The sequence below is a fragment of the Semicossyphus pulcher genome, unplaced genomic scaffold (genome assembly GCF_022749685.1).
Source record: "Semicossyphus pulcher isolate SPU_LCO1_2020_fin unplaced genomic scaffold, fSemPul1.0.p SCAF_7, whole genome shotgun sequence".
Taxonomy (NCBI): Eukaryota; Metazoa; Chordata; class Actinopteri; order Labriformes; family Labridae; genus Semicossyphus; species Semicossyphus pulcher.
Genome location: NW_027211748.1, coordinates 2,949,122 through 3,093,300, shown reverse-complemented (window position 1 = coordinate 3,093,300; position 144,179 = coordinate 2,949,122). Strand labels below are relative to the sequence as shown.

The 144,179-nt window shown below is 43.4% G+C and overlaps 3 protein-coding genes across 3 annotated transcripts in view; all 3 read right to left on the bottom strand.

Moving 5' to 3' along the window:
- The window catches only part of LOC138611919 (uncharacterized), an 8,926-nt gene extending 2,309 nt beyond the window's left edge, over positions 1-6,617 (bottom strand). The window contains exons 1-6 of the mRNA XM_069685179.1: positions 6,487-6,617; positions 4,061-4,205; positions 3,883-3,978; positions 2,292-2,436; positions 1,270-1,415; positions 672-811 (exon numbers count right to left, since the gene is read on the bottom strand). Of these exons, the coding sequence (XP_069541280.1) occupies positions 672-811; positions 1,270-1,415; positions 2,292-2,436; positions 3,883-3,978; positions 4,061-4,205; positions 6,487-6,586 (772 nt within the window). The 5' untranslated portion in view covers positions 6,587-6,617. The remainder of the gene's footprint in view (positions 1-671; positions 812-1,269; positions 1,416-2,291; positions 2,437-3,882; positions 3,979-4,060; positions 4,206-6,486) is intronic.
- A 2,246-nt stretch (positions 6,618-8,863) lies between these two features.
- cunh5orf22 (chromosome unknown C5orf22 homolog) lies at positions 8,864-20,167 on the bottom strand. Its single transcript, XM_069685150.1, has 10 exons — positions 19,941-20,167; positions 19,676-19,821; positions 18,103-18,252; positions 16,594-16,727; positions 16,100-16,380; positions 13,731-13,793; positions 13,081-13,202; positions 10,573-10,639; positions 10,204-10,343; positions 8,864-9,923 (listed from the first exon to the last, which is right to left on the bottom strand). The coding sequence occupies exons 1-10, from the start codon at positions 20,010-20,012 to the stop codon at positions 9,767-9,769; spliced, it is 1,332 nt and encodes a 443-aa protein (XP_069541251.1). The 5' UTR covers positions 20,013-20,167; the 3' UTR covers positions 8,864-9,766.
- A 28,233-nt stretch (positions 20,168-48,400) lies between these two features.
- LOC138611861 (cadherin-6-like) lies at positions 48,401-111,976 on the bottom strand. The gene is made up of 12 exons (XM_069685113.1): positions 111,963-111,976; positions 85,262-85,573; positions 76,997-77,291; positions 76,803-76,922; positions 75,273-75,446; positions 66,048-66,235; positions 64,006-64,256; positions 61,758-61,894; positions 58,258-58,379; positions 53,839-53,956; positions 53,322-53,573; positions 48,401-50,361 (listed from the first exon to the last, which is right to left on the bottom strand). The coding sequence occupies exons 2-12, from the start codon at positions 85,478-85,480 to the stop codon at positions 49,814-49,816; spliced, it is 2,424 nt and encodes an 807-aa protein (XP_069541214.1). The 5' UTR covers positions 85,481-85,573; positions 111,963-111,976; the 3' UTR covers positions 48,401-49,813.
- Positions 111,977-144,179: the final 32,203 nt, after the last annotated feature.

Genomic DNA, 144,179 nt, shown 5'->3' with positions numbered 1-144,179 from the left:
AATTTTACGGTACATCATTTTTTTGTCTTTCCTGTCATGTTGTGCATCGACTCATGATGCCATTACATCCTGTTATGTGGCGTGTAAAATGGGGGTAGAAAGTGTGGGCAGCAGCAAACTGGCTGCAGGGGAATCCTGTTTGCACGATCCTAATCGATATAAAATAAAAAACTCAAAAACTAGAACTTTTTTTTTGCAATAGAAGATAAAACTTCCAACCTTCCTGTCATCCTGTCTGGGGCTCAGGGAGCAGCAGTGATCAAAACCGTGACAGATAGAACAAATCTCACATAACTTACATTGCCTTTAGGTTGTAGAGACTTTAAGGGATAGGAGCAAATGTAAATACCCCCCAAAAACATGACTATAAACAGAAACACCAGTGTAGAGTTCAAAAACCGGAGTCTCTGAGTGTTGTTAAATGTTTTGTCATGTTTTTACATTCAGAACAGTTGTGGATCAAAAGTTTGTATTTACTACAGTTTCAATACTTTTTTTTGCCCTGTCGGTTTAAATCATTGTTGATCATCATGGTTGAATTGCCTCACGACTGAAAAGCAGTAAATGTAAGACAGTCAGTTTCTTAAACTAAGCACTGCAACAAAGACAGAAGCAGGGCTTGTGTTGTCGCAGTAGGGACCTAGTTGTGGCGGCTGTCATGTTGAACTTACCCGTAAACACAGAGTTTGGAGTTGGATCAGCCGGATTAAAATGTTTCAGTACGTTTCCAACCAGAGCCACAATCACCACAGGGTACACTGTCAGGATGTTACGCACCCAGCGGTCCAGCACCCAGTTCTCCAGGATGAACCTGCACACAAAGACAATCAGCTGATCAGCAACCAGCTGCAAAACTAACTGACTAACCCATTATCCCCGGTTAGGCTGATTCAGCTGTCTGCCGTCTTTAGTGACTTTCATCATGAACGACAGACTAGGATCACACCCTCACAGCGTCTTTACACAACACTTATATTTTAATCCACAGACTGTAAATAAAAAGTGGACGTAGCTTCTGAGACTGAAAGGTAAAGCCACTAATGTCTGTGGGGCAACTTCACTGGTTTTAACAGAAGTCTGATAGCATAGAAGTCTATGAGAACATGAGCCTGCTGTTGACGCGATTCATTACCTCAGTAAACTTTTTCCTAACGGGTGTAGCTAGCTACAATTAGCAATCCAAATTATTAACAGAGCTCAAAGCTAGTCTAAGTACTAACACATGGTGGAGCGTCCCCCATCATTTACACCCGTCCAATCAGAGCTCACCATCCCACCACCTCTCCGAACAGGATGCACAGGGAGGCTGTGGCTGCTGTGCTCTTGTCCACACCCCACAGGTGGAGAACCAATGAGAAGTTGATCAAAGAGGCGATGGAGGTCCATGTGGTGTAGAGAGCCAGACCATTCTGGACCTGAATACATGTAGAAGCACATGGATGGTATCAGTCACCGTTTCATCAGCATCATTGAATAAAGAGCAACAACTGTCACTGTGAGTCAGTGTGGACACTTTGCTAGCACATTTCCATGTAGCATACTGTGTTCACTATGTGCTCACATGTGTACTGCATTACTTTGACAGGGTAGTATGGTCTCTGGTGGAACAAAAACTATGATCGCAACATTCAAGAACTTCTTCTTTTAGATATCAGACTGCAGCCATGTGAAGCATAATCACAAACCTTGGTCTGCCAAATCTTTTTAGGAAATATTGGGAGAGGAGAGTGGGGACTGACATGCAGCAAAGGGCGAGGGCTGGAGCTGAACCTGCAGCTGCTGTCGAAGACTGCAGCCTCTATATGGGGCGCCGGCTCTACTCACTGAGCTAAACCAGCGCCACTTATCGGCAAACTTTAACTGAAAAAGCATCATTGGCAAAGTTAGACTGCTTCTTCATCTGCCTTTTAAAGCTAACTGATACGAGGAGGAGAAGCAGACAACTTTTAAGCACGCTTGTCAACCAAAACATTTCAGCCTGTTAACTCTCTTGACTTCAATCGGTTTCATTAGAAATGAATAAAAACAAACAGGCTTTCACTGGTTTGTGTGTGACCCCTGATCCTGCACCAACATCTGCTGGGCAGCAAAGATGGCGACCACTGAGGTTAAGAAAGGGTCAGCTCTCAACTTAGTCTTTATAAATACCCAGGTACTGAGAGTGCATTTGTCAATACTTGTCAGTGTGATGAAGGTCTCACACGCAAATACACACACACACACACACACACACACACACACACACACACACACACACACACACACACACACACACACACTATGCAGCGTACCAGTACTCTGAGACAGAACAGGTCTTTGCGATGGTACGTCTGTAACCAGAGTCCGTAGTAATCGGTGGCATAGCAACAGAAGAACAAAGCACTGTAGTTGGAAATGGCTATCATGATCAATACAACCAAAGCCGCCAGCATCGCCCTGCAAGACAGAGAGAGAGAGAGAGAGTGAGAGAGAGAGAGAGAGAGAGAGAGAGATGGAGAGAGAGAGGGGGGCATGAAGCATCACATCAGCAGAGTCTATATCAACTGTTCCAACATTTTATTCTACCTGGAATAATTGAGTGAATCTGAGGCCTTCATACATTCATCATAATATATTATAGATACAATTAATGTTTTTTATAGAAATACTTCAAAATAATAAACCAGCTGGTTAGTTTTGGCTCCACCTCAGCTGAATGTTTGTCAGATCTATGAGGAGAACTTGTAAAAGCCTGATCTCAGCTGACTTCATGAACAAAGCTATGTCTGAAAGTGATGTCTTTGTTGAGTAGCTTTTGCCTCTTTATGTAAAGAGATATGGCATTATTATTGGATCTTCTACTAAAGATGACAGCAGAATGCAAGAGACTCTGTCACTGAGCTGAAATCAAACAACTGCACATCAACTGGTTAAATTACAGGGTGGGGGAGAAAAATGTACCAAGCTGCAGTATTTAGTATATAATAGGCAATATTGATGCACAGACACCTAGTATTGAACTTTTATCAAAGAAATGATCAGGGTGATATCAGAAAGAATCTTTTTGATACTAGAATGACTAAAACAACGACTGTTTCAGTCCACTAGATGGTGCTGAGTGTTTGTCTGGAGAGGTCAGCAGGGATCAGCGGGAAGCTGGTTGAAACAAAGGTGAACACATGATTATTTATTGCACTTGACCTAAATATACTTTGAGTTGCTGAAAAAACTTTGTGTACAAGTGGCATTGTTGCAAACACCTGAAGTCTGTCTGTTGGACGGTCTTGTTGCAATAACGTTAACTGAAGTGCGATAAACAGACAGATGATGAGAGAGTTTTCCTTTTGGGACACAATAATATTGTCTGGTAATAAAAGTATGCCGTTAATATGTGGTCAGGGGTCCTTTGATTTCTAAAGTAAATGAAACACAGAAACAGTCTCATGCTGCATTTTGCTGTCGTTTTATGTTATGCGGTGTTTCACTGTGGGCGGAGCTAAGTCCCTGCTCTGATGGAGCGCAGCAGAGTGGAGGAGAGTTGATGAGGTTGAACTTGTTGCATTGCTGCAGGAAAGCTTTGCCAGCAAAAGAGTGTGGGTAAGCTGAGGTAAAAGCAGGAGTGGAAGGGGCTCAATATAATGATACTGATCAGTTATAAAAAGGACTTGATAGGCCCAGATTTAGGTTCCCCACTATTTAGTGAGTATAAGTACTAGTACCTCACTGCTAAATGTAAACACAGGTTTCTTATGGTTCATTTGAGGGTGTGTATAGTCCTCCTTCATACCAAAGCGTCCCTAACGTCAATCCACTTCACAGTCAGACTCTTTGTTTTCACTGCTCTTGTTGTTTGTACGTTTCTCACTAAATCACTAAAGCAGGAAGTAGAAGTTGAAGACGTACTCTCTGTCCCACAGCACCAGCCAGGTCATGTTCATCAGCATGTTGGACAGCCAGCAAAAATAGAAGGCGTAGGGCAGCAGACTCTGAGCCCAGGATCTATTCACAGAGAGACACATATCAGTTTCATGTTGCTCTTCTATCAGACAGGGTACGTGTGAGTATTTGGATCTTAGCTTACCCTCTGAATGCATATGAAGTGAGGTATATGACCATCAGGGTGAGCCAGGTGTAGATGACCCCCCAGATAGAGAAGGTCCAGCCAGCTGGAGTGATGTTGGTCTCATGGCGAGCCGACACATTTCCTGTTGTGGAGTGGAAGGGACCTGAAAGACACCAGACACAGTGATGTTGGGTGAACACAGTCGGTGTTCCGGATCATCCCAGAGGCTTTGGGTGGGTTTAATTCAGGTATCTGTGCAGACCAGTTCTTTCACACTAAACTGGAACTGTTTCTCTGGAGCTGGCTTTGTGAATGGGGCATTGTTGAAACAGGAAAAAGCAGAAACCATCGCTTCCAGGTTGTCTTCTAACGTTTGTCTGCTGTTGGATTTCTTTAAGTGGAAAAGAGTGCCAAGCCATGATAAAAAGTGCAGCATGTGGAAAAGGTTGTCATATTTCTCTGTGACAAATGAGCAGGACTTTAATGTTACAGAGGCAGCAGGCTGTCTTTATTTTGGTGTACATATTAAGTTTACAGAAACCCTTCTGTTTTACAGAGATTGTTCTCTACTTTCTCAGTTCTTTTTTAAGCTGTGTTATCAGATTAAAGGCAAAGTGAATTTCTGGATGCTTCACTTACATACAAAGTCAATGCGAAGACACAAACTGAATGATTGACTCGTCTTGCATACTGAAGTGACAAAGCAACAATGCAGACTTTTACAACTCCATGTCATGATGTAGTTATTTCAGCATCATTTCAACCTGTTTATTGTCGTTGAATCTCAATAACATCTGTTTACTTTGGATATTTGTGGATCGAACAGAAAAAACTAAGATACGGTGATGCTGTAGCCCGGACTTCATTCCTCACTCGGTCCTCTCCGTCTGTACAGAGTTCGGTAAAAGCAAACAAACGTCCCCGCTACACTGCTCCACCTAACACACCGCAGCACACGCTAACACACTGCAACACACACTAACACACTGCAGCAGGACCTGAAGCTGCCCAGCTCTGTTCCTTCTGTTGGAGTTTGCTCCTGTACGTAGCATTCATATTCTGACGACCACTTTAGCACTTATCGTTTTTATGATGAATGTTCTATTTTGTCCCTGTAATGAATGTCCTGTCTGTAACTTTGTTCTGCTTCTGTTGTCTTCAGCAGGTTTCTGTTTAGGAGGTGCCCCTGTGTATCTTTGAGATTACCTGTCTAAATAAAGGTTCAATAAAAGTTCTGCTCAGTTCTGTTCATTTCATTTGACTTTTCTCAAATCTGCTCTTTAGTGAAATGTGGGATACATGTACTTGTGTGAGCCTCAAAGTGAATTCGTTTTCAAAAATCTAAGAAATTGTACCTTATTATCATTATCATGGTTATTATTATTATCATTGCTATTATTATAGAAAAACTCAAAAGAGAAGCGCCTCTGTGTTAGTTTCAAACTCGTCTTAAAGGTTGTGTGAGGTAGGCCTACACACTCTCTGTTACTCTGAATAATGCAGAAACCTCACAGTCAACAGCTTATAGGGATCTCACTAAAAAGATGCTTTCAATGTGGTATAAAGTATACCAACTGCAGACTCTGAGACGGATGGTTAAAAATAGAAAGGCTTTAATAATTATGGACCAAAGAAGAAGTAATGTGACTCAGTGTGACTCATCGCTGGAGACTCCCTGAGAGGAAAGTTTCTCATCACTCTGGGAGCCTTAAAGTTGGATGTTTATGCCACACCCAGAGATGGAGGCTTTTCTTTGTCTTTCTCCGCCTCTGAGGGCAGCAGTAACATTACAAATACTTACACTTATATTCTGTGGGTTCTTTCTATACATATATATATATACTATATATAAATAACGAAAATAACCAAAGATTAAACACTATTCAAAGATAATCTGCTGACAGAGATGTTGCTGCCGTTTTAATGCTGAGAATAAAAACACAAGGTATAAATAAAAAAGGCAATAACTGAACTACAGATCACCAACAGTTAGGGGGAGAAAAGGGTTGAACCCAACCTTTTAAGTGCATTACTCGTACTTATCGTGTCTTCTTCATACAACACGCCAGCTCTTCAAATTAAAAGCACGTCTTCTGCATTGCTATTCTGTCAACTTGCGTAACTGACAAAAGATGCCTCTATACAATAACACGTGAACTGTCATGGAAATAATTGCCCATTGTTTAGGGCAACAGCAGTAGCGACATGAAGCGTTGCCAGCAGCACTTTATTAACTGGGAGTCTCCCAGCGGCTGTTTCGTAACCAGTGAAATCACAGTTGTGTAAGTTTAGAGGGAAGCCATGTGGCATTAAATCTATCACAAACAGTTTAACTTATCGTGACACTGTTGTAGCCTAGACAAGTAAATACAATGCAACAGCGCGAGTGTCAGAGCTCCAACATTAACACATTAAACTGACTGAAAAACGGGATTTGAACTCACCTTTGCCCGCTCCCGCCAAAGCGTTGATTATTAACACAACAACAAAAACCAGAGTACAGAAGATAATTACAAGAATCCGGGGCAGACTGTTCTCCCTCATGTTGGCAACGTTAACGTCAGTTTCTGCTCGGTCTGTGTGCTGAGGCTCTGCTGCTGTAGCTGACTGTCTGGGCGGAGACACAAACACACACACGTTGACCAAGTGATGCCTTCACGTGCTCTGTGTAAACGCCCAGAGCTCCAGAACAAACATCTGTAAAAGTCAAACGAAGAGCAAAGTAAATGTTTTCATCTTCAGGCTCTAAATGTCCATTTTTTTCTGACGTGCTAACATTATTAAAGGCAGTAAAAGTGCATTTGGTCAGTATTATAGCGGGTCTGCCGATTTTAGAAAGACCTGGGATGACTTTAAGGTGTAATGGCGTCCTCTACAGGAATATTGTGGAAATACAGACCACCTTTGCCATTTTTACCAAAACTGTAATTTAACGTTAAAAGAACTTTAACAACTCTCATGCTGGTACCAGCATGAGAGTTGTGTGGGCTCTGTCTTTCTGTTGTTTTATTGTCTAAGTACTGTATTTTCATGTGTTTTATGAGTTTTTATGTATTTTACTGTGTTTTATTTCAGCTTTTTAATTTCACTGTGCAGCACTTTCGTCTAAATCATTGGAGAGCTGCGATCAATAATGTGTTCAGTTTTAATGGACCTCAGGTATTCAGGAAGTCTGTTTCACAGATGGGGAGCAGAGAAAGTAAAGGGAGCTTACACTTACTGTGTGTGATGAAACACATCAGTCTCAGTGTTGGTGTAAAATGTGTGTTGACAAAAAGTTTTGATGTTTGTTCATGATCAGAAGCTGTGAACTACTGAGTGTTGATGCACCATATATTTCTGGACAGTCATTTACGTGAGTGTGGTGTAGATGAAGTGCTTACATTACGTCTCTTTGGATCTGTTTTCAACAGAAACTCAAAAAGTTAAAAAGACTCATTTCAAAACAAACAAAAGTACATCTTTTATAATAAACACCTGGCTGTGCGCCACACCTCTATCATTAGTCTTAGTACACCTGGTAAATGACCCTTCACAGAAACTGAACTACATCATCGAGTGTTTGCTCTCAGCTTCACGACTGAAGACAAAGTTTCTTTGTTTCTCACTGTTGTCTTTGTCTTCCAACAAGTGTCCCTGTTCACTGCTTTATGATCTTTATGATTTATTTTTGACCATGCTGTTAGTTTAATAAATGTGTTTTATTCACTGACTTTATTAAGAGAAAAATAAAAGTCACATTAATTAAATATTGATTATCCTTACAGACTGTCTTTATGCTGACATCTCCTGACTGATCTTACAGACTGTCTTTATGCTGACATCTCCTGACTGATCCGTCCACAGTAAACACAGACATCAGGTGTTCTCTGTATACAATAAACAGCATAAACATATAAAGACCCTCAGCTTGTGTAAATGTAGATTTACAGTGTGCACGAAAACAGACAGATGTGTGTTTATTCAGTAAGGAGACTGCATTCAAGTTTTTATTACAGGACGATCCTGAACTGACGAGGGGGAGAGACGGTGCGGGTCAGAGATATGATCCACGAACATTTTATCACAGTCTAAAAATCAAGTGATCCACTTGCAGTCAGAGTTTAATCATGCAGCGCAGTGAGGACACAGATCTGTGTTTCTCATGCTCTGCCCCTGACTCAATAACGTCGCGATCTGTCCGTATATCCGTTCACAGTTAAGTATAAACTCCGTCTCCAGGCTGTCATATGTCCATAAGCTGTGTAGTTCATGTATTTCACTGATAGACACAGAGCTGGAGTCTTCATGACCCCCCCCTCCCTCCCTCTCTCTGAGCGCCTGCACAGCAGCTCTCCCCCTCTCTGTGCTGCCAGTCTGCATCAGTCTTTTGTATTAGATGATGTTTTTAAAGTGTTATAAAAGTGAATGAGGCTCCGTGCTCATTTGCATACAGAGCGGGAAAGCATTGAAATGCAAAGTGTGAACGCTAGTGCTTAAAGCTGACCACTTGTGACTGGATCACGATAACCACACAGTAATACCAGGTGTGTTCAGGGCCAGTGACTTTAACCACTGGTTTGGGGACTATTCTTTTAAGTCTCAAGTGCTGCATTTTGGCTGTTGCCATCTATTTTTTTTTTTTGAGCCAGAAGTGACCATCTTAGGAATGGTGCCCGGCTAACATAGCTATGGTAGTGACTTATCAATCACAGATAGCCCCGCCCTAAACCCGCCCCTGCTTTCTGGTCTGTGTGACTCTAAATGGGAGCATCAGTGACTAAATGAACATCATGCTGTGTTGAAGAAGACTTGAAACGAGAGATTGAGACCATAATTAGGAAAATGTTTACTGAGGAATAAATCATTTTCTCATAGACTTCTATAGAATCACTTCTAAACTTCTAAACAACCAGTGGAGTTGCCCCCTGCTGGACATTAGAAACATTAGAAAAATTGCAGGTTTAAGACACTTCTGTATTAGCTTCACCTTCAGACACAGAGGTCACGTCTGCCTCTCATATGCAGTGTTCAGGTTACACTCAGCAGTCCTGGGTAACTGCGGTGGAAATGCGGCTTTAGAGACAGCTTTCAAATTGTAAAACAAGTTCCTTAGACAAATTAGAGACAGGAGCAGCAGTATCATTTCTTCAGTCTCCTGTATTCAGGCTGAGATATTCTGTGTTGCAACAGCAAGCTGTGGTTTCAGATATTTAAGACAGCTGAGGAATGAGGAACTCTTCAACATGAGACACAAACATCTGCTGTCAGTTAAAGGAAGGTTACATAAGGGCGCGCAAACACACAGAGAAAACACAAACTGTGTTTAAATAAGCCATCGCGTCTCCCACTCATACATCATGTTAAGTAATCAAGATAAATCTGCTAGATTTGTGCCGGGGGTGAGCCGTAACTGGGTTTCACATACTTAGTAGTAGGATAGAATCTCTGCTGGCTCGAGTCTGCAGTCGAGCCTGAAGTGTGTTGGCTATGAGAGAAAGAAAATCAAAAGACAAGTACGTGTGCATCCAGCAGACCACGCTGTTCTGCAAACCTGTGTTCTCTGCTGTAGACAGTCCAGAGTCTGTGTGGATGAATGTGAACACATCACGTCCAACCTCCCAAACAAAGCTCCAGCTGCTGGACAGGAGGTATTATAACACGCCAAGATTCACTGTAACAGCTTCTACGTGTAACAGTTAGTGTGAGTGTGAGTGTGTGTGTGTGTGTGTGTGTGTGTGTGTGTTAGGAGGCCTGAGGTTGGCCTTCCTGAGTCTCAGTGCTGCTGTGTTCATAGTCTTTGTGCAGGTCCAGTGGTCCGTACAAACTCTCCAGTACAGCCAGGACTCTGCTCTGCACTGAGTCCACCTGCTCCACTGGGCAGTACTCATCCAGACTGGACCTGAAAACAGTACACACACAGCACAGTAACACATTACTTTACTACAACACCCTTTAAAAGACACAGCGGCATGTCAATTTGTCACTTGAAGTTGATTCGAGTCTATTTGTGCAGATTTCCACATGATTACACATTTATATCTACTTGCATTCATGTATTCATGTATGTCAAGTATTTGCATGGACTCTGTGTAATCTCGCTGCACAGAATCATTAGCTCAGCTTTTGGTGTGAACATTTCCTTGTGTAGATGTGTAACTGTGTGGGTGTGTAGTTCGTACCTGGACATGGTGACCAGTGTGGGTTTGGGCAGAGCCTTCAGAAACAGCTGCACAGCCGAGATGAGCCTGTCTATCTCCTCATCAGTGCTGATGTGGTGAGGCAGCTCCATGGAGTCACAGGTTAAACCCGCCTGATGCACCTGAGACAGAAACAAGCCTTCAGTATAAAACTTCACATCTGCCATTTCATCTGAGATATTTCATGCTTTTAATTTGAAAAGCACTGAATCTCTTTTATAAATAATTTCTTAATGTTTCATTTACGTTGAGTTCAGCTACATAAATGTAACTCTATAGCTATTATTATTATTAGAGGTTACTGTGACACATGCTGTGCACACGCAGTCACAGCACAGAAGTACATCTCACCATTTCATAGTCAGGGGTTATATCCCTCGACTTCAGACTGGAAACCAGTTGGGCCAACGACGCCATGCTGCACACACATGTAGGAAAACAAAGTAATACAAACTCTAATTAACTCCCATCGACAGACAAAATAGTGATGGATTGATTAGTTAGAGCTGGATTAATAAGTGTCAAAAGCACTGAATGTTCATCCCACTTTAGACATGTTCCACTGACACAGGTGTCAGTTTGGTGGGTTCAGCCTCCTCTGTGAAACGCCAACGACATATATTTTTTCACACACGTGCTGATATGACAATATTACTCACAGAACATTTAAAGCAGAAAACAATGCTTTGGATGGTTTAGAAATGGTGTCATTATACAGTTTGTCCAGCAGAGGGCGCTCTGACTGCATAGTTCACAATCCTCTCAGCACTGTCTGCAGCTCATGTAGCGGAGCATCGGTGAGCAGACGCTGGTTGAGAATGAATAATACATTAATTCATACCTCTCTGTGTCTAATCTCAGTCACTGTTAGTTTTGTTTCAGCAGCAGCACCTTTCATCAGATCATCATCACTGTACCTTTTCTCACAGAGGACATTATAATACGAGCAATCTCTGAACCCATCGTTTGACGATGATAATAGCCTCCGAACGTTGGCCCACCTCTCTGTATTTTCCAGTGTAGCCGGCATTTAGCAATAAAATGCTTCCAGCCCAGACATCCTTCTCCGTGCGTTGCATTGTTTACAGTCCAGTGAGCGGCCTGAGAAGCGACCGCGTGTTCAGATTAAAGTGAAGTGAAATTCTCCTCCAGATGTGACTGCGCTGTCATTTCTTGGTTCATGCCATCCCCAGAGGAGCGCCCGTTCATCTGTCTGTGCTGAGTCTCAGTTTCACTGTAAACAGTAAGTTACACAGAGGCTGCACTCTGGCTTACTTCAGCGGGATGAAGCCCAAACAGAAACAGATTTTCTTGTGATTGACTTTAATTAACGGCTCTTCAGTTTGCTGAAATAACAACATCGTGATGCAGATTAGGAACAAGTCAACATGAAGCTTTGTCAGGTCTGTCCTCAGGAGGAGAAGAAAACGACTTTAACATGAGACGGAGGGCGGAGCCATCATTGATGATGCATTCAAGGAAGTCAGGAAACGTAAACACTGCATGACTTTCGTGACGCAGCATCAAGCAGATTTGTCTCAAGTTGAATTTTAGATCTAGAGCAGATTGTTAGCTGTTAGCTGTAAGCATGCAGACCGCTGATGAGATGTCATTAAGAAGGATTACGTTCCGCCTGCTTTTGCTCTCCACACAGACTGGTTTTCCTGCATACACCGCAGCCTGCTGATACGTGGTTGGTCAATACTACTCGGACAACAAATGTACTACAAATGGAAAACAGAACACTTCCAGTCCAATCATGCGTACATTCTTAAGTACAACCTGTAAATAGAGATTACAGTACAAGAAGCAGTGTTGTAACTAACTGTGTCCTTTTCACATCTCAAACAAAGGCCTTTTTAACTCACTGGTATCAGCTGCTTGAGCTGTTTATACTGAGGACTGGATCCTGTCAGTCAGCTGTCACACAGGTGTTCATACTCAAAGCTTAAACTCTGTGTAAGAGCAGGGCCCACCATGATTAACGACGTATGAGTATTAGTTTAATTTTAGCTCAGTTTGAGAGGCTCTGCTAAGCATTATTTATTAATCTAATATGTGTAAAAGACAGCAGCGAACAGAACCAGTTCATTCAGCAAACACTGGAGACTTTTAAAGGGAGAAAAAATCCCTTCAGACGACAACAAACGATCACAGAGTGGGTTTAAAGCATCCACACTGGATTGATTTGAATAACTTAAATGTACTTGGAAGTTTGTAACATATCTGAATTGGACTGGAGAGATCTCTAACAAGTTTTAGTTAGGTAGTTTTTCCAGCTGCAGAGCTCTGGACTGTGTCTGAAATCTCCCTAATTGCCTATAAAATATAATTTCAGACTTTAATTACCGTCATTTTCTCATCTCTCTTACGCACTACCTCTGATTTTGGGAGTGTTCGCAGTGCAGGCCATGAACAGTACTTTTTGTTCCAGTCTTTTCATTTTTAGGGCAATCTAAATGATACCTTTGACTCTAATAAAATGCTGCAGGGTAAAGATAGAGTGAACTGTAGAGTGAAGTGGGAGTGCTTTCGGCCCTGGTTTTTTAGATGCTCGTTCGCTGTTGTTGCTCCCTGAAACACGTCACTGTCACAGAGACAGAGCTGTGATCTGTTTCACCTCTTCTTCAATAACTAGTCATAATGTCTGCGTGGGAGAAAATCCCCAGCTGTGCTCACTGTCAGGGATGTAAAGGTGGAAGTGGAAGCTTTTACACAGCTCTGACTCAAAGTTTACATACAGCCACAGCAGACAATGTCTGTGTTCTCTGAGTAAGCTAAAGACCTTCATCAGTAAAGCAGGAGATGTTTTGTAGTTCCCTCTGTTGTTGGAGTGAAATGAACACAGAGAAAGTCTACCCCGGGTTTGTGGACCAGCGTGCCACCGTCTCCTCTCCGTCATCCTCCAGCAGATCAGCAAACGCTGCCTCCAAGTCTTCTAACTGATGAACACGACGATCCACACACTCATCCAGCTCCTCCTGGACACACGATGATCAAAGAAAGGCCTGTTAGTGAGTACAGCCTGGATGATCTGTGGTTTGTTATTTAACAGACCTCTAATGTCAGTGAGTAACTTCCTGTATCACAGATCCACCCATGTCCTGTATGTGGGGGCTCCAGGTGTAGCTCACAGACAGGCATCTGTTCAATACTGAGCTTGGACTATAAGTTACTTCTGTTTTCTGTTCAGCGTTACATCAACCTCCACTGAAGTCAAAGTTCCCCATGTGCTGGGAGAGGATCTAAAGTTACCCCCAATCCAAACGGGGTTCTAAGAGTAGTTCCAGGTTATTACAGAGCAAACACATGGAAAAGGGGTGGGGTCTTTTGTCTTTTCAACTTTTCTTAGAACTATGAAGTTTATCTGTAAAAACACCTCATGACTGTCTAAATGTTGACACTGAGTTTACTGTGTATTTATGCAAATAAGCACATAGTCCTCACAGCTGCATGGTCCTGTGTGTGTATGTAAAGCAGGGCTGTGAGCTTTAGTTACACAGTCTGACCTTGCTGGCATCAGGTCCGGGTCCTCTGAAGTTGTAGAGCTCCTTCAGGATGTCGTACTCTTCCTGGATACAGGGAAACAACATGAAGCAGAGGTCTCTTTAAGGAAACATGTTACACTACAGAGGGATCACTGTGTGTATTAGGACAGAGGTTTATGTTATGTGCGCTTTCACTTCACTTCAGGCTGTAAATGGTTTGTTTCTTCGCTCCATGAGATTCACAGGTGAGGACTGGATCCAAATGAAACAGTCCTCGGCTGTATATGAATGAAATAGATGATAAATAGGAGTATACTTCAGGGCGTGGCTACCCTGTGATTAACAAGCTATCATTCAACCAGTTGGACATTAAGAGGCTTAGTCCTTTCTTGAGTTTGGGCTTAATATGTTCAGAAACGTAAGTTTCGCTTATGACCAGTCGCAGTGTGTGCTGGTGTCTGTATCTGCCTGGATTTTATTATTTCGCTGTGTTCAGGATGTTTCTGGGCGTCAACCTCTGAGCAGTGTGTGCGTGTGTGTGTGTGTGTGTGTGTGAGTAGCCCGAAGACCATAATAGCATGCACAGTGTAATGACAGGACTCAGTAAAAACATAGCAACCAGGTTCAAGAGCATCAACAAATATCCAAGAGAAGCTGAGGGTGTCACTGAGCTGTGGAGGAACAAATGGTAGACAGACTTTTCTAGTCCTGCGACCGCTCAAAGCTGCTTTTACACTACCTGTCACATTCACCCTTTCATACACTGCAGATGGCAGAGGCTGCTACGTAAAGTGTTCAACTGTCAGTCAGTTATCACATTCACACCGGATGGCTATGCCACGGGGAGCAATTTGGGGTTCAGTGTCTTGCCCAAGGACACTTCGACATTTAGACTGAGTTGAGCTGAGCTGGGAATCGAACTTCTTACCTTCCGATTGAAGGACAACCCACTCTACCACTGAGCCACAGCCGCCCCGAGCCTGCAGTTCGCCTCCAAACCTGTTGCTCACTAAAACTAGAGCACTTTATATCCTATTTCATCAGATCCATGACATCATATCAGGATGTGATGTGTGATTTTATAAGAGGTAAAATAATTAGCATCATCCAGGACAGGGCGGGGGGGTTCACGTTTTATTTTAGACATTTTTACATATTCGGGGTCTTAATGACGGATAGGTGGAAAAAGATTTGGAAATGTTCAAGCAGATTTCTGCTTCTGGCTGTAACCCTTGAAAGTTCTTTTTGTTTCCACTGACAGCTCAGATTGTTATTCTAAGTGTGTGACAACATGACAGAAAGGATCCCGACAGAGAGAGACATTTTTGTTTCAGAGGAAGATGATACAGAAACTTAAGTCTCACAGCAACAGGCGAGTTGCTGGAGGAAGATTGGTGCGGAAATGAGAGTCAGAGCTGGAGAGAGGGGTTTATTGTGTTGGAGTACAGAAAGTGTATCTTTAGCTTGTTTAACTTCACTCCTATCAGTCTCTATGTGTTTACCTAACAGATGGAAAATGAAATGGATCTGCCTTTGTCTGATAAATACCTTATTTCTGGTCGTAACGTGTTTATCTTGTTAAATATGCGGATACTGCAGATTGAAGCTGATGTGGCTTACGTTGCATACCTTCAGTCTCATTAATAAATCTTCCTCTTTTTACTTTATATGATGAAACTCTATACTATTATAAGGGTAAATGTTAAAGCCTCATAAAGAAAAGCCTGTTAGTCAATATGCTAATAATTGTATTTAATTTAAAAAATATTGATCATTAAAGGCCTAAACTGTATTTTTTTGACAATGTAACCTCCATGAATATAATTGATGACCTTCTTGTGTTTCTCAGTATAATCATCATCATCATAATTAAGATATATGTCTATTTTACTCATTTCTATATAAGATTTACATCAAAATATGTTCACTTATTCACTCACGGAAGTTTTTGGTGAGAATAACCGAATATACATGTTAAAGACCGATCTCATTGAGGCCCAGTGTTTCTGCTTTCTGTGTTAAATAAATGATGTTTCCGTCGAAGCCCCACAGAGTCTCTACTTTGTGGATATGATGCATTTCCTATGAAACTTGCCGGGATCGTTCCAAAGTCTACTGAATCATATCCTGTTTAGAAGGAAGTCAGAACCTCTCACTGCTATGAAGAAATAATCATAAATCTGCTGTACAATGCTGTAGTTTCTGCAGTTGTCATTTTTAATCAATATAAGATCAATGTGATGGGGCAGAGGTGAGAGTGGAAAATAACTACAACATACCTGTGTGTATAACAGGTGTGTATAATGAGGTAGACGTACCTGTCTGTATAAGTGTGCATAATGAGGTAGACGTACCTGTGTGTATAAGTGTGCATAATGAGATAGACGTACCTGTGTGTATAGCTCCTTGAAGGGGTTCTTACAGGAGAAGAAATCTAAATCGATGTCCAGGATGTACGGCTCTGTCTCACTCACAAGTGTAGATATTCTCTTCACAACATAAGTAGTGGATCCTTCATCATCAGCAGCGCCCAGGCCTGTGTCAGTGCTGCCCCCTGCTGGCTGCAGTGTGTCAGGACATGTGAAGAAAGTCTCAGAGCAGCCGGCCTCAGCTGGATCAGCTCGAGCTCTCTTAGTGGACAGTCTCTCTAAGCCCTCGTCGGGTTTCTGTCCTGAAATATCAGACAAAACAGCATTAAACACTGTTATATATAAAAATAATACAATACATTACAAATGTACTATATGTTAAATGCAGCCATGGACACCCACACACACCACACACACACACACACACACACACACACACACACACACACACACACACACACACACACACACACACACACACACACACACACACACACACACACACACACACACACCTGTAACCAACCCCTGCCCCTGACTGACAGGGTTCACTCTGACCACGTTCAGTCTGAGGGGTTTGGGGTTCTCCAGCTGCTCTTCACACACATACAGCCCATCACTGAGGAAGTAGTTGTCGGTGCTCGTCACCCTGCAGACAGAGCACAAGGCACAAACACAGAAGAGGAGGTCAGGATGAAAAAGGGGGTGAGGTGCTGATCATCTTAATAAATGACTTCAGAGTAGGGCTGCACAATTCATTGAATATGAATCGTGATCACGATTCTAGCTCGCTGAGATTAAGTAATTGATTGACGGTGATATTGCCAGTTAAAATGCTCCGACCATAGAAAACTCTGCTGCATATCAAATCAAGCACTCCCTAAACTAACAGCCCCTCCCTTAGGGGATGGTCGACAGGTTTGGGCTTCACTTTTGGGGGAGCTGGCATGTCATGGCCATAGACTGTATAAATAATGGATGTAGCCACCGTGACGTCAACCGCTTATGAACTAGAGATTTCAGATCATTTCTCATCACTGATCAGCCCCCACAGAGAAGAATTACTGAACCTCGCTTTTAAACTGTATATTGCCGTAGATGGCATAATGGCTCTTAGTTAATCTATTTTACCATCTGCGATAACATACACTTCAGAGAGCCGTTACAGACACATGGCGATCAATAGAAAGACAACTGAGGGTGTTTTTTGACTCAGAACAGTTAAAACAGCGAGGAAAACAGCCCTGCGGCATACTGTAAATAGGAGATGTTGTAGCAGCTCAGACCTGGAAACAGTTTAATACGGAGTTGCCACGTCACCACTTAAGTCCCGCCCACTCACTGCCAAAATACGAAAAACTACTCGCCCGTGAGCAGGTGAAAGTTTTTGCAGTCCAAACAATCACGTGCGCGGTCCGATTCGTGCATGCGCCCGAAACACTTTTATCCTCACAGGCTGAAATACTGCACTCGTGAGCAGAGAAATGTTTATATCGGCACTCAAGCATTTTGGCAGGGGATTAACGCCACATGTGAGGGGCTTACAAACATAATATTACACTGCATTCGTGTGCTGTCAGAATAATCCTAAAAATGTAATTTTGGCTGAAAAATCAACCTTAAAGTCACCTCAAGTCGACACAACAACTCAGGAAGTCAGGACATTGAGTTAACAACTTCCCAAGTTGACAAAGTTTACATTATATTACACAAAAACACGGCCGATAAAAAAGGAAGCATTTGGTAGATTTAAGAAACTTTTACTAATAGTAATGCATATCAACTGTTCATTGCATATAATATGGTATGGGGTTATGACTGTTAGTGGCTGAACAGAGAGACTCAGATTAGCTCTGAGCGATAAAATACAACACTTCTTACAGTGTCCGTGTTGTTTGTTTCTGAAGGTTTGATTTTCAAAGTTCCAGAGATCCAACACGGAGAAGTGAAAACACACACGTGGCTGAACTATAGCTGTGTTGGGACTTTAAAGATGCACACAGAGGATGACATGTGTGTCCTACCTGATGGTGGTGGTCGAGGAGTCTCTTCCCACAGACATCCTGTGCTCCCCCTCTGTGATCTGCTGGGCCCAGTATGGATGCAGCCAGGCCACACAGGACACATGACCAGCGTACACCATGGGCATGATCCAGTTCTCTATACTCAACTCACTGAAATACAAGTTACATGAAGTGAATAGTAAGTCCAACACAGCACCTGTCACAGCAAACACTGGGTGTGAGGCAGTGTGCATCCAGCACTTGTCTAACATCCTGCTTCTGTTTTGTTTTTTACACACGTTGGAGTCCAAATGACAAATAGGTACAAAAGCTTTTGAATTGCTTCAGAAAGTGTTTTAGCAGGTAGGGTTTGGGTAGATCCGCCCCCTGAGATAGTGGCTGCAGTCCTTTTAAGCAATTTCAGGTGATCAGTCTGTCCACTAAAAGTTCTTGTTGTTTCCACTGACAGGCTCAGATTGTTATTCTAAGTGTGTGACAACATTACAGAAAGGATCCCTGCAGAGAGAGACCTTTTTGTTACAGAGGAAGATGATTGTTTTAACCACAAACAGACGTTACATCGCTCTCTGCAAACACACCAGACTCCATTGAGAAAAACAGTGATTTTACCTTCCAGAACACAGTAGCTGCTGCTCTGCAGCTGCATTGATTTTTTAGTTTTCTAGTGTAATTGTGTGTTTAAAAGTAATTTCACCTCAAATTATACAGGTTCTGTTACACTACCACTACCTCAACGAGCCCAGCCTGCTGTAACATTTGTCAAAAGGTTGTGGAGACTATAACAGCATCATGGCTCATTTATTCCCCCATCTCAAACTGATAACGACACTGTAAGACACGTGACAGTGGCAGCCCAAAAACACCTGCTGAAAGGAATAACATTAAAGTTGAGTTGAAACGGCATTTCGAGAGTATCTAGCTTCCGTATGGTGACGTATTTCCGAGTGAAACAGGACGTGCAGGCGGGACATATCATTAGAGGGATTTGATTTGATCGTTACGAAGTGGGCGTAGACAGACGTTCTCCACAGCGCAGTAGCTAGCTAACTGACCGAGCGTTCTTGGTGCTCTGCGGCTAAATGTTGCAGATTGATTGGTTGAAATTGTTTGGTGCTAACTTACGTAAGCACGCGTGAAATTTAGTTTTACTGGAAGAAAAAATTATCGGATTTTGATACAAGAATACGAAGAAATTGATTTTCTGTATTTTTTTGGCCTATATTGTCAAATAGATCACAATATTACCGGGGATGTGATCTAAAAGGATTAAAATTACATTTTTCATTTCACCTCGACTTTAAAGGTATCATGTCGTAAACATTTCCTGAAACCAATTTGGTCGGAAAAGATACGAGAAACGCTACCAGCCGCAGCTCCTCCTCCCTTGATAAACTTCCTGCAGTGGAAACAAAGCTTTTGTCTCTTGCTAAAGTTCTGTCAATAAAAATGAATTCTAACTTTGAAGATTTTATTTGCCCTATTTTCTGTTATCAGCTCCCTCCTGTTTGTATACTTTTGAGTTTAATCAGATGAATGAGTCAGTCTGTGGTGTAACGATCAGTATGTTTGATACCTGAAGAGTTTCTCCTTATCAAACACGGTGTCTGCAGACATGTTGACGGGGATCAGCAGGTCAGGGTGGGAGTCCAAATGAACCATCTTTATGTTCTTCAGTGGGAGATGTCTGGATGCAATGGCTCGATAAATATGACTCACCACCTGGTAAACAAAAGTAACACAGGCCATTTAAACATTTACCATGAAAAACAGTAGAGGGTTCATGGTGCACTTCATAATAATAACAAGTCAATATCTGCTGTATTTAAAAAGAAGCATACATCGTGGTGGTCCTCCACGATCCACACCGGAAGCTCCGTATAGACCCTCTTCAGCGGGACACAGCTCGACATTGTAACAGAGAACAACGGAACGATATTAAAGTCATTTGATCTCAAACTTGACGTTTTTTGCTCATTGAACTTACGTCATCGCGGCATCATGCTGACCACGTGCAGTCAAAAATAGTTTGAAATGTAACGTTACACCCTGCCCCAAAAGCTGACAGCCCGACCCACCGCTGCCAAAGAGCACACCGGAAATGACGCAAAGCTTTGTTTTTATGTCCGGATAGAAACAAGAGTTTCGTGTTAGATCCTAGTATTTTACTATATAGCCATAGAAGAGCCGTTAAAAAGGAATAAACCAGTGTAAGCTTAAAATAAAAAGAGGAATGCATTTCAGAAAAAAAGTAATTAATAATGAATGCCGAAGCTTTAAAGGGAAATGAATAAAGTAAATAACCGTGGAAACATGAAATGAAATGTATAACAATGAATACATTTTTTATTTAGAAATATTTTTGTTCATTTATTAATGTTGCTCAGTGCTGCTCATGGTGGATTCATGTTGGGTCTCTCTTAATAACTTAATAACAAAGAGTACGTTCTAGACCTGCTCTGTCTGTAAAGTGTCTTGAGATAACTTTGGTTATGATTTGACGCGATACAAATTAAATTTGATTGATTGATTTCTGTTTTATTTAGCTACTTTTTATTCTATCTTATTTATTTAGTGTATATACATTTGTCTATTTTTATTATTTATTTTATGTATTTTTTGCATCCCTTTATCTTTCATTAGATTGTATTCGCTAATAATATCTAATTAATAGGTTGGACATAAAATTGTAAAAGTTGGGTTAATGAATCTTCACAGTTTGTGAAGCATTATATAAGCAAACTGTTCAGTTTTGACTTGCAGTCTATAGCGACAAAACTACAGATACAAACTGAAATCCAGCAGATCAGAAGTCATATTTAAAATGACGTGTTTTAACTTTGACTCTAATGTCATTTCTACCGTTTTTTATATGATATATCTGAACTTATCTTTATGATTGTATGAAAAGAGAACATTAAAATGACTCACTGGTGAAATGTGTAAGCATTAAAAAAGACTCTAGTATCTCTCAGACTTGTAATGTAAACATATTATTATCCGATTTTGTAGCATAAGGTCTACTGGACCATAGAACCTGAACCCCTTACTAGCATGGAGCCATGTAACCATTTATTGAGCGAGGGAGAGGGCAGACCAGTGGATGAGTGATTGGATGAGTTATCTTACATTATAACAGATCTACTATGGTTAAAAGTAATATTTCAATCATTCCTCAGGATTCTATATAAGAAAACATAAATGAATACCTGATAACAAAATATACAAGCTCATTATCCTCTGAACTGAAACAGTTTGGCTTAGTTTTTGTGGACTTCAGCTCGGCGTTCAACACCATCATCCCTGAAATCCTCTACCACAAACTCACCCAGCTCACTGTGCCAGCCCCCACCTGTCAGCGGATCACCAACTTCCTGCCTGACAGGAGGCAGCAGGTGAGGCTGGGAAACATCACATCCAGCACCCAGACAATCAGCACTGGAGCCCCCCAGGGGTGTGTGCTCTCCCCACTGCTCTTCTCCCTCTACACTAATGACTGCACCTCAGGGTCAAATACAGCAGATTAGATAAAGGTGCATTGCATGTAGGTCTATAACATACAGGATATTTACAATAAGTCATTTAAATATATATTTATATGTTTTTTAAACCAATGGAAATGTGTGGCAGCATGGTCACAGCCAGCATGGGGCAGTGCTATGAGGATATATTGAGCTGAGAGTATGTGCATGACATAATTGGTTAAACAGTTAGCACACTTAACTGAATACATTTCTATAATATAGGTAGAATATAAATACAAATCTGTGTATTATTAGGAGGTCACTGAATCCCTCAATATGACTCCATTATAAGTGATTCATATTAAACTTGTTCAGTCAGGAGCAAACAGCAGGCAGAGAGTCGGAGAGCTGGTGAACAAAGATGAGCATTTAGCAGCAAAGAGGCATCCATTTCATCAGTTGGACACAAACACAATAAATAAATGCTAAAAGATATGTTTCTAACATGTTAGCTAGAACATCTTCAAAAGATGTCTGAGTTTTGTTCTGCTGCCCCCAAGTGGCAGGAAATAGCTGCTGCTGCAAACAGGAGAAACATGTTCCTGCAGTTCAGACAGAACGTTGTATAATACATTTGCTTTTATATTAAAAGACTACAAAAGAAAATAAGAGCACATCATGGCACAGTTTTATTTGTTGTTACAGCCTCACATTTCTGCACTTCCTTTAATAGGAATTAGGACTCATTTTAACTTGTAATTTATATTCTAATGGAGCAAAATGCTTAATTAATGAAACACACTCTCTCTTCCCCTCCCCCTCCTGTCTGTGTGTGTTTGGGTAATTGCGGGAGTGGAAGCAGGTGTGCGGGGGCCAGGCTGTCAGCTGCAAACCATCGCAATCAGCCTGCTATAAAGATCCAGTCCTGACTCCTCCAACCTGCCAGATCGTAGACTCTTGGTGTGTCTGAAACCGCATGCTATCATACTAATCATACTAACCGTGACGTAAAATTCAGTGTGTCATGCGTTCCCATCTCATAGTATGCAATTTTGTGTATGCGAGAAATGCCCGGATGTATACTATGGTTGTACTCAACCGCCCCAAAATGCATTGCGGCTATTCAGCTTCTACTATGGCGGAGATGGACCGGAGATCAGACTGGACATACGTAAATGATTAGGTCACGCGATACGGAGAAGACGGCTCTGAGTATGATGCCAACGGCATCCTAATAGTCAGGTTAGTAGGCAGTATGCAGTACATACTGTTTGAGTATGTAGTAGGCAGTACGTTAGTATGCGGTTTCGGACACAGCATCTGTTTATGCAGTTAGTCACCTTCAAGCCACTTGATAGTATACTCTTTTGCCAGTATATTATACCCTAACTCCTGTGTCCTGTCTCTGCAGTTTCTCCAGCCGACCCCTGCATCTGTCTCCAAACCTCCTACTGCCCTCATCCTCTGCTCCTTCCCCTGGCTCCCTTCTGCAGTGGACCCCTGCAGCTCATACTCAGGCTCTGGCTCCCTCTGCACTGGACCCCTGCAGCTCATACTCAGGCTACTGAATAAAGTAACTTCCTTGCCCTACTCTCTGCCTCCAGCCTCTGCTTTTGCACCTGGGTTCACTAGTCAGCCGTAACACCTGTTTGATTGTCCATGTTTATAAAAGGTTTATAATGAAGGATTTATGTGTTCTGAACAGGATCTCTGGCTTTCTTTAGCTTTAAATGAGCTAATGAGAGGACTGTACTTCTAGTGTAACAACAAATGCTTTCTTTAACTGTCTTAAAATATATCATTGACTTATTTTGAAAATTGCAACATTTGAAAAGTATTGCTCTTCTGGTTTGGCAAGGCTGCACGGTGGCTGTCGCCTCACAGCTGGCAGGTTCCTGGTTCGAATCCCGGTTCATACATAGTGGGCCTTTCTGTGTGGAGTCTGCATGTTCTCCCCATGCATGCTCTCCCATGGTCCTCCGGCTTCCTCCCAAAGACATGCTCGTTAGGTTCAGTGGTGACTCTAAAACTTGAGTGTGAAAGGTTGCGATTGACTGATCAGTTCAGGGTGTACCCCACCTTTCACCCAATGACTGGGTGACTGGCTGGGATTGGCTCCAGCCACCCTGACCCTAAAAAGGATAATAAATAATGGATGGATGGACTCTTTTGGCTGCATGGTGTGTCACATGTGATGAATGCTGTCCCATTAGTGTTTTAACCCCAAACTGGCCGCAGCGTTGCCCCAGCATCATCAAAAACACACCCCAGTTCAGTCTTGTGCTTCTATAATCTGGTTTCTGCAATGTGCCCCTGTAGGTCCGCACTGACAGCAGCACAGAGATCCTCCAGTGGCTCTGCAGGTTATTGTACAGCAATGACAGCTGAAGTCAGTGTATTTGGCAACAAGAATGACAGAATGAAAGTTATTGCTCAGCTACATTCCAGAGCTAACAAACAAAAATCTCCATATGTAATACATTCGGGGCTTCAGCAGCATCATCGAGACAGAATCAGTGATCAGTGTTTCATCAGCTCAAACAGAATCAGAGGTCTCATCGTGTCCAGATAAGATTCATTTCCAGCAGGGTGGACTACAAAGATCTCTCTTGTCTTCGTGTCCCTAAAGACCAACGAACCACTTCAGCTCATTCAGTGATGCTTCCAAAGTTCTAACGAAATAGAATCAACTTCCTGATGATCTGAGATACAACCAAACACGATCCACTTTCAAATCTAAATGACAGCCTCTGCTGTGTCTTTGATTGTTTTCTCTTCTGCACTTTATTTTCTCTGTTTGACTCAGGGCGACTGACAACTAATCTGCACTGTAACTTTCATTTACACATCATCAGCGTCATTAGAGAGGTGTGTGTGCACACGACGGATCTGACTCATGTTATGATATGTTATTATTATTTGAATCTACCTAACAATATTATTGTGTTTTTATTGCTCATGCTTACTGCTAACAGTTCAATTATCAGCACCTGGAGGACGGATCACCAGAGGAGATCAGTACAGTGCAACATTAAAGAGAGATCATTTAAAGTCCACAGCAGCTAAGTGACGATCACACACATCCACCTGCTGAATGGTTTTCTTCTTATAACTACATCAAACCTCCTCTATCAGCTGCAGCAGTGTTTCTGTGCGGCTGTGTGGTGGGATGTTTCCAGTGTGTGGAGACGGTCTGCTCATATATCCAGCTTTGATCTCGTGGCCTTTGAGAGCGATGGGAGGCTTTGATCTCGCTTCCTTTTGGTTTGGACCGTGGCCCATCGCAGATGACAGCAGGAAGATGAGTGCAGGTAGCAGCACAGACACGAGAGGCTGAACGTTAGCCGGGAAGAAAGAAAGAGAAAAGAACAAGATTAAAAAGTACAGCAGCGTGTTTGGTGCAGGTGGGGGGCAGGAGATGAACAAAAACACAGCAGGACGTTTGCTGCAGATGAAAGGAGGAGAGTAATGGGAGCAAATGGAAAAGACAGGAGGAAGGATTCATGCATAGGTATTCTGCATCAGTTCAATTCAATCTGATTTGAAGGACAAAGAAAAGTCTGTATTTTCTCACTTCTAGTCTGTTTCTTCATCCTGTGGTTTTTGTTCTCTCAGAACATTATTCAGTTTTATCGCACAGGTTTTCAGTCTTCAACCTTTACCTCAGGACGGGATGTGATGCTCAAAGTTTGAAAACAATGTTGAAAATTTAAGTGGCAACCACTTTTTTCTGGACACATTGTCCCTCTTCATCTGACAAGGAAATACAAAACACTGTTAACACTCTGAATAATATAACAGAGAGGAAAGTGTAAAGTGTCTTCAGATAACTTTGGTTATGATTTATAAACAAAAATTGATTAAGTGATAGAAGAAACTTCTTGTGGATGAGGGTTAAAGTATGGAGGAAGTCATGTTACATCAACAAATCTGATATTAGGGCATTTTTATCTTTTGTTATTGTTAACTGGTTATTTGGAACAAAAACATCAACGGATGGAATAGTTGAATTGATTTAATAATGTTACAGTGCTACAATTTCATTTAGCAGAAGGCCTGCCAGTAGGGAGTTGCAGTAATCAATGCATGATATCACGAGAGCCTGTACCAGCAGGTGTGTTGTATGCTCTTACAGGTAGGGTCTGATCTTCCTGATGTTGTACAGGGCAAATCGACATGACTGAGCAATCGAGGCCACATGAACCTTAAAGGTCGTCATCATGACACCCATGTTCCAGGCAGACTTAGTGGGTATGAGTTCAGTTTGTCCAAGCTAGATATTGATAGAGGAACTGGCTGGGATGCCAAGAAGCTCAGTAATGTATAGGTTGAGCTGAAGGCTCCACATAGCAATGGGATGAGAAACCATGGAGTGAATGATTGCACCAAGTGAGGTGATAAATATTGAAAAAAGAAGGGGACCGAGCACTGAGCCCTGAGGCACCCCTGTGGATTATCTGTGGGGTTTGGACACTTCTCCTTTCCAAGATACTCCAAAAGATCTCCCTGAGAGGTAGGACATGAACCAGAGGAGTGCAGATCCTGAGATACAAAGCTCAGAGAGAGTGGAGAGGAGGATTTGGTGGTTCACTGTGTCAAAGGCGGCTGACAGATCTAGCAGCAACAGAGCTGAGGACTGTCCAGCAGCTTTAGCCAGACGCAGTGATTCTGTTACCGACAGTAGTGCCGTTTCGGGAGAGTGGCCCCGCTTAAAGCCAGACTGATTCGGGTCCAACAGATTGTTCTTGGACTGGAAGTCAGTGACTTGATTAAAAACTGTACGCTCAAGTATTTTTGACAGGTAGAAGTGAGACTGGTCTGTAGTTTTCAACCTGGTTTGCGGTGGGGTGCAGTAGGGTGACCTGAGTTTGCTTGAATGCAGTAAGGAACACACCTGCTGACAGTGAAGAGTTGATCATGTGCGTGACTGCAGGGTTAAGTGTAGGGGAAACGGTCTGTAGGAGGTTTGATGGTATTGGGTCCATTGGACAGGTAACTGCACATGACAGTGATACTCAAATTACTCCTCTATCCTGGTGGGCAGGTCCCGTGGTAGGGACATCACAGTGTTCGATTTTTGGTTGTATCCAAAACAATACATTTTGTAGTAACATGTTTTCATACAACCATCCGTTCCATAAACTAGACATGTTAAAGTTATGAAAGAACCTCGGGCTGGGGCATCTCAAAAACTGAAGCCTTTTCTGGGGGTTTGTTCCTCTTCTATACGCTATCAGTATGTAGGAGCTGTTCTTTGAGGCATGTGACTCTGTGTGTGTGTGTGTGTGTGTGTGTGTGTGCGTGCGTGCATGCGTGCAGGGCACGTTAATGATGGATCACTGTAATGAAACATGCTCAGAGTGTTTCATCGTGCACTAACCCCACTCTTCTCTCTCTCTCTCTGGCCGTTGTGCTGCTCGTCCTTTCTCCTGCTCTCATTTCACAGCGCCTCTGAAATGAAAAAGTGTAAATTGTTTTTCCTTCTGATCAAAAGGATGAAAGCAGGGATCCGCTCGGCTCTGCTGATTGCTTCAGATTGGAAGTGAATAGAGCGACAGAGATTTGAAAATTCCTGAATCATTTTCCCTCGCTACATAACATCAGGCATCAGAGTTCAAAGGGAGCGTTCTCTGCTGCTTCACTGTGTGCTGTCACCTCTGGTTACAGAGACCCAACAGGAAGTGCTGTCTTTCAAAATAAAACAGGATCTGGTCCAGTGAGTTCACAGTGTTGATCTGATTAACAATGTGTTCTCTTCATTCACAGCAGCAGAGGTTAAGAGTTTGTAGCACTGATGATTTTACTTGACACAAACAGTGTTCATGTCCTGACACATGTTCAGCAGGTGTAATGGCATGGACGAAGCCAGTGTTGAGTTACTTCAGTTGTCACATAAACAGTACTGTGCAAACGTTTAGGCAGGTGTGAAAAAATGCTGTAAACTAAGAATGCTTTCAAAAATATCAATAATAATTGTTTATTTTTATCAATTTACAAAACGATAAGTGAGCGAACAAAAGAAAAATCTAAATCAAATCAATATTTGGTTTTACTAGACTTTGCTTTCAAACCAGCATCAATTCTTCCAGGTACACTTGCACAAAGTCAGGGATTTAGTAGGATTATATTCAGGTGTATGATCAGCCAGTTATACCAAACAGGTGCTGATGATCATCAATTTCACAGGTTGAAACACAGTCATTAAGTGAAACAGAAACAGCTGTGTAGGAGGCTTAAAACTGGGTGAGGAACAGCCAAACTCTGCTACCAAGGTGAGGCTGTGGAAGACAGTTTCATGTCACAGGTCAGACACCAGGGCAAGACTGAGCACAGCAACAAGACACAAGGTAGTTATACTGCATCAGCAAGGTCTCTCCCAGACAAAGATGTCAAAGCACACTGGGGTTTCAAGATGTGCTGTTCAAGCTCTTCTGAAGAAGCACAAAGAAACGGGCGACGTTGAGGATCGTAGACGCAGTGGTCGGCCAAGGAAACTTAGTGCAGCAGATGAAAAACACATCGAGCTTATTTCCCTTTGAAATCGGAAGATGTCCGGCAGTGCCATCAGCTCAGAACTGGCAGAAACCAGTGGGACCCTGGTACACCCATCTACTGTCCGGAGAAGTCTGGCCACAAGTGGTCTTCATGGAAGAGTTGCAGCCAAAAAGCCTCCGACATGGAAACAAGGCCAAGCGACTCAACTCTGCACAAAAACATAGGTGCAGAAAAAATTCAGCAGGTGCTCTGGACTGATGAGTCAGAATGTGAAATATTTGGCTGTAGCAGAAGGCAGTTTGTTCCTGAAGTGCTGGAGAGCGCTACAATAATGAGTGTCTGCAGGCAACAGTGAAGCACGGTGGAGGTTCCTTGCAAGTTTGGGGCTGCATTTCTGCAAATGGAGTCGGAGATTTGGTCAGGATTAATGGTGTCCTCAATGCTGAGAGATACAGGCAGATACTTTTCCATCATGCAATACCATCAGGGAGGCGTATGATTGGCCCCAAATGTATTCTGCAGCAGGACAACGACCCCAAACATACAGCCAATGTCATTAAGAAGTATCTTCAGCGTAAAGAAGAACAAGAAGTCCTGGAAGTGATGGTCTGGCCCCCACAGAGCCCTGATCTCAACATCATGTCTGTCTGGGATTACATGAAGAGACAGAAGGATCTGAGGAAGCCTACATCCACAGAAGATCTGTGGTTAGTTCTCCAACATGTTTGGAACAACCTACCAGCTGAGTTCCTTCAAAAACTGTGTGCAAGTGTACCGAGAAGAATTGATGCTGTTTGAAGGCAAAGGGTGGTCACACCAAATACTGATTTGATTTAGATTTCTCTTCTGTTCATTCACTGCATTTTGTTCATTGATGAATATAAACTATTCACACTTCCATTTTTGAAAACATTCTTAGTTTACAGCATTCTTTCACACCTGCCTCAAACTTTTGCACAGTGCTGTATATTACTATTACCTTTAATGATGAGGTTAGAACACTGGACTCATCCTGGGATGTGAAACAGCTTCATAAGAAAGTACCTTTGATTGATGTCCAACTGAAAGACTTGTATTGAAAGTATTATTTGTGTTTTCAAACACAGCCTATACCCTCACAAAGAACAGTAGATGGATATAAAAGACCATGAAGACAAGGACGCAACACGTGTGGAACAAAATGAACAAATATACTGTACACATGTAAATATAATATATATAGTGCTTTTAACGAAATAGGATGAAGATGACATATATTGAAAATAATCGACAGTCCTCAGCTGCTCTGGCCTTGCTGATGGAGGCTAATCTTCTCCATGTTTACACAGCAACAGAGCACGTTCACAATCAGATGATTTTACAACCTCTTACTTTGAGTTAGGCTCACTCTTTTTCATTATCTAAAATGGGGTTCTCACCTTTTGTGTCTTTGCAAATGCTAGCTAGACTACACTCAGTTATTAGCCACAGAACACAAGCGGTCGCTGTCTTTACCTGCTCAGGTTATTTTAACATCTTTCAAGAATCATGAAGCTAAACCTTCCGTCCATATGGACATCCCGTTCCCGTGCGGTCCTTTCTAGTGAAACTAATGTAAAGTGAGATTTCAGGGAATAAAGTGAGAGAAGAGTTTAACACACTCAGCTTACAGGTTCAAACTTCACTCCACCAGTTTGTTTTCCAGTACACCTTTTTAACCCTGTAATGTTGCACACACTGATACACACATTAACCATTACTGTGTTGTATAAATGGTTGTGTGTTCAGCAGCTCCTTCGGCGTACAGAGCTTGTATGCACATTATTTGCAGCTACACTTTTATTCCTTGTCTGTCTTCATCTCTTCACTCTGTCCCCATTTAAAAAAATAAAACATATAATCATAGTTACATCAGCTATGAGTCAAATATGTTCCTCCTCACCTTCTTCTCACTCAGTTTTGCCTTCGTCTAGGTGCCGACGTTGGCAGTGATCTCTGAGTGAGAGTCAGAGGTGGAGCAGCTTCCAGTTATCACTAAACATCACATACCTGACAGGTGAAAGATCCAAAATGATCTGGCCTTCAGATGTCTACCAAATGTATTTAAGTGAAGCAACATTATCCACACGTGAATTAATTGTATCTAGCTGCCTAGCTTCCTGCTTCAGGTGCTACCTAATGTTAGCGACTCAGAGTGAGAGATGCTCCAGGAGCAGCAGCGAGACCTGACGTTAGAGATCTTTATGTATCATTGAACTTGAATGTAACATCATTTAACATCACAGAGTGTTAAGATACTTATTCATTATGAGACAGTGTGTTTGAATAAAGTGAACCACAGACAGTGTGCTGTGTCTCTGTGTGTCCTGTCAGCGAAGCTGCCGGCTGCACGCAGCTGCTCTCTCAGTGTATTATAAGGTGATGAGCTGAACATGGGGTCAGGTGGATCAGGCCTGAATAGTAATTACTCTCACGTCCACTCTGACTGGTGTTTTATTAGTGTGATTGAACACCTGACGTATGTAGGTGTTGTGTTTAATTATGTTTTAATTTGCCAAAAGACAGGAGTTGTTTTGTGTCGAAGTAAATGTGCAGTTAGTGAAAGCTAAACAGTATTTACACTCAGGCTGTGGGACACTCTTCTTTTTGAAGACGGAGTTATGTTACAGGTGTTTTCGAACAGGTGTTTGTGGGCCAGTTTCTGCTGAATCAGCTTCATGACTAAATTCTAATCTCGTCCTGCAGAGCAGCACATTTATATGTGAAGACAGCAGTTTATTAGGTCCATCTAAAGGTTAAATGTTGAGTGTGACGGCCCTGTCGATGGCTGACACCACACAGTGTTAGTGATTCTGATTTTATTATTGTGTCATACATAGACAATAAGCCCCGCTCTAAACAGGCTCATCTGATTAACTGAATGATCCTTTTGTCTAAAAAAACCTTAAACACCATTTTGCCCCCTTTCTGACAGTTAGTTTTAGATTTGTATTGTACACAGAGGTGTTTCTGTTACACCTGAACCGAAGGTCAGAATTCTGAGCTGCAGTCTGTCACACTTTAGAAGATATCAGAGATCAATAGTAAAAGTAAAATGATATTTAATCAAGTTGTATAAGTAATAATTAATTCTTAATTCAACAACAGCACATTGAAACTGTCCAGTTAATCATCCAGAGACTAACACGCTCTCTGTAGTGTTCTTAAGTTCTTTTTGTAATTTATTCAAAGTTTGATGAATAAATAAAGATTGTGTTGTTGTCATGGAAGCAAACAGGAATATACTCTCTGCCACCCTCACCTGGTTTTACTGTCCTGCTTTCAGGTTGGTCATCTTCATCCTCCTGGATCTCACCTGTCCTGACAGACAAACGGCAGCAAACAGAGTAAACACAGAGGAGTCATTGTGTGAAGACGAAACAAGCATCACACTTTTCCTTTCTAAAACACGCCACCTCTCCCTCTTTAAAAGACCTCTACAAAAACAGCTGTCTTTGAAACAGGTGAAGGTGTGTTCAGATCAATAGTAAAGGGGGATTTTCTGGAGCCATGAATAGCACAAATAGAGAGACAAAAATAGAAACAAATTCTTGCTCGGAAACAGGAATCCCCTTCATTCACAAATCACACAAGATTAATTTTTTAACTTGAGTAAGAGATCGTTACGCTGTGTCACAAAGGTTAGCAGCATTGAAGTTCACCTGATGTTCCATCCAAACTCCATTCAAATAACATTTTAAAAGTTGTTAGCTTGTAACATCCTGCAGACAGACCTGACAAAACATGAATTCAGACAAACCTGCATCCTGATGTAGTTATTTCAGCATCCTTTCAGCCTGCCTATTGTCATTAAATCTCAGTAACATCTGTTTATTTTGGCTTCATAGCGCTGTAGTAAGACAGATCTCAGCCCACGGCCCAAACAGTTTCCATTAGAAGAAACAGACTGCACATTTAGAAATGATGTAAATTCAAAAACACTTCATAATTGACGGGAGGGAGAGGGACGAGACAGTGAATTGGTTACTTTGTCATGTTTGACGCAGCTGGAGCGGAGTGTCACTGTTGTTCAGGTACCACTGACTGTGCAAATACACAACTTTATAACATGAGCAAAGAAATCACAGCTTTCATTGAGAAATGGCTCCTGATCGACAGATAGCTTTGCTACAGTAAGCGTTACCCCCTGCTCTCTTCTTTCTGGATAAAGGATGTAGATGGATGAGTGTTGTCCGGTCCTTGAGAGGCATTGCATGGATGGTCACTCTCTTGCACTCACCTCAGCACCTGAGTTTGTTGCCAGGTGTATCTACCTTGTGTTAGGCTGGTCTTACAACCAACCAAGATGTGCAAGTTTTTTTTCCTCCAGTTCCCTCATGGGTTCTTTAAGGATCCCACTATTTTTAGGAGCTTGGAGGGGTCTCTGTCAAAGCCTGTCCACGCTTACTCTTTCCTCCTGCCTTCCTTTCTTAGGCATTCTGCTCATTTCAGTGTTATGTTATGTATGTGATGATGGTGTCCAAATCTTTCCTGGCAAGATTTATCCCACAGGTTTGAGGCTCATGTCCTTCCATCTTCCTCTCTACTGCTGGACATGGCCAGTTGGGCTCTAGACTCATGTCTGTTGTTGGGTCTGTTCTCGGTGGAGCTTTGCTTTGGCTGCTGAGAATCACTTGATTGATTTGCCCCACCTCTTAAGAAGTAATGGTCAATGCTGGGCCCCTTGCCAGGCTCCCTCAGGCCCTGATGGATCTCTGTCAATTGCTGTACTGGTCATCTGATTTATTTTCATTTTCCTTCCTCAGTCTGTTGCCGTGTGGTCTGTGGGTGAGTCATCGTGTGCCACAGCTCTGCAGACTCATGGGGGATTCTTTGTCTAGAGGTTTTTGTAGAAATAGGTGGGTGGATCTAAAACAGTGACTAGTGATGGCTCCTGCTGGATCCTGAGGAACTAGCCCTTACCTGCCCTGTTGGGTCTTTTCCTGTCGTTCAGGATAATGACGTACAGCTTTGTCCACAGGGGGCACCAAGATCCACAAATAATGAAAGCTCAAAGTAGCTTTAAGGGCTGCTTTTGGTCTGAACACAGCTTTAAACTCCACACTGAACCGACAGATGTCCCTGCTCAGTGGGCTACAGAAGAGGACTGAATGTTCTGAGAAGCTGGAAGCATATGAAGCATTATTCTTTGTCACTGATTTCCTATTAAATTCATCAATAAAAATATGAAAACATGTTATGGGGACATTCCTAACATGTACATTTCTGCACAACTCTCCTGTTTGTTGTGTGCTTGAAGCTGTTGGTGTGTGTCTGAGGCTGTTGGTGTGTGTCTGAGGCTGTTGGTGTGTGTTTGAGGCTGTTGGTGTGTGTCTGAGGCTGTTGGTGTGTGTCTGAGGCTGTTGGTGTGTGTCTGAGGCTGTTGGTGTGTGTCTGAGGCTGTTGGTGTGTGTCTGAGGCTGTTGGTGTGTGTTTGAGGCTGTTGGTGTGTGTTTGTGGCTGTTGGTGTGTGTCTGAGGCTGTTGGTGTGTGTTTGAGGCTGTTGGTGTGTGTCTGAGGCTGTTGGTGTGTGTCTGAGGCTGTCGGTGTGTGTCTGAGGCTGTTGGTGTGTGTTTGAGGCTGTTGGTGTGTGTTTGAGGCTGTTGGTGTGTGTCTGAGGCTGTTGGTGTGTGTTTGAGTCTGTTGGTGTGTGTCTGAGGCTGTTGGTGTGTGTCTGAGGCTGTTGGTGTGTGTTTGAGGCTGTTGGTGTGTGTTTGAGGCTGTTGGTGTGTGTCTGAGGCTGTTGGTGTGGGTCTGAGGCTGTCGGTGTGTGTCTGAGGCTGTTGGTGTGTGTTTGAGGCTGTTGGTGTGTGTCTGAGGCTGTTGGTGTGTGTTTGAGGCTGTTGGTGTGTGTTTGTGGCTGTTGGTGTGTGTTTGAGGCTGTTGGTGTGTGTTTGAGGCTGTCGGTGTGTGTCTGAGGCTGTCGGTGTGTGTCTGAGGCTGTTGGTGTGTGTTTGAGGCTGTTGGTGTGTGTCTGAGGCTGTCGGTGTGTGTTTGTGGCTGTTGGTGTGTGTTTGAGGCTGTTGGTGTGTGTCTGAGGCTGTTGGTGTGTGTTTGAGGCTGTTGGTGTGTGTTTGTGGCTGTTGGTGTGTGTTTGAGGCTGTTGGTGTGTGTCTGAGGCTGTTGGTGTGTGCTGTCAGTGTGTTGGAGGAGCAGCAGTCAGAGGGAGGAGAGGCTTTTGGACGGAGCAGCCCGAGGATTCACAAACAGCTTCAGGCTGCAGCGCCCACACAGGCTGCTCACAGTGTGAGGGGGAGGAGGGTGTGCAAGTTCTGGGTGTGCACGTGTTTATCTGCATGTTTAGTGTGTGTGTGTAAGTGTGCGTGCATGTGTCGAGTCAAGGCTTTGCATTATGCAGTGACTAACATGAGAGAGAGTGTGTGTGTGTGTGTGTGCGTGTGTGTGCGTGTGTGTGCGTGTGTGTGTGTGTGTGTGACGGCAGCATCCTTATCTAGAGTTCTTTTAGAAGCATGAAAGCAGAGGATAAGTGTGTGTATGGTCTCTAAGTGTTACAGTTCTTGTGTGTATCCGTCAGTTTGAGTTTTTGTGTTTCACACTCGGCCGTGCCCACAAATGTCAAGTGGAGCATGAGAGATAATGCCACAGATCAATAAAGCTGGGCCTGGCCGGTGACAGACAGCCTGCAGCACAGCGCTGTGTGTTTCTGGACACATCTCAGCTCTGAACCTTTGCAGGCCTGGATGATCAGAGCCAATTTTCTATGTGGCTTCACACACAGCTGTGAACACACACATCGGATGTGTGAGCGTGTTAGCCAGCGGATCAGAGAGCAGCAGGCCCGGCCAGACAACAGGCTGTCACACATCTTAGGGGGCCGAGGACTGCAGGAAACCGGATCAGAGCCTGCAAACACAGAACAAGTAGCAGGGACAGAGACATTATATATTTGTATGTCCTCAGTAATGAGTTCACTGCTGACGGACTACAAACTGTCAACATCCATGTCCCCTCATCCACTGTCGTCCTTATATCCAGGGTGTAAACACGACGGCAAAACTACAGGAGGTACATGGTTACAGCCTGATTCGCCCGACGACTATATGGATATTATCACCTTATTCATGTAAGCTGCAAGTCAGCAGATTAAATGGATAAAAGACTGTTGTAATTGAACTTGGCTTGTTTTGTCTTATAATCTTTTAGGTTGTAAAAAATGAAATAAGTAATTTTCGTATCATTGTCATCTAAATCAATGATTGTCATGTTATTGTGCGGTGAACACGCTGTCTGTATTCAGTCTGTGTTGTATCATTTGTTTTTCTTTTGTTGCTTGATTCTTTTACAGTTCTTGCTTATTTTTGCAAAAATGAAATAGAAATGATGAGAGAGAACAGAAACAGAACAGAATGATTTGTGAAATCATTTTTGATAACAACTGAAAATAAAAAAATGATAAATAGAGGAAACTTTTATGGACAGTTTCTTACCAAAGATGGTGAAGAACGGAAGAGAGTGTGAGAGAGAAATTTAAGTCCTCCATTCAATCACATTTAAGTTCAATGATTGTTAAAATAGTCTATTTTAAGCAGAGACCTCCTGGGCTGAGAAATAAAGTTAATGCAGAATTGCACTGCAGTTCCTCTGGTGTCCACTTGAAGCTGTCTCCAGCAGTGAGTCAGTCCCCATAGAGCCCCATGTTAAACTTTACAGCAGAAATAAACATGTTTACAGCCTGGTACAAAAAACAGTTTGGGTCTCTATAGCTCATTTCTCTCTTCATGACAACTGTACGGGGAGAATCTTTATACAACTCACCTGTTTACATTATATTAGGGCTTAAAGTGATGCATCATTAGGGGCGTGGTCTCTTTGAGTGACAGGTGGGAGCTGCTAGCTGTCTGCTAGGTGTCACCTCAGCTAATTCAGTCATTGAACGTAACCTCTGGAGATTTTTTCATGTAAATATCAGACAAATAATCTGTGTTGCTGTGCGCTTTATTGGACTAACCGTCTAACAAGTCTGACACAGTTTTCACACTCAGTCACATATTTTTTATTTGTATGTTAGCATTAATTAGCAGCTATGTGTGTTGGGTTTTCCCTGCAGAGAAGACGATAGTCCGTGGGGATGAGAAGACCGGTTCAACTGAATAACTTCGACTAAAACGCCACTCTGGGTGGAACAGGGGCGAGTAAACAGTGAGTCTGCTGAGTTCCTTTGGTCGGCTACCTCCACAAATAGAGTCTCACTCTGTGCTAAACATGATGGTTAACTAGCTCATTAGCTAGCTAATGAATTAGCCTAGCAATGATCACAGACTGTATATCTGTGATAACTTTTAGTTTGCCAACCCCTCGCTCCTCTCTAGCTCCTCCCTCTCAACAAATATGCTTTGAAAACAGTCAGCTCAGTAATGGTTGACATCATGGTGGCTATGTTCCATTATTCATGCAGTCAATGGTCTATTTATGTCCGAAACTCTGCCCCAAACAGAAACTCTGGAGCTTGTGTTTTGCCCAGGACATTTTGACTCAGCACATGGTTAGTCATGCTCATGGTTCAGATGCTGTTTTTTAAGCATATCAAGGCCTTAATGCAGTCTTCAGTTCAGTTTCAGATTGCAAGTTCAGTCAAGTTCAAAAACCTCTTATTGTTATTATTATTGTTATTATTATTATTATTATTAGTTTTACAGTTCTTGCATGGTGATTGTTTCTGCAGCTCCTCTCTCACTGAGCTTTAAACAAAAACAAACAGTGTGTCCCAGCTGAGCTGACAGAAGTCACTGGTTCACTTGGAAACTTTCAGGACACAGAATTCAGGAGCAGGATTTGGAGTTAACCTCATAAATTTCCAAATAGTTTGACACTCTTTACTCCACTTATACAACTCATTTCCATTCATAAAAACCAGGTCAGTGTTTCTGCTGAGTCTTCTTCTTCTGCTGAATAAAGGTTTCATGAACGAGGCCCAGGAGGAGGAACGAGGTCGGATAAAAGAAAGTGTTTGCAGTTAATCAAAAAAGGAGCAGACAGAGGAAATGAAAAACATTAGATGGAGATTAAAATCATTTGTTTCTCGACCAATAAGCTGTCGGGTGGAGCATCCTATCATTGTGCTAAATTAAATAATCGATTACTTTAATGGAGAACTCACATAAAATACACTGCACTTAATGGTTCTGTTCAATGCAGCCTCTCAGAACCGTTTATTTCCTCTCTGCTTTTGATGAAATGGAGGAATTTCAAGCACACTATTTCCTGTTGTTGTACAGGAAAACAAAGAAGAGATTCTGTGCATGTCTTCTCTCACTGCAGGAGATCATTGTGTGAATAATCCCCTTTAAATGAATCTAAAATGAAAACCACAGTAGCAAAAGCTTTATAACTTATAACCTTTAGGACGAACAGATTTTAATGATATGATGCATTTAAAGAAACTCCAAGAAATGAGGTCACAATAAACAAAACTAACAATGAGAACACTTTTGCAGATTAAACTCATACAAATAAAATCTTCGACTTCTTTAATTTTAAGACAGAAAATTAATATTTTCATGAATAATCAATAAATTCTTTATTGATTTATATATTAGGTTCTAAAGTTATGGAACATTAGAGATGCTAAAATCAAAGCACCATGCAGACGCTGGCAGAAGGCTTTTTATTTCAGCAGATTGAGACATCAAGCTACATTTGGCTGTCGGGGTTTGATTAATAGCCACGTTTGTTTTGAACTCAATGATTTTGGCGCGCATGCTGTGCACCAGTGGATTATTAATTGTGTTGATTTTATGTTTTTTTCATTTGATTTTTATTTAAAGAGTTTGAGTTATTTTGGATGGAGCTTTTCCACTCACAGATATTGTTCTGTGCTCACACGCACACGCCTGTCTTTTATGTGCGTGGGTTATGAGACTAATTAAAGAGCTCAGAGGCCCCATATGAGTGAACGGATTACAGTTGTGTTTATGTTCATTTGTAGAGAGAGCTGGAACAGTCAGTGTCGCTGCTGGTATCTATAATTCAACAGCAGCACAGGGAGAGTAAGGAGGTATGAAGAATTCAGTGAAGGAAGAAGGGAAACCACTAGCCTCTCTCTCTCTCTCTCTCTCTCTCACACACACACACACAAACACACACACACACACACACACACACACACAGAGAGAGAGAGAGAGAGAGCAGGGCACAGTGTGTCCTCTGCTGGGGAATCTAAAAGCAGATCCCATTAGTTGTCTCTCAAGTCCAGACCTGGAGGACTTGAATCTGTGATTTGTTTTTCTGTTTCAGCTTCATGTCGACTCATATTTCTCTCTTCAACACCAAACTCTTCTTAAAGCCACTCAAGTAAATGTTTGTTATACAGACAGTACGTTTATATGAAGTTCTTATAGTGAATGTATAATGTAACTGGGTTAAATCAAATCCACACTATTACAGGGAAAAAGGAACATATGAACATTTATTTTATTTAAGGCTTGATTTTTGTTTCCTTTTTCTGTTTGATTTTTATCTTTGTAAAATCACTGCTGAATGTATCAATGTTTAGTTTACAGCGTTTTTTAAAAAAGTGGTTTGGCTAACATATTAGCAAATAAAAGCCTTCTTACACATCCAGCAGACAGAGGTCTGGAGGTACAGGGGTCGATACTGGGACCGATTTTATTCTCTCTTTATAGTATGCTTCCACTAGGCCACCTTATACAAAGACATATTTCATTTCTCCTGCCGATCATCAAACCTCGGATCCAGGAGGAACAAGCACATAGACATGTTTCCAGTAGGTGTTGGCCTCCGCCAGGGTTGTCCCTGTCACTGATTCTGTTTGTGATTTTCATGGACAGGATCTCAAGGTGCAGCTGGGGGGAGGAGAGTGTCTGGTTTGGGGACCTCAGAACTGCATCTGTGCTTTTTGCAGATGATGTGGTTCTGTTGGCTTCATCAAGTTGAAAAGAGTTTCCTCTGCAGGGTGTCTGGGCTCAGCCTTAGAGATAGGGTAAGGAGCATCTGATTAGGATGCCTCCTGGGCGCCTCCCTTTGGAAGTTTGCTGGGCACGTCCAACTGAGAGGAGACCCCGGGCAGACCCAATGCTCGTTGGAGGGATGATATATCCCACCTGGCCTGGGAACACCTCGGTATCCCCCAGGAGGAGCTGGAAAACGTTGCTGGGGAGAGGGACGTCTGGGCCAACCTGCTTAGCCTGCTGCCACCGCGACCCGGCCCTGATAAATGAAAGAAAATCAATGGAAGGATATTTCATTTCACTGCTATGCTGATTACACACAGTTATACCTCCCAGTTATTAGCATTAGATATTAGGAAACGGATGCATTACTTTTAACATCAACCTCACTTTTGAGAAAAACATACAAACTATGTCATCTAATCCTGACCTCTGAAGGTGTGCTTAGGTATCTGGCACCAAGACATTAGCAGCAGATCCTTTAAGACCTGTAAGCTGTGAGGTGGGGCCTCCATGGATCGTACTTGTTTGTCCAGCACATCCCACAGATGCTTGATTGGATTGAGATCTGGGGAGTCTGGAGGCCAAGTCAACACCTTGAACTCATCGTTCCTCAAACCATTCCTGAACCATGCCTGCAGTGTGGCAGGGCGCATTATCCTGCTGAAAGAGGCCACTGCCATTAGGGAATACTGTTTCAATGTTTAGGTAGGTATTACGTGTCAAAGTAACATCCACATGAATGACAGGACTCATGGTGATTCATGTTGGGCCTCTCTTTAAATAACAGAACAAAGAGTCGGTCTAGACCTGCTCTTTCTGTAAAGTGTCTCGAGATAACTCTGGTTATGATTTGGCACTATACAAATAAAATTTGATTGATTGATTGATTGATTGATTGAAGGTTTCAAAGCAGAACATCGCCCAAAGCATCACACTGGCTCCACCGGCTCACCGTCTTCCCATAGTGCATCCTGGTGCCATGTCTTACCCAGGTAAAAGACGCACACGCACCCGGCCATCCACATGATGGAAAAGAAACCGTGATTCATCAGACCAGGCTGCCTTCTTCCATCGTTCCGTGATCCAGTTCTGATGCTCACTGCCCATTGTAGGAGCTTTCAAAGATGGACAGGGGTCAGCCTGGGCATCACTCTCCATGTGCATCGTCGGTTTACTGGTTTTTCTTCCTTGGACCTCTTTGGTAGGTCCTGACCCCTGCAGACCAGGAACACCCCACAAGAGCTGTAGGTCTGGAGATGCTCTGACACAGTCGTCCTTGTCACACTCACTCACATCCGTACACTTTTTTTCCTGCTTCCAACACGTCAAGTTTGAAGAAAAAATGTTCAACATATCCCACTGAAAGGGGCCATTGTAATGAGATCATTAATGTTATTCACTCAACCTGTCAGTGGTCATAATGTTATGGTTGATAGATTTTTTTTACTTCTCTTGATTTCTATATTTTTTTGGAACTTTCTATAATAATGTGTGCAAAAAAACTGGCAGAAATTGGGCAGGAGGTATGATCAGGTGACACGAAGAAAGCCTTTCTAACACGTGGTTAACAGTCATAGTTTGGTTTTAGCAACAAAACTGAAATTGATGAAATGAGTCAAGAAAACAATGAACTATTTAAAGTGTTCCTGTCAGCAGTATGATGTTTGATGTGGCTCATGCGCTTGTGGTTTGTTGTTTCAGGGTTTTTCATCAGATGCGTCTCAGAGACAAATGCAGATCATTTACAGTAGAGGATAAATCCAGTGTCTCAGCCTCCGTGTGTGAAACAGTGAGAGTGCAGCGCTAAATAAAGAGTCACGTGTGATGTGCTGGCGTTAAGGCAGAAATAGATCATCTCATTATAAAGCGCAGATCTTGTTTGGCTGCATCAGAATCAGATTGTGGGCTTAAACATGAGCTCACAAAACAAAGAGACTGATCTGCTTTGCATCACTGGCAGCTCTACACACAGTTTGCATGTGTTCATCTTTAATGTGAACAAAGAACAGAAGTAATCCCATTTATCAGACTTACAGGGGAAAGGTCTTTGATGTGTCAGGGCTGAATAGAGAATCACGTGGGCGGACTTAGGGAGCGTTTTACTTAAAGTGCTGTATTGATCAGAGTAGAGTGGCACCGAAAGGTCCTATATATACAGAAACACTCTGACCGACACATCCAGCGGCCTCAATCAATGGCTTACTGGAACGGAGCGTAAAGGTGTGTTTGTACTCTTGAAGGGGAACTCTGCTATTTTTGATCCTGGGCACAATTCTTAGATGTTTTTGGTGTGTAGAAGACCCGTAGCTTCAAACTGTTTTAGAATTGATCCAGGAGGTTGCCTCCACCTACAACTTAACCCTTGTGGGCAGAGCCACCTTTTTGTTAAGGAGGAAGAGGCTTTTTTTCTTAACCAGACACAAATTATGAGAAAAACATTATACACATACACAGAGAGGGGAGCAGGTCCACTTTCTTTTTTAAAATCTTGAATCTTTTCTTTTCTTTGTTGTGTCCTGTCTTACCTGCCCCCCCCAGCCCACACACACACAGATACACATTAAAGGTGTAATCTGCTTTTCTGTAACATTCTTTAAATCCTTAAAGCCGGCCTGCTCCTGCTGCACAGATCAGAGATCAGTGTCTCTCCTGCAAAGAGGAGAGCTCGGCCTGCCGGAGTTTATGGACACATCACCAGCTGTGGACAGTTTTCACACACTAACAGTGGCATTTACTTAAAGGAGCCTCCTGGAGAACTTTTGCACCAGTTTGCTTCGAGGAGCCCTGAAAAGTCTCCAAAGTGTCTCCGCTCGTATGAGCTGAAGAAGCTCGATGAGACATGCAACTAAACTTCCTCTTCATCTCTTTCTGCTTCTTCTCTTCGACACGTTCTGGGTTTTTCTCTCAGACCATCTGTGAGTCTCTGAATCCACGAGTCATCAGATCTTTCTGTTTTTAACTCGACAGGCAGGAGGAACATTTCTCTGACATCCTGATTTCAGGCTTTGCCAAATCCAAAGACAGCGAGGACAAATCTTCAGCACACAGACTATATCGTCTTTAAGCATCACTTAAATCTGTTACATTTCCAGTTAAATGAACTTATTTTACAGAGTACTTTCAGACATTTCTTACAGTAGAGAACACGTGTTTCAGTAGCAGGTGAACATGAAGCTGTGTGGTGAACAGGATGCTGAAGACGATCAGAGCAGAGTTTGGTATGTTCATGGTTTCAGATCTTTCTGTCTGTCCCTCCTCCTCCTCTCTTCTCTGTTTCACACCACACTTCACAATTTCACACACACACACACACACACACACACACACGCACACACACACACTCACAGAGGAACTCTCCAGTCTGAGCCCCTTCAAGTCCTGCTGGCATGTTGACCAGAATCCATTAAGACTGTCAGCCCCCCACACACCTGAAACAAACACACACACACACACACACACACACACACACACACACACACACACTCCTGAAAACAGCACTTCTCCATCTCCAAAAAAGCACTTAAGGCAGCTGACCTCCGCCTCCTGTTCTTCCTCTTTCCTTCTCTTTCTCGCTTCCTGCAGAGCCCTCAGAGCTCTCTCTCTCCTCTCTGCTCACGTTCACTGTTTGAACATGCAGATAGACTATGAGGTGATCATCTGTGTGTTTATGGAATCTTAAGAGGCCTTATTATCAATGAGCGGGTTACGATACAACAGACAATTAGCATAATGGTAAACTCCTGTTACGGGTCACAACTCAGAGATCGCGACATATACTGAAGGTAAAACGACATGTTGGATGTTCTGTTACCTACTGTTAAAGATGAGGTTAGCATCCAACCTCTTCTTGGCTAACATCACTGTTTCATAGCGTTATATGATGAGGAATACAGGTACAGAATGTGTTCATTTTTCAGCAAACATTGTCACACCCTTCAGCTGTAAATGTCTAAAGAGCAAACTAATACTGAAGACAGAGCAGCAGCATCGTGTCACTGCTTCAACATGTTTCTGATGTTTAATGAATGAAAGGTGAAGCAGTCTGACCTGCAGCTCGTTCTTGGAAGTTAACATATTCCACATTAAGGAACAGACCTAACTCATTCACCGTGTGTGCCTTTAAGAAGAGGAGGAGGAGTTTAATTAGAAAATATAATCATGTGTATGTTCAGAGTTTATGCTAATCAAAGCAGAGGATAATCCTTTAATCATAGGCAAATATTATTAAACTAATTAATTATCGCGTATCTGATTAAATATTCAGAATTAAACATACAGATTAAGGATGTGATCGCTCTCTGCCGCTTCTCTCGTTTAGTCTCACATTTCATCATCTTCACTTCTTATTACACATGTTTAATGTATTTTAAACCTCTTCAACACCTGCTCTTCATCTATCTGCTCCATTTGACCTGATCATGTTTCCTATCCATCTGCTTCTGAGTAAAACAACCAGAATCTGTTTGGTAGTTTCACCATGTTATCATCTTTTAACCAAAGTACTGCACTGATGGTAGCCTACCATCAATGACTGTATATAAAGATGGCCGACGCGTCTCCTCCTCCTCTTGTTGTATAAATATGAAGCCAAAATCCCCAGAGCGGGCGCTGCCATCTTGCTTATTTGTATCCAGAGCGTGTGCAGTAGAGATCGGCTGGTGGAGCCGCAGTATTCGACGTATATATATATATATATATATTAGACGTCCCACCCCTTCCTCTACCCGACACACACCTGTGTCCTTGCCGTGTTGGAGCCCTCAGGTGTCCTTGCCGTGTTGGAGCCCTCAGGTGTACTTGCCGTGTTGGAGCCCTCAGGTGGGCTGCAGCAGAACAGCTTCTTATGTCGGTCTGAAGCAGATATTCACGCTTATGGAAAGTTCAATGACTGTAGTGTTAGTGTTAGTTGCGTCTCCTCTCGCCGTTCCTCCTCTACTCTGCTACTTGGGAACAGAACGCTGCAGGAGCCCCATTTGTCAACAGAGCTGTCAATCATGAGGCCACACCCCCTTTTTATAGCATCAAATAACTAATCAAAAATAAACTTATCATAAAAATAAACACTTGGACATAAATCAGCATGAAAAGAACTAACTATAATGACAGAAACCATGTTTGAGAAAAATGTATTTGACGTGTATTTTGATTTTATAGTTTGACTTAGCTTTATGAGCTATACTGCAGCCAGTCAGCAGGGGGCGATAGAGAGGGTTTGCCTTCACGTTTAGGGAACTGTCATGTCGTCCATCTTTTTATACAGTATAACCATATTGTTACCTAAATATTACTGGACTCTAACTACACAGTTTTTAATATTTTCTGTCTTGAAATGTGTTTTATTTCTTAACCTGTGACATCATTAAGCACCAGATAAACCCTCATTAATGCCAAGCTTTGACACAGTTACTTCATGATTACCCCTTTTTTATCAACCCGCTACAGGCCTGTTTCTACTGCGTTTGTACAAAGTTGTTGTATGTTTTAATGTTTTTAAAAATGGGCTCACAGTTAAACCTGATCACAAAGAGGTGCTGTGAACACATGAGAGTGAGAATAACATTTAAGCCCGCCAGCAGCAAAAAACAACACTTTTACTGGCCTGTGCTTCAATGAGGCGCTGGTCTTCTGCTGCACAGTTTGTGTTTGTTAGTCTGTGGTTTGTATTACAGTTTTTCTTGATTGCTTTGACCTGCTTAAAGAAACTGGGATCCACTCGGTTTTCATCATCACTGTCTCAGCAGAGCACAAGACACCTCTCAAATGTGTTAACCCTTTCTCATTGGATTGACACATTGTCCCCACCCTTTTGCAGAACAGTTAACACAGATGTCATTCAAGCTGTCCAAACTCCATTGTTTTAGCTATGATAAACAAACAGAAACCATCTGTTCCCAACTATTAGAAACTACCTACATCAGTATGAAATCACTGAAGCACCTGTTTGACACTCCTTCACACAAATCTTCAATTAGCAATCAGTCTGCAGGCCTTCAAAGGTGCAGCGTCTGTGTTGTTCTTTGTCAACATGGATGGAAGAGGTCTAAGGCAGATGAGAGTGAGTATCAATAGTGGCTATTTCTTATACTGTACAGTAATAGATTTGTGTACTCTACTGTAATAGATCTTATTTTTATTTTCTTAATTTCTTATCCTCTAATAGATTTTATTTAGGTTTACATGTATTTTGTGTATTTACAGTGTTTCCGTTTTCAGCCACAGTTTGAAATAAAGAATCAATGGAATCAATAAAATGTGCATCAAAGCATTTCTGATTCTGGATCCAATTCTTAGCAAGAAGGCAAATTTGACAACAAATGGCACTGGCATGACGGCTACGTACAGTAATAGGCTACAATGACAAGCAATGGTGCACTGATTTGCACTGAGTGCTGTATTTTGTATTTTGTTGTCCACTGTGTAATGGTTGATTGGAAGAGCTCAGACACTTGTTTGCAAGTTGTGTTGTTTGAAGGCCAAATTAGCTTTTGTTGCATATTTTAAATGTTTTAGACGGTGAGAGCCTTCTGCAAACAAAATGTGTCATTTGGACCATGAGTGGCACTGTGTTGGCCTGTGTGTTAACTGCTTTGAAAATGTGGAGTTTGAGGTTGACTGCTGCATCAAAGCAATCAAGAAAAACTGTAAAGAGGAAACATCTTTCTGACCCCACAGCGGCTGCAGGACCGAGTGTTCTCTGTGCCGGTAGTTGCTTTGATTGTGTCCCAGCCCTCCTGTGCTGCATGTTTCACTGTCCCACTTCTTCCTGGCCTGCTGTGACAGGAAGAAGACGGCATGGTGGCATTTGGGGGCTGAACTGTTGTTGGTTTCTGTTTTACTGCTCTTTTTTTTTTCAATAGAGACCTCCACTCATGCTCTGTCCTCCTGCAGCTGCTCCCTCAGTGTGTGTCGGAGAAGTCCTGCAGGTTCAGTCCAGCCTCGAAGAATGAACAGTCGTGCATTTTGGAGTGAATCTGCGAGTACGTTTCTGAATGCACACTCTCTGCATGTGTGTGTGGGGGCGGGGTTAATGAGTTTGACAGGCATTTTGAATCTCCTGACAAGACAGCTCCATCAAAGATTAACAGTGAGGAAAAATATGAAGCACTAATGGAGGCACAGGGTGTTCTCAGAGCCTGGGAAAGTTACAGCTGTCATCACTAATGCTGCCACTGGCTAACCACACACACACACACACACACACACACACACACACACACCTCTCACAGTGTCCCGCGTGTCTGCTGACAGATGGGGAAAAGGAGCGGTGCTCAGGGTGTAGCAGGGTTAAAGGTTTCAAATCTGTCCAGTCGAGTTAGAGAACAGTCTAACTGCTCTCCACTCAAAAGCTCACCTGAAAAGTACAACAGTACAACAGACAAATGAGTCTGTCAGCAGCTTTAACACTCTGTGTGTGTGTGTGTGTGTGTGTGTGTGAGTTCAGCCCAGCATAGAAAGTGTGAATCTTTTATGTCTATGTAGCTTCTTTCTCTCTTTCATTAACTGACAGAAATGGATGGAGGCATGTCGTGTCTTTAGCCATCAAATCTCAGAACACTGTGATAATGAGTAAGAAGTACACCTTGGCTCCTCTAACTCTCTGTATGGTGTGTCTCACTTACAAACACCACTAACAGGGCAGACACACGGTAACACAATAACACTGGGCTTAGTGTCAAGATGTTTTTGGTCATTAAAGTATTTTAGCTCATTAGTTTTGGTTCTTAAACCCAGTCAGTGGTTAATGTCGTGAGATGTGACAGTTTGTTAGACACTTGGTTTCTGGTCAGTATGGACTGTTAGAGAGCGCAGGAACAGTCCGGGGTTAGAGAGCCCTGTGACATGAAGACAAACACTGAGGCAATGAGGAGAGTTTTCCTTCCCTTCAGCACAGCAGGGCGGGAGGAGGCTATTGGAAAAAAAATAATGCATGTCTGTCACTTTGTGAAACGCGTCTTCCTGCAACAGTTTTGAAACATTCAGCAGAACATCCACCCGTGTCCAACTTCTCACGTGTTGTTATATAAAACAATTTATAGAGCACAGCACAAAAGCAGGGTAACTCTCAGGTCGATCCCCTGGGAGTAATGAGCTGTGTGCACAGATCAAACACTTGACCTACACACTTTAGGTCAGATGAGTCCTTGTTCTAGTTAGTAAGCCACCTGTGGTCACATGGTTATGGCTGCGTAGCTATACATTCAAACCAGAGGGTGACTTCATGTTAACCTGTGTGCTGTCAGGATACTAAAGTCTGTAGAGGAAACCATCAGATTATCCATAAATCAATGGTTGTTCCAACTTCACTTTGAAAGTTTGGGAAACACTTTTTAGTGAACGTTTGCTCGTCTGTGAAGAGTTCAAGTGATGACTTCTTAGAAAAGGCTTTGAATGAGCGAGCTCAGCAGAAGAGACAGATGGAACAAGAATCAACAATAAAATAATCATTTTCGCTGTAAAAGTTTATTTTGACAAAATGAAACAACAGGATAATACATCATGTACATCATGTACGGACGGTAGACTGCCCACAGTGTGTTTCACGCCTCCAAAAATACATTAAAAAACAGTGAAGCTGGACGGTACTTTGATTTTTTCCCCTCCATGAAGATCCTCATTGTCTCCTATAAATATTTGGTACAAAAAGAATGAGTTACAGTTTAAAGAAATATGAGGACATTTTGTTTAAGCCTTCAGAGCGGACCACGGTCACAACACACGACTGGAACAAACTGAAGCTTTTACTGGAACAACACAAACTCCTGAAGAACAAGGTCTGAATCAGGATGTTGTGAGTTTGATTTAATGCTTTAAAACTGTTAAAGTGAGTGATGAATATGTAGCCTGCGAGTGTCGGTTAACGACAGCGTTAAACAGCAGAACCTCAGGTTCATCTGTATCCACCTGTGGTGCCTCAGTGACGAGTGGACAGGTGAATTTGGAACTGTTGTCACTGTAGTGTAAAGGTGTGATCAGACTAAATGCATGCTCATTTTTTAAAAGCATATGAAGAAAGTCATTGCACTGACTTTGCATGACTCAAACGTACGCAATCAGCTTTGTAAATGTGACAAACCAAACTCCATTCAAAAAAACAAGCATTTTAAAGGTTGTTTCTTGTCGTCTTGCAGACCTGACCAAGAAACTATAATAATCTATATTTATAAGGTCTAACTTATTGAATTCAGACTTTTTGCTAATATGCAGCGTTGTTATTTCAGCATGCTTTCAACACATGTATCGTAAGTAAATTACAATAAAATATGTCTTTAATATTTGATTGTTTTTGTGTTTGGTAACTCCAACAGGAGTGAGAATCTTTGACCAGGTAACAGCTGTATTGTGAAGGCTCACATGTAAATATGAAGCATGTCCTCAATCCAACAACCGTCTGTGTGACATCTGAAGTTGTATTTTATTAGAGAAAAAGACTTAAAAGATGTAAAGAACTTAATACAACTTATAGCTTCCAGTAAAACTCCAGTTCAACCACATCTCTGACACAAAATACACTTAATCAATAGCTAAAACTCTAGAAATGAAGCCATGAACATACATCTTCTTCTTCTTGAGTACGGTACAAAAAAAGAAATCAAAAAGCTGCATAACATAAAGAACATAAAGAAATCAGTGCATTTAGTCATGTTGTTGTTCTCTTTGTACTCTGTGTCCCGAACAAGGCGACTTTGAACTGAACAGCTCCTCAAGATGCTCCTTTTGTACAAGACGGCAAGAAAGACAAAAAGCAATCATGTAAGAATCATTAGCCCCCTCAGGCGTCCACAGTTCAGCTCGAAGGGCAGCAGAAGGGCACTTAGTCACAAACAAAGAGAAAAAAAGTCTCCCCCACGCTCTTCATGTCTTACCTGCAGAGGTAAGTGTGTGTGGTCCTTCAGTGCAGCCTCAGGAAACACTCTGCAGGACGGTTATTTGGTCACCAGGAGAGATTAAAGCGAAGCCTGAACGTATCAAAATTCCAATTCTTTGTACAAAAAACACTTAAAATTTGATTCAAACTGCATTCAGGCCTGAAATTAGTCTTTGGAACCAACTGAAGATTATTCTGGCCTCCTCCATTGTGCTGGTTGATTTACATTTCTACATCCGTTAGTTCTCATTCCCCAAATCAGATATTTGGAACATTTGTTGCATTTTGAAGAAGACTTGAAAATAGAGGTGCTCACGTGTTCGAATGACAACCCGAACCCTTTGGACCAGTAAGATTTGATTCAAGACCGAATGAACAATTATGGAAATATCTCAATACTGTGGTTTTCACCATGGATGGAGCCTCACGTCCTGCGTCACACAGGGTGCTGTGTGTCTGATGCTCGTTCTCGTTGGCTCACATTTCAGTTCAATCCTGCCAAATGGTGCCCATCCCGGTGACATGGTGTCTTTCAAAGGAGTTCCCAACGTTAGACACTTAACTTTCTTTTTCGGATCCACTCGGGTATGACTCTAAATGATAAACTGACTTGTCCTGGACTATAAAATGTGGAACCAAACATTCAGGTCCCAGGTCAGGTCTCGGGTCCTTGGGTCTGGGTCGACACGTGAAGACCTCTACCTGGTGAGCATTTCAGATCCGTGTGCGGTGAGGGCCATTGATCAGTTGGCGTCCTTATATGTTCTTTTGAATGGAATTAAAATTTGCCAGCACACCTGTTGGTCCGTCATGAGGACTGTGTGGACTCTTCTTTAAAGCTGGTCAGCAGCGTTCTGTAACACTGGGTCTGTGGTGGCGGCTGTGCTCGGCCCTGCAGTCGTCCTGTCTCTGACATGGAAGTGAGTGTGTTCGTGTCTCTGTTAGGAGAAGTCACTGTCCTCGGCCCCGTACAGATCAGCCAGTTTCCTGAACCTGGGCCCCCAATCACTCAGGTAATGGTAGTCCTGCTCGGCCTCAGACGACGCTGAGCCGAGTGAGCTCAGAGACTCGGCCACTGATCCCGCCCCCTCGTAGGCGTAGGTAGCCAGCGAGTCGTAGGGTGGTGCTGTCGGGTTACAGTCGTTCTCCAGCACTCTCTGATTGATGAACTCGCGAACGTCCCCGTTATCCCGGGATGCCATGCTGACTGGGGGCATCACAAGGCCAGAGGGGGCGGGAGCAGGGCGGCGGTGTGGCGGGTACAGCAGGGTGTCAGAGGGGATGATGTCACGCCTCTGTTTGGCGGACTCCTCCAAGGCGGCGGCAGTGTCCGGGTGTCTCAGCGCTCCGATGTCGAAGGCCTGGGTGTCCTCCTCACCGCCGCCCTCGTCGTTGTAGCTCACCACGTTGTCCCGCACGTCCTCCTTGGAGATGATCAGAGGTTCCTGCTTCCTCTGGCGTTTCAGCGCCGTGAACAGAACCACGATCACTGCAAGATACCACAGACGAAAGAGGTGGGATTAGACACATTTACATTGATCAGAATTTCCTGTCCTGCCACAAGGACCACCGATACATACAAGTAAAAATCAGCTGACTTTGTAAGCTTTGTGTTTATTGGTTATCAGATCAGATCAATTGAACTTTATTAAGAGTTTGCGAGCACAGCTGTGGTAACACCTCCGTCACACGTTTCTTAGGCCCTCCAGCCCCAGCAGCTCATTAATGTTGTATTGCAAAGAATTGGGAACACAATCAGCTTTTCATTCATTTGATTTCAGTTATTTACAGAAGTAAGAGAAGTAAACAAGTCTGTGCTTCCTTTGTCAGTGTGGTCATTGGTCGCGCCTCTGCATCAGTGTACACACAGTTAAACCTGCTGGGTCCTCAGGTTTGAAAACACCTAAACACACAGGTCAGTCAGCTCACTCAGGTCGAACAGATTATGTAAATATATATTACGCAGAGTGTTGAGTCTGACCTCATCACCCCCCCACGAGGTAGCTTCAGCTCAGCACATCAGGGAGGGGGGAGTGATGATAATAACTTCCTCCTTATGTAACATGGATTTAAAGCGTACAGGTGGAAGCGGGGTCAGAGGTGGGGCTGTTGAGGTGCTACAGGTGTGATTCAGGTGAGCGGTGTGGTGGCAGACAAGAGAGCAGAGCACTGACTGTTTGAGTGCGTCTAAAAGGTGCGTGGGATACACTGTATGTTACAGAGAGTAGAATATAAGGTGAGTGCAGCAGAATGCAGGAGGCTGTCTGGACGCGTTCAAGAGCTTCAGTTTATTTCATTATAAACAACCTTTTAATACTTTTTAATGTCCTTTTAATGCAAAGATGAAGCAGTGTGCAGATTTGGATCGGAGCTCGGCGTGCGTCACTCTAAACAAGGTGTGGACGCTTTATATCGCAGAGTGAGGCGATGCTGGCTGCAGGCGGACAGAGAGGACAGCAGCCTTTGATTCCAGAGAGGCTCAGCCGTAAGAAATCATGCAGAACATTTGATTGGCTAAGCTCACGCAGGCCCGTTTGCATTTAAATCAAGTAAGAGCACAGCGGCAACAAGAAAGAGCAGAGGTGGAGTTGAGGTCATTGAACTGAGAGAAGCGATAATGCAAACACAGTAACTCTGCAAATCGCAGCATGAAATGTCTGCAGGAGAGCGTGAGCTGTGCTGTGAGTGAGGGGAGATATCAGATGGTACAGCTGTACGGGGGGATGAACAGAGGCACAGGAGAGCATCAGCAAAACCATTATGTGGTGATGATACATACATATGCATATGAGCATCACTCAAACACTGCAGCTTCAGGCTGTGTGATTACCATGTTTGATAACACAATGTGATCTCTCTGAGGAACCAGCCTGAGAACCAGCTCCTCCACCAGCTCTTCTTTTCAAATGTCTGAATTAATTTGTATAAGTTACGTCTCCATGTTTTGGCACACACTACCTGAAACGCAGTGTTCTGAGAGTGTTATCACACCTGCAGAGGGTTTGTTTGTTTTTGCTGAAAACATTGTTTCACCAGTGTCTTCTTTCAGAGGAAATACATCTGTACATGTAACAGCAAGTAGTTTCAAATGAGCTGAGGGGGAACGACTGTGCAGACTGCTCTGTAGTCAGCTACAACAGTCCTGCAAGCACCCTCAACTCCAACACCAGAGAGGAGAAATCACTGCAGTGAGTGCAGACAGGTGCATTATAGATAGTTGTAGTTGATCACATAACAAAGTCCTACTGTGCTTGCAACTGTACAGGATTGACTCCATACACGTGTTTTTACAACACAGGCTATGATAAATCCAGCAGGACATTCGGCTCCTTGCCTCGGTGACAACAATATTGTCACTTTATCTGGTACTTTCACACTTTCATACTTCATACTCGGAACAGAAAGGGCACGAGGATCAGCGGACAAGTTCCAGCAGTGGGACAGTTTTGGTCTATTAGCTGTAGCATGCTAGTCAGCGTCAGGCTAAATGACAGTGGTTACATATCAAAGATGCAGTGTTCTATGTGTTGTGCTGTTCAGTACTGAATCTTGTGGTGTCATATTGTATCATGTTGTGTTGGATTGTACAGTTTTTATGCTGTGTTGGTTATCATATAGTGTTGTAATGTATAATATTGTATTACATAGTGCTGTGATGTAAAGTATTGTTTTATTAGGTTGCTGTATTCTATCATATAGTGTAGTAATGGACAGAACTCCACGAGGTCGTATCTGTGATTAGTCCGTATCTCCTGTGACTGTCACCACATCTTCTGTCGTCATCATCACACAGCTCTATATACTTTCACTCTTTGTGTCCTGGACAGACTACAGAGTACTGAAACAACTGTGCTGAACTGGACTTCTCCTTACATATTAAAATATTAAGATTCTGTTCTTTGTTCTAGTGTTGTTTCTGTGGCTGCGTGGACATGCAGCACGGTGGTTTGAAGTAAAGTAAGTGTTACGTATGTGTAAAATCTGTTGAAATGGCCGCAGAAAGCATGAATGTCCTGCAGCACTGAGTTTAGAGCGACTCTCTCCCAGCACTTCTGCTGTCCCTGGTGTGTGTCCACTAAGTCTGCAATGACTGCACTTTCACAGCCATAAATATGTATTCATTTTCCCAGCAGCCCACTGGACTGTGACCGCCGCCTGAATAAGAGGATAAGTGGGGATGTGGCGGCAGATGAGATGCATTCATTTCCATACAGGTCTGATTCTGGGTCTCAGGGTCTGAACGTTGTTTTACTCTACAGCCAATCAGAGAGCATCATCACACACTGCACGCACTATAATCATATTCTGCTATTCTACTCTGATTCAGCTGCTTAGAGGAACTTTATACCTGTTTTCACATAAAACTGCTATTTCAATATAACATATTACCATGCTATTACAGGCCATATAATGAGATCCACTACTGTGTGTTGTTATGGTTATACTCACTCAGCAGTATGATGGCACACAGCAGGATGGCGATGAGCGCTCCGGTGCTGAGCCCAGGAGAGCTGCTCAGAGCCTCGGCGTTACACACCTCCATATTGCCTTCACGGTCACAGGGGCACACACGCACAGTCAGGGTGCCCGTGCTGCTCTGCATGGGGTAGTCTCCGTCTGTGATCACCACGGGAACCAGGTAGAGGCTCTGGTGGAGACGGCTGTAGCTGGCTCGACGCGTCAGTATGCCGGCTGTGTTATCTGAGCACAGGAAGTTAATCATTTCATTTGGTACACCCAAATAATCTCACAGTTACTGTTAATTACACCAGGGCTAACAGAGCTCTCTTCATTCTATGTTGTGAAGACTGTGACAACATGAACTGATATGAACACACTGCCTGGCCTGTCAGACTGACTCACTTGTTATCTTGTTTCTGTCTGTCAATGAAAAGAATCCAAATATTCCATGTGCTTTCTAGAACAGATTAAGGCCACCTGTATCGTCTGTATGAGTGAAGCTTACTTCCGTTGTCTCGGACAGTGAAGTTGCTGCGCTGCGTCCCCTCAGGAGCCAGGCTGAAGAAGAACTTGTGTCCTGATGAAGGCTCATCTTCGTCCACAGCACTCACAGTCTGGATCCTCTGTGAGACACACACACATTAACATGACCATCCTGAGTCAATCAGTGTGCACGGACACACACACACACACACACACACACACACACACACACACACACACAAAACACGGCTGCTGTGTCAACTGTCAGGTTGTAATCAACACGTTCCTCTCTCCTGTCGTCAGACTTGTGACAGTTTTCTGCAGTTTTCTTTTCTTTTCGCACTTTTTTCTTTAAAGAAAGTGAAAACAGCTTCTGCTGGCGGTGTGAGGCGTGTGGCAGCATGACGCTGCATGTTTAGCTCCATTTTATTAAATGATACGTGTTTGATCACACAAAGTCTATACGGTATATTTGGCTGTTTTCATACTTTATCCCCTGCCTCAGTGTGAACTTGTCGACAATATTGGGATCTGTTATAGCTGACTGAATTCAAGCTGAGCTCAGCTGCTGTTCTCAGCATGCTGCACACCTTTACAGGTGTACAGGAGAGAGCTGCAGGCTCTAAAGATTGATTTTAGGTGGAGACAAAAGACCTCAACGGAGTCTAAATGAGTTTAAAGAAGAGTTAGTGCTTCATGAGATTAAAAACAGCTCAGTATGGATACTGATGCTAAAACCACCTAAAGAATATGATTAATTGACATCTTTGTTCAGAACATTGAAGCTCATTGCCTTGTTTAAGGCAGCAACAGGTCAATGTTTTCATTTGAAAAGCCCACTGTACACTTCCTGTAAATCACCAAACAGCACTCACACATAGGTAGAGGCTAGCTGCTAGCAATTAGCAGCTAAAGATAGGTATTATTCTGGGTGGAAACAGTAAACAGAGCTAACAGAGAGTCATTGGACTCCACGTGGATGCTAACGTTGCTCTGTGTTTGCTGGGAGAGCTAACATGCAGCTGTTTGTCATACTGTAATCACTAAAAGCTGACGTGGAGAATCAATGAAAGCAGCTTCACAATAGAAGCGAACACACATCAGTGCACTGCAGGGGCTCCTGGTGTAACACATGTCGTTTCTCAGCTGCTGTCTCCATATGTTTTTGACTTTATAACCACAGTCTCATTTAATTGAACGGGAGACACTCACAGTGAGATTATAGGAGATCTGTGCCAATAACACACACTCACACACACACACGCACTGGCAAACGTACACTGAAACAAATCCGGAGCCTGAGGGAAGCAGTGAGAAGATCCAGTGAACAAATACTGATGATTAACATTGATGGACAGATGAAAGGGCAGAGGAATTAAAGGATGAAAGGATGGCAGGATGACAGGGACGTGAGGGGAGCGATGGCAGAGAGCCACCCTGCTCAACAATGTCAGGATGTGTGTGTGTGTGTGTGTGTGTGGTATATTTAACCTGTTACATGATTACACATTCAGATTTGTGTTCTTATTTCATTAATTGTTGCATGAGATGAGATGCATGATGTGTGTGTGTGTGTGTAAAGCCTTATTTACAATCTTCCATGTGTGAAAGCTGCTGTCAGTGACCATGACAGATCAGCTTTCAGCCTCAAAGAAGAGAGTGAGCGGCCTCCAGGAGCTCAGCCAATCAGCTGCAGGACTCTGTGTGTGTGTGTGCGTGTGTGTGTACAGCATGTATTCATGTATAAGCCTGTGTGTTTTAATCACATTAGTTGCATCCCATACAGTACAATACATGATGAATCACATAAAGTGGTATTACAGCAGAATAATTACACTCTGTTCTGTCAGTATTATAGATATGCAACAAAGCCAAAGTTGTTTACCTTTGAGCAGTCCAGGCTATCAGTCAGAGAGCTAAAGGCTCATTTAAAATGATATATGTCAATATTTGATGGAAAAGGCGAGAAAAGTTTCCTGTTAAAAATTCCCAGAATCTCCAAAAACAAACAAAAAAACAGGAAATCGAAATGTTGCTGATTCCTTGAGCAGTGAACTGAAAGAGTATTCTACATGTGGGCCCATTTATGGATTTTGGTGTACAAATGACTGATAGAGCAAAATAACTTTTGGAATTGCTCCTTTTATTTGCTTCAGCCAACAGCCTTGAAACAGGCTGTAATAGCTGCAAGTTAATCCTTGGAGGCAAATGTACCAGATCAAAGTACGTTGTCCTCTGAGCTCAGATTGTTATGATACGTGTGTGACAACATTACAGAGAGGATCCCTACAGAGATAGACCTTTTTGTTACAGACATCAGCTGTTACATCGCTCTCTGCAAACACACCAGACTCCATTCATAAAAACAGTGATTTTAGCTCACAGGACACAGGAGTTACAGGTCTAGACGCTGCCTTGATCAGTTACTTTGTTTGTGGTATCGTGTGTTACACAAATTTTGGGTTGGAGCTGGATTTACCTATTAAGTCCCCAAAGTCACACAACAACACAAACAAAGTAATGACTGAGGCAGCAGAAAAGCAGCTCCTATGCTCTGTGAAGTATAAACAAAAACTTTTATAGGACACACTTTGATCCATCAGGGATTATGTTGCAGCCATTACAGCCTGTTTCACTGCTGCAGGATGAAGCACCCCAACAAATGAAGAATAGAGCCCAGGTTCAAAGTACCAGAGCAGTATAATTTGAAGATACGTCAGGTGTTTTTGATCATCAAATCATCTTGAAACAAACACATGTTGGCCTACTTTCATCAAACCCAGGACAGGGTCAGTGTGGTAGTAATGTCTGACTCCGTGCAAACGCTGTGTTTCTTTCATAACAGGGCTTACCGGCTGACTTTAGCCTCCTGTGTTTGGCATGTCCCATAAGTGATTCATAAGAGCGCATCAGTGCACAATGACTACAGTACAGGACCACCTGCTCGGGGCGGGCGCACAGCTGCTTCTAATTCTGCAGTGGAGGTTGTTCAAGTTCAGTGTAGCACGCTTTAATAATGTCACAGAGCAGCAGTAAACAGCCATCTACCAATGTGTATGTGTGTGTGTGTGTGTGTGTGTGTGTGTGTGTGTGTATAACTGTGTGTAAGTAACCTGTTTACTTCTGTAGAGGACGGTCCACCTCCAAAAGGAATATTTAACACAACTACTCCAGGTCGTAGCAACGATTCAGTGTTTTACTTTCTCAATGAACAAGTCAGAAAGAGTGCGTATTTATAAACGTATGTTTTTTGACATAATGTTTACTGGTAATAAACCAATAATAACCACTGTAACTCCTTAGCAGTTCAAGCACTGTGGAGAAGACTATAATAGTAAACTGAATACATGTAATATGACAAGAGGCCTTCACTTTGTCGTTAGTACCAGTTTTACATAGCTGTGATGGATGCATCATCATTTCTATCAGTTATAATAACGGTGACCTCTACATTAGCAGTAGAGATCTACCAACATGGAGTACTTGGTGGTCTGGGTTAAAGTCAGAGTCAGAAAAGCAGGAGCCCATATTGAGGTGATATGTGTGTGTGATAGAGCACACATTAATGAACTGTGTCTTATAGCTGGAATAATCTCTAATAATAAAACATTATCTTCATGATCAATATATTCAGCAGCAGTCAAATGCACACGGTGTGTAGGACGGTGTGCCTATCCAGTTGTAAGTATCTTTAAACAATGCTAGTGTTTGTTGTTTGGGATTATAATGTAAAATTAAACCTAATACATGTATGCTGCCCCCCTCCCCCGGCTAAGGTGAGCTGATAATGAGCTGCTCCTTCACACATTCACAGCAGCTGCAGTAATCAGGGGACTGCTGAGGGAATAATGTGTGTTTAAAACAGGATGTAATGAAAGTACAGACACCAGAGGCGCAGACGCCTGCAGGGAGGCCTGATGGGGCTTTGGATCCGCTTCCAGGTAAAACACTTGGATTTGCTAAGCTGTGAGGGAAACACAGCTCGCTGAATCTTTTATCTCTCCTTTGCCTTTCATGTTTGTGAGAACAGAAAACCGGAGGGTCAGTAGCTCGGACTGTTGCTGCTTTAAATCAACTGACACTGACTCATGTTAACTCTGTCAGTAACTTTATGGTCTCAATCCAACATCTTCTTCTGCACAGCATGATGTGTATGAGTCACAGAGACCAGAAAGCAGGGGAGGGTTTAGGGTGTGGTCATCTGTGTCACCACAGCAGCCTGTAAAGTGTTTCTGACGCGGGGACCAACAACAGGCTGAAGGAATGTTTCAGTTGCTGTGGTTCCTGGTACTAAATGTTCTGGGTACTCTGGGTGGAAACTCGACCAAAAAGACCTCAATATAAACTCGATAAAAATAAGTCCATCCCTCCTCCTGCCTCTCTATCGAAGCTATGCAGAACAATGTTCATATCTATCTGTGAAGTGGTGAAGCTGTCGTACCTGCCCGGCCTTTGTCCTCTCACACACAAAGGTTTCGTACGAGGCAGCGAAGGTGGGGGCGTTGTCGTTGATGTCAAGCAGGCGGATGTAGACGGTCACATTGCTGCTCTGACGGGGATTATCTGCAAGGCAAACACAGAAAGAGTTCATGCTGGGAAACTCAACCAACTCGCTCCATTGTTACACTGTGAGCTGCAAGCTGAACTGTTTCACTGACAGAGCCCACTGAGCAGATCACTGCCTTGCTTAAGGGAACCTTGTCAGGAAATGAGGAGGAGACAGACACATAACTGATTAAATAAGAGAACGTGAAGAAGGAAAGATAAGCTGTGATATAAAAAATGTTATATTTATAGGTACATTACCAGTCAAAAGTTTGGACACATTTTCTCATACAAGTTAATAGGAAACTGTGTCCAAACTTTTGACTGGTAGTGTATGTATTTAAGAAATGGCACATTTGCTCAGCCTTTGTTCAAGTATTTGGTTTCCTGAGGTTCTCTGTGATTTTCACAGCAGGTCTCAAGTTAAACCAGGAAACCAATCAGGCTCCTTTCACACGCGTACCACAGTCACAAGGAGGAGGAGGCTATCTGATATAACCTTAAATAAGAACAAATACATCATTCATCATACAAACTGATTCGGAGGTTGTTTGAGTTTTTACTCCAGTAAAAGTTTCAGTGTTTCTCCATGAGAAGCACAAAATCATCAGTGTCCAAAAAGCACACGTGATGTTTCACTCTGCTGCAGGTCCACAGCTACACACAGTCAGTGACATGTTACCTTTACACGCAATGCATTATTATAAAGGACACAAGGGACACAAGGTGCACTTTTGCTCGTTACACAGCGCACAATCTGGGCGCAAACCGAGGCACAAGGTGCAAAGAGGTTGGCTTAAGTCCCTGGATTATTCATAGGTGTGTTTTCTGCATAACATGAATCAAACCAATCAGAGTGTCAGTTCTCATTCTCATTAAGATCCTGGTGTGCCTGCAGGCAGGCGTGTTGCTATTTACACAGCAGATTTCTTCTCATATAAACCTGACCCCGACCGGCTTATTTAACTTCTTTGTTTCCACTGTGTCCTTGAACACGCAGAAAAAAACACACATTACTGTACGATACATGTCAAAGCACGGATTGATGTTAAAGCCACTGAAGAGATCCCACTGCCCAGCAGAAATGAAAGTGAAAAGAGACACACTGTGTACATTTACGTACGACACACACATAGCATTAATGATTTAAATCTCCAGACGGACAGGTTCTTCTGTTTATTAAAGTTCTGTGTGCTGACCATCAAAGAAAGGTCGGCTTTAAATGTTTACTTACTTATTGTTGCTGCTCGATCACATAGCTGTATTCTCGTGTGTAATCGGCCCTGGACAGTGTTTTAATATCTGTGGGTACGACTGTCGGTGCCACAGGGAGTTACATTTGAGGGTTGTAATAAAATTAGCTCTTAGTTCTGTGAGTGTGTGTCTGTTTCTGCGTGTATTAGAGAGTGTGTGTGTCAGAATGACAGCAAGATGGACAGGTTGGTGTCTCTGCAGTTTTTGTCCCATGTGTGGCTCAAGCAGGAATCTCCCTGAGGTGAAGCAGGTGTGTGTGAAGCAGGTGTGTGTGAAGGAGGTATGTGTGAAGCAGGTGTGTGTGAAGCAGGTGTGTGTGAAGCAGGTATGTGTCAAGCAGGTATGTGTGAAGCAGCAGCCTGTCCACGTCTTCCAGCATCACCAGCTCAGTAACAAAACGAAAGCAGTATCATGGTTTAAGGAGACGAGGGAGTGGAGAGAGTAGAAGCGCTGCTGTGCGTCCCCGTGAGAGTGACAAGCAGACTCGTGTTGTGAACTCTCCGATGTATTTCCATAATGCGCCTTTAAATAGCAAACACAGACTGCGCCACAGACTTTAGACTTTAGACCAGGTTTTTGTTGGTCTAAGGCGCAGTCGCTCTCTGCGTCCTCTAGATAGCAACGCGCCACCTATTTGCCTGACCACATGTCATATCAAAACCAACACTAATGGTGGCGCAAGATGACTTGCTTTTTACACCACGCCGGCGCTGGGCGGGAAAATGACCACCGCGCCGGATGGAAGATAGCACGACACTCGTGCTGCAGCACTGCAGTGCAAGGTGGAGATAGGACCCTTATTGTTTGTGTGCATTTTATCCCACAGTCTGTAAACAGACAGCCTGTCCCTGACAGATCACAGCTCATGTCATTATCAATACTTTGACCCTATTTATTATTCATTCATTCATTCGTTCATGAAACTTTTACTGTACCATTTATTAAGGCATTACATAAGCATGTTACTGACATGCCTGTTGTAGTGTGTTTGCAGTGTGTCCTCTGCTGCTTAAAGCTCAGCGTGATTTAAGACAACTCTTTCATTCATTCTTTAAGGCTGGTGTGGGAAACCCGTGTGTGCGATCAATGCAACTCTTAATGTGTTTTGTCATCAATAACATTTGTCAAACACTGACGATGTTTCTCTGCTCTGTTTTCAGCAGGACACAGCCTCTTAGCTGAGCACACGCACACACACGCACACACACACACACACACACACACGCACACACTCATACAGAGCATGCGGGGGCGGGACTGATGCAGACAGACAGGCACGCTACAGGCGAGTTGAAACAGACTGTTTGAATTTGTGCATGAATATTTGGTAAGTGGACGCTTGAGCTTAGATTCACATTTCAGCATCTCTGTGTAACCGTCTGATATACACACACAGAAAACCTCCTGTTATGAATGTGATACATAATTACTGATAAAAGCCAGAATATAAAAGCTTGTGGAGTTTGGCCGAGTCTGTAGCTTCTTTTTTATTCTGTTTGGGATATACATCTTTGAAATGTTCGCTGCACCCAAACACGACAGACTCAATCGGACTTTTATTTGTTTTTACATCATTAAATCTGTGATCTCCCTGCTCTTCAGACACATGTCAGGGCACATGTCATAGAAACTATTCCAAAAGTACGGCCAGAGTTAACCCGAGTATTATCCAGAGGATCCAGGACATTGATCCTGGAAAGACAACTGAAATCAAGTTTGAGCCTCACACATCCCACAGCCTCAACTGAAACTATCTACACTTTTATGTGCAACACTAATTTCTTTGTTACCCCCTTTTCTTCTTGAGGCCACACCTCCATACCTGCCCATACAGCTCCTGATCTCTGGCACCTGTGGGCTGGCTACAAAAGCCAGTGCTAAGCTCCTCCCACTCTCTCTCACACTGCAGCCAGGATCAGCAGCATGGCAGCAGCCACATTTATCCCTTTGTCATTTTGTCAATGTGGTTTGTAATAAGTAATTGTTTGAATTTCCAGTTTGACTTCTCCAGGTTGCTTCCTCTGAGCCAGGGTCGTAACAACATGACTAAAACATTATAAACAGTCCTGGACACTATATTTAGTGGTATGGAACATAAGTGGCTGTGATTGATCAATACATCACACGGTCTGCTGGACTTACTGAACTCTGTGGCGATGACGGAGATGTTGTGCCAGGCACTCTCCTCTCTGTCCAGCCTCCGCAGCAGGAACACTGACCCGTTCCCCGAATGGATGTTGAACAGGCGGTCCATGTCAGTGCGACGGTCGATCGAGTACCTGCGACAAGAGAGACAGCCAAAAGGTGAGACAGGTTACACTCGTATACCTGCAGCCCCAGGAGTGACATTACACGATTCGTCTGGATGTGTACACAGGGATCAAAGGTCGAGGCAGGGGTTTTCACACTAACAAACTATCTAAAACTTCTGCAGAATCATTTTAATTTCAGATTTCTCCAATAAGAGAAACAGCTGATTCCTGTTCTCACCTGCTGCCTGCCTGCTTTCAGTTAATTATTACCTGAACCTGTTGAATTATTTTACACTAACCTGCTGCAGTCCCTGATTGCTAACTAGCTAGAGCCAGCACCTGTTCTGTAACAAATGTCTGATTTAAGTTAAAAGCACTGATTGCACAAACATTCCTGTCATTTCTGTGGCAGTGACAGTTTCACATCCTTAATCACATGTTGGAAAGATGCTCTTCCTCTGCCTCTCCAGGCGTGTTTCTGTGGGGTCAACACGTGACTTTGACACTCTCAATGTGCCCAAACTTTGATCTGTATGCTTGGACAACAGCCAGCGTTTATACTGTAACAACTGGAATCACATAATTGTGATGTCTGGAAGCGTCTGCGTTCTGTCCTCTCCTCCTTTCCAATCTCACTGTAGCCTTTTGAAAACATCACAGCTACTTGAAAATCTCTTCGTCTGTGTGCGGACTGCTCACAGAGCATTCTCTATTTTTGAACTAGTTGCTGAATGCAGCTATTCACAGCTTCACAGCACTCCATAGATAATAGAAGTGCGATGCCTTTGCTTGTGCCTGTCAAAGTGGAGGCAAACTGCTGTGTGAACAGGAGCTGCATAAGAACATCCGCAGTGTGTGGATCAAGGCTGCTTCCACTACCAGAATATAACATCACACTGCTATCAGCTCTTAATTATGTTCCATCCAATCTTACTGATTGATTTCCATATGGAGATATATGAATATGAAAGCAAACGTTGTCTCAGAGCATCCAGGCTCCGTCATAATTAGAAAGCACTCAACAGTAAAATAATGGATGATACAGTCGCAGGAACAAAGGCCCAAACACAGGAATAATTGGGATTGTGTCTGAGTGTGTGTGTGTGTGTGTGTGTGCACCCCTGTGACACATCATTTTAAGAGCACTCCATGCTTCCATGCTTGTTTTAATTGGAATATGTTCCCCATCACTTGGCTGCTTTAAATGCAGAGAAATAAGGGCTCAGTTCCAGTCCGAACACTCACACTGCTGTCACACATCCATCCGCAGTGATTCTTTCCCTTCAGCTCATCCTGCAGATCTTTCCTTACATTGCACCATTTCCTATCCTTCATGTCAGGTCCTTTGCCGTCTCCTGTTCCTTGTTTTTGACTCAGATTGGCCTCCAGGAAAGTTCAGGAAAGTTTGAACTTATTTAACAGCCGTGTACCTTCTGATCAATACTCGCTGCAGCAGAGCAAATTACAGAGGGCTTTGGGCTTTTATTTTGTAAACATCAGGAAATTCCCAGGATAAACTCATGACGTTTGAGTAATGACAATTACTAACAGGAGGAAACCGAGCTCAAAGTATCCTAATGCCGAGTCACAGTAATGAAGTGTGCTGCAGCGAGGCTCTTTAAATACAGCCTGCAGGTGCAGCTCTGTGTTGTGGATACACTCAGCAGTTTTCACACAGATAGCTTCCTTTATCATTTTAACACTGATTACTGGACCACCATCTTTTAACCTGCTTCATATTTCTCCTATAGGGGCTCATCACAAGCCCTGAGAGAGCCAAGGTCCATTTAAAGTCAAACTTCAGGCCAGTTATGCTGAGACTTGTAAAACAGCAGGAGAGGAATATAACAGCCCTGCACTTCAGACACAGGCTTCTTGTTTTAAAGGCTGCTTTAAAGTCTGATTGAAATCCAAATGAATCCAAAGTTTGAAGTGTGTGTCAGTGTCCATGTTTGATGAACAGCTCCGAAAGAGGCAAAAGAGACAAAGCATGCAACCCACGGACAGACTGCACTTTGTTAGCAGTGATATTGATATTATATCAAAATCATGTTTGAGAGTAGAACTAACTTTAAATCAATAATGTCTCTCAAAGGACACTGAGGCATCTCAAAGCTGTTTAATGACTGTAGTCTTACTTGACCATGCTGCGGGCTCTGTCGGGGTCCATGGCGCTGACAGAACCCACGGCCACGCCCACTGCAGCGTCTTCCTTCACCTCCATCAGATAGCTGGCTTTGTCGAACAGTGGTGGCTCGTCCACGTCCTCCACGCCGATCCGAACCGTGGCCATGTCCTTGGAACCTGCAGACATGAAGCGAGGGTCCAGCTGGGTGTTCTGGACCTGGATCTCTACCGTGTACGACGGCTTCTTCTCAAAGTCCAGAGGCTGCAGAGGCACAGAGAGAAACAGGAGGGTTTTAAGAGGACTGTTTCTGTGGGTGCAATGAGGTTGGTAATAGCTTGTGGACTGGTAAACATTGAGCAGGAAGATGCTAAAACACAGAGTTAGTTTTCACACTGCTGCAGAACATGTGATCAGTCGTTTTTTTATGCTGCTGCTTCGATTCATTGAACCTCTTATTTTAATGTGTGTGTGTTGTATTTAATAGTTAACCCAGATCCAGCATTTTTGTTTTGAATACGCAACATTAAAAAACTAACCAATGAAGGCAGAGGTCAGGCAGCTCCTGTGTTCAGTGAGCTAAAATCACTGTTTTTCTCAATGGAGTCTGGTGTGTTTGCAGAGAGCGCTGTGACGTCTGTTTGTGGTTAAAAAAAAACATCTTCCTCTGTAACAAAAAGATCTCTCTCTGTAGGGATCCTTTCTGTCATGTTGTCACACACTTAGAATAACAATCTGAGCCTGTCAGTGGAAACAACAAGAACTTTTAGTGGCAGCCTTTGATCCATCAAGGATTATGTTGCAGCCATTACAGCCTGTTTCACTGCTGCAGGATGAACACACTGTCTCTACTAGAGACATTTACACACTGTTTAAGCCTATAAGTCATGTAAACATCAAGTATGTAAAATAGCGTCCTTCTTCAAAAATACCAGTATTCTCTTTAAAATAAGAAATTAGATGTGTGTGACTGATTTGTATTTATATAAATTAACATTTTAACAGGCAGGACGTTTGATCCATGCAAAAAGGCAGGTGTTTATACTGTACATAGTGGTGGCAGAACACATGTAATCCAGAGAGGGAATATCAGATTGAACCTATCATTTCACTTGATCGCTGAGCAGCATCAGAGGCAGGATTTGTGTAAGGTAAGAACACATCTCTGTTATTGTACCGGGCGGCTGACTGTCTGAATGATAAAGAGCGAGCAGAGCAGCACATGCTGTTACAGGGAAAACTCTAACATTAATAACAATGTGATATAAAGCTGCTGACGGATTCAATCTGATGACAAATGATAATAGTTTTTCAAAAGTGAAAGTGTTGATGAAATCTGTTTCTCGACAAAGCTGCCACAAAGCCTCAGATTTACTTCAGCAGCTCTACATGTGCGGCCTTTCCTTCTTTAAAAGAATCCTAGATGTTTTTTTCATCTCGTATCCTGCTGACAAAATATCATTACTTCTTTGTTGAAGCTTCCAGACGTGAACAAAAGAGTTTCTAAATATCAATTGTGATTGCACATCAGTAAACAGGCACTCTGTGAGGACGCCGTGATTCATTTTTTAGAATCCAGCAGCATAAAAAGCCTCAGTCCTGCGTATTAGCTCCTGCTGCAGCGGCTGGGACGGGGGTTGTGAAGGTAAAGATGAATAAGTTTAATTTGGTTTCTTTCATCTGTCAAGCATGCCCAGGCTTTGCATATTTAACAGTACGTGCAAAACAGACTACGTGGGCAGGGTCCTTATGAGCACAAAGTGTGGGATCTGCTGAATCACTGCTTTAGAATTAATTTGATTTTACTGAAGCCGTGAGAAAAATATCAAGATAATTAACAGACGGGCTCATGTGAAGGTGGCCATCCGATTTCTCATTACTGACAGCAGACGGAGTTCCACTTTTAAATGTTCAACTACTGGAATTTATTCTGCTACTTATTTCACACGCTGATCTGTCCTGTTTTTATGCTTTTTGCAGAAGTGATGTTTTTTATAATATATAATAAATGTGATTTGTACTCTGGGTCCACTGTACAGTCATCCTCTCGCTCACCTTGCTGACGGTGATGACGCCCTCCTGGGTGTCTTTGTCCGTGGAGATGTCGAACATGTCCATGCCGTCTCCACTGACAATGGTGAAATACATCTCAGCGTTCTTCCCAATGTCTCTGTCCGTGGCTTTGATTCTCCCAACTGGAGTGCCGGACATGGATGACTCAGGGACTCTAAACTGGTAAATACCTGAAAACACAGAAAATAAGGCACTCAGCTTCATGATGTTTGACCAGTTTTTATACCTTATCCGGATCTATCCCAGCTAGGAACATAGTGCGAAAAATGACGTTGGTTCCAATGTTATCTGCAAAATCAGCTCTTCTTCTGGCACCAGCAACATCATTAGACATAGTTAGTTTCCCAGAGGAACTACAGGCTTTAATAGCCTGGATTTCTGCCCCTTCACTTGTATTAGAAACTAATCCCAAAAATATGAGTGCTATGGGCGAGGAGGTATAGACAAAACCTTTTTATGCTCAGACCACAGTCCCAAATCTTTGAAGGCATCCATCCTGAAGGCTGATGTGATTGGGTTTCATGGGACTTATATTCTTGCCTTTTTGTTTCACATTTGTGTTAATGTCTGACTGTGTCACTGATCCTCTGACCTGTAATCTGCCCATTGCTGCCTGTTAACCCTGGGAGGGGTTTTGTCTCATGTAATCCCTCTCAAAGTTTGGACCATTTTTCCTTCAGGGTTTCTTTGTGGGGATTTTTTCTGTTGTCCACTTCGGCAGGTGTTTGTGTTTCCTCGTTAATGCGGCCCTGTGAGGCCTGGAGAGTCGAACTGGGATTAAGAGCTGCACAAACAAACCCAATTTAGCATAAAGCCAGAACACACCACCTGAGTCAGTAAGTAGAGACTGACTGACTATATTGATCCACAGCCATATTAATCCTCTCTCTATGTTGTGTGTGTCAGTGAAGGAGCAGATACAGTCTGACTGTGTTAATGTGAGCAGAAAGAATGGGTGCCCACATGAATTCAAACAAAGACATGGAGAAAGTTTGCCTCTTTAAAAGAATCATAAGACAGAATAAACGCTGAACGGAGGATCATCTTTGTGTTGTCTTAAACTTCATAATGAAGATGAGACAGGTAGACAGCAAGAACAAAAGGAGCAGAGAAAGTGGTGTAAATGCTGATGGAGCGAGGCGCTGGAACAATGTCTCCCCTCCCTACTGCTGACTATCATTAAAAAAAGGCATCTCAATGTATTTTTGTGAGTGTGATTTCTTTTGTTCTCTGGAATAAGTGCTTTGTCTGTGTTTTGTCATCAGAGGCGAGATGGCCACTGTAAGAGTTTCAGCCTGCTCCAAGCAGCTCCAACACACACTTCATGAATTCAAATGAGACGTCACTCTGCTGTACGGACCTGAGGCTCTTTCACATCAAGACACTTCCTTTACTCAGGATGTACACACACAAACACACAGATCTGCTGGTGTGTATAAAGCACTTGAGTGTGTAATTATTTGCTGCTGTGACACAGCAGGCGTCGTACTCCCTGGCAGCTACACAGCACTCAACCTGCTGCTGTTTTTGTATACTTGTGTGTTTGTGTGTGTGTGTGTATCCAAGGAGAGAGAGAGTGAGATAAAGGATGTACTCAAGTGTAAACACATCTTTATTATCAGCAGAGGGGTACACTGTAACTGAGCCAGCTGCCATCAGCCATTTAACACAGGATCATGTACGATGGTACACTTAACAAAGCAGTCTCAGTGTACTGTTTGTATCTCTGTATCAGGCTACATGTTCAGCTGTATGTTTACAGTGGCAAACTAACAAGCGGTCAAACCTAACCAACCAACCAACCAACCAACCAATTAACCAACCAACCAACTAACAAACCAAACCGACTAACAAACCAAACCAAAACAAACCAACTAACAAACCAAAAAAACCCCAAACCAAACTAACTTACTAACCAGACTATCTAGCAAACAAACCAAACCAACTAAAAAAACAAACCAAACCCACTAACAAGCCAAAGCAACTTACAAACCAGACCACCTAACTAACAAACCAATTCAACAAACAAACCAAACCAATCCAATTAACAAACCCAACCCAACCCAACCAAACCAAACCAAACCCAAACCAAACCAACTAACAAACCAATCCAACAAACAAACCAAACCAATCCAATTAACAAACCCAACCCAACCAAACCAAACCAAACCAAACCCAAACCCAAACCAAACCAAACCAACTAACAAACCAAACCAACTAACAAACCAAACCAACTAACAAACCAAACCAAACCAACTAACAAACCAAACCAAACCAACTACCAAACCAAACCAAACCAACTTACAAACCAGACTATCTAGCTAACAAACCAAACCTAACAAACCAAACTAACCCAAAACAAACCAAACCAAACCAAACCAACCCAAACCAAAGCAACTAACAAACCAAACCAAACCAACTTACAAACCAGACCATCTACCTAACAAACCAATCCAAATGAAAGAAACTAACCAACCAGCAAACCTAACCAGGCAAACCAAATTACAAATCAACTACCAAACCAAACCAAACCAAACTGAGAATTCAAAGCAAACCAAACTAAACAAAACCAAAGCAAACAACACTAAAGAATCAAGACAAACTATCAAATCTACCAGATCAAAGTAAACAAACTAAACCAAACTAACAACCTGGTTTTGACCCCTGCTTTCTTTTTTACTCAAATACCAGAAATGAGAACTTTATCTTTACCAGTCTTTGTGTTGTATTATTAGGTTCTCACTACCATATCCCTGAGCCTTACAAGACCAGACTAGACCAAACTAAAGCTAACCAAACCTTACCAAGCCAAACCACACAAACCAAGCAGCCCCAAGCCAAGCCAGATCAAGCAAGCAAAAACAACACCAAACCAAACAACAGTCAAACACACCAACAAAACAAGACATGTATTTCTGTTCTACCAGCCTTGAGGTGTAGTTCTAAATAAATATAGCTAACTAAATAGCTTGCTGACTAAATAGTATATCCATAAAATCTTATTTAAAGCGTTACAATAAAAAAATATAAAAAAATAAAATAAATGGAGGAAATAATAACCACCATAAGTAGCTAGAGGGGGAAAGTAGTATAATATCTAGAGGCGTACTCTAGTCTAACCTCAAAGATTCCTCCTGATCAGGATGCTTTCCTGGTTGAAATCTTTTGATTGATGTAACAGGAAACCAACCAGACGCCTATTTCATGCTTTAATTTGATTGTCTTGAGGTAATGTTATCAAAGAGCCAGCAGATACATTTCATTAAACATATAAGTAAGAGTCAGTGAATGTCAAAATACTTTAAAGAATTCAGCCCTCAGCTTCAAATGTTACTGTGTCGGATGGACACATTATCATGGAAGAGTCTCACACAGGCTGTAACCTTAGAATAAAAAGGTACTGTTAGTCAGTGATCAGTTTAGACCCTGCAATCATATAGCATATTGCCACTTCTGAAACAAAGTACCACAAAAAGCTATTTTACTTTCCCATCCTGAGACTTTTGATGGTCTATTCATGCAGCTATCTCTTAGAGAACACTGAAGCAAACACGTGGGAGAGCCCAGAGGTGAAGAGAGGAGCAGATTTCATCTTCACTCACTTTTCTTTCTGCCTGGTTGGAGATTGAGTTGCCTCTCGGCTCTGACACCAACAGCACTGATTGGAGTCGTGCTGTGAAGCGAAATGAATTGACATGCTGGCCAAGGTGTGTGTGTGACTGTATGCGTGTGTGTACTTTTGTGAGGATCAGTTTGGGTTAGCAGATAGGAAACATTAAGTATATAATCGATGTATTGTCCTCACACTGGCAGAAATACAAGCCCGTGTGTGGGTGTTAATTGTGGCGACTTTAACAGAATGATAATGCCACATGCAATCTGTTCAGCAGACCCGAGGCTGATCTTGTTCTGCACTCTACACAGCAGAAGGAAACAGGGGGTGAGTGGGTGCTAATGCTGGGCGAGGAGGAGGAGGGAGAAGCTGATACAGTGACTGTGATCGAACGAGGCAGAGACGGAGAGCGAGAAGGAAAAACAATTAGAAGCCTGAGAGCTGGAGAACGGAGGGGAGGAAGTTCTGCCTTCATGTCAATTCACCAGGATTAGACGAGAGAATGAGCGATGTGATCGAGGCCAACAGAACAGCAATTTACTTACTGCTAGTACACTGCTACAGGCACTGAACGCTGCTGATGGACACACTCACGCACACACACACACACGCGCGCGTCCAATTGCCATTACAGCCTTCTGATGAAAAGCTGCCACAGTTGCAGCAGCTGTTGCTTCGTTCAGACTTCAACTGTCAGAAAGCATCGACTAAACTGAGATTAGCACAGAAACAAACGGGATCTGACAGATGTGTGAGCTGTGCTGTTGAGTCACAGTAACAGCAGATCAAATGTTGTCTTGACAACAAGAACAATCACAATGCAACATAATAGATTTATTTTTCTGACCACTAAAAGACTTGTTGGATTAAAAAACTGAGGTTCAAAGGTCATTCTTGATTTTTGGACCAGCAGTGGGGAAGATAATATCCACACAGAGCCCAACTAATAGCATGCTGCTGAATTTTTCATGCATGTCACATGATCTTCATCAGCACTTTATAATCTTAAAAGCAGTTTATAAGCCGACATTTAGGAGAAGTGATAAAAAAATTATGGGAATTTGAACATCTGTAATTAATTAAAAACTGGGAAACCTCAAAGCCTGCTGGAAGACTTGCCCGAGGATAAGAATGAACTTTGACCTCATTCTATAAACAAAACCACTCAACATGTAGGTTCAGCTAAATTACCATCAGTGATATCTAACCATGCACGCAGTGTGGTTTTGTTGGTTGAGATAGATTTCTTCCTCTATACTATGAAGCTGAACTCACAGAATTAATTAAAGCTGTGGAGCCTCAGGGCAAGAATGAAATCTGGGCCCCTTGACCCGCTGCTCCTCTCACTCTCTCTGCATTATGTGTATCACATGGCTTTTAAACTCCATCAGATACAGGGCGGAGAGCAGGCTAAACAAAGCTTAATTAGAATTTGGCGTGCGAAACAGAAACTGACTCGTACTGCTGGAATTATTTATTTCAGTTATTTATTTATTCAAGAGCGTGGTCTTTCAATTTTAGAGCATGACTTATTGATTTGACGTTCAGTTTTGTGATGCTTTCCCTTAAAATAACCTGCCCTCGCACTTAAACCGGCTGCTTGCACTTAGATTTGCTCAGCTGTCAGTGAGCATGAGCTGACATGGCTGATTCACAACACACTTGCCAACATAGAAAGTAGGCAAAAAAAGTTAGCATCATTAAAACAAAGAACTTACTTGGGGTCTTTGAATTTAGTGCTGATAACTGTCCTCGTATTCCAAAAGTCGCAAAGAAAGCAATAGTGATGTGATGAAGCTGTGGAGGGTGAAAGTGGATGAATCCTGCCAGAGAGTACCCGTCCATACAGGAAGCTCTTAAAGTAAACCGAATACGCGCACAACAAGGCAGGGATCAGTTCATTGGTCTGCAGCGACTGTGTTAAATTGTTCGGGGAATTTTTACAGGTTGCTCTGAGAACAGATATCTGAGAGGAGACGCTTTTTAGGGATGCAAAGAATCAGTGTGAGTGTGAGGAGGTCTGAAAGTGGAGAGAATCTGAGCACAAGCAGGAACTACTTGAGCGCAAAGGCAGGGTTTGGGTAGTAGAAGTCGAAGTGCTTGCTGGAAATGTGTGCAAGCAAGCATGCTGCATGGCAGATAACATACAAGTGCAAGCAGAGACTTATTAAGTGCAAGAGCAGGGCTATTAGTGAAAGCATTACAAAATCAACGTCATGCTGTCAAAGTGATCGCACCACCCTTACATGTTTGCTGTGGGACCGTATAGCATGATACCTGATATGCTGTATGTTACATGACTGTAATGGATGATGATGGTTTAGCCTCATATACACATTGGATGCTGGTGCAATAATCTGGGACAAACAAAACTTTAAAATGGTCCTGTAACCAGGAGTCAATCCACCACCAGCAGCCAGAGGGGAGAATTGTCAGTAGCCATGGTTCCATTTTCAGAAATGTGATTAATACAAAATGTACTTTGATGCTGCATGTAAGGTTAATATGAGCTGAAGCATTCAAGCTAAAGAGACACTCAAATCAAATAAAAATGCAGAAGCAGCCTTCAGGTCCTTGTCACTTCAGGTTATGATGTGCATTAGAAGAATTCCCAAACAGATTCATATTTTATTAAATTACCACGAGCTAATTGCCACTCAATAAACCTGCGGACCCCCAGAGGCGGAGGGGCCTCGGGGTAGTCTGTGCCTGCTTTGGCCTGATCCTGTCTGCACTCACAGTGACATTTAAAAAGTTCAACATGTTTTACCCAGAGACAGAGCTCCTGTTACTCTGCATAATCCAAAGAGCATGCTGTCAGCTTTCTTCTTGTGTTACTACAAAGTCTGGACTGTTCAGGGTAACCCAACCAACACAACACACAGCTATCTGCAGGGTTAGAGACACAGGAAGTCAAATATCTACTGTCTGATCAATGGACCTGGTGACGTAACTGACTAATTAAAATGTCTGATTCACCTTTGACCCCTCTGTCTGTGCAGCATTTAATGTGCTTTATTGGATAACCATCTAACAAGCTCACATAACAACATTGACTTGCCATTTACTATGTTCTAATATTAAAGTTAATTAAAAGGAAAGTCTGATGTTTAAAACCTGAAGTAGCTCTTAGGAGACAGAACATGTTGGTCTATACTGCTTCCTTAATCACTTAGTTTGTTTGTTGTTTTGTGTTACACAAAAATAAAACATCAGCGTCACACAAAGACACCAACTTAAATCACTGTTTTTCTCGATGGAGTCTGGTGTGTTTGCAGAGAGCGATGTAACGTCTGTTTGGGGTTAAAACAATCATCTTCCTCTGTAACAAAAAGGTCTCTCTCTGTAGGGATCCTTTCTGTAATGTTGTCACACACTTAGAATAACAATCTGAGCCTGTCAGTGGAAACAACAAGAACTTTTAGTGGATGACCTTTGACCCATCAAGGATTATGTTGCAGCCGTTACAGCCTGTTTCTAAAACTGGAGCGTATGCCATTTGTCTTATATCACTGCATATTAGATATGTTTGAATTATGGACTGTTGGTCCCACAAACCTAAATTCAAAGATGTCACCTCAGGCTAACACCGTATTCCCTGACATATCACAGACTTGATGATACACTGATTAATCAGAAAAGAGTTTAAATCAATTATTGAAATAAGCAGAAATTGCAGCGCTGGTCCAAACCGTGTGATGAAATATAGATATTAATATATAATGAACACAATGCTGTTGTTGAATCACAGTCTGTCTCTAACTAACAAAGCACAGCAGGGTACAAAGCCCGCATGTTTACACTGAGACTGCTCCTGTGATTAAGGATTAATTAAGTTGAATTAATTAAGAAGGCTTTCGGGAAGAATGGATGTAACTCTCTTTTACTCCCCTGGAAGGACAAACACAGCTGGTGATGCAGTGATTCATTCCTCCAGCAGCAGTCAGAGCTGGACTCTGATGGATCGGCACGCTGGGAGTGAACGCTGCTCCTGCTGTGATGGACACCATGACTTACACAGTTAGTTTGAGGCTTCATTAAGTCCAACGCTGTGGCTGTGGAGGAGCTATTTCGGTCTCTGATGGGTCACAGATTTAGTGACACGTGCTGTGATGTGAGCAGCAACTTTCACTTTAGACTCAATGTAAGATTTATTTTGCTCAGGATCTGAAACTGTGCGTGACCCCTGACCTCTGACCGCTTCGTCTAACGCTGCTCTCTGCCTGTTTTTAACAGTCCCTGTCTGGACCCCAAATAAACCCAAACAGCAGAGGTGGTCTCCTTTGTCACCCGAGTTTTCATCAACCATATTTTCCTCCCTCCTGTCTTCCTCCTCAGCCATAGTGCAAACTAACCTCACAGACGTCTCCAAAGCAGGGACTTCATCTGACTGGCCAAAAGGTTGGGAATGCAAGGTGCGTGTACAGAATGAGCACATTTACATTTGTATGATGATTTTAAAAAATGTGCAGACCCCGACCACTTTCCTCTATGCCATGAAGCTTTGCACACAAAGAACTGATGTCCTCCTGGCTGATGGCGGTCCACACGTTGCCTGGAGTGTTGAGTGGCTCCTCTCTGGACTGCCTCGTGGACAGACATCACAGGCTGCTGCAGCTTATATCTCGTCATTATATATTGGTCCACAGAGAATCATGAAGAATTAAAAGTGATGATCCATTGCAGTCCACTTCATTGATCAGTTCACTCAGTTCATAGAGATGTTTGATTCAGGGAACTTAAACACCAGCGAAAAAAAACTGAATTCAGACTTCTGCACAACTTTTTTCTTTTAAGCTCACGACACAAATTAGCATCTCTTTGCATCATTGCATTGATTTAGTTGCATTGCATAAACCTGCAGATCCTCAGGCTGTTGCACTTCTCTTTCTGATGTTGCATAAATCACTCAGTTGTAAACAGCGACTGCAGAGATGACGGCTTTTTGGAGCAACGCGGCTTCTTGAACTTCTTAACATCCAAACTGAGATCTGTGTTTGTGTTGTGTGAAGTTTGGACTGACAGCGAAGCAGCTGATTCAACTTGAACTAACAGACTTGAAACATTTTCTGCAGCCGTCAGACTGCGAAAAGTTCTGAATCGATGAAATCTGCACAGAGAAATTCCCTCATTAACTTTGCAACGTTGTCTTGCATAAGTTGTTAGTGATACATGCCCTGTGCGTAATCAAACAGTTGCTCCAACATTCCATCGGTGTGTGCACATTGTGCAGCCCTGAGAGCATCAGTGAAGTCTCACTTTTTCTCATTAAAGGGTGAAATATCAAACGGCATTTCAATGCACCGCTCACTGATTCCTGAGGGGACGTTTGATTTGTGGATATAAACTCTGTGACATTTCACTGATTCCATTTCCCCATGCTGCCAGGTGAGAGCCGCTCCATTTAAAGGTAACAGCAGATGTTAATGTAGATCAGAGAGAAACTTTACCTTTAATGATTACAGGAGCATAAATGTTTAATATTCAACGAGATACCAGCTCCCCTGCCCTATCTCAACTCTCTAATGTATGCCAGTGACTCAGTGTGTGTGTGTGTGTGTGTGTGTGTGTGTGTGTTGGTGCTGCAGTCTTACTCTGAGTGAAGCGTGGAGGGTTGTCGTTGACGTCGGTGAGGCTGATGTTGACTACGGTGGACCCGGTGAGGCCCCCTCTCTGTCCGGCCATGTCTTTGGCTTCGATCACCACCTGGTAGTGCTCCCTCTGCTCGCGGTCCATGTCACCAGGACCCAAGGCGGTCCGGATCACTCCTGAACAAAAAGAACAGCAGACTGCTCTTATTTCTCTTCTCAAACTACTTCGTCGTCACCGTCATCCGTCTTTTATCAAAATCTGACATGTTGAATTTTACCGCTCATAATATTATCTTCTGCAGCCACGTGTGGAAGGTCGCTTTCTATCTGTTTAAAATACATTCAAATCCAGTAATGATGTCTAAGTCTACGTCTCAAGTGTTTCTTCATAGTAGCTGCTGAGTCAACCATTGGTGCACAGTGACAAACAGCAGTGTAGTTTTATCTCCTTGCTATCATGTCTCTGTTACTCCTCTCTCTCTTTACGCTGCAGTAGATCTGAGTGAAGTTGCTACTAATGCAGCTTCACATTAAAATATTCAGCTTTAATAACCTAAAATGCACAAACACGAGAGTGTTGCTCTTCTCCTACCGCTGTTGGAATATAAAACAGTTTTATCTCCTAAATTTTTAAATTATTTCTGTAATTTCTTTCATTAATTCTTGGCGAACAACTTGTCTTGTTTTCTCCACATCCCACTTCCTGTCAGAGCACACGGCTGATCACTGGCGCGTAAATCAACCTTCCCCTGACCCGTCTGTTTGCTGGAGACGAACTGATGTGCAGAGAGGGAGATGCTGCACTGATGATCTAAACGGACGTCTAACTTGTTATTAACAGAGACAGAACATCCGATCAGGAGAGGGCTAAGCTGAGCTGCGATTTTCTTTTTTTACCATCACAGATTTTTCTTTTCTCACTGTACGAACAGAAAGGTGCAGAGAGAGGGTTAACAAATGTGTTTGCTTTGATTACAAGTCTTTTTTATGTAGAAGAAAAACACAAAATGAGATACAAGGCGGCAACACAGACGAGCATCCTCCTGCCGCTTTAGAGACTCTGTTGATTCACTATTTACACAAAATAGAGACACGGCTGGAACATCTCCACAGATGATTTGGAGGAGTGATGAAGTATTTATTTTAAAGTCAGAGATCTGACTGTAACTGAGCTACACTGTTTTTGAAAGGGTTTCTTGTTCATCTTTTATTTTGCTTTTGTAGCTTCTTGTAGCTCCTGCTGACTTTAAGTTTAAATTCTGTTTTCCTGCTTTGTTGTGCTGAAAAGCAGCAAAGACTTCCAATACTTTGTTTATACACAGTTAAAGTAGCAGTCTGACACTTTGGATGTGTTAATCTGCTGTCCTACCCGGAGTGCACACGTTGGCTTTAATGCTAAACATCTTCAGTAAGACTCTGTCTGTCAGCATCAGTATGAGGGCCTCACTCGTCGATGCTGCGTCTGAAGGCCTTTTACGTTCACTAACCCGCAGCACAGTGAGTGTGATTAAAGGAGCATCCTGTCAGACGTACCTGTGTTCGGGTCCACAGAGAAGTACGGGTGTCCCTGGCTGATGCTGTACACCAGTTTGGCACTGCTGCCGTACATGCTGTCGTCAGCGTCTGTAGCTGTCACCTGGATGACTGACGTACCTGAGAGAGACACGTCGATTAGGTTATGCTTTCATTCTAAAGAGACAACAAAGCTAAGTGTGAGCCGTCCTTACCGATATCAGACCTCTCCGGGACGCTGCCGGTGTAGACCTCTTTGTCGAACTGCGGCTCGTTGTCGTTGATGTCGTGCAGTTTGACGGTGAACTCAGTCTCTGGCTCCAGTTTGATTCCCGTCCGTTTGTTGACCACCGTGGCTTTGAGGATGTAGAAAGACTTCTCCTCTCGATCCAGACGGCGGGTGGCGTGCAGGTCACCGTTATTCTCATCGATGACAAAGATGGTGCCGGCCCCCTCCCCGGACAGAACGTACTTCACTAAGCCGTTGCCGTGGTCCTGGTCCGACTGGAGCTGCAGGAAGACACACACAATGTATGTAAATATAAAGATGGTCTGTTTTCGGTGGGTTAAAGGGAATGGGAGATAGCACTCTGATCGGTCTGATTGATTAGATGCATCTACATTTTACACCTTTTCTGCTGCACACGCCCTCACTGCACTGCAGGTGGTTTAGATAGGACCCTTTGTGTTGCAGCATTTTTCATGTTACATGTGGTAGCTGGTTTAAATTTAAACTCTGTGCTATAGTCCCCCATGTATGGACAGAGCCTTTTGATGGTATATGAAGTGAGGCAGGAGGGCGGACGGGCCGCTGGATCACAGTGACAGGTTTATATAAGACAGAGAGGGAGCTCAGGGCTGAGAGACAAAACAAGAAGCTTCTGAAGGATGAAGCGCAGCAGAAAGCCAGGGTTTGTGTTGTGCCTGAAGGAGTCCACATCTATCGGATCTGCTCTGAGATCGGCTGCTCTTCCTCTCGTACCTGCAGCGATAACCCCGCTTCCCCGCTCTCTCTCTCTCCTGTCTGCGCCTGTGTCTCTCCACCTCGAGTGTCTCGCTGTTCACCTCTCACGCCTTCATCCCTGCTTCCCTCCTCCGGGCCAGGTGTTAGGGTGAAGCCTTTGATTCTGTGTGTGTGTGTGTGTGTGTGTGTGTGAGCGAGATATTATAGCCGATACTCTCCCACTACCTGCGGAAGGTGTGAGCTGTTTTCAGAGGCTCTGGATAGATTTATGTGTGGGTCTAATATTTATATTTGATAAAACCTGATTCTGCCTGTTTTATGATGAGATGAAATCTGCTCTGGTTTCCCGCAGGCTGCTTTGAGCGTTTGAAACTTATTTTGATTCCATTCCTACAGGTGTATTCTTCCTATTCGTATTTTAATGTAGTTAATCAGAGCAAATGACACAGGTGCTGGCTGTGTGTTGCAGCCTTCCTGCTCATGACCAGTTGAGGTGTTGAGGTGTGAATGTGAAGTAACATTCAACTGTCAGATTGGAAAACATAAATAAATGTAATTTGTCATCAGAGATCATGATCAGTCAGTAACGCAGCAGAAGCAGCAGCGCCGTGTTTCCTTCGCTCAGTGACCTCACAGCAGGAGGAGTCTGCAGGTCTCTGTGTGTCACTTTGTTAAAGAGAGCATCAGACAGCTGTGCAGCGCCGCCACCTCAGCCTGAGCTCTTATCATCACCACTAACTGAAAGAGCGGGTCAGCCCTCTGTTCTTTAAAACTCTCTTTCCTCACATACCAATGAGCGCTGATGGAAACAAGAGTGCTGACTCTCTTCTTCTTCTTCTCTTCAAAAAGACACAAATCTGCAGACCTGGCCTGTCGGAGTTTTGCTGGGTTGTCAATGAGAGGATTTTCCTTTCAACTTAATATCTCTGTTCCCACAGAAGCCCTGTTCCTCTGAACGGGACAAAAAAAACCCCAGCTAAATCCGAGGTCTGCTTAAGCTATTGATGTCATTACAATGCAGAAGCCCCTTTGAAATGTAGCTAAATTCAGGTGTGCTCAGGAGAACTGCCAGTTCTTCATACTTAACGTTTGATCTGACAAAACATAGTGACAGTTTATGAATATAGAAATAAGAGCTGATAAAACAGAGTGTCTCTGTGATGGCTGCTTATAGCTGCTACTGAAAATAATGTCAGCAGGACAGAGAGAGAAAAACAACCACAACCTCTGAAACACCAACCCATCATGAAAGTTTCTCCAGCGACGAACAACTTTACTAAAGTTATTTGATGCTTCAATTTTTGTTGGTGAAAACTGTCGAAATCTTTTTCTCCTTTAAACCAAAACTTTTTAAATCTTAATTAAACACAAAGTTTAATCATAAGCAAAGAGAGCACTCATCTTTAAACATACTCTTAACATGTCACTCACAGGTAGCCCCGCCCTAACCCCTCCCCTGCTTTCTGGTCTGTGTGACTCTAAACGGGAGCATCAGTGACTAAATGAACATCATGCTGTGTTTAAGAAGACTTGAAACTGTCGGGAACAAATCAAGAGAGATGTTGTCACACACTTAGAATAACAATCTGAGCCTGTCAGTGAAACAACAAGAACTTTTAGTGGACGCACTTTGATCCATCAAGGATTATGTTGCAGCCGTTACAGCCTGTTTCACTGCTGCTGGATGAACACATCTACTGGACAGCTTACACCTATTAGTCATTTGGACACTAAAACGTGTCGAAGTAGGGCCCAGGTTAAAAAATACCAGAATTACCCTTTCAACAGTGGACAAATACTTTACAGAAATGACACACACAAAAACTGTAGTGTTGCATTAAAGTGAATGAAAACGTTTCCTCTGGTGGAGAATAGACCGGACCTGCTGCTGCCGTGACAACAGATGATTCTGGCTCTTAGCTCCATTCAGATGAGACTGAGGGGATGATCAGACTCTTCAACATTTTTTACTACTTTTCAAAGACACCACAATGTTTCTTTACCCTCAGGCTCTTCCTGATCACTACTGATAACCCTACACTTAACCACACACGCACACACACGCATGGAGACATAAAAGACAATTGGAATTTAGCAGAGGATGAATGGGTCACCCTTCTTTATAATTGTGTTGGTGAGACAACAACAACAGATGCTGCGTCAGAGTGGAACAGAGATCATCGTCTGTGTCTTCAGAAATGTGCCGTGAAAACGTTCGGAGCCGGCATGTTTCACACGGCCCATCTTCCTCTCCTGTTGAACCTTGTTTGCTGCACTTTAACGAGGGATTATTGTGGATCATTCAGATGTTGTGATGTTGAACAGATTGCTGAACAGATGTGATGATAATGCAGCACGAAGCAGGGCGAGCGTCGCTGCAAACCTGCTCCTGTAAATGAGAACATCACTCTCATTCACAGCTCACAGATATGGTATTAATAAGATCATGATCATGATTATTTCTATATTGATCAAAACTGATATTTATGACAGTATAAGATGTGATAGTGACGCAGGTTTGAGGGACATCCTGATGAACACTGAGGCCTGTGACAAAGGATGTCAGGAGGGGCTGCAGGCAGAGCTGCTGCTAACAACGTTAGCTCAGTTTATGAAGATAAGTGTGACTGTAAAACTATTTTAGGGCACTTTTGTCTTTACTTGTTGGTCATGAGGGAGTTGGCAGAAAATGGGGCCACCAGGACGCTCTGTACCCCAGTTTCTACTGCAGGTAACATGTTTTACAGGCCGCCCCAGGTCTCTGAGTACAGGATGTTTTTACAGGGAGAGACGAACTGGGATACTGTGACAGTCCTGTGTCCTGTATTCTCTCTGTCCACCACTTTTACCTTTTTAATGCTCATAACAAATAGTTCCTTAGCAAACAGCTGTTGTAAAGGGTAGATGAACTGTACCATACTATCTGTGACCTCTCAAAGCTGCTTTTACGCTACATATCCCATTCACTCATTCACACACTGATGGCAGAGGCTGCTACGTAAAGTTCCCACCTGTCAATCAGTTATCACACTCACACCGATGGCTATACCACCGGGAGAAATGTGGGGTTCAGTGTCAGGACACTTCGACATGTAGCCTGAGGGAGCTGGGGATAGAACCGCTAACCTTCCGTTTGAGAGACGGCCGACTCTACCACTGAGCCACAGCCCGGTGCTTGTTGAGGTTTGTGCACCGTAACAGTCATATTACAGAGAGATCTGAAACATCTCGACCTTGGCAATAATCTGACAATACTTAACATCTCAGTGTCACCTGAGCAAACTCAACAGACTGTGTGATGCAGCTGGCTGTCCACCTGGAGCATGACTTGTTTTATCAAATCTACAATATTTTAAAGAACCAAATATGGTCAAACATTTCTGATGAGAGCAATCAGAGCAGGGCTGCACCTGAGTCGAATAAATACGAAGCGTTGACCATTTGTTCCTCGGCTCAGCATCACACCAAACTCCTGTCAGCTCACATGAGCCCAACGTTTACCTGTGAGACTCACTTATATTTCAAACGCACCAGGATGTTAAATCATTTCTAATCGACTACTTTATCAGTGTTTCAAGTCATAACACCATCGTTTTAACGAACTGGACGAAAGAATTTCTAGCTAGAGAGCTAAAGTTAGCAACAGCTCGGCTGATGAAGACCATCAGAGAAACATCGATTTTTCACATGAAGCTGCTTCTTCAGCGTTCGTACCCGCTCTGATCACCAGGTGTTTACGTTTCTGAGAGGAGGAGACCTCAGGGGATAATCCGGCTAATACTTTGTGAACGACGAACATTTAAGGGTCATTCCGTAAAGTGTACAGCCTGCCATGCTGTTGCTCCTGTAGCTCTGTGTACAATGATGCAGCTGATTAACTGAAGTCCACAGATTCACCTGACAAAATGCAGACTGAGGCTTTGAATCCTTTTGACCATCTATCTATGTACTAACCATGACACATGCCCACCCCACAGCTGCTACACGTTTAACATAAGCCCTCTTTAACTGTTGTACAAAGTGAACATGTTCAGTTCATCATATCAGCCTGTTTATTTATAATAGATCAGCTGAAACATCTGTAACGTCGTATATCCTGCGTGGTTTCTGTGTCGCAACTTCAGCTTCCAGCGACAGAGGGACGACTGTTCCTGTTTGTCTGTGAATGAAACCCAGCTCATGTCTTCTTTACCTGTCACTATACTTTGTGTATCTGCTGCCCCTCACGCCTCTTCCAGCTCACTTCTTCTTCTCTGGTCTTCCTCCTGCTGTTCTTTTGTTCTACTCGTCCTCCTCCTCCTCCTCTCTCCTTTCGTGTACATTTTCTTCACAGGACAAACCTACATTTCCTTTGCTTCCGTCCCCCCTCCCTCTGCCCTTCTCCCCCCTGCCTCCCTCCCTCCTTTTGATCCTCTCTGCCTTTTCTCTCCAGCAGTGTTCAGTCTGATTTGATCTGTCAGTCTGCGGGGCTGCTACACCTCCGTGCTTCCTCCTAACACGAGCTGAAGAGGCCTGCAGACGTTTCACCACAGCCCAGCGTTTCAGGAGCCGAGAGGTTTTCTGGAGTCCGTCTGTGTCCCACATCTCTGATTCAGCTACCAGATCTCCACCAGACCGCTCACTGTGTCTCACCACAGCCTGCATGCTCACAGTGGAAACACCTTTATTACATACCTCATTGCTAAACGATATGATACGATACGATATCTCTTTATTTTAACCAAAAACCTGCAGCAGACGACGCATCTGTGCAGCTAACATTCAGAGATCCAGGGTTACGTTCACCTGACCTTTGAAGAAGTTAATCAGAAGATAAATACATCTGCCTTGGCTGGTGAATATCCTATTTCTATTAAAGGTTAACCTTTGAACTGTGCAATAGAAATGCTCCTTCAGGGCCTACATTGTTGTTTTTACTTGTCATCTTTAAACGCATCATGTCCCTAAAGCCTGCACAGCCTAAAGGTCAGGGAGGTTATGTAAGATCCTGCTGTTATTGATTTCAAAAGGAACATGCAGACGTGTGTGTTTATAAGGTCAAACACAAAACAACACAATGTTCTTTACCACTTTATCACTATAGGCAATAAACTCACACAAATATCCACAAACAGACATAAACCAGGCCTTAGACACCCACCCAATGGATTCAAATATCTCAACAAAGAAGGGATTTGTGTCTGTCTGAGGGCTGCAGGATGTGCACCTGACCTTTTGGGTGATACACAACTAGGTTAGTAAAATCTTTCAATAGAGTGAAGCAGGAATCAAAGGTCTGCAGGTCTGCAAACTGTGGTGGATGCTAATGTGGCTAATGTGTTCCCAGAGCCCAGTGATCAGTGAACAGTCTGATTTCAAACCTGAGAAAGGATATAAAAAGCAGATTGATCTTTGAACCCCTTCTTGGCCCGCTGCAGGAGATCGTTGTTTGTAACATCCTGTTTAAAATGAGCAACATATTAAAGTTTGAGCACACATGTAGCGACGTCTGCGAGCTAGTTCAGGTTTCACACCTGGCAGGCGTCATTCTCCACAATCACCTGACAAACACTTCCTCCATCTATTTTAGCTGCTAGATTCCCGCTCTCTCTCTCTGCTCTGTCGTTGCCACAGCTGCCCTGCACCAGTACTGCGCTCATACTTTCAGCCCCGGCATCCACCTGCAGGCTCCAGCTGGGGGGGGTTAAGATATTATCATCACTCCTCTAATGTCTGCATGTAAAATAAATCTGTGAGGAGTGATGAGGTCGGAGCCGCCAAACACAAGCTGTGTTCTGCTGCTGCCAAGGGCGTAGTTCTCATTGAAACACTGGTGGGGACGACAACCGCTCTCTGTTCTCTTCTCAAAGTGCCGCATCTCGCGGCAGGTTGTGCATTTTGTGGTGTTTCACGCTGTAACCAAAGACGTTAGGGCAGCGATATTAATTCATATTTATAATATTTAAACAAACTGCCAGCAGGGAGACAGAGTGCACATGAGGACAGCGTGGATGCGACGCAAAAATCATTTGATTGTGAGATATGTTCAGCTGTACTGTATGAGCTGTAGACTGGAGTCCTTGTTCACAGTGACAGATAGAGTAATGAATGATGTCTCATATAAACGACTCCTCTGCTGCTTGGAAGTGCAACAAGTGTACAAAATTATTGGTCAGGACAAATCAGTAATTTTGGGATATTGGTAGGGACATGTCCCGACTGTCCCAGCCCAGTTCTACGCCCTTGGCTGCTGTTATAAACATCTGAAATGACAACATGACTTTTAGGTTGTCCATATTTTAGGACAAACATTTGAAGAAACTGACATCACAATAAGCAAAATACCAACACTGCATTTCTATGACAGATGAAATGAAACACCTTGAACATAAATATCAAACAACTTCTGGACTGATGAGGATATTTTGTTCATGTTACTACCTGATGTTTTGGATCAAAGGTTTTGTGTGATTATTGAGCTCATGACATCACAATGAGCCCTGTTTAGATGTGTTCTGTGTTCCTGTTGCAGATGTTCCTGGTGTTACACCATCAGACGTGGCTGTGGATTAAAGAGTGATGAAATGAGCCTGTGGATGTTTGTTAGTTGTTGCTGCATGTGAGGAGGATGTGGAGCAGAGAGCGTCTGCAGGTGATGCCTGCTGAGCAGCAGCTCTGTGACTGAATGTTCAACTGGATCAGGATGAATCTTAAAGTCCATGAACTCCACGGTATCAGGAGTAAAACATGAATTAGTGTTTCTGAACCGTATTGTTGCTGCTATGATGTGTGTGTGATCCACCTCAGTGTCACTGCAGCGTATCTGAAGCAACCAGCAGCCCGCCCGCAGAGCCGCAGCAGCCCAGCAGGGAGGGAGAGTCTGCTGATCCGACTGGTTTCTCCCTGTGTTTACCTCAATCATGAAAAAGTGCTGTTTGTTTCAAAGCTGCCTTTGTGTTGTGCTGCTGTCAGACAGCAGGATCATACGGAGCAGCAGAACACCTCGGGCAGCTGGCTGCTGATCAAACAGCCGCTCTCATCACGCTGCAACGTGTGCGAACTTCACTAATGGGCCGAGTGAGAGACTCCTCCTCGTGTTACACTGAGCAGCTGGGAACATCCCCACGTAACCTTTACTATCTCTGTTCCACTTTATTCACCTTATTACAGCTGCTATAACACATCTGCATGTCTCATACTGAGCTTCACCAGCGCTCACCTGACTCTCAGCGCTGTGACCGACCGTGTGAAACTATTCATTAGTTCAGTTTCAAAGACAGCCAGAGGAGCAGACACTGTGTGACAGTAACAGGTTCACGTAGAGTGAGTAACAGGTGTAAAAGTGTAGCTCTGTAAACTGTGTAAAAACATAGATGATCATCAGCAGTGGAACTAATTCTGCCTACAGACACAGAAGTCATTAGCACAAGGCCAAAGATTCACTTCAGCATTAACTCATCATCAAACATCTTGTAACTAATCCGGATAACTTTTTGAACTGCATTAATGTAAGCAGAAGCAGCGTGACAGCGCTCACCTTGCCGATGTACTGGTTGTCACTGCCCGTGTACTCCTCCTGCAGGAAGAACTGGTTCCACATCCAGCCTCGCCTCACCCTCCGGAGCAGCTTCTCTCCTTTGAGCGCTGCCTCTGATCCGTCTCCACGTCCTGATGCTGTCCTCTGTCCACTCAGAGACAAAGCATCCAGGGACAGGCCCACACAGAGCCAAACCACAACCAGTAAAGTAGTCCTCATGTTTCTGACAGGGTTCAAAGGTTTTCTCTTCCAGCCGGATCACCTTGAGTCCGGAGTCATTGTCCTTCAGGGTGAGACTGATGGTGAAAGGATCTGTGGAGAGAGGAGATGATGTCAGGTCCATGTTTAGTCAGACTGAAGTGTGAGGCCAGTTGTGGATGTGTTGATGTAGGAGTGCAGAGTTTTGATCTTATTGATCTGTAAATGTTCGCAGGTCAGGAAGCGGCAGAAACAAACAGCTTCTTCATGAACATGCAGCTACAGACGGTCAGTGGATTTAAGAAGCCTTCTCATGTCTGATGCTTTCTGAGAAGAGAATCAAAGTGCTGCAGCAGCCTGGGAATGCTTCAGTCTGCTTCTCATGTGAGGAGCAACATGTGTGATCAACAGAAGAATATCTAAAGAAAGCTATGTTCTTATTATTTTAGTCATCTGTCATGTATCCTTTTTATTTCATTTTGATCATTGTTCATGTCATCTTGAAATTGTCAAAAGCCTTTTTACTCTGCAGTTCCGCCTCAGCGCCGCAACACAGCTCCGCTGTCATGCAGCCTTTACCATCTTACATTGGACCAAGCAACGTCGGCGTTAAAACGCCCCAGTGTGTGTTTTTACAGCATTTCAGCGTTGCGGAAGCAAAAAGTGCACGAGGTGTAAACAAACAGCGCATGCTTCATATACACACAGCGCTGCTTCGCCCTGCTGGCTCCGCTGTTTACACAGACGGCGTTTAGCCTCTGTTACGCCTCCAATGCCGGCTCAGAGACGGAGCCACTTCATCCCACCATTCAGCCTCTGTGTGTTTAACTTAGAAGAACGTAACAGAGGCGTAATAATCCCGCCTTGAACTGGCAGTGTAAAAAGGACTAAAGGTGATTTAAATATTTCCAACTGCTCTCTGTTGTTAAAATAAACAGAATAAAAAAGGATGATAGTTATAACAGGTGGAGATGTAACACCGGCTGATTATCTCCCTGTCGTCATGAAGCCGAGGACGTGGCTAACTTCAAAATACTATTTCCATTCTTTAAATCAATATTTATATATATATATAATTTTTATATTTTCAGCTATTTTTTTTTTTTTTTTTTTTTAAAAGCTTTTCAGAATAAAACTTCAATGAAGTGCAACACTCTGAAATGTGGGTCTTGCAGCAGCACAAAGGCAAAAAAGCAAATAAGTAAATACAGTATAAAAATAGGTATAGATCAAATAAATAAAATAATAATAAGAAACTATATAATGTATACAAGTAGGAGTAAGGGACAAGTTAAAGTGACAGTTAAGAGATAAAGTGACGATGTGGGTCATAGCAGCTAAACAGCAACAACAGGCTGCCGACCTCTCCGACCTGTCTGCAGGTGACGGCTGCATATTAAAGTGCTGCTATGATTCACCGTGTAACCCTGTGTCACTTCATTTTCCAGACATGTACGTTAACGACCGCTCAAGTTGTTTGGTTCTGCACTCGCCATGTTGACAGACTTGATGTCTTATTACGCTGAAAACGGTTGATTAATGTAAATGTTGCATCATCGCTTTTTTCAAACATGTAATTTGAAATAAGGTGTTAGGTTATCAAGGTAGGCTGCTTTGTAACGTTCATGTTACAAAGCTCCTGAACGTAACACTGTCAAAGGTAAAGCTCAGGACCGTCAGAGGAACATGTGAATGCAGCGTGAGACGCTCATTTCATTCTGTCAGTATAACTAAAAGTGTTCAACTAAAAGTCTACCAGCAGCAGGAGAGTTCTGCTCATAGCTGCAGGCCATGTGCAAAAACAAACAACACAAGTGTGTCTCGTTTCACTGACAGAAAGCTGGTGTGTTACAGAGGTCCTGATACTGTAATTACGTCCTGTATGCAGTGAAAGTGTTGTGATGTGGATCATTTTATACGTCTTATTTTGGTGAATACAAGTGACAAAGGCATAAACACAGAGGGGTTATTTATGGGGCCGTCACTGTAAGTTCAGACAGTATGGGGTTAATTAAATTCATCAGCTGCAATCAAACAGACACGTTGAACGAACTGTCCTATAAAACAGAGAGAGCTGAAGTCAAAGAGAGTTTTTAAACCTCATGAACAGTTTTTACACACTCACATCAGCGCTCTGAATCCTCTCTGAAATTTACTTGTCTCTCATCAACAAAGATTCACTTCTGTCTGGCATAAAGCGGACGACACATAAATGCACTCAGCGCTCACACCGCCCGGGCGCTCTGTCATTAGCAGCACATGCAGAGAGATGTCGAACAAAAGCAACAGAGTCGCACATCATTTCACATTAACACAACAAAGAGGGATGTGTGAGGAGGCTGCAGAGAGGCCGCGCTACGGCAGAGACAGAGGGACTGTCAGCGGGAAGACGCATGACGCAGAAGTGTCTTTTTATCAAGATGTGTTTACAATGAGAGCAGTAACATATCCACACATCAGGTACGCTCACCGTGACTGTCTCTGCTGTCCTTCACATCCATCTGCAGAAGATGAAATGAACAGCTACTGATGAATCAACAGACCGTTATGGTTCACTCTGCGGCTGCTCTATAGCTTACCTTCCTTTAGCTCGTAGTTTTGGTGTTCCTAACAAACCTTGATCGTGAGGTGTGAGGCAGCTTTAGCTAAAGTTCACATGAACCATCTTTAGTGGCCCGTCATCAATAAGAACGCTTTGTCTCATGTTTTAGGTAGAAGTTCTTCAACTGAATACTTGCTTTCTGAGACACAAGTTGTGCAGATTATATTTAATGTGTTGCTATATGTCCTCCTGTTTGGATTCAGTCCCAGTGTAAATGTTTAATCAGCAGGTTTAACAGTTGAATCTTGATTTTTACTGACTTAATCCTTTCTGGTTCAACCAGGCAGAAAGGTTTAAGCCTCAATTACAGAACGATTCTCTCTCTCTCTTTCATCTTTGCTTCATCACAAAGCATTTAAATCTCCAAATTAAAGCTTATCCTGTTCCTCATTTCCTCCCCCCCTCCTTCATAAGGAGCTGGATGTAAATGTGACACCAAGAGGAGAGAGCTTAACCTGAAACTACCCACAGACATGCATAACTGTTCACAGGACACGATGTCGAGCACTGGCTGTCTGGAGGACTGTAGGTGTGACCTTGTAAAAGGAAAATTTTGCTATTTTAATTTTAAACCTGGGCCACATTTTTTTTTTAATAATTTGGGGTCTAAATGACTAATAGTTACAAAAATTGGAGTTTCTAAAAAATAGGCTGTAATGGCTGTAATGAGAGCAAATAGTCCCTGTTAAAGGTCGTCCACTAAAAATTGTTGTTGTTTCCACTGACAGGCTCAGGTTGTTGTTCTAAGTGTGTGACAACATGACAGAAAGGATCCCTACAGAGAGAGACCTTTTTGTTATGGAGGAAGATGATTTTCTTAACCACACACAGACGTTACATCGCTCTCTGCAAACACACCAGACTCCATTGATAAAAACAGTGATTTAAGCTCACAGAACACGGGAGTTTCTGCTCTACAGCTGCCTTGATCAGTTAGTATATTTGTGAAACTGTCTCAAACAAATATGGTGTTAAATCTGAACAAACCAATTAAAACACCAAAATCACATGAACTCAAACAAACTAACCAGTTGATGCAGCAGTAGAGCAGCAGCTCCAGTGGTATAAAATCACTGTTTTTATCAATGGGGTCTGGTGTGTTTGCAGAGAGCGATGTAACGTCTGTGTGTGGTTAAAACAATCTTCTTCCTCTGTAACAAAAAGGTCTCTCTCTGTAGGGATCCTTTCTGTAATGTTGTCACACACTTAGAATAACAACCTGAGCCTGTCAGTGGAAACAACAACAACTTTTAGTGGACGCACTTTGATCCATCAAGGATTATGTTGCAGCCATTACAGCCTGTTTCACTGATGCTGGCTGGTGTAATTAAAAACAGTTTGTACCTACTGATCATTTACATTCCAAAAAAATCTGGAGGTTTTTAAAAAAATTATTTTTAAAGTGAACAGATTCAACCACAAAGACCCTTCTCTGCTCAAACATCCTCCCTCCCTCCTGCGTGCATCACTGCAGGCAGAATTACTGTCTTGGCTTTAAATAAATGTTTACCACAAAAAAAACTATTGACCACTGACTTAGTGGATGTATCCTCCAAAAACACTTCCAAAAAACTGCCTTTGTGCTCTTAAAAACTGTGCTGGATCAATAAATCCATCCGCATCCACATAGAAGGATCAGGAAGGAACGCTTACACAGCAATTACCAGAGTGAAAGGAAATGTGCTTTTATCTTCCCACGCAGAGCTCCGTCAGTGTCTCGCTGCTACAAGCACAAATAATGTTCTCCTTTATCTCAGCTACTTTCCATACAAATGTAACCCAGTTCACTCTGTCCAAATGGCATGAGAACGCTTTGTTCACACACATCTCTGCCACTGTTTTAGGACTTTGAGACAATAAAGAGTGGGAGGAGCTTCATCAGGCCCATCACCAACAGACTGATTAAACAGACTAATCAACTCATGTCGCTGGTTGTGCAGCGGCCCTGCAGAGCTGGATTTAAAGGATAATCCACCTCATCAGTTCACGTTTTCAGCACTAGGGTGCAGCCCTGATATGCAGCAGTGGCTTTCCAGCATCAGCCTGCAGAGTGACCGTGCTGACAGCTTCACCAGCACGCTGAAGCTCAATCACACCGCCTCGTTCCTCACTATGCACTGAGTTATTGATGTGGTTGAAGCTCATTCTCTCTCTGTTTAATGTTTCCTCTCTCTCTCTCTCTCTGCCTGTGCTGCATTAAGTCGGTTCTTTATGAAAAGGCTTTAATAGAATCAGGTGGGGAACTCACAGGAGGCTGATTGATTCTGGCTTGACGCCTTCACTCAGGTTTTTAACGAGCCTCAGCGCTCCATTATCGTGCGGTGAAAGAGGCTGGAGCCTGCAAGTTTTCCGGTTCAAAGAGGATTTCCCCCACCGCCTCGTTACTCTGCTCAGTGTGTGTGTGTGTGTGTGTGTGTGTGTGTGTGTGTGTGTGTGTGTGTGTGAGTGAGTGTGTGTGAGTGAAGTCACTGAAATGCTCTTAAAGCACTGTTTAACTGGCCTGGGTCCAGGCCCTCAAGAAAGCAGCACCAGAATCACAGCAGATTAATTCTCTCCTCCGTTCATCAGTAAAGCTCAGTGCTGGTAAAAACAGGCACCTCTGACATTCTTCTTGTGTTTTACATTTCCAGCAGCCGAACAGCAGATTCCTGCGTGTGAAAGGAGAGCCTTGAAATACGGTGAAATCCTTTTTCATGATGTTTGTCCGACAGAACAGACGTGAAGAAAAAACCTTCAGAACACAAACAGAGAAATCATATTCCAGGTCTGCTTTAGTGTTTCTGCTGATTGTGGTGGTGCTTATAAAACCTGAGTGAAAACGATATAAACCATGACAACTGATGAAAGAATTCAGTGTGTCAAAAATACAAAGAATCGGACGGAATGATCACACAAAAAACATATTGATCAAAACTATTGTGAAAGTAGAAACATGAACAAAATCTGTCTCCAGGAGATGTTCGAACATTTCTGTAGTTTTAAATCTCAATCTCTGAGCAGAGTGCAAAGGTGTTTCATGTGTTTACGCTGGTGTTGTTGCTTATTAAGTCTAAAATAATTCCACCCTAAAGGTTTTGTAAGTTCTGCTCGAGCTCTTGTGTGTTTTTTATTCTTACATCGATTTAAAGAGCGCTGTGTAAAAGTGGATCTCCATCAGACAGATGTGGCGCCCCCTGCTGCTCGCACATCTTCACCGCTTTGCAAACTGAACTTAAAGTAACGTAATGATGTCATCAAAGCAGCTACGACGTGATGACACGAAAAAAAAAGAAGCCTCCACTTTCTTCTGCAACAAACGGTAAATACTGTAGCCATCACAGTGTTTATTAAAGGGTTATAAAATAATGATCCTCGGCTTGAGGTCTGTTTGCAAACCGTTCACCACCATTTACATCAGTCACATACCTACTGTAAACCACCACCTATGATAATGGACTAAAAAGACTTTTAGTGGTTGGTAGTGAGTTCGGTAACACATCTAACTGTTGTTGTTTCTTTTTGTCTCGCAGAATAAAAAGCTGACGTATCTGACCTTTAAGTATTAATGCTCAGAAAAATAATGGATAATGCAATATTCACTTGCATGTCTTTATATTGTTAATGTGAGCAGCTACATAAAGCCGAGCTGATATCCAGAACCACTTCCTGTTTGTGTTTGACAATGAAACTTGAAATACTGGGCTGTGATTGGTCCCTGATCCAGAGGAGCTTTGAAACCTGCCGACAGAGTGTCTCTGAACAAATATCAATGGGGCTCTTAAGAGTTGTTTAAATCTATCAGCAGTTGATCTTGAGCTCCATCTGCTCAAAGAGCTTAACTGTACAAATGCATTCATGGCAGTGACGGGGTGTAAACAGAGCAGGCTGCTACTGCAGACATCAGTCACGCAGGGAGAACAGGAGGACGGCTGCTGGGGGGGGTCTACGTCTGAGTTTGTCTCCATGAGTAAGCTAATATTGATCGGGAACATTTGATAAGGCTTCTATTTCTGCAAGAGAATATAAAGCATGACACGTTCGCTTCATAGATGGAGCTGCAAAACGGGAAATTGACTCAATCAGAGTAGCTCCACGACAACACGACGAACATTCGGCTGGATAAAAACTCACCATGTAAAACAGCACGAAGTCTCACAACAACACAAACTAACTGACTGATGGAGACAGCAGGAGATCAGCTCGTCAGTGTGTTAGATGGCTGTTTTTGTCAGCGGAGTCTGGTGGCTTTAAAGGGAGACATGTAACAGCTCTCTCTGGTTTAACAAACAGATCCTTTCTGTCATGTTTTCAATCACTTCCAAAACATGTAATGTTCACAATACAGCCACATACACGACTAATCCACCAGGGGGCAGAATATCAGACCCAGGGGGCCTTGGACATCAAACATGGCAGTCATCAGTCTGCGACCCACACCAGGTTTTTACGGATATGTTTGAAGAGTTAAAGAAAGAGATTCAAACTGTTTCAGCGACACATAATTATCTTATATTTGAACTCATTTTATGGTCAGATCATGTACACAAAACTGTGTGTATCAAATTAGATACAGCAGCTATTTATTATAATGTATCTGTAAATGTATCAATACTCATCTTTTAGCTCTTGATGCATCATGCTTTCCATCAAGCTTCTTATTGTTTAAATGACAAATAAAACATTATTGTAAAATATGAAACAAGTGTGTTTTTATACGTTTGAAGACGCCGAAGGGAAAATAAAGAACGATCAAAGTTTAAGAGCTTAAAAGTGTTGGTACATTTTGTAGTTGGTGATATCAGCTCTGTGGAGGACTTTAAAGTGTAAGTGAGAGTTTTTATTTGTTGAAGAAACACATTATGTTGCCAGTAAAATGCAAATATAATTGTCTGTAATAATTTGATGGTTTCGGTCTGTCTTCAGTCTATGCAGGGGGCTGCACTGGCACAACAGTTTATACTATCAAAGACGGGATTTTACATAAAGCAGAGTACATGTAACAAAGCGTAATAGGAGTGTGCAGAATGACGTTGTGTTGACATGAGGTAAAGGCTGAGCCATGCTACTCTCTGTGTTGGTTCTCGTTTCACAATGCGGGCTGTCTTCTTATTTCACACAGAGGTCATATATCCTTCCAAATCCTCCCAGCAAACAAAAGTCTTTATTTAAACTACATGTTCACACCTGACGTTACAGTTTGTTTCCCTCTCGTTGTTCTCCGTCTCTGTGTTAGTTTTATTCTGATTGTTGTGTCTCTTAGCTCTCAGTTGTCTGATGCTTGCCTTTGCCTGTGACGGCCTCTGTGTTTAAATGTGCCGTATAAATAAAGTTTTCTTCCCTTAAACAACATAACAGCAGTGTATGCGTGAACAGTTTCAGGGTCATGAATCAACAGCGGCAGCTATAGTCTTTTCATTAAGGCGACCATGCAAGCGATACATGTGTCCAATCTGGAGAAGAGAGTCTGAGTGTAAGACAGAGCTGTCAATCATAATCCCTCAGCCTCCTTTAAATGAGACGTGTCCAGAGCTGAAGCCTAATGAGGCGAGCAGAAGCTGAGCTGCCACACAAACTCTTTCCTTCTGATGAAACACATCCAGAATATTCTGTGGCCTTTTCAGCCTCACAGGCTCCCAGCTGGGCGGCCGGTGAGAGCTGATAGGCTCACACAGCAGTGAGACTGTTATAGAAGCAGTCAGCATCCATCCAGCAGGCGGAAGCTGCTTCCTCTCCGTCCTCTTTACAAACACTGATAAATGTTCATGACCTTCAGGTGACAATCACAGCTCCTCCTCCTCCTCCTCCTCTGTCGCCTCCATCTCCTGCTCCTCCTGATGCATGGCTCTGTGTGTGTGTGTGTGTGTGTGCGTGTGTGTGTGTGTGTGTGTCTGCGCGCGCGTGTATGTATGTGTTGCCACCTTGCAGACAGCCGCTGAGACCTCTGACAACTCCCAGAGGACCAATTAGAGGTGAAAAAAGGAGAATGTCAGCCACCAAGCAGCTTGTGTGTGTGTGTGTGTGTGTGTGTGTGTGTGTGCGTGTGTGCGCGCGTGTGTGTGTGTGTGTGTGTGTGTGTGTGTGTGTGACAGACAAGTACAAACCCAGCCACCCCTTTCCATCAGAATAGACCAGCCATCTGAAGGCAGCCAACAGCATCCACACCGCCTGTCCACTTTTAACTCACACACTCGGCTCGCTGTCTCTCCCACATACACACACACACACACACACACGCACACACGCACACACACACACACACACACACACACACACACAGAGCCGTCAGAGAGTCCGGGCCCTGGTCCTTGGGAGTGTGAAGTCTCATTATGAATAAACCATAAACGAGCTGCAGAGCTGCACCTTGACTTCGACACTTGACGATAAGTTTTTAGAGGAACTTTTTCAGGAACTTTTCAGTGATCGGCGTGACACGGCCATGAATCATTCCCTTTAATACGGAGCCCACACTGATGTCGTTTAGCTGCCAGTCAGGGAGGCAGTACATGTATGTGTTCCTGATCCCCTCAGCAGTCCGTCAGTCAGCCTGGGGGAGCACTGAGAGTCGGGCAGTAACCCGTTTGTGGCTTGTTGTGTGTAAACATCAGAACTGGGTTATGATTATGAGAAACCCTGAAAGCTCGCATTTAAAGTGCGCCATGTTGAGATGGAAACATGTTTCTGCTTCACTCAGAGTTTCTTTATTATTTGTATTGTGGCCCAGTCCCCTCTCTGACCCTCCCTCTGGATTCTAAGAGCCCTCAACTAGGAAGCTGCCATTCAGAGCGGAGCAACAAGGGCGGGATTGAAATCTTAACCTTGGACGCTCTCAACTGCACAAATCGTCTTTAGACAACATTGTTAGCCAGTTTTATATTCCTCTGCACCGGCATTAAACTCATCTATTCAGAGGGATTGGAAAGTTTTTGCCTGATTTTTTGCAGAGGTATATGGACTTCTTCTCCTGCACCTTGTAGCCATGTTGCACTGCCTCCGTTTGCAAAGCATTCTGGTTATTTTTTTTACCACTCTGCTTGGAGGGAAATGAGAGGACTAGCTCTGTGTCCCAACAGAAATTGGACACCTCACTAAAGAATGGGAGAGGAAATAAAATTAGGCTTGATCCTATTCAGAGTAACAGGGAGGAGTAGGAATTTACTACAGTGGGAAATCATTCATGAAATCAGGATAACCAACTGAAAAACTTGTAGTAGATAAATTAACCTCAGTAATCATCGAAACTTTTCTAACAAACTGTGGTGAATATTTATGGTGTTTAGGAAAGCTGTGTATCTGCACGAATCTTCTGATACACTGAGCAGAGCAAACATTGTGATAGTTAACAGGAAAATTAGAATATAGCGAACAACAACAAAATCATTGCATGTACATGTTTGACTTAAAATGATGCAGTGATCAAACACCCCTCGTGTTTTTGCATTAAGGGAGGAAGTGTAAAGAACAAAGGCCTGTTAGCATGTCTGTCAGAGCAGCAATGATTGTTAGCGTGTCAGAAATTGCCCGACGCAGCTTCACAGACCTCACAAATGTTTGGAGGAGGGTGTTTCAGATGCTGTAAGAGTTACAGCTCTGCTAGCGTGGTGCTGGATGAAAAGTCAGGGCCTCACTAAAGTCCTCTTGCTGTAGAGACCATGAAGGTCTGCAGCAGATGTCAGGGGAATCTGTGAGACTTGTCAGGAGTTCACTGTGGACCAAACTGGAGGACTGAAAGAGCAACTGACTGACTGGCCAACAAAGCATCACCACTGCCCAGTGACTGATTATTCAGACTGTGTGCTGAAAGTCCACAGCATGTACTCATATTCATTCATGCCTTATTCATCCCTCTAACTTTGTGAATTCTCCAAATATATTCAGTGTGCTTCAGATCTGAGGGCTGAGCAGAAAAGTCAGAGCTCACGGTCTGCTCGGACTTCAAACAGACACCGAGCGGCTGCTATTGGAACACTGAGGCAGCACTTTCACAATCACACTGTGACTACAGTGAAGCTTTCTGCAGCGTTTACAGGAGCTTTGTACGAGGACGGAGCTCCTGTTCTCTGTCATACACACTTTATGTCGACACGCTGCAGGACACAGAGATCAGCCACTTCTGTTTGCAGTGAAATGATTTGTTTGTGTAAATCTCTCAGTGATGAGCCGCTGCCCACAGAGACGGCAGACTTCAGCACTTCATCAAGAGAACAATCTGGGCCTGATGTGTCAGAACAGTCAACTCTCCTTTATCCTCCGTCTGACAGAGTCTGAGTGATTTCCCTTTCTCCCACCCAATCACCAGAGACCATGGACCACCTGACTGTAGCAACATTTTAGGTTGATGCTCACGTGTGGCCAAACATCCTGGTTTTAACACTAAACCAAAGTGTCTGTCTATCGGGGTTGATTCTCTCTTGGTTACCACACACAGCTTGACAACAATGTAATAACATGTGGCGTGATTAGATCCCTAACTTTTAATGGAGCGGGGAAAACACTGTCCAATGCCAATGTGTAACAAGGTAAAGTACTCTTTAGTAATTCTGTTTGTCTAAAACACCCAGCCTCCTTTGTGCGTTTGAAGATTCATATTGGTACTTAATGAATACAGCAGTATTGTAGCGCGCACAACTCCAAACTTTGTGTCAAAATACCGTTTCGGGTGCACGGTAGAAAATCAGATCTAGAAAATCAAAAGCTCCGGCACTCACAGAATCATGGATGATTCAGTTTAATGTGGGTAACGAGCGTGATTCGGCTCTATGCCGAAGACGGCATAGAGCCGAATCACGCTCTGTGAGTGCCGGAGCTTTTTCTATATTGGTACTTCATCCATGGAGAAAAGGTAAACGCTAGCTAGCATGGTGCCGTTATATAAACAAAGCTGATCAATAATGTCCTCTTCACTGCTCAAACAAGCTCCCCAGTAAAAACAGGATATTAACTTTGGTTGTTTGCTTCAGACAGCAAAGTCAAATGTTGAAATGCTTTGAGCTGTTGACATTTATCCACGCACATGAACCCACGACCTCCAATGAAACAGCCAAAGGGCAAATTACATCACATTAAGGCCCCATTAGAGTGAGCCTCAGCTGGCCTCAAAATCAGAGCAATAAGGGTAAAAGGGAGAAGATACGTGCTGTTTACTGATGGAAACATTCATACTGAACGTGTGTCTTCTATAAACGCACTTTACTATCGTCAGCACGAGCGTCTTTAACACCTTCAGTAAAACCTGACTATTAAAGGAAACAGCTCTGTGAGCTGCTCAGCATTCATCATGTCCAGGTAGTCAGCTCATCATCCACCCAGACAGGCTTCACAGCTTTACTTACAAAGAGGGATCGATGATAGCAACACATCAATATACACACATATTGTACACACAGACACACACACACACACAAGTGTAGTGTGCAGACAGTGTGTGGTCCGAAGGCCATCCATCACACAGCACCAACACTCCTGCTGTGATCAGACCCCACCCCGGCTCTCTGAAGCTTCAGAACACAACAAAGAATACCAAATCAACACATCACTGTCTTTAAATAAACATCAGGTTTATTTAGCCGAGCAGGGCAGCACCAAGGTCCTGCAGCTACAACCGGCAACTCTCAGGGGTCCACATTAGTGTGAGTAAAGCTGTCTCCAGAATGATTGTGAGAGAACAAAGACCTAATGAAAATAAGGGCTCTGAAACTGACAGAAATACATGTTACTGCCCAGAATGTGTCTCCTTCACCCCGTCTGCAATAAAGAGGAGCAGCAGAGGAGATCCAAGTTGGAGGTACAGACAAGTACATTTACCTTAAAGGGTAACTCGTGTGTTCACACCTGGGCCCTGGTTTTGTATATTTTGGAATCTATGAAATGCCATCCATGTTCAATGCAGACTGCTCGTCTGTACTTATAAGCACCTCGGTGGTTAAAGGAGAATTCTAGTACTTAGGCTTATTTTTCTTAATGACTAATAGGAACAAAAAGTTGGAATGTCTCCAGTAGATGTATTCATCCTGCAGCAGTGAAACAGGCTGTAATGGCTGCAACATAATCCTTGATGGATCAAAGGTCGTCCACTAAAAGTTCTTGTTGTTTCCACTGACAGGCTCAGATTGTTATTCTAATGTTATTCTAACATTACAGAAAGGATCCTACAGAGATAGACCTTTTTGTTACAGAGGAAGATGATTGTTTTAACCACAAACAGACGTTACATCGCTCTATGCAAACACACCAGACTCCATTGAGAAAAACAGTGATTTTACCTGACAGAACACATGAGCTGCTACTCTGCTGCTGCCTCAACTGGTTAGTTTATTTGTGAAAGTGTGTGTCACGTAAATATTGTGAACAAACCATATAAAACACCAATGTCACATAAATACAAACAAACTAACCAATCGAGGCAGCAGTAGAGCAGCTGCTCCTGTGTTCTGTGAAGTAAAATTACTGTTTTTCTCAATGGAGTCTGGTGGCTTTGAAGAGAGCGATTTAAGAGCTGTTACTAGCACAGAAAATGACAGTTGGAGGTCTAACATCTGTAAGTTATGTATTTTTTTATGTGAATTTTGTGTTTTAATGGTTAGTTGGATCTAACACGACTTTTGCATTCATGTTGTTGTGGGAGCCGGATTTCAGAGATGTGACAGTTGTCCTCTTGCCGTAGAAAAGCTCCAGGATTCACACCTTTTGTTCAGTCTACAATACTTGTTTTGCAGCAGTTTAGCTTGTGAATTCAGAGCTATTTGTAGACAAAACCTTCAGTTGAGAACATCCAGGGATTAACACAACCACCTACACTGCACTCACACAACATTCAGGATGTCTTTTATACGATTCCTTTTACATTACTCACATTTTCTTTCTTTTAGATGCCAGAATAACGTTTCTTTACTTGAACTCACGGTTTCAAATGAGTTGCAGTATTCCTATATGCAGATGATAAACCTCTTTCTTCAGATAACATTGAAGGGTCAGTGAAATGGCCAAAGCAGAAAGGTCTAATCTACAAGCCTAAAACAGAAAGTCAATGAATATTAATGAGCAGTGATCTAATTATCAAGACTGTCTTTGGCTCTGTGTGTGATGTGATGCGTCATGATACAGCAGCCTTCTTTCCTCTCAGCAACATCAGATCGATAGAGCCAGTTTGAGAGCTGCTTTATAATTTATGATGATACTTTGCTGTTATTTAAGGACGTTTTAATGTGATTTCCCGACTTATACAACACCATCTCTCCGAGACAGCGGAAGCAGCAGTGGTCATTTCTGAGGTGCATCCAGCAGCACATCAAACCTGCAGTAAAAAGTACCTTCAGGCGAAAAAGCAATAACTCAAGTGAGACTTCTGCAACTTCCTGATTTTACGTTAGAAGTAGGCGATTGTGTTTCTCAGTGTGAGGGAGTTTGTCTTCACTCTGATGTGGGAAAAGTAATCGATACGTTTATTCCCAGAGAATCAAGAGGAGCCGATTACTGAAGCAAACATACAGCTCTTATTCTGGACCAAATACACATATTGAACATAGTTTATATAATATTCTTTTATATTGTTTATTTTATTCTATTTAAGCTCCTCAGCAGTAGGAGTACGGCTGTTACTGTCTTTCCTATTTCTATTTTAACTGTTAAGCACCAGAAACACAGACAAATCCCTTGTTTGGTAACAAACCTGATTGTGATCCTTTCAACCGCTGTACCAACTATCTCGTGTGATCTGCGAGTTATTTCCTCACCTCACCATGCAGAGCTCAGACGGCTCAGAGGTCACCAGAGAACTTGTTGATGGATCGCTCGCAGTGTGACTGGAGCTGATGCCTCGTCTCAGCAGCTCCTGGAGCATCATCAGGACGGTTTCATGTAGCTCTGTTTGTGTTTAGTGTCTCTACTTAAAACACACAGTGTAACAGGTTTAGTGTAAAGTCAAATATCTGCAGACCCTCGTTTCCCGCCTGTTTGCACTGGTACAGAGCGGGTGTGTGTGTGGGGGTGGGGCTGTGTGTGTGTGTGTGCCCATAAAGTGACCTACATCTTTGGCATTCATCTGGACAATACAGTCTAAATGAACATTAATATCTTAACTGCACGCAGACATAATGACAGGTTTAATCTAAAGCTGGGTGCATTACAGAGAGGACATGTAGCAGCAGGCTTTTAGCTGACAGTAACAGTTCACAGGAGCCGACAGGACCACAACAGGACGTGTACATCGGGGGTCATGTAATCCCTGCCCCCTCTGGTTGACCCCAACACACACACACACATACACACATGCACTCATCGGGTGACCCCTTCCCAGCAATTACAAAGTCCCAACCAGTCTAATCCCCCCTCTGAACACACACACACCCACACACACACTACAACCTGAGCTGCTGTAACAAAGGAGATGTAATTCATGTGTTTAGTAAAGTTTTGCGCCTCTGCAGAGTCTCAAACGTCTCGTGTGTATTTTCAGGGACTGACATGTGAACACGAAGGTCCTCACAAGGATACATTTCACTGTGCGTGTGTGAGCGCTAATGATAGTTGCCCTGCGCATCAACAACAATTAGTGATGGACAGTGTTGTTGGCACCAGATGGTACTTTAGGATTTGTGATGTTATGTAAGCTGAGAGGCTGTGGGGCGGGGGGCGAGGGGGTGAGGGGGGGTCGGCAGGACGGAGGAAGAGACCTGACACATCAGGAGCCTTTATCACACACCAGCAGACCTGGACACAGCAGGAGGCACTTTGGAGAGCAGTGACCTGAAATCCTGCGAGCTGACGTCACGGAGCGGAGGGCACTTTGTCTCCGGACAGGAAGGCGCCGGTTTGATTCCTCTGACGCTCAAACTGATGATTCTTTTCACTGTCACAGATAATCAGCCGTGTCTCATGAGACTGCAGAGTCCGCTTGTCTTGTTCGGTCAGTAAGCTCCCAAACTCACAGATCCTTTACGTTCTCTCCTCCTCAGACTACATGTATTACCTTTGCTTTGTTTGCGCCTCACTACTCCAGTGTTTGAGAGTCCCTGAAAGACCCCGTTTCAGGTTGAAGACTTTGGGGTTATGTTTCAGTGTGTGCAGGCAGAAATACAGACTTCAGGAAAGTATGATGCAGAGACCCACAGTCATGATGTTTCCCCCTATTTTAGATCATGCCCCTATCACATGACCCTTTTCTGGAAGAGAACAAACAACATCAGCTTCGACTACGAGCGATTCATTCAGGTGTTCCTGACCCTGTTGTCTCTGTGCTGATGATCATTTAACAATATTATACTGCCTCCATGTGCAGGAGGGAAGATATTATATTAAGAGATTCCTCCCATTAAGACAGCCAAACTGTGTTTAGAAATTAAAATGTAGTATAGCAGACGTAGCCTGAGGCTTTTAGAAAAAGCAAACAGAGACGAGCTGAAAGAAGGTGACGCAGCAAGAAATCCTCACTCCAGCGAAACATCATTTAGACACAAGAAGCCTGAACATCTGTTCAGAAAATGTGTGCAATGTTGTTGCTCAACTTTTCAAATGATTCCTGATGTTCTTGGAAGATCAAAAAAAACTATTTGAAAATGAAATGTTGGACACTTTTTACATGAATAACATAAAAATATTCTTTTGTCTGTGATATGATAAAATAACCTGGTCATCAGCTGCTCCTCTGTCCTCCCCGGTGATGTGGTTGTGTGTGTGTGTTCTCCTCTTCACTCTGTATTATGCTCCTCTGCTGTTGTAACTGTTGCTCCTGCTGTAACACTGTCCTTATTATTGTCTTCATTTGTCTTCCACTGTGATAACTGCCTCAGGGATCATTACAGACGGACTTTGTCACCGATACTCTGAATATGAGGTTGTGAATCTGTGAGCCGAAGACGTGGAGACACTGCTGACATGTTATAAAACGTGGGCTGTCCTGCTTCACGCTCACATTAACACAGGGAACAATGTTTTTGTTAAGAAAGCAAAGAAGAAGAAAACTGTAAAACTCTGAACGTCTTTATGTCGGTGTGTAAACGCTTGTTTTACACGGCTGTGTCTGACTTTGTGTGTGTGTGTGTGCGTGTGTGTGTGTGTGTGTGTGTGTGTGTGTTTACGGAAGTCTGTAGTGTCGCTCTGTTTGCACTCCTTTCATTCACAAGGACATTTTATCATGAGAACTGTGTTTTATGGCCCCCACAGAGCCGGGAAACAGCAGGAACACACACACACACACACACACGCACACACACACACACACACAATGCTTTTTGTCACCCTCCTCTGGAATGTAGCAGGTCATTACTATGCAAATGAGCAAACGTCTGTAAAAACTAGCCTGTGTGTGTTTACATAAGTGTGTAAGGAGACAGGATATATTGTGCTGTTCTGTGCTATTGTGCAGAGTCACCCTTTGGGAGACGGTTGGTGTCAGACGCGTTAGTTTGTACATCTGAGATGGAGGACAGGCCAACTGACTTCATATATGTTCTGTCTGTACTTATGTATTTGTGTGCATCAATGAAACAGTAAAAAGCATGAACATGTCAGTTCCTTGTCTATCACTGCCTCGATCTGTGAGGTTTGTTATTGTGTGACTTTGTTTTTTACAAGGTTAGTTTGGATCCAACACAATATTTGTGTAACACATAATAACAAAAAACAAGTAACCGATCGAGGCAGTGAAGGACCAGCAGCTCTGCGTTCTTTAACGTAAAATCACTGTTTTTATCAATGGAGTCTGGTGTGTTTGCAGAGAGCGATGTAACGTCTGTTTGGGGTTAAAACGATCCTCTTCCTCTGTAACAAAAAGGTCTCTCTCTGTAGGGATCCTTTCTGTCATGTTGTCACACACTTAGAATAACAATCTGAGCCTGTCAGTGGAAACAACAAGAACTTTTAGTGGACGACCTTTGATCCACCAATGATTATGTTGCAGCCGTTACAGCCTGTTTCACTGCTGCAGGATGAACACATCCACTCGACCAGATCCAAAACTTTTTGTACCTTTTCATTATTTAGCGCCCAAAACAAATGGAAATATGGCCCAGGATCAGAAATACTGAAATTCTGCTGAATCACCCGGTCCAACTGACTGTGACATGTTCTCACACACAGCTCCTCTGGGTTAGATCAGGTCTGCAGTTTATATGTAAAAGCACATGTGGTAGAGAGAGCACACAGACAGGATGAAGCTGTGTTTAAAGAAAGTCTCCAGTGCAGGTGAACATCTCAGATGTGTCCAGTAATCTGATTTAATTTCCTCACTTTGAGAGGAACAAGCAGCCTCAGTCTACACGTCTCACTGTGAGGATCAGTGTTGCTCGTATCTTAATCTCCTCCACAAAGGATGAGTCCACGTCAGAGCCAGTAGAGGAGTCTGGTGAGAAAAATCTTCTTGTTCCAGAAACCTCCATCAAATATTTATGTTCAGGCGGCTCCAGCTTCCAGGCCACTCGTTTCTGTGTCACATCCAAAAATGACCGACATGAAGCTCCCTGCTGAACATTCACACCCAGAAGTGGCTGAGAAAGACGGAGGGAGGATGAGTCTCTGCTCACAAACTAACACGCAGCAACCTTTGAATCCATTTTGATCATGATTATTGTCCCCAGCTGCACAGCACTGCACACACAGCAGACGCGCACACACCCTGATCAACAAGATCGACACTGAGCTGAGTTTGCAGAGCTAATAAGCAGTAACTCACAGGTCATGTGATCACAGCAGCTGACCTCAGGTCTCATCTCCAGGAGGAATGAATGTAAACTCTCTCCTCTGATCATTCTCACTCTTGTGGCATGTTTTGTCTTTAATGTACTGCTGTTGGTCCAAGGTGGACCCCACCTCTCACCCAGTGCATGCTGGGACAGCCTCCAGCCTCCCGTGACCCTAAACACAGTCAGTGTGTAAAGAGAGAAGATGAGAGAGAGCAGCTCACAGGCCGGGCAGTGGGTGGTGTCTAAAAGAGGAGACCACAGTACAGTGTGTTATCTAACACAGTCATATATGTGCTGTGAGGTCACGGTGAGCGCTGGCCTTCATGTCCGTCCTCAAGGATTACACACTTATATGAACGAGTTTTACAGCTCCCAAACACATGTCTAAACATTAGAGCTGAAATAGTCTGACTGCTGTCTTCATTAAACACAGAGGGACGATCACAGGCTGCAAAACATTACTTTAAATTCTACAGTCGTTTGCAAAACGTGGGTCTTTATATTTAACCCTGAGTCTGTTACACAAAACGGTATTTGTGCTTGTTGTGATGTCAATTCAAATGTTTCTTATGCCTAAAATCTGTCCAGCCAAAGGTCATGGACATTATGTTCTATTTCTATTTCAGATCTGACCACCATGCTGCCTCAGTTCTCCTCATGTTAGTAACTCAAATAAGACCTTAAGAGCTCAGTAATAAAAGATTTGTCTGTTTTCTGATCTCAGCAGTTCGTCTGACAGTGAACCGTCATGAACAGAGGAACTGGACTCGACTGTTTTACCTCCCAGCTGCTCTCCTGCAGACTCATCCTGAGAAATATGATTAACAGCAGCCGTGATGACTCTGTGAGGGAGTCCATCGACATGTCCGCCCTGCTCCTGCTCCTCCTTTCACCTCCTGTTAAAGCTGCTGATGAGGAGCTCTTCACAGAGCAAATAAGAGCCTTTCAGCGGGTTTGTCTTTGTGCTTTTCACAGCCTGAGAGACGAGATGAAGGGAAACACGTGGGTTAAAAGACCTTCCTCCTCCTGCTGTCTGTCTCTAAAGTCATCACAGGTGAGCTGTCAACTCCTCACACCTCCACTTTCACTGACTTTCAACACCTGAACAAAGTAGCCTTTGTCTCTCCATCATCCTCGTATTGTTTTCCACATCTGACTGTCTGCAAAACAAGACATAAAACCCCTCAAAGAAAGAAAATAGAAATAATGTTTTGTTTTTGTCTTAATTCTCCTCCACTCTTTAGTCTGAGACTCTCCTGTGCACGTCTCTGCCTCACTAACTAACAGTGCAGCGTCTCTCTATAGATGTGTTGCTTCTGCAACAGCTGCAGTGTGAATTTAAAATGTGATGCTGTTGACTTTCACATAAATATAACACAGCTTTAAAGGAACTCTCACCACCTGTAGGCTCAGAGAGAGGCTGCAGAAGCTTCAGCTGCAGGGAGGTCAGAGTGGAAACATCCAAACTGAAGCGTCACCGGGTCTTACGCTTCCACGGCACACTTCAGATTAAAGGAGAGGTGAATCAGTGTTTTACTATGTTTGTATCAGACACTCAAACATTTCTGAGCAACCTTTCAAACTTCTGATTGTTAACTTTTGATTCTCAGACAGAGAAAGTTTCTGTTAAAGTCGCACTAATCAAAGTTTACTTTAGTTTGTATAAAGACTTTTCTTGCAGCCTGTCTCCCCCGTGTATCTTTGTGCTTTGGTGTCTTACTGAACTAGTTGAATGACTTCAGCTGCTGTGATTGGTCTTATTTAAGGGGTTTGATGGTAAAAGGTGGGACATTAGTCTACCTGGTGTACCAGGTGTTTGGTATCAGCTCAGTCAGTGTTTCTGAATCAATGCTGCACACAGAGACGGACACTGGAGCGGTACAAAGTAAAACTACTGAGTACATCATGAAACAAAGTTTGAGCTCCTGTTTGGAGTGTGTGTTTCCTCCCTCTCCCTGTGGTCCGTGTTCCTCTCCTCTTTGTTTCCTCCGCTTCTCCATCACACACTAATTAGAAAACTTGCTGGTTGCTGCAGGATCAAAACACACCTCTAATCTGATATCAGTCAGAACGCTGGAGCTGCCACATCTCTTCCTTCTCTCTGACCCGGCTTTGATGAACACGCTCTCGTGTTTTTGCAAACAGAACCCAGCGGGGCTGCAGAGCTGTAATTGGAGGAGCTGTCACAGAGGAGGGGGGCTGACGCTGCCTTCAAACAGCCATTCAGAGGCTCCCTCCACCAGGATGCTGCTGAACACCTGTCAGAGGGAAACTGCTCATCTGATGTGAGCGTTTGTGCCGAGTGTTAAAAGCTGCTCAAAGTCTCTCTCACACACACGAACACAGACACACACACACACACACACACACACACACACACACACACACCTCAACTACAGCCACACTTCTGCTGCATAATCCACTCAGTGTACCTGATGATGCACCTGGACTGAGTCAGTGTTATCACCATCACACACACAAACACACACACGCATACAGAGACTATTGTCACGTATAAATTAGCACACAGTGTCGGTGCTTCATTAGCATCCAGAGCTGTGTGTGTGTGTGTGTGTGTGTGTGTCACATGACCACTCTCTTCTTGAATGAGCTCACTGCTGACAGCATTAATCTGTCTGTGATTCCATCATTTATTAAGTACATGATAGCATCACAGGCGTGTCCTCCTGACAGACAGGTTCCCAGTGAACCCTCAGAGTCTCTTTCCTCCGACACTGTATCATCTATGTTTATTAAAAACCTGGGCGGGGCAATATGACAGAACAATATCATCATTACATTTTTTCCTATAATAATAAATGTATATAAATAAAATAATAAAGTTTCATATTTATATGATAGAAGACAGAGATCAAATCAATGACTGCTCTGTTTTGACTATTTCGCTGAACAGAAATATAATGATTGATTGATGACCAAAATAGTAACATATTGTTCTGTTTATTAAACTTGTTGTTTCACCTCTACTTTCACATTCTGACACTTCCTGGCTCTGAGATCGTGCTGCTCCATCAGTGATCCTGTGGGATGATGAAAGAGTCCAACAGTCAAAGCTGCTGCTAATCACCAGCTAATGAAAGACATAATGTGATCTCACGTTTAAAGACCTCAATACGTCTCTGAAGAAGAAGCCAAAATAACCCCCGCTGCCTCTGCATCAGCTCGCTACTCTTTCTCCTCCTGTCATCACACTCATGATTGATGCCAACACTAAGAGCTCTGTTTCCAACTCTTTAACATCCTCCTGACAGAGTTTACCCTCTGTAGTTCTGCCAGCGTTCAGCCTCTCATCATATACACCACGTGTGATCTGTGAGAGCGCTCCATCTTAACCCTGCTGCAGCACGTCCTGACATCATGAGACCTGTGCTTTAAGGGGCTTTATGCATCGACGGTGAGCAAATGCAAAGTCCAAATCAGCACTCGGTGACAACATGTAATATGACTGTTAGAGCAAACTACAGTCAGCTCAATAACAACATGAGACGCGTGTGCTGCTCTCATTTAGGAGGACAAAAACACAGCACTCGTTCATTGAGGCTTTTCTGGTCATCTCTGGAGCATTTCTAAACTTAGATCATCAGGAGGGTGAGAGATGCTGAGGATTACCAGCTTTATCGCTCCTTCCTCTAACTGCTGCGCCACTGGCCTGTTTGTTTGCCGAAGGGGGGGAGTGAGTGAGAGGGGGGAGAGAAAGAGAGAGTGACAAAACAATATCATCATTACTCCCTCTCTCTCTCCCTCCCCCCTCTCTCTCACTCTCTGTGTCCCTCTCTCTCGCTCTCGCTCTTTCTCCCCCCCCCCTCTCTGTCCCTCTCCCTCTCTCTCTGTCTCTGTACCTCTCCCCCCCCGTCTCCGTCTCTGTCCCTCTCCCCCCCTCTCTCTCTTTCTCTCCCCCCCTCTCACTCTCTGTCTCTGTCCCTCTCCTTATCTCTCTCGCTCTCTCTCTCTTTCTCTCCCCCCCTCACTCTCTGTCTCTGTCCCTCTCCTTATCTCTCTCGCTCTCTCTCTCTTTCTCTCCCCCCCTCACTGTCTGTCTCTGTCCCTCTCTCTCCCCCCCTCTCTCTGTCCCTCTCACTCTCTCTCTTTCTCTCCCCCCCCACTCTCTGTCTCTGTCCCTCTCACTCTCTCTCTGTCTCTGTCCCTCTCACTCTCTCTCTGTCCCTCTCACTCTCTCTCTTTCTCTCCCCCCCCACTCTCTGTCTCTGTCCCTCTCACTCTCTCTCTGTCCCTCTCACTCTCTCTCTTTCTCTCCCCCCCCACTCTCTGTCTCTGTCCCTCTCACTCTCTCTCTTTCTCTCCCCCCCCACTCTCTGTCTCTGTCCCTCTCACTCTCTCTCTTTCTCTCCCCCCCTCACTCTCTGTCTCTGTCCCTCTCCTTATCTCTCTCGCTCTCTCTCTCTTTCTCTCCCCCCCTCACTCTCTGTCTCTGTCCCTCTCTCTCTCCCCCCCCTCTCTCTGTCCCTCTCACTCTCTCTCTGTCCCTCTCACTCTCTCTCTTTCCGTCCCCCCCCTCACTCTCTGTCTCTGTCCCTCTCTCTCTTTCTTCCCCCCTCTCTCTCTGTCCCTCTCACTCTCTCTCTGTCTCTGTCCCTCTCCCCTCTCCCTCTCTCTCTCGCTCTCACTGCCCCCCCCCCCCCCCGATGGCTTCAGTGCTCTCTCAGGTGACTGTGTGTAAACGTCCTGTGTGTGAACTGTTTAACACTGGCTGTGAATGAGTGCCGTGTGACTGAGTCCAGGCTCAGCACTGAGGGTAACTGATGAACTACGTCTGTATCTCCTTGATAAAGCTCCATCAGACAGTAATGTTTCCTTCAGGCCGTTAGATTATGTCTGTGTTTGTTTTTAAGTCACCTTGTGTGAGGCTTTATTTGATTTCACTCTGTGTATGTTTTGTCTGACTCCTTTACTTTTCTGCATCAAAGCAGATAAAACACCAGCAGGAGGACCAGTGTCCAGGGTCAAGGAGGTTTCTTACTCAAAAAGTTGACATTGACCCGTTTCCCACCCAAATTAGCATGTTTCCCCCTAAGCAAAGAGCCGGGTGTTAGCGGGTGTTAGGTGTTAGGGTGTTTTTTGACCAGTGACATATAGATGCTCCTGATTCAACTGGTTGTACCTAATTAGTGCTTGCTTTATTTTTGTCCCCTATATGTATGTTTGTGGTCGGAGGCCCTAAACTTCAAAATATGACCATCTAGGTTCCCCCGTGTGGTCAGCTTTCCACCTGCAGGACTCCATGGTCTGTTAGCAATAATAACAACAGTAACATCCTGTTAGACTTTTAAAATAAAGAGGACAAGTTAGCGATGAAAAAATGCAATAAATGTTAGACTTTCAAAATGAAGTTGTGCTACAATGATTCAGATGTGGGGAACATGAAACCTACACAGTCACATTTTGAAGCCTCTGAGTTTTTTCCTCGTGTTGAACTTGTACAGATTTGTGAGGACTTCATCACTGATGGGCTGATTATCACTCTGTAACGTCGCCTCAGTCACCTGTCAGGGTCTATGAGGTGTTCTGTCACCGTGGTCCTCCCACAGGGTCCCCCTCTGACTCACTGTGATTAGTTCCAGATTAGAGACAGTGAAGGTCGGGGTCAGGACCACCCGGGGGTCTGTGCGGCCTCAGAGCCTGGAAGCTTAAGGAAACAAAGTCTCCTATTGTCAGCGCAGAGTCGACCACAGGGTGACAAACAATACATGCTGGTACGCGCAGACACGGAGGGACGGTGTTAATGTCAGTCACAGGCTGAGCTTTTAATAGAGTGAACAGTTCACCCGCACAGACAGAGAGTGTTACAATTACCAGGAAGACAGTGAATCATTATTCCTGCTGTAAGGGCCGAGCATTCACTACAACTACACTCAGCTCAAACACCAACATCTTTCAGCATATTTACACCAACCAGCAGAGTTCTTAGTGCAGGAGGATTAAACAGCAAATGTTACTCAAGGTTTGAATAAAGTCTCTGTGCGGCTCGGGCTGCGGCTCGCTCTCTGATAGATGCAGGTGACGGCCTGTCAGGCTGCTCTGAGGTCACGTCTGAGTCAGAGAGGAATGTTTGTGACGACTCGGGACTCATAATAACCGTGATGGATGCTGGTGCTGAGAACACTCTGAGACACTTCATGCATGCTGGGAAACCCCAGAATCCTACAAAGTATAAATCAATGGATCTCAGCGAGGGGTCTGAGCGGGCAGACGGCGCGGTGAATTCCACAAGTCTGTCGGGGGTTTCCAAAGTGTGGGGGTTAAAAATTCAGTTTCACTGCTGAGAAATGTCTTTATCCTGCAGAATTAGGAGTGACTCACTGAACAACTTAACTAGTAAAGGTTTGTGGATTTACTGGGACAATTTAGGGAAGTCAGAATGTTCCTGTTGTGTTTACTGAGCGAGGGAGTTATCATCTGAGCTGCAGCTTTCACTCCAGTGTTTTAGTAACTCAATTCTGCTTCTACAATACTAATGATAAGAATAATAATAAGTAATGAAGAAGATTTGGAATTGTTTGTATGCATTGATTCACGATGACACGTTTGATTCATTGTTGGGTTGGGAGTAAATCAGTCCATCCGGCCTTCTTTTCAGACGTCATGTGAACTTCATGTTGCTTATTAGCTTTATATTTTGTTCTTTTGTTGTTGTTTGTAATAAAAAAACAACAATAAATCAAAAACAGCATGATATTGAAATGTGTTTTCTTCCCACAGATCACCTCTCTTCATTCAGAGGAGGTGGAATATTTGTTCCTGTGAAAAACCAGATTATGTTTTAAAAAAGAACATTTTATCAGCGCTGACTTTGGACCGCTCCCCTCCAGCACGTCAAACACACAGGAGCCAAACCTGCTGCCATGACCGTTCAAGCTGTCTAACACAACAGCTGTCTATCAGAGAGTCTCATTACACCACACGCAGCCAGCCACCGAAAGCAGCAGATATGTAAGTGAATAAAGAGACACAGCAGAGAGCAGGAGAGAGATGGACCAACACGGCACAAAGCTTCAGAGTGATTATTATTAACCTGCTTTTAAATCAAGTTAGAAGAATCAAAGGTTTCAGCTTCTCTCAGATGTACCTGACTGTTCAAAGGTAAGATGACCTGTTCATGTTGACCCGCTCTCCCCTACACATGTGGGGATGTGAATTTTAACCGAAAATCTCTAAAACTGTCCATCCTCCACGAAGGGAGAGGCCAAGATGGAGTCAGGGAGAGAGAGAGAGAGCGAGAGAGAGAGGGGGGAGAGGAAGAGAGAGAGAGAGAGAGAGAGTTAAAAAAAAGATGGGAAAATGAGTCGGAGCGGATCAGCATCCCTCAGTCAGCTCTCTCTCTTTTTCTCTCTCGCGCACACACACACACGAACACACACACACACACACACACACACACACACACACACACACACACACACAGTGAGAGTAATAGAAAACTACATATACTATATATTTAAATGTTCTGACTCTCTCTGAGCCACATTATGCCCCTCATTAATTAGACATCAGGTGACAGCAGAGACAAACAGGACATTTCAATCGGCACACAGACAATCTTAAAGCTCCGACATGAAACACAGACTTCAGAGGTGAGGCTGTTTTAACGCGTCCAGCAGAGCCCGTGTCTCCTGCAGCAGCAGCGGCCGTAGAGCTGCTTCTAACCTCCGGAGGAATAAGAGTTTATAAAAGAACCTAAACACAACCAGCCTGTTTATCACCGATCAAAATTTAAAAGTACAATTTATTCTTAAACATTTCTGTCTCACAGATCCATGTGATAACTTCCACGCAAGTTTCTGTTCTGCGCGTAAAAACGACAATCTGAGCTCCGCAACTTCACCGCCTCCCGTAATCTCCATGAAGGGAGCCGAGATAACCGCTGTTCTACACTGACACAGGTGAGAGCTACCGGAAGGCGAGTGAATGAAGCACACTGTGAAGTAAAGTTTCTATCAGGCTTAATGCCACATTTTCTCCTCACTTTTACCACAAAACAGCCTCACTCCGAGCCCGCGTGCCCTCCGTCAGCACCGTGCCACTCACAGGCTGCGAAGCACAACAGTCAATTACGCAGCTCCACCAAGAAGAGCGTCAACACTCCGACCAGAGAAGAAACAACATCCAGATAAAACAGTGCGACATGTAGATGAGGATCTGAACGGTTGTTTGCTGCGGAGTCAAACCGCTGCAGGGACAGAAAGAGCCGCGCGGGGCCGGAGCCACTTACCGCTGAGAGCCGAGGATGGAGCCGGAGACGGACTGCTGCTGCGCCCCGAGTCTGTGCGCTCTCCCCCGTCCTCACCCTGTTTCTGCCTCTGCCTCTCTCTCTCTCTATCTCTCTCGTCCTGCCTCTGCTCTATCTCTCTCACTCTGCCTCTCTCTCTCTGCCGTGCACGCCCTCCCTACCTCTCTCTGCCAACCCCCCACTCACCAAATCAACAAATTGAAGAGTTGAAATGGCTGCTGATTGGTCATTACAATGCCCGCGGTGATTAAAGGGACACACACACACACACACTCACACGAACGAGCAGCAGAAACATTTCAATCAGACTCCAGCTGAGTGCTCGGTCACAGCAGAACTCTGGGTCCTTTGGGGACCTTTAAAAAAGAGGAACACATGAAATGACGGAGTTGTTTCTGACGGACTTTAATGAGCAGAGGCAGACAGGTTACAGGTGTCACAGCTGAAGGTGGAACAGAGCAGCAAAATTACGGATGAAAAACATGATTTTCTAAGACGTGATTATTTCGCCCCCTAAAAATAAAGTGCTCTTCCGCTGTTTTTAAACCTTGGCCCTATTTTAAAAACCTGTGACTAATATAGGTACAAACATGGGAAGTAGAATTGGTGTGTCCAAAAACAGGCTGTAATGCATCCACTAAAAGTTCTTGTTTTTTCAGAAAGAAGAAAGGCACCAAACTCCAGTGACACAAACTGTAATTTTACCTCCAGAACACAATTTGAGGTATACTCATACTCTGTAGTCCAGATGGGCTATTTAAAAAATAAAAATGATTCTTTAAGAAAACCTGAATTTGTACATGAGACCTAACCATGATGTTGATCTGAGACCTAACCATGGTGTTGATCTGAGACCTAACCGTGGTGTTGATCCGAGACCTAACCGTGATGTTGATCTGAGACCTAACCGTGATGTTGATCTGAGACCTAACCGTGGTGTTGATCTGAGACCTAACCATGATGTTGATCTGAGACCTAACCATGTCTTATTGTTACTCAAAGATAAACAAGCTGCAATCTTTTACACAGCCAGCTCAAGGCGGGACTGTTACGCCTCCGTTACGCCTCGTCTTTAATATAAAATGCACAGAGGCAGAATGCTGGGGTGAAGTCGTCCCTCCTCTGAGCCGGCATCAGAGGTAGTAACAGAGGAGAAACAGCGTGTGTGTTGAGTGTGTGTGTGAAGCTCACACTGCTTTTTTAAAGCTCCTGTGAGGAACCTTTAGTTTGTGTTGATTTTGGCGACCCCTTTGGACAAAGTGGTTCTGCTGATCGTACCCTGGACATGTGTAAGAAGTGTTTTTTAACATAAAGTCTCATCCTGCTTTCTTTTAACATTCAAACATGTCACTCGCTGTGAGCGTTTGCCATGCAAATATAGAAAAAAGGCTGATTTGGCAGCATGAAGTTACTCACCTCGCCTGACACCTGCCCCCCTGCAGTGGATACAGGCACTGAAAATAGCTATAAAGATGTAGTTAGTCTTGTCACTGATGGTTTGCTTTTGTAGCTCATATAGAGGCAGCATTATTAATTTCAGTTTCATAACCAGCTAAAAACTCCTGACAGGAGTGTGTGCTGTAAAACACACTCTGGGGCAGCTTGACGTCACCGCTGCTTGGTTCAGTGTAGATTGGCAAAGGTGGTGTGACGGCAGAGCTTCGTAGCGTGCAAAACTCAAACATGAGTGTGTGTTCCCCCCTGCGTTAGGCCTGTCCTGCTCATGATCAGAGCAGGTGTGTTTTATCACTCTCAAACACAGACGACGTTTCCACAGCAGGAACAGCACAGGTGGAATAAGCATCTTAAAAAGGCTCCTTCCAGATTTAACTGCAATAAAAATGAACTTCCATTAATACTGTCATGAGGAACACCTGTCCTAATACCTGCTGTAAAGAGGATCCGCCCTCTGTTCACTGAGCGTTGTGTATATTCATCATATGTTAACAGATAGAGCACTAATCCCTGCTACACAGTGAAATTACCTCTGCCCACCAGGACCCTGTGTTTTAGGAGCTTGACCCATATTTCAGATTTAATCTCCCTGAAGCTCCTGAAGTGAAGTCAGAGGAGTCGGCTGAACAGTGCGTCCCTGCAGACGGACGCTCGGCTCTGACACACAGACAGAAGGCGGCGATCAAACAGGTCATCAGGCTCTTCACACTAGTAACTGGTGTGAGTATAATCATGTTCTTAATGTTGGTTTCCTGTATCAGTGTGTGTGTGATGAACCATTTTGAAGTAGCTGAATGCTCTCAGAGAGAAGGTTGCTTTGTGGATGATCTCAGACAGGTTTTACTCCCTATGTTTAAACTACATGTGCATGTGTGTGTCTGAGGTCATCAGCTGTGCAGTGAACTGAGCACTGTAGAGATCTAAAACAATATCATGTTTTCTTGTAATAAAGTTTTATTTGTTACATTTTGTTGTCTGTAAAAGTGACATTTATGTTATCCAACCTTTGCAAATAAAGTAGTAATAGTTATAATGAATGAAGTCAGTGAAAGTGAAGGGTGCAGAAAGTATTCAAATATTGATGATATTAGAACATACCTGCACTAAAAGATCTCAAGCAGCTCCTCTGTGAGCTAAAATCACTGTTTTTATCAATGGAGTCTGGTGTGTTTGCAGAGAGCGATGCAACGTCTGTGTGTGGTTAAAGAAATCCTCTTCCTCTGTAACAAAAAGGTCTCTCTCTGTAGGGATCCTTTCTGTAATGTTGTCAGACACTTAGAATAACAATCTGAGCCTGTCAGTGGAACCTGAATTAAAGCTACAGACCCACACACTTCTGATTCGGCAGCTTCGGCCCCTCTATCTGTGTCTCCTCATCGTTGAAAGCACACACTGTGTAAAAGAGACACCATATTTGTCTCCATTGTCTAACACACTTGATGACCTGAATGTGTGGAGTTCACAGCGTAGTGCCACTTGAGACTGCACAACCTCTCCAGATATGGATCCACTGCTCTCATCCATTTCAGCTCTCGAGGAGCCGTCTGTCCTCCTGTGGCCTCCCAGCACCCTGCAGCCCTCGCAGGGTTCTTCAGGCTGGTGTTGATACTGCAGTGAGTGCTCTGGTGACAGCTTGTATCACGTCTGAAGCCTTGGTGTCTTTCACAGAGTGTCTGCACACGGCTTGAGGACGCTGCTGTTAGAAAGAAATCTATTCGTATCATTTACACTGTTTTTAAACTCATTACAATCCTGATTCACAATGCATTTTTATGTTTCAGGTTTTATGTCTAAATGCCAGTGGTGTGTACACGAGCTGGAACACTTTGCTTGTTTGTCATTTTGACACATTACTGAGAGACAGCGTTTGTGAATGGACCGTCATTAAAACTGAAGGGCAGCTGGGTTGGCGGCATTAACACAGAAAACAACATGAAACAAAGAGAAGAGGAAACAATGGAGCCGCTTAGAGATCTGCTGGGAAATGAAGGCAGAGGTCCTTGAACATATCAGTTTAATAATTTAACTCTGATGGGAGTGAAATCATGTTTGTAGAGAAAAGTTTAGTGAATTCAAACATGGAAGATTTTCCTTCACCTTTGGGAACAGTGATCCACATTTTACAAACTCACTCAGATAAAGGTCCACTCACTGCTTCAAGAGCTTTCAACCGCAGCTCACCGTCTGCATTCAGCTTTCACTGATCCTCATGTCCTCCAGCCCAGCACTGCATGTGACAGAGGTCACTGAGGTTACCCAGCAAGAAACGTTTCGTTCTAAGAACGTTCTGAGAATGTTAAACGTGCGATCTTCTGTAAATGTTTTGATTTGGTTCCTTTTAATAGCAGGAGAACGTTCTCTGAAAACATCTTCAGAAAGTTGCAGTGAGAATGTTCAAATCACATTTCAGGAACGTTTAATCCTGTTCTGATAGTTCAGGCTGAACTTACATCCTGCAAAGATCCTCAGAACGTTGCAGTCAGCATGTTCTACCTTTGTTTTTATGGAACATTGAGCTAATGTTTTATAAAAGCGGCCTGAAAAGATCTTCAGCATGTAGACGTTAAAACGTTTTGCCTTAGTTTAAGTTTTAATGTTACAAGAACTTAAACTGAAATGATAAACATGCTTAAAAAGTTCTTTGAATATTATATTAAAACGTTTTCTTTCAAACGTAATTAGAACTTGTACGTAATGTTAGCCGGTGTTATGGGAACGTTCCTGCTAGCTGGGCACACATTTGCTTCACACGTGGGACTCCAGGCTCCTGGTTGAAAGTTTGATTCATTTGAAGATCGTCACCTGACTTCAGCCTTTTGCCGTATTTTCAGTAGAGTCTTGATTATTTTGTTACAAAGTACAAAAATAGCAACACCAAATATTTCCCTTTAAAACTTAAAAAGTACATAAATTCATCCCAAATGATGAAAAGGTTCCTTTAAACAAAACCTGTCAAACATCTTTCCCCTCTCCACCGCTGGTCTGGAGAAGGCGTCGGGAGCCGTTTCACCTGCAGTGTGAACAGCGAAAGGATATTTCACCTTCATGCTGGATCAGCAGGTCTGCTCTCACCAGGATCATTGTGTGTCTGCTATTGTACATCTATGAAAGAAGGACTTAATGGATGAAACCGGATGTGTTAGTGTGAGCACCTGAGTGAAGACCAGCAAAGTCCTCTCAGTCTGACAGGATGGCCAGCTTCCTGCCTGACACTTCCTGTGATGCTGTTGGCACTGAAAGTGAAACTCACAGAGAGAAACAATCCAGCGGCTCCTTCAGTCCTCTGTGTTTTCTATATTTTGATTACGGTTCTATTTCTGCCGTCCGAGCCTGCCAGTTGGATCGCTTGCACTCTGAATAAGTGCTTTGACTCCAGTGCTGACATTACTTCTGCCTCATGAGCAGCTCTGCCTGAGAGATACTAACAACACTAAAACAACTCCCATTCAAATCACAGCCCTCGGCCCTTTTGGATTATTTTTGCCATTATGGCAGCGAGAAATGCTCCACTTTGTGGTGGATGCTGTAAAACATTCAGATTCAATGTGTCTTTTCAGATGTTAAGTGAACGGCTTCGGTAAGAAACACAAGTCAAGGAAAATAATGGTGACTAAGAGCAGTGAAGGGATGCATAAATATAACTTGTACACCTTCTTGCTGCTCAGCAGAACTCAGACTCTTTGTGAAATTGTGAAGTGCTTTGCTTTCATTCAGAGAGATGTATAACTTCAGTGTAATCATGCAATGTGTCAACAAACTGAAACACCGTCCATACCCACAGTGCTTTTCAGGTACAACACTTACCTGAAACAGCTCCACTCAGTCGTACCTGCTGCTCCAGATTGCTTCAGCGAGCAGCAACCAGTCAGGCTGTAATGGCTGCAACATAATCCTACATCGCTCTCTGCAAACACACCAGACTCCATTCATAAAAACAGTGATTTTACCTCACAGAACACAGGAGCTGCTGGTCTGCAGCTGCCATGATTGGTTAGTCTGTGTTATTGTGTGACTGAAGTGCTTGTTCTTTAAACTGTCTAAGAACATCATAGTGCCATGTTACCCCTCTAGAACATTGCGCTCCGAGGATGCAGGCCTGCTTGTGGTACCTAAAGTCTCTAAGAGTAGTGTGGGAGGTAGAGCCTTCAATTACCAGGCCCCCCTCCTCTGGAACAATCTACCAGTCAAGGTCCGGGAGGCAGACACCCTCTCTTCTTTTAAGAGTAGACTTCAAACTTTCCTCTGTGATAAAGCTTATAGTAGCTCAGGCTCGGACCAGCTCTTAGTTAAGCTGTTGTAGGGGGATCTGACACACCGAGCTCCTGCCTCCTCCCTCGCTCCCTGTATTACAGACGACTACATTTAATGTGTCAACTGGTATGTGGTGTTAGTTCGAGATATCTTCAAGAAACCATAATTGAGTCTGTATGTAGACGATCACAATAAAGGGCTGTGTCCTCAGATGTGTTGGCTCTCAGTATTTGTTTGGACTGAAGGTGCAATACATGCAGTAACGTTACAGGATGTTTCTTCACCCGTCCCTCTGCAGTCTAAGCTTGTGTATTTGGCTTTCAGTGATGACTTACATGAGAAAAACAGGATACTGCTGAGCACATTGACAGTTGTAACACTGGGAGTAATTTCACTTCCTTTAAGCCCACAGCTTTTCCAGGAATTAGTTAAAGTCACAGAGAATAAACTTCTTGCTGGAGGAAAACAGACATGATTTTACTTTCTGTGTGGAGCCAGTGATGTGTATTTTTAAATCATGTTCTTGTTCAAATATCATAAAGAAGTGTGTGGATTAAAGCAGCTTTAAACTCTAATCATGTCATATGTTCTTGAGACTTAAAGTCAGCCACCTACAATGGCTGCAAATATCACAGGACGCAAACATTTTACATAAGATGCATTGAAAATGGCCATTGTTTCTCTCACTAATTCAGTCCGTCTGTGAATATTTGAGAGGATTCTCTCAGGCTTAGCGCAGGAATCTCTAATCCGCCTTAAATCAGTTACACCATATTGGCTGGCTGGCTCTGGCAGTGCTGTTTACAGCGCCGTGCCAAGACAAAGTGAAAATGTGGAGCTCTGACTGAATGAGGGTGCAGGGATGAGGAGGGAAAATTAGCTTTTCATTCGGGCTCTTTCAGCCGCTATATAAACACGGGGGAGGACGTTTTCTACAGCATGATGGCACCAATTCAGCTTCTTTCTCTTATAAATGAGAGGCGTGACACGGTTAGCATCCATTAATATCTTCATTCACCTGTTCTGAACGGGAAGGTTGTTGAACACTTTCTGCTCTGTATACGGAATCAGGTAAAGTTGTAAGTAAATAACTGTTAGACTTTGGAAAAGGAGGACGCTGACGAGAGGAACTGAAATTAACTTTAATCTACACATCCACCCACCTGCTTTTAACATGTTATTTGGAAATCCTATGGATAATGACATGTGATCAGCAGGCCTGTTTGCTCCTCTTCTCTTTGTTCTGCCACGCTGTGATTGGATCAGGTAAAGGGAGGCAGTACAGGGCATGATGGAGGGATGACTCACAACAATGAGCCCATGCACACCGCCTCCTCCATGTTAGCTGTCTGACACATGCGTCCAACACTTCCTCTGGCTGCGTGTGCTGACTTCCTGTTAGAAGCACTCAATTCATGAATGGCTTGAAATCGGTTTATAATACAGGTTTTCTGGACTTTCCACATTTGACAGGGATGGAATCAATTGTGATAACACGAGTCATTTTGGGGGCCGGTTGTGTCTCTCACATTCACTGTGAAGTAGCACAACACATGCTCCTCCCAGGTCTTCAAGTACTCACACACGTTTGTCAGGGTTTGGAATTAAACCAAAGGTTGAGGACCCAGGTGCAGACTAAGGCGATTTATTTAAACAATAAAGCAAAAGGCAGATAACTAAGGCTTACTGTGAGGGATCCAGATAAAAAGAGAGAATCCAAAGGAAAAGGTCCGAGTAGAAATCCAACAACAAAGACAAGCAGAGTCCATGAAATAAATCTTAACCAAAACTCACAAGGGGAAACACAGGAAACTTCAGGAAGGTATCACACGATGAAAGACTCCACAGGTAAACATGACAATCAACCAGCACAGGGACATGGGAGGACAAAGACTAAATACACTGGGGAGGTGAGGCTAATCACACACAGGTGAGACAATCAGGGGGCAGGTGAAAACAATCAGGGCAGGGCATATAATCAAACAAGCGGGAAACACAAAGGCAGGAAGTGGACCAACACGAGAGACATGGTGACAAAGTAAAACAGGAAATGATCGAGCCAAAGAGACACAAATGAAATACTAACTAAGCAAGACTAAATCGTGACAAGAACTCAGAAAAAACTAAATACAAAATTAAAAAACAAGAGCTGATGACAACAAGAGACAAAGTGATAAAACAGGAAACAACATCTGATCACCGAAACACAAATCTAAAACTCAACAAAGCTAGAGTAACTCATTACACACTGTCTCATACGGACGCCCGAGGAAGAGGCAGTTTCTCAGCACTCATATGACCACAGGAGCCTCTTTTTTCTTCCTGGTTACAGTAACACTTGGTTTCGCCTCAGTGCTGGCAACTACCATGGCACGCTCATACACCCAAGTGTTATGTCAGGAGTGCGCAGAGTAATATCGTCCTATTTTGTCCAATGATTCTAGATTGTTAAACCAACATTAATGGATTTAATCGCCACTTAGAGACAGACATTACAGACATATTATGTTCATGAAGGTGATACAGCTAACATATTAGCCTATTCAGTTGTTCATCAGTTATGGGAAAACATTATCTGTCACATGGAGTTATGTTTGTATCACAGACTGATGATGGGCGTAGCCACTGTGCCATCACCCATCGGTTATTTGGCTGTGTGAGAATATGGCCGCCGCCATGTTGGTTTTCTGGATGCAGAAGTGAACATATTTGGATTAGAGGGTGGAGCTGGAGAGGAGCGAGCCTGTGGCTGAATCATGAAGTGGTGAATGAGCTGGTTTTACTTCCTCTTTCCCACAGAGAAGACTCTGTTTGTGGTGGTGACTGACTGCAGCTGTTTATTTATCAGAAGAAGAAAAGAGAGGTAGTGGGGTAGCGGGGTACTGGACTCGCCGCTTGCTTGCCCGAATCTCTGGCTGTCTGTGCCCAAGCTTTTTTGGATCTTACCAGTTAGTGCCATAGGTCACACAGAGTCAGCTTATTTGTCCCCATTAGGCTGCAACAACACAAACACAACCGAGAGGTGGAGTTCAGTGACTTTGTGGTTTGGTTGATGTCAAATGACCCCGCCCCTTTTAATACAGTTGTCATGAGCTAGAGAGAACCAAACTGTTTTTTGTACCAGGCTGTAAACATGTTTATTTCTGCTGTAAAGTTTAACATGGGGCTCTATGGGGACTGACTCACTGCAGGAGACAGCCTCAAGTGGACACCAGAGGAACTGCAGCTGTTGATGCTTTCACATTCAACTTCCACATTTTTCAACACTGGAGTTTGCTGCTTGACTTTTCCTCACCCAGGTGAGACACCCAGATGTTGATGTTTGTACCAGGCTGAAAAGAGGTGATTGTCTCTACATTTCCAGCTCTGTTATCTGTTACCTTCTCTGTGGGGCCTTTCATTGTGCAGACTACGTTTATTTAGTCTGTTTAAAACGGAGTAAAAGGCTATTTTTATCTCACTTACAAAATGTCAAATGCAAATTTTATGTAGATTTTCTGCTCTTTTCAAATTATGGACATATTTTATTGTGGAGAACTTAATCAATATGTAACTGTACAAAGTTTTCTTCTTGGCCTCTGACTCTGAAACTCTGTTGTGCACATACAGTGAGAGCATCATTTTTCATCCTCACTGCTGGTGCTGTTTATGGGCTGCAGTCACTCCACAGTCATCCATCTTTCTGTTCATACTGGACACACAGAGACACCTCGTCATCCAAGTCCTCAATAACAACAAGATGATATCACAAACTACTGATCCATTCAAGCATTATTAGCACAGCATCAGCCTGGACACTTTGCATAAAACATCTCTGATTGAATGAACTCCGGCTTCCTTGTTGGCCAGGAGAGCATGCTGGGAGCTCAGCTACACCACAGTGGTTTGGTTTCATGGAGTCGTTCAGGCGTAGTCACTGTCAAAAACAACGAAGAAGAAGAACAGAAAAACAAAACTGCTCATGTATATGAATAACCCAACAATCATACTGAGACAGGCCAGACAGGGTCATTAAAGGCTGAGTGGGACAAATAGACAGCCAGAGGAGTTAGGATGTGCGGGTCAGGTGTCATTATAATATAGAGGTATCTGTTGTAGGTTGAAAATAGAAAACAGTGTCCTTATGTGCAGTCGGTGATTGGGGAAAAAAACATTCCTCCACTCTGCTGCAGCTGAGGACATGAACTAAGTTTCCGTTCTTTAATTGCCCTTCCAATTAGAGGAGGAGGGGTTAATCTCCCCTCCTCCTCCTGAGCTGTGTCTGGATGAACTCTCCTGCTGCTTCCAGCTCCTTGAGGCTGCCCAGTGCCCAGTGTGATGAGCTGTTAGCTCGGATCAGACTGAATAGAGTGGAGATGACCTGCAGCAAAGGGCAGAGGGTCAGTCAAACCCAGCGCCGCTGCGTCGAGGAATGTAGCCTCTGTATATGGGGCACGCTCCTTTAATCGCTGAGCCAAACCACAATACAAATTTGTATCGCCCAAGCAAATATGTGTGTGTCTTTGATTTGAGTCTTTGCATTGACTTTGTATGTACCAACATTGCTTCACTTGTGGTTTAAAAACAACTTTAGGATTCATCCTCTCAAAGTTTTCAAGGCGATGAACGACTGAAGAAAGATATGAAGATCAAAGTGATCAGTGAGCCACTGAACGACAGATCTTCTACATCTATATTCATGCTGCTTCAGACGTCCCTTCCAGAGCTAACGGTCACAAACATGAATCGGGCAAACAACAAGACAGTTAATCAATGATCCCGTTTGACAAGTGAAGCGTGTCAGAGAGAGGAGGCACAGTTACAGTCGGCTGGTTTCATCGTGAATAATAAGCAGAAGCTGAGCCTGCACACGTCTGACAGTCTGTTTAAACACCTTCGGCTTCCTGTGGATGATGCAGTGTCGAGCCGTGCGTAGCTGGTGATTTGGCTAATTCATGAAACAGCTCAAAGTGTCTCGTTAAGTTGAACATCCTCGTGCAGGGATTTGTGAGGGCCTTGTGAGAAAGACGAAGACGTTGCCAACATAAAGGCTGCTTTTACGTCAAACACAGGCCGTTTGATTTCCTTTGATGTTACTGAGAGCGGAGAAAATAAAGTTAGTTATTGATGACTCCTGCGACAAGGGGGGGTTCACCTCATGTATTTACACACACACACACACACCCACAACATCCTGCAGAAGGCACAGAGAAGGTGATGTGATGTTTAAATGTTGGACTGATGCAGAGACGCTATCACCAGTGCAGCATCAGGCTGAGATCCTGCTCAGGCGGAGGATTAGTCAACGCCACGGACCCCTGCTGCTCACGTCCTCACTATGTATACATGACATTAAACATGCAGTCTGACGCACACACACACACACACACACACACAAACACACACACACAGTCTCTCTCTCTCTGTCTCTGTCTCTCTCTCTCACACACACACACACACACACACACACATGAAATCTGTACATAAAAACAGGATATAGAAAGACTTCATAGACCCACACTTCAGATACTTGCAACCACACACACACACACACACACACACACACACTTGTCAGTTCATCAGCTAAGCCTGTGACAAGTAGGCCTGCCAGTCTGCCTGACAAACTCTGTGTCTGCCTGTGTGTGTGTGTGTGTGTGTGTGTGTGTGTGTTTTTGTGTGTGTGTGTCTGAGTGGCTCTCTGTGGAGCTTGCTGAGCACAGCTAATCACTGAGTGGAGCATCTTGGAGCCCTCTGATGTCCTGTGAGATTCCCAACACACACACGCACACGCACACGCACACGCACACATACACACACACACACACAGAGTCCAGAGGCGCTGGGCTGCCTGGGGCCATAGAAGGAGGAAGAAATAAGGAGCTCCTTTGTGTTGTGCTTCCAGCCCATGTCTCTTCTCCTGAGAGAAAGCAGGAGGAGTTTTAACACACACACACACACACACACACACACACACACACACACGCATACATGCATACACACGTTTGAATGATACAACAATTAATTGAATGTCTCTGCCTTCAAACTCTCAGATTGTCTCAGAGGAAATGCTCGATAGTTTACAGGTAGAATGAAATGATTTCGGTGTATTTTCCACTTCCTGATGTTCGTCAGCTCTTTAAAGCTTCCTCTGTGTTTCTGTCATTTTCACGATGTTTCATATGTTTCAGTCATTTTAAAGGAGGAGGAGGTTTCAAGAGGCGCCAGAACAGTACGAGGTGATGAAACGGCTCCATCCAGGACGATGAGCACAGTGGGGTCAGCACCAGGAGCCGGGAGCTAATCCACCTTGCTACCTCCAATAATGTTAGAGTGATCGAATGCTACAATGACCTGGTCCAAATATTCACCCCGCCCCGGTCGCTGATTCAAAGGGAACATTAAATAGAGAGCAGTCTGAGTGGGATTGTGTCCGACAGCTCGGGGACACAGAGGCCTCTGCTTTGAGGGGGGTAAACGTCACACATCATTCCGTCCAGTTTAAGCCCCGTCAGTCTGCGGAGCACTGACCCGTGTAAACCCATGTTCACGGCTGGTCTGCACGGCTCAACATGACCTGGCTTTGTGACCCTGCACCTGACCGGGTTTAATGGGGCTCTGACACTGCGGCTGCACCAAAGGGTGATGCCTGCTGCTGAAACAACTGTTCATCAGAGGGTCGTTCAGATAACACATGACTGATCGAGTCAGGAACAGGCCAGCAACATGTACTTACTTTGTGAAGGAACCAGTACTGCAGTTAAATATCATGAAAGTGTAAATACACAGAGTTCAGCTCAACGCCAGTGAATCAAGAGGACATTCGTGATGACATTGTCATGACATTTCTGCTCATCCAAACCTCTTTAAATACATACAGAGACAGATGATCAGTATGTTATGTTGAAGTAACTGGTGCTCAGTAACTGATGCTGTCATAACCTGACTGACTCTTCATGTGTGCAGCGCCATGCTCAGTAAATGTAAATGATAAAGTGTCCAGACCTCAGAGCTCCTCCCTGCAGACGCTCTGAAGTGAGAGTGATTGTGTTCGTCCTGTCATCACACAACTGGTATGAGTCTGTGTGTGTGTGTGTGTGTGAGCGTGTGAGTGTGTGTGTGTGTGTGTGTGTGTGTGAGCGTGTGAGTGTGTGTGTGTGTGTGTGCGTGTGTGTGAGCGAGAGAATGAAGTCTGCAGCTCTGCGTTCACTCATACAGTTGCATCAGTACGACTTCTCTGCAGCCAATCAGACGATCAGTCGCCACATACACTCCCACCCCGACCCTGAAGCCCTGGTAAAAGCTCTGAAGCTACCAAACAGCCCCTCCCCTCCCTGTTTTACAGTACGTCCTGTGTCCAGCTCTGCTGACGCGTGGGGGGTTCAGAGACAGAGATTAGAGACCCCCCCCTGACTCCACAGATGGACGCTGTCATCCCCCGTCTTTGAATCACACACTACTCTTTTGTCCACACAGCAGAGCTGTAAGATAAAAGTAGAGCTGCTGGTTAGAGTTGGTCACCTGCATGAATACATTTTAATTTGATTTAGAATTACATTGATATCCATCGTCTCACCTGGCTGTCTTAGCATGAAGCTGTTGGGACCTTGAGGATGGATCATACAAATACTGGACTGACAATCCATAAGACCAGGGTTCCATTTGTGTGTGACAAGAATGTAGACTTCTTTTAAGAAGTTGACTTTCTTTTAATTCTAAGCTTAATCCAAAAGTTAACTGGACTTGGTTGAAGTTCTTGAAGACGTTTCAACTCTCATCTGAAAGGCTTCTTCACTTGTAAGCTCCGCCCACCAGTTAATTTAATCTCAGAATGACCAGGACCTGGAGGACTGAGAACCTTCAGCTGACTTTCTTCAAGTTTTATCACGTACTTAGAGTGACCACGATCTATTCCCATCCCTAACCAAACTGCAACTGTCCCACAAAGTTAACCATGTTTTAATTATAGTAATTCAAGTGTTTCTCAGCAAGCTTCATTTGAAAAGTATAACTGGTTGTTACATTTTTATTATTACTAACAAGACTTACATATTAACTGTCATTTGAACTCTATGTCGTGCATATGCAGACAGAAGAGGGTATCTATATCTTGAAGCGTAGGGACACTGACCAAATTACAGCTCGACTTACACGTTTCTTTGTCTGCTATCTAAACCTGTAAGCTTTGGTGGGCCTGTCACTCTCTGCACTTTATTACCTCTGCAGCTTCAAGCTAACATGATAGTGTAGCCTGTGCTGAGAGCGGGTTAAACTGATGAATGCTTTTACAGACACTGACATAAAGCGTTGCCATGGTGCTCGGAAGCTGCTAGTATGAGAACTTTTACAGGTCAATAACATCACCAACCAAAAAAACAAACAATATAAGCAACATGTTTAAATAATGTCATACATGTCGCTGACAACTTTGACCTCAGGGTTTCATTAAAAAAAGTCATTCATATAGAGGTACATGTTTTCTCTGTAACGTTTTACTGGCAGAGTGACACCAGTGAAGCAGTGACCAGAGAGCAGAGCGGCCAGGTTAGAGGGAGGGGCGGAGTCAGCAGGAGGCAGAGGCGACCGGGGAGAGGGACGACTGGAGGGCGGCACAGAGGGGGGAGACTGCAGGGGCAAATGATGATGGAAGGAGGAAGGAAAGAGAAAGGGAGGCAGGGGGGAATAGTGGGGGGTGAATAGGGGGGAATTATTATTAAGTTTTTAAAATAAGACTTTACTTTAAAAAAGACCAACAACTTGTAACTCACACATAATAGCACAAATCACACAGTCACACAGTAATACAAATAAAACTGTTCAATGCAGCAGCAGAGCAGCAGCTCCCATGTTCTGCAAAATAAAATGACTGTTTTTCTCAATGGACTCTGGTGTGTTTGCAGAGAGCGACGTAACGTCTGTTTGTGGTTAAAACAATCTTCTTCCTCTGTAACAAAAAGGTCTCTCTCTGTAGGGATCCTTTCTGTAATGTTGTCACACACTCAGAATAACAATCTGAGCCTGTCAGTGGAAACAGTTAGTGGACGACCTTTGATCCATCAAGGATTATATTGCAGCCACTACAGCCTGTTTCACTGCTGCACTCCAAACGTTGTTGTGGAGGGCCCACTTCTAAGAAATACAGACAGCCCTCTTTAGTAACAGTTAATCTGACTATTTTAAAAAGTGTAAAATATACTGAGTAATAAGATTGTCTGCATGAAAGGATTCACAGAGAAATAATCCACAGTGCTTCCTGTCTGTTACTGCATCATCAGGAGATGTTAGGAGTTGCTCACATTCTGACAGATGATCTAATATCTGGTATTAATAGTGTTTTATTTCAGGCTTCAGAGGGACTGTCCAGTGTCTGTGGGCGCTCAGCTCAAGCACAGATCACCTCACAGTCGTTTTTAAGATAAGTCAAAGATGTGCTTCTGGCTCTGAGAGCCACCCTAGGGGCATCTCTCAAACAACACAACAAAGACTCAAATCCCATCATGCTCGTCACCAAACACGCAGCTGTCTGCCACATTTCCACCACTGCCAGCGGATATTATTCACAAGGTGATGAGGAAATCTCACAGTGGAGCTGAGGAGAACACAGCCGCTTTCCTCGTCCATCTTTGGGAAATCCTGAAGCGTGACGGGGGGATGGGTGACGGGGGGTGGTGGGGGGCTTTATGACGTGTGATATAAAGTGAATAGATCTCTGAAATTCCTGAGAAGCACAGAGGAAGAACGCGTATGCTGGTGTGCCATTAACAGTTTGTGTAACGGGGCCTTTTCAGGTGTTCAGAGTGCATTTGTGGGTCTGCAGGGGGCTTAATCCCCTATTCACCCCCCCCATTACCCCCTGCCTCCCTTTCTCTTTCCTTCCTCCTTCCATCATCATTTGCCCCTGCAGTCTCCCCCCTCTGTGCCGCCCTCCAGTCGTCCCTCTCCCCGGTCGCCTCAGCCTCCTGCTGACTCCGCCCCTCTCTCTGACCCGGCCTTTCTGTTCTCTGGTCACTGCTTCAGTCTGCAGACGGACACAGACATGAGTTAGAGACGGGAATGCTGACAGTCCTCTTTAAACAGAGGGACAATGAGTTCAGCAGAGCGGTACACAGTTACCCACAGTTATCCTCCACTCTAGTGCTGCTGTAAGTTACACAAAGACGATTAAAGAACCACATCTTTCACTTCTTCTTTCACGCCAACAGCTGTGAATGAAACATGATGTACTTACGGAACAACAGCAGCAACAGGTGGATGTATAAATGTGTGAACTGACTCACTGGTCTTAGTGACAAACCCTCGAGCTCGCTCTCCTCTGTGCTGACGAGGTCACAAAGGTTAACGCTCCGCTCGTGCTGCATCACGTAATCTGGTGCTTTGTTTCACCAGTTTAACCACTAACAAGTTTCTTTAATCCATCAGAGGCTTCAGGGGCGTCGTCCCTATTCGACAGGTTTATTAATTATGAGCTGTTTTCAGTTGTGTTCACACTGTACCTGAATGAATGTAAAAACTACGATGATGGATGTTCACTTAGAAAGCTTCAACACTGGACAATCAGTTTTCACAGCTGCAGGTGAGCTGTGTCTGATGCTCGTCGTTATGACGCAGCTTATTGAAAAGGATCAAACAGCAGCATCAGTAGGTCTATAGAAGGGAGGCCACAGCTTCATCAATGCTCCCACATGGCGGACTCACAGAGGAAGTCTCCCTGCTCGCTGTGTTTCTGCAGATCATGTGCCTTAACCATCCTTCTGACAGAGTGAAGAGAGTGAGGGGAGATAATCCACTAATTATTCGATCACTGATGGTGTCGGACGTTGGAAAGGATAAAAAAACCCCCCACAAAACTTGTTCATCAGGTTAATCTGCATCATCTTCTTCAGCCACCTTTACTAACAAATCAGCAGAGACCTTTCTTACCTGTTCACACTGTGCGCAGCATGGAGTAAGGACAAACCTACTGCAGTAATCCCAACATACCAACAGACTGTAGCGTCCATCGTGTTCACTCACTGCTAACAGCCTCTCAGCAGGCCATCCAATAAGACACAGGATAAAATGAATGCATATGACCTTGGTTAGTTACCACACTGCCCGCTCCGTGGCTGCAAGGAAGACACAGTCCTGTTATTAATTCTATTTATAAGGTTTTTAATATAAAACTTTAGATTAAGACAAACACGAGGCATCAACACAATAAAGGAGCAGCAACGCATGTCTGCAGTAACGTATACTGAAATTAATCTGCTGCTTATGGCCAGAGAAAGCAACAGACTGCCCTCATATTCATGAGAGTGTCTCTGTGTGACTCCAGCCAAAGTCCCTTTGTGTTGTTCCTTCAGACTTCTTCAGGAGCTTGTAGCTCTAACAGTCTGTTATCTCTGATAATGATTATATTTTAATCAGGTTTATTTGATTAAATCTGATCATATTTCAATCAATATCAATCGATGCGTTTCCTTCTAACAACTGCTCTCACACGCCAAATATGATCAGATCTGTCCTTTTTGATCTATAAGAGATCTATTACAGATAGACTTGTTTAACGTGCTGGACGGTCTGTTAGTCCAATAAAGCGCACACACAGATGATCTGTCTGATATTTACATGAACACATCTCCAAAAGGCTCCAACAGCAGAAACACGGCCAAGAGGTTACGTTCAGTGACTGAGTTAGCTGAGGGGACATCTAGCAGACAGCTAGCGACCCACCTGTCACTCAGAGAGGCCACGCCCCTAATGATGCATCACTTTAAGCCTTAATATAATGTAAACAGGTGAGTTGTATAAAGATTCTCCCCGTACAGTTGTCATGAAGAGAGAAATGAGCTATAGAGACCCAAACTGTTTTTGTACCAGGCTGTAAACATGTTTATTTCTGCTGTAAAGTTTAACATGGGGCTCTATGGGGACTGACTCACTGCTGGAGACAGCCTCAGGTGGACACCAGAGGAACTGCAGCTTTTGGCTTGCTGGCTTAATTTTTCCACGGAGAGGGTCCTTGTTTATTTGTAGCTAGCAGGTGGTTAGCTTAGCATAGCATGACTGGAGACAGGGAGAAGCAGTTTGCCTGTCTCTTATTACAGTTTTTTTGGATTGCTTACACACTAAAATTAAAAGTAGTACACTATTAGCAAAACCTTGCACTCAAGAAGCAAAACATCAGCCCATATTTGCACAACTATAAGCACATTGTCAACCTCACACTTGTTGCAAAACTCTACACACAGTGATTTGCAAAACACTAAACACACTTAACATACATTACACACAAAAATCTATCATGAAGTCACTTCCTTGCAATACCAAAGCACTGACTGTCAAATTACCACACCGTCCAACCAATTGGTTCAACACAGTCATCAGGTGTGCAAACACTCGTTTGCTTAATTGTAGACACACCAATCAGGTGTATAAGCACTATAAAAAGCAGCAGGTGAGTTCATCGGTCTTCAAGCACAATGGAAAGAGTCAGAGAAAGAGTAAGACGAGGAGGAGAACGAGGAGAACGAGGAGGACGAGGAGGACGAGGAGGAGGACGAGGAGGAGGAGGAAGGGGAGGAAGAGGAATCAACAGAGGAAGAGGAAGAGATGGAGGCCATGCTGGAGGTAGAGGTAGAGGAAGAGGAAGAGGAAGACAAGAAGGTGCTCAAAGAGGACCGAATCTGACAAATGAGATCCGCGCAACACTGGTTGACCACGTTGTCAACCACGGCCTGACGCTGAGGGAGGCTGGACTGCGAGTACAGCCAAATCTAAGCCGATATACAGTGGCAAGTGTGATAAGAACATTTCGACTGGAAAATAGGTATTGTAAAAATATCATCATATCAAAAACATCTGCACGGTTTCAGTAACTGCTTACAGTACTGTATTCTATGCACTATCAGCACTTCTGTTACCTTTTCCTGTGAAATTACTGTACTATTGTATACTGGGTTTTTTTTCTACATAGGATTGAGGGTCAGGAGACAGGGGGGAAGGCCTCCTATGTTCACAGAACAGCAAGAGAGGGAGATAGTAAACATGGTTTTGGCCAACAATGCTATAACACTCAATCAGCTCCAAGCTAACATTGTCAATAACCACGCCATTTTCAACGATATCCATCAGGTCTCAACATCAACACTGGCACGCATCCTAAAAAAAACCTATATTCAAATGAAGCAAATTTATCGAGTGCCTTTCGAGCGCAATTCCGAAAGGGTGAAACGACTGCGGCATGATTATGCAGAGGTATGTATTCACTTTAGCAGTGTGATCTTGCATACTGTCTCATAATCTTTTACTGTACTGTAATATGTATACTAGATCTACACTGAACTACACAATTTTGCCTGACACTGTTTTTCAGAGAGTTTTACGAATGGATGGAGAGGAGATCCAGCATGAGTTCATTTACGTAGATGAGGCTGGGTTCAACCTGACGAGAACACGAAGGAGGGGAAGAAACATCATTGGCCACAGGGCTATAGTCAATGTCCCAGGGCAACGTGGGGGTAATATAACACTCTGTGCAGCCATTACACAGAATGGGGTCCTCCACCGCCATGCCCATATGGGCGCTTACAACACAGCACTCATACTTACATTCTTGGACCAATTGCACAACATAACAGCAGCAAATCAAATCGATCATATGCAATACATTGTTGTCTGGGACAATGTGTCTTTCCACCGCTCTGCTCTGGTTCAGAACTGGTTTCAGCAACATCCACATTTCACCGTCCTATATCTTCCACCATACTCTCCATTCCTCAACCCTATAGAAGAGTTTTTCTCGGCATGGCGGTGGAAGGTATATGATCTCCGTCTCAAGGCTGAGGTACCCCTCATCCAAGCCATGGAGGAGGCCTGTGACCAGATGGAGGTAGCAGCAATGCAAGGATGGATTCGTCATTCAAGACGTTTCTTTCCAAGGTGTCTTGCTAATGACGACATTGCCTGCGATGTTGATGAAATTCTCTGGCCAGATCCAGCTAGGCGAAGAGACAATGTCTAGTTTGTTTTTTTTTGTTTTTTTTTTTACTCACAATACGTAAAGTGACGTTTTGTTACAGTATTATGAATCTCCATGTCAACATTTTGGGCGTGTTGAGAAATAAATGAGTTTCTTCAGTCTGCAACATTGGTCTTGTGTAGTGTTTGGTGAATTTACATTATATTTGTACTTTGTTGATAGTAGCCTACTCTAATCATAGGGAAGTAGAAGTGCTAAAAGTGTTTTAGGTTTATCACAGCAGAGTGTAACTCATGCAAACAGAGTATAGTAATGTGAAACGTGTGTGTTTCATATGGTAACAAAGTGTGGTTTTTAAAAAGAAGTGTATAGTTTTTACAAGAGTGTTTAATTTTGCAAAGGATCTGTAGTGTTTTGCTAATTGGGTGTGTGGTTGTGCTAATTGTGTGTAGTGTTTTGAAAACACGGGCCCTGTTTTGAAAATCGTGCTTAAGCAATCAAAAAAAACTGTAAGCAGCTAACTCACATGATGAAGGTAAAACTGGGGGATTATTAAGCGGGCTCTTAGCTGGTTGCAGCTTCCTGCAGAGTTGTCCTGATAACTCTGATGAGTTTGTGTTCACATCTGTATTTAAAGATGAAGACCATCACGGTCGTTGTTCAGTTTGAACCTGTTTTCATCCGTGGAGCTGCTCCATCACGTTTACACCATCCTGACAGTCTTTTATCAGCCCCGACCACATGGACATGCCTCCGTCCCTCAGTCACCTTGAACCATTTCCTCTTCCCGCCGCCTCCATCCTGTGTGCTTGCCTTTATTACCCCACCCTGTCACTCATCCTTCCTGAACACACAACAGCACGGCAGACTGTCTCAGTAATAAAGATGTGAGGGGGTTTTTACATGTCGGCTGGTCTCAGGTGATTTTCCTTTAGCTGTAAACACGACTGCACGGCCTCTTTGAAGTCACACTGTGGTCTCTAAACGTGAAAGTAAAGCAGAATGATTATGAGAACATCTGATGCTTAAGCTGTCCATCACACGGCTCACTGAGAGTTATTCATAAACAGGTGTTAAAGGTTATTTTGGTAAGAGGAGCAGAGGCCCAGATTCTCACTACAAGGTTAGAATGATTATCTGTAGGCTTTAATATGATCTGTTTAAAGACAAATGGAGCAGAGCCTAACATAAAACAAAAGCAGTACCCCACCAAAGTTCACCTGTCTCTCTCTCACACCACCCGAGGTCCAATGAACACATTAAGCTGCTGTGACAGTTTGGGACCTGTTTCCTGAAACCTCTCACAGAATATCATTATGTCTGTCTTTCAGTGAACCCTGCGTTCTCCTTGTATCTGTCCTTTTCTTTATATCAATAAGTCAAACAAGCTTGACAAACCAGCACTAAATGACTTTAATAATATTGTAATTCTTTGCATGACTTATTTTACTGTTCGGTTCTCTGTGTGTCTTTAACACTTATTGTTCTTTATCAGTCTTTATCAAGATAACATGAGACACAACAAAGACCAGCTGAACAATCCTCCTTTATACCTGTGTTTGTGTGTGTGTGTGTGTGTGCGTGTGTGTGTGTGTGTGTGTGTGTGTGTGTGTGTGTGTGTGTGTGTGTGTGTGTGTGTGTGTGTGTTTGAGTGTGTGTGTGTGTGTGTGTGCGCGCGTGTGTGTGTGTGTGAGGTCACAAATAATAATAAGAAAAGAACACATGAAGAGTCACTGTTTCACTGTAGTGGGGTGGGGTGGGGGGGGCAGAGAGAGTGAAGTTTGCACACATGAAGAAGAAGAGGAGGAGTAGAGAGAGAGAGAGAGAGAGAGAGAGAGAGAGAGAAAGGTGTGTTTCATGTTTTTCTAAAGAAGCTGTGCTGACTGAGTTCATTCACCTCGTCTGTCTGCAGTCACATCAGCACGTCAACACGTCAGGAGCTGATCCTCAGTCTCTATGACAGAAACTCTGATTGATTACATTTATTATAATCAGTCTTTCTAAATATAAAACCCGTTACAACACAGTTTAATGAGTTAACTGTGAGATAAACAGCAGAAACATATTTCTCCACCATCATCCCAGCCCCCAAGAAACCCTCCATCGCAGGATTAAATGACATCGCCCTGACGTTTGTGGTCATGAAATCCTTTGAAAGCCGTGTTGACTGACCTGAAGGACATCACAGGCCCCCTGCTGGACCCCCTGCAGTTTGCCTACCGGGCAAACAGGTCGGTGGATGATGCGGTCAACATGGGACTGCGCTACATCCTGCATCAGCTCGACTCCCCATGGACCTACGCGAGGATCCTGTTTGTGGACTTCAGCTCGGCGTTCAACACCATCATCCCTGAAATCCTCCACCACAATCTCACCCAGCTCACTGTGCCAGCCCCCACCTGTCAGCGGATCACCAACTTCCTGACTGACAGGAGGCAGTTAAAAAAAATCAACGGGGCCGACCTGCCCTCCATCCAGGACTTCCAGGGTCAGGAAGCGGGCAGGTAACATCCCTGCAGACCCCTCACACACACACTGTTTAAGCTCCTCCCCTCTGGCAGAGCTCTGCACGCCAAAACATCCAGACACAGGAACAGTTTCTTCACACAGGCTGTCACTCTGATGAGCAGTTCACTTAGTCAGTGTCAGTCCACATTCTCTGTATATACTGAAAACTCTACAACCATCTACCTCTTGTATATAACAACCGGATTCAACCATATTATCTCTGCACCTGTGCACTGTTCATTGCACTGTTGTCTAGTGTCTCCTGTCTATAAGTGTTGCTGTTTAATTAAATAATGTACTAAACATCTTTTTATACTATATATGTATTTATACTTTGTAATATATAATTCTATCCTTAGGCCTGTACATAGTACTTTTAGTTTTTAGTGTCTGTGTTACCTTGTCTAACCTGTGTTTGTAGTTTTAGTGTAGTTTGTCAGTTTGCGTGTCTGTACATTGAATTAAGAAAAAACAGACTCACATTCCTTGTCAGTGCCCACACTCACAGGGAATGACCGAAGGAATAATTGATGCATTAAAGAGAACTTAAAGGAGATGTGTAGGTGTATAAACAGTTTAAATCAATATTTCTGTCATCTGAAACAGCAAAAACAGACTTTGACAAACCATCAAAGCCTCTAAAGATGTGTTATGAACACTCATTGTAAAGTAGTGAGGAGCTGTTACAGCATCACATGACACATATAGAGAACGTGGACCTGTCAGGACACAAAGTAAGATTTATATTAAAAAGAGGTTAAAGAGTGACTGCATGGATGACATGCACCAAGGGTCAACAACAGCCGGTATCTCTGTTAGATTATTTTCAACCAAACACAGTGGCTACATTTCTGTCTCTCCTGAGCCACCAGGCTCCATTTAAAAAAAACCTAACTAAACTTGAAGAACACAGGAGCCTTTATGGTTCCTGTTTTGTGTACATGTGTGACTTCTCTTTTTTAAATGGTTTGTTCAGATCCAACAGAATATTTGTGTAACACAATAAGAAAAAACAGTGAAAGAGCAGCAGCTCCTGTGTTCTGTGAGGTAAAATCACTGTTTTTATGAATGGAGTCTGGTGTGTTTGCAGAGATCGATGTAACGTCTGTTTGTGGTTAAAACAATCATCTTCCTCTGTAACAAAAAGGTCTATCTCTGTAGGGATCCTTTCTGTAATGTTGTCACACACTTAGAATAACAATCTGAGCCTGTCAGTGGAAACAACAAGAATTTTTAGTGGACGACCTTTGATCCATCAAGGATTATGTTGCAGCCATTACAGCCTGTTTCACTGCTGCAGGATGAACACATCTACGGGAGACATTCACACACTTTTTGCATCCTTGAGTCATTGAGACTCAAAAAAATAAAGAAAAATGGGACCCTTGTTGTCTCCCTTAAGTCCATCACTGGAGTAATATGCTGTTGCTGATCAGTCCTGCGGGTCAAACACACGTGCTGTTCTGCACAGTTTTACTTTAAAGTTCAGTTACACGTTATGAAATCAGATCAGGGGAAGTGTAAGAGAGTTCCGATTCAAAAACATCGAAGCCTGTGTGATGCTCTGGACTGCACCATCATGATCTGTGACCCTTGACCCTTGACCTGTCAGAGGGCAGTGACTCCATCAGGCCGTTCAGCAGGACAGAGACTAACACCTGCAGGTCTTCAGGTCTAACATGGTCGTGCAGGGAGGAGAACAGACGCTCTCAGTCCACACTTCTTTCCTAAGTTTTTATTACAAAGTTATGGTTTAAGTTTCAGTCCACACACAGGCTGTTTCTTTACAACACCACTGCCTCGATACAAGCTTTTATCGGAGACACTAAGAGATTAGATGACCTGTAAACTTGGTCCACAGTCTCCAGTTTAGAGATCATTTCCTGCTCAGGGGCCGGGGTGTCTGCTTTGGAGTACATTCTGTAATTGAGGATCATTTCTAAGACTTCAGCCTGTTTGCATAAACAAGACTCCATTTAGAAATTTCACCTCTGTTGTTCAAGGACGGGTGGACAGCTGAGCCCTCAGAGGTGTCTGACGAACATGTTTCCTGCACAGAGCTGCTGAAGTGACGTGAACCTCTCCTGCTGCTCACTCAGCACATGCTGCTTATTGTTTGGTCTGATATTTTGACACCACAGATCAGCGACTGAGGCCTGTTGCTGTCACGCTCTCTAATGTTGGATGTCGGAGGCGATGCTGCCAGTTTCTCTATTAGTAAGTGATCACAGCTTTAAGGGGCGGCTGCTTCCACTGAGAGCATCGTTAATGAACCTGACTCTTTCAGAGCAACTTCAGAGGTTGTTCAATAAAATGATTTCTTTCTACAAGACTTGTAGTCAGAGTCGAGCAGAATGCTCTCCCAGCCCGAGCCAGCCGTGTTTCACTGAGTTATGAGGCTTCACTGCTGATTGTAACTTGTACTGGCAGGTCAGAAGTAACTCAGAAAGTTTTCAGACTCTCATGAAAAACTTTGATGAACTGTTGAAAAAAAAACATTCAGGCATTTTAAATGAGGCTGTTGGAAAATGGAGTTTGAACTTGTAGTATATTACTGTGTGCAGTTTGCTGCTGACATTGAAAATGATTAAATTTTTTATTTGTTAGCAATTTGGAGAAAAACAGCCTTTATAATCGAGAGCAAACTTGTTAAATGAAATGAAAAATGTGTCATTTGAGCAGGTATTCAAGCTTTTAAGTGATCAGTTTGTAGAAGGACCTTTGTCAGTGTTCCAGTGTTGCAGCTGAATGAACTGTGAGGCTGCATCAGCCACAGGCACAATAAAGCTGCACACATCAACACTTAATGTTCCACTTCTGTTTTCACTTACAAACACCAACATTTGTTCTGACGGCCAATGCTTAAAGTCTCATTTGAGCCTGGCGTTCATGGACAAAATATATAAATGAGACCGATGGAAAAAAAAACTTTATTGATAAATATAATTAATGAATTCATTATAAATATTTTTGCTTATGAAGCCTGCTGACATATTAGCTTCTTATGTTCAGGTCAGTGGAGCTCCAAACTGATGAGTGTCTGTAGACAGACTGTCGTAAAAGATCGGTAAAATAGAGTGCGTACATGTTTGACAGATGAAGCTTAAACAGGAGACACATTTAAAATAATAAACTAAAATTAGTGGATAAAAGGTTAAAATACTGTTCTTAGCTAAAAGTCATGGATAGCTGAAATAACATGAAATAGCTTAAAGTTATGGAGTTATGGATATTTATGCGCAACATTAACACACACTACAAACTGTGTGTTTACATTGTTTTTAATGTTATACTGTTAAACATTTGCACTACCATCACCCTGCACAAACCTGCACATCTGTACAGCTCTTGGCCTGGTGTACATATTATATTACATAGTTATATCTTACTCTCCTTAAGTTCACTGACAGGAGTTCTACTGTTAAATAGCTTTTTATTTATTTTCATTTGACTTATGTGTTTATTGTTCTTCACCTAAACACCAAGTCAGATTCCTTGTGTGAACTTCAATAAACCTGATTGTGATTCTGATTCTGGACAAACTTTAAGCAATTTTTATTTATTCAATTGTTAGCAGAAAGTAAAGGATACAGAGTTGAAGTACTGGATTGAGAGCATGGACGGATAACCATGACCACGGGCGCAAACTCACTACCTAGTACAAATATACCTAGTACAAGGCGCAACGAGGGGCGTGGGAGGGCTTTGCCCCCTCAGAGGTATTTTCTGCCCCCTCAGTTTAAGTTAGCTGTTCGGACGGCCGTGTACAGGCTGGATTTCAACAGCAGGAGACTGAGGCAGAGGTTCAGGTGCAGACCAACCAGGTGTTTATTTCACCAACACAAGAAATATGTACATGACAAAAACATCCCTCACACTGCGGACCCAGGCAGCATGGTCCTCACAGTAACAAGATTGGAAATAGCAGCCCTTCATAGCCTGCTGGTATGCCCCTGAGCCACTACACTTTAAAGGGTAACCTACTGATCCACCGACATTAAAGACACAACAAAAACATAAAAATACATTTCTGTACAATCACCTCAATTAATCAGCATGCTTTTAATGTATGTACACATTTCTATATTAGACCAGAAAGCCTGAACAACATGTTTAGGTTGTTAAAACACCCCTACACACATTCCCTCAATGGTCTCTCAAAGAACCTTTAAATGGTCTCTAACCCACGGTGGACTCTTTTGGACTCTTTTAAACACGGTTTAAAATGATGCAGCAATATTCACTTTCATATGATCAATGAAATAAAAAGCTACATAAATCAGTTGGAATGACACATTAGGAACCTGACAGGAGGCGTTGATGGAGGTGCTCCTGAGTTCCTCTAACAGGGCTTTGGGTCGTTTAAGGTTTGGGATTCATGGGTCTATTTGATACCGCCATGTATTTACTCTTACTGCTGGTGAAAAGTGATGTTTAGTATTTGCAGGCTGTGAGCTCCACCCTCCATCATCTGACCAGCAGCAGCTAATCCCCACAGATTCATTAGCAGCTCTTCCCTCCGGGTTCTTAAATGTCACACAGACAGGAGGAGGGAGTGAAGCAGAGAGAGAGACAGAGGAGGAAAGACTGGAAATAGAACAGGAGAACCTTTTCCATCTTTAATTAACTATTTCAATCATGACAAATAGATTCTATGGTAGAATAATCATATTCTCTGTGTTTCATTATATCTGTGACACATAATGCACAGCTTGGGCCCAAACCAGGATCTATTAGAGACCTGCTCCAACACAAAGACACTGAAATATCTCCACTCAGATACATTCAAACGTTATCTCATATCTGAGTACATGTTGTATATTGCCTCATTTTAACCATTGAGACTAAATTTGAACTCTTGATCCATTAAGTGACTTCTCCAACTGTTTTCCAAATCCACTGAGCTCACTGTTTCAGCAGTTTAGGCCTACACATTGCTTTGAGCTATCTTTTTAGTTAGCTGAGTTAGTCTAACTTTTTAGTTCGCAGTGTTGGGTAACGTTGCTTTTAAAAGTAACCTGTTAGATTACTTTCGCATGACCAAAAATTAAACCCCCTTTGTGACTCTTTCAACATGTGTGTTATATCATCAGGACGGCGTGTAGCCTGCTGTACGCCTACCTTTGAATGTATCGACTCCACCGTCATTGCAGAGCCTCGTTTACGGCCCATAATCTGTCACTCTGCAGCCTGATAACAGGACTGACAGGCGCAGTATAACCTTTACAGCTCTTTATGATGCTAACAGTCTGACAGTGAACTGGGCAGAGGCAGACAGTATTAGGCACAGCTGTTTCCATGACAACAACACAACACAGGCTCTTAGTCCCACCAGTGTTGTAGAGCTGTGTTTTAGCTTGCCCTGCTTATCATACTGACAGGACCTGCTGCGTAACGTCAGGTAGGCGAGCTGTCATGCCATTTTTATGTTTTCAGATTTCTCTTTAAGTTAATTTGGCCTCAATTTATTTCTCGGCCTACCTTGTTTTTGTTAAAACGACTTCCAGTCAGGACTTCCTTTTCCAAGTGCTGTATTGTAACAAAAAAAGAACCTTTTTGTCTTGTGATTGACTTCAGTTTGCTGAAATAACAACATCCATCTATCCATCCATCCATTACCTATACCGCTTATCCTGTTCAGGGTCGCGGGTGGCTGGAGAGCTATCCCAGCTGTCATTGGGCGAAGGGCAGGGTACACCCTGGACTGGTCGCCAGTCAATCACAGGGCATAACAACATCATGATGCAGATTAGTAACAAGTCAACATGAAGCTTTGTCAGGTCTGTCCTCAAGAGGAGAAGAAAACTATTTTAACATGAGACGGAGGGCGGAGCCATCATTTACGATGCATTCGAGGAAGTTGGGAAATTTGAACAGCTTTCGTGACGCAGCATCAAGAGAATTTGTCTTAAGTAGAATGTTTGATCTAACAGATTGTTAGCTGTTAGCATGCAGATGTCTGCTTAAGAAGCTAAATTGTCGTCAGATGACACTGATGGGAGCCGCCTGCTTCTGCTCTCCACACAGACTGTTTTTCCTGCATACGCTGCAGCCTGGTGATACGTGATTGCATATTACTTGAACTACAAGTGTAGTCCTCCTCGTCCCTGGGGTTTATAATTACATTTTTCAAATAAACCTAAGGTTTGGGTTGATCTTGGGAGACATAATTTTTCACTGTCCATGGTGTTGAAAGGCTCACTGATGAAAAATCCAATTGTACCATGAGCTTATACATGTGAGTTCACGGTAAAATCAGTGTCCCTATTTGGAGGCTTGAAAATATGGTCGCCCAAACATTCACGATTATGTGAATATTTCCACAAAGTAAACGCTGTCCTCTCTGACATCTCGCTAGCTGAATTAGCTAGCTACACATGCGCACTGACACACTGGTGTTTACCTTCTGCTGGTACGTAGCTACCTGCCAAGAAGGAGGAGAGAAACAGAAACAGAGCTTCAAGGATTTTCTGTTTCTGTAATGGATAAACAACTCTTTATCCATTAGCTTACTTTTGGTAAACAGTTTCTGCTGTTGATCCATTGCTTTTAGTTCTTTTTGATCCAGTTTAAATAGAGTTTAGCTAAGTTAAGCTAAGTATTTAAACAGTTTTTCCATTGATTTTAGCAGTTTTTTTATCTTGTGTGTTTTTGTCTTTAATCCAAAGACTTCAGTTTGCAGGATTTAAAAATTAATCTGAATAATAAACTGTTAATCCAAGTTAATATGCTAGTAGGCTCTTTGGGCATGATCAGAAAGTTTAGCTCAAACTTTAGCTACATGCCAGGACACTGCCAAACGTTAGCGCGATGTGTTCCCAGGAAATATGCAACACAATAATGGGCAGTTATAGATGATATATGATAGCTCTTATTTGGACCTGACGTCTGGCTCAGTTGAGTCAGGTCGGGTCTGGGTCGTGTGTGAGAGGGCGAGGTCTCAGCACAGGAAGTGATCAACAATCAGATCAACGCATAAATATGTAACAGTTCATTTAGCGATGTGAGCTCGTTAGACTGCAGTGTGATTGCTGTAGAGATGGATGGGGAGCTCCGGCAGTCCTCGTTAGGTTTACAGCTGATGTGATTTATGGTGTGATGGTGTCAGACAGCAGGATGGAGCATACGTGAGGCGCTGCAGGTTTCAGCTGCTGACGGCTACAGCCTCCTGACAGGACGGAAAACGTCAGCAGAGACGACAACAGCAAACAATCCTCCATACAGACGGACACCAGAGCAGAGGTGAAACCCTGATCTATCTATTCCTCCTCCTCCTCCTCCTCTCTCTCTCTCCTTGTTACTCTCCTCGTTCTCTCGCCCCACTATCTAGGTCAGCCTGTCTGTGTGATTGTCTGCCCTCCACCCATCCATCCACCCACCGCTCCTGTCAATCACACACTGATTAGTTTGGCATTGTCATTGCACCTGTCAATCACTTTGCCTGAATCTGCCCACTTACCTGTCTGTCTGTCACTCAATCAGCACATGTGTTAACGAGCTGAGAAATATACAGTAAATAGCCTCAGTTTGGGAACAGGACGCCTGATCACTTCCTGCCAGCTACTTTCTCATTACGGGACATTTGAACAAACCTGCTGTTATTTCTATTTGTCTATTAGTAAAGAAACGACCTAATTAGCTCATTTAACACAGTCTGTGTGGATGACAACAACGACAAGAACATAAACACCTCAATGTGTGAATCAGCAGATCTACATGGCGCCCATCTTCCCCTGACCTCTGCACATATCTGACATATTTTGATTCATTCACTGCTCGCCTCTGAGATCTGGAGGGTCATCGAGCAGGCAACACAACCAATTAGCTCCTGTTAACAGATAATGTTAGCATTCAGCCATTAGCATACAGCAAAAGTAACCATTAGCTGTCGTCTCACAGAAGCTAATGGGCTGTCAGATGTGTTGTTTTAACTTTAAGGCGCTCTGTTGTCTCTTCAGGTGCTGATCAGTTAAAGTTAGAATCTCAAAGTTCTCAGTTTCGTTCTCTTTGGCGGCACCTTAAAACGATAAACAGATATTACAGGCTCACACGTTCTAGATAACCAGACAGTGCTGCATGTGTGACGTCCACGGTTGGCTCCGGCTGTAACTCTTGATTTTCCTGGCTGACGGTCGCTTTCCTTTTTAGACTGTTTGCTTCATCTGAGCGTCGAGTTTGTTTTCACTTCTTGTTGAAGTTGTATCTGTAGTCATCCATCTTTTCTTTGTTTGGTCAGCCATAGTAGATTACTGTTTACTCGCAAAACTTGCAGAGAGCGCTTAGCTCCGCCTACCCTCTCTGGCAGACCAACCACTGCTGGCTGATGGAAAATGCGTCACTAACTGGGCGCCGCTTGTGATTTATTCAGTGAATGTCACCACAGACACCCAGTCTGTAATAATACTGTATACTGCAAATGCAAAGGCTTTCATCAGTGGGCCATAGGCTCAGTCACCACCTCATTCAGAGATAGATAGAGACTTACAGACATTTATTTCAGGGAAACTCTTGGACATTATATCTTTATGAAGCGGTGATTGAAATGATTTGTATTCCCTGTGTTTATACGACCTGAAACAAAGCTGTCTGACTGAATATATACCGCATGCTCAGTCAGACAGCTCACGTTGTGATAGTTTGAAATGTTTACTGCAGCAGCAGAACACAGCTTGTGTTTGGCGTCTCGGCTCCTACCTCATCACTCCTCACAGATTTATTTCACATGCAGAAATCAGAGGAGTGATGAGATCATATGTTAAACCTCTTAGCTGGAGCCTGCAGGTGGAGGCCGGGGTGGTGGTGGGGCTGAAAATAGGAGCGCAGTACTGGTGCAGGGCAGCGGTGGCAACAACAGAGCAGAGAGAGAGAATGAAGCATGTCAGGTGTGAAATCAGTGCAGCTCTGAGGCGTAGATCCGTACAACATGTATAACAGCGTCTGAGCTCTCCACCCTGACTATGACATCAAAATGGCCGCCATGTGAACTCGGTGAAAGTTAAATGATGCTGCTTCAATACAGCTGATCCTCTTCAGTATACATTTCACAAACTCGACATTTTCTGCACTAGCTAGGAGCTGCCATCTGCACATCACAACTGCATGTTTAAGCCATCAGAAATCAATCATGGGTGGAGCTAGGACAGTTTGTGTAAAGATCAATACAACTGTCATTAAGTTAGTAACCTAAACGCTTTCATGATTCAAACACAGAGCTGGTTATTTAAAGTTGTATTAAAGAGAGAAAGTCATCAAACTCAGCTTCAGTCTTACCTTTGTACCAGAACATGATAACGTCCAAGCCTTAAAACAGTTCTTGTTGATCACTGAGTGGACTATAACAGACTCAGTGTGGTGCACACTGGGGCAAAGCCTCCATCAGGCTCATTAAACTGTTAAAGCAGAGAGACGATTCAATTAAATGCAGCCGATACTTTTTCATTATGGGAAGCTTCCTACATCGTCCAGTCAGATTCAAAGTGTCCTGATGAGCAGTGAAGGAGTGTGCAGGTCACAGAGACTTCATCATGGTGTCCATCCTGCTGCTCTTTATCTGTGTAACATTTATCAATAAAGATGTGATGGATCATTATGACACCTTTGACCTGTATGCACAGGGCTGATCAGCTTCACACGCTGCCTCGAAGAGAGTGACACGCTTGTTTGGCTTTATCATTGATTTCATGATCCATAACATACACACACAGGCGTAATGACTTATTATAAGAGAGTTAGAAACCTATGAGGGTTTATTGTTATTAATTAACCAGCAAACCTGAACTCTCCAGCAGTCAGAGGACTCCATCACAGGATGCTCGCGTGTGTGACCACAGACTGACCTGCTCAACATGCTGAACATTCTCTCTGTTTGCTTCTGTTACAGAATCAGACTCGATGGCAGAATATTTCTCCGTGCACAGTAGTGAAGTCATTTTTCCAGTTCTTTTGAAAGCAAACATACAGCTTACAGTGTGACAAACAAACTTCAGCACTTCATCAGTCAAAAACCGACAGGTGACCCTCCTGCCTGTGTAGCTGAGCTCTACAGCACA

Excerpts from the sequence above, each read along its gene's own strand:
- LOC138611861 (XM_069685113.1), bottom strand. The coding sequence starts at position 85,480 with ATGAGGACTACTTTACTGGTTGTGGTTTGGCTCTGTGTGGGCCTGTCC. Across the intron at positions 58,380-61,757 it reads CGTCATCGCCACAGAGTTCA|ATAATCCCCGTCAGAGCAGC; the intron begins GTAAGTCCAGCA and ends TTTGCCTTGCAG. Across the intron at positions 50,362-53,321 it reads GTGTGCCATCATACTGCTGA|TGATCGTGGTTCTGTTCACG; the intron begins GTGAGTATAACC and ends GGTATCTTGCAG.
- cunh5orf22 (XM_069685150.1), bottom strand. The coding sequence starts at position 20,012 with ATGTCGAGCTGTGTCCCGCTGAAGAGGGTCTATACGGAGCTTCCGGTG. Across the intron at positions 13,203-13,730 it reads CCGGACCTGATGCCAGCAAG|GAGGAGCTGGATGAGTGTGT; the intron begins GTCAGACTGTGT and ends TCGTGTGTCCAG. Across the intron at positions 9,924-10,203 it reads ACACTGGTCACCATGTCCAG|GTCCAGTCTGGATGAGTACT; the intron begins GTACGAACTACA and ends TACTGTTTTCAG.